The 144,179-nt window shown below is 44.4% G+C and overlaps 1 pseudogene; it reads left to right on the forward strand.

The window, feature by feature from the left end:
- The first annotated feature begins 12,827 nt into the window (after positions 1 to 12,827).
- On the forward strand, positions 12,828 to 12,926 carry LOC129549121 (U6 spliceosomal RNA; annotated as a pseudogene).
- The last annotated feature ends 131,253 nt before the right edge of the window (positions 12,927 to 144,179 follow it).

Raw genomic sequence — 144,179 nt, forward strand, 5'->3', positions numbered from 1 at the left:
ACTCAAGTGGATCCAATGGTTAAAACCCAAGCTGGACGCAGTCTGGGAGATTGGGGAGTGTGGGATTTTGTTTTTATTTTAGTATTTATTTCCCTCTAGTGAAGCCAGGACCAGGGTGAAGCAGAAAGGCACCCAGGGCATGAAATTTACAGAGGCGCTCACTTTCAGGGCCAGGCAGGTATAAGTGTTCACCTTCCAGTAATACTGTGATAATTAAATGAGATAAATCTTTTCTAGAACTTAGTGCAGTTTTAATACATGGTGAGAACTCATTAATTGCTGGATCAATAATTTTTAGCTATAGGGAGAAAAGGGAAATGAGGTAACTTTCTCTACTCCTATGAATTTCCTTCAGTGAATCTCTAGCATTATGTTATATAGGCTTTTGAAAGTGATGGTCACGAGGCCAGTTTGGCCACTTTTTAGTAAGTTGTGCTATAGGTGTAGCACCTCTTCAGAATGTGTGAGCCTTTAGCCGCAAGGAAAGACCTTTTCAACCTCTTGTCACAGGTCCCTAATTCTCCCACATGTAATGGCAGTTCTGGAAATTCTGCCTTAGAATGTTATAATTTACTTAATGATTGATTGAAATATAGATACCCATAGAACAGCTTAGGTTGTTTCCATAATTTGGCTATTGTGAATAATGCTGTATATGGAGGGGATGCAGATAGCTCTTCAATATTATATAGTAAAAACCATTATATTTTAACTTTTTGAGGAGTCTCCCTACTGTTTTCCATAGTGGCTGCACTGATTCAATAGACATGAACTTGGGCAAATTCTGGGAGATGGTGAGGGACAGGGAGGCCTGGTGTGCTGCAGTCCATGGGGTTGCAAAGAGTCGGACACGACTTGGTGACTGAACTCAACTCTGCACCAGTTTGCTTTCCCACCAACAGTGCTCAAGGCTTCTCATTTCTCTACATCCTCAGGAACATTTCTTTTCTCTCATTTTCTGAGAATAGCTGTAATGGCAGGTGCGAGATGATACCTTATTGTGATTTTGATTTGCGTTTCCCTGATATTTAGTGATGTTAAGCATCTTTTCAGGTACCTGTTGGCTGTGGGTATGTCTTATTTGAAAAAATATCCAGGTTTTCTGTCCATTTAAAATATCATTACTATTATTATTAGTGAGTTACATGAATTCTTTATATATTTTTGGTTATTAACCCTTTATCAGAGATATGGCTTGCTGACATATTCTCTCATTCTGTGGGTTGCCTATTAACTTTGCCGGCTGCTTCTTCCGCTCTGCAGAAGTCTTTTAGCTTGTTGGAGGCCCACTTGTTTAGTTTTGCTTTCATTGTTTGTGGTTGTGGCATCACAGCCAAAAACATTTTTGTGAAGAACAGTGTCAAAGGCTGATGTTTTCTTCTAAGAGTTTTATGATTTTAGGTCTTATAGTTAGTCTTTAATCCTTTTCAGGTTAATTTTTATTGTGGTTGTAAGAGAGAAATCCAATTTCATTCTTTGCCTATGAATATCCAGTTTTTTCTAGCACCATTTACTGAAGAGACTGTTCTTTCTCCATTAATATTATTGACTTTTTGGTTAGTTGACTGTATATGTATGTGTTTATTTCTGGGCTTTAAGTCTGTTTCATTGGTTACTATGTCTATTTTTATGACAATAACATGTTGTTTTTATTATTATAACTTTATAATGAATTTTGAAATAAAGAAGTATAAAGCCCCTAGTTTGTTCTTTTTTTTTTTTAACATATGATACTTTGGCTAGTCAGAGTCTTTTGTGGTTCCATATGAATTTTAGTGTTGTTTCTTTTATTTCTGTGAAAAATGCCTTTGTGATTTGGGTAAGGATGGCTTTGGAAAGTCATACAAGCACTTTGAAAAATGGTTTGTCATTATCTGCTCATGTTAAGTAGACGTCCCTGTAGCTCAAATGGTAAAGAATCTGCCTGTGAGGCAGGAGACCAGGGTTTGATCCCTAGGTTGGGAAGTTCTTCTGGAAAAGGGAATGGCAATCCACTCCAGTATTCTTGCCTGGAGAATTCCATGGACAGTGAAGCATGACAGGCTACATTCCATGGGGTCACAAAGAGTCAGACACGACTGAGGGACTAACACAGTCCACAGAGTCCACTCATGTGAAGTATGTACATCCTATAACCACCAAGTTCTTTCATAACAAAATATGTGTAATGAATAATCATAATTGTCCTTGTAATAATTAAAAAACAGACAAAACTTTCAGTGTCCATTGAAAGTGAAACAGATAAATTTGATACATTTGTATAATAAAATCCTAAATGTCTATGAGAATGAATTACTATTGTACATAGCAAAATATGTAATTCTTATAAGTACAATGTTATCGAAAGAATCTAGTCCTGAAAGTGTCCATTTTGTATTATTTCATTTATACAAAGTTTAAAAATAGTCAGTATGAATTCATGGTGTCAGAGGAGAACTTATCTTTAGAGAGGAGAAAGAGAGTGATGAAGAGCAGGCATGAGAGGGCATCTGGTGGGGGGGCTGCTGCTAATATTCAGTTCAGTTCAGTTCAGTTCAGTTCAGTCGCTCAGTCGTGTCCGACTCTCTGCGACCCCACGAATCACAGCACGCCAGGCCTCCCTGTCCATCACCGACTCCCGGAGTCCACTCAAACTCATGTCCATCGAGTCGGTGATGCCATCCAGCCATCTCATTCTCTGTCGTCCCCGTCTCCTGCCACCCCCAATCCCTCCTAGCATCAGACTCTTTTCCATATTACATAAATGTGTTTTCTTTATGATCTTTCATGAAGTTTAAGATTCATGGTCTTTTCTGTGTGTTTGTTACATTTCAGTAAAAAACAGAAAAATAGAAAAAAGAGGAAACTAAGGAAAGGACCCCAGAGGAAAAGAAAAAAAAAATGAGAGTGGTATTTTGTTATTAGATACCATTTTCTATGTTAAACAACACATACAAAGTTCAATTATAACAGTCAGGCTATTTTAATTACTAAAAATCAGCATTTATGCATGATATTTGCATTTCTGTCCCACTGACTTCTATCAACAAGTCTCTGAAACACAAAGATAGGTAGTTCAAACGATCTGTATGTTTTTAAGCAGCTTATCTTACAGTTTCAAGATGGTGACTAGGCTTTCAACTGAGGTCTGTACAAAATTCACCTACTGTCATCCCACAAGTTAATGCAACTGTTTGTCTCGAGTGCATTAAAAACTGACATAAAATATATTTGCTTGTACACACTATTTTGTTAAATATATACATCTCTTTATCTATCTAATCTTTTTCTTTCTCTATGTGACCTATCTGTATATTTTCCTATCTCCCTATCTATCATCTATCCATCTAACCTATCTATCTTTCTATCTATCATTTGGATCAAGATGTTGAGTACCTCCCCAAACCTGGCAGGACACAGTCTGGAAACCTTGGGACTGTTTCATCCAGCTCTCCCTTTCTGTCAGACTGCTTGTAAGATGGTAACTGAGAATCTTAACTCATCTCTGGGGAGTAGGTAATCTCCCTGCTTCTGAGGGTTAGCATGTCAAGAGGTACCCATATCTTGACTAACCTCTGGGCCAAAGCTCTTATTCTCTTTTGTGTGTAGAAGCCCACGGCTGATGTCAGCTTCTTCCAAGCACTGCCTGGCAGTCCCTCCTGAGGTAGGTGGCGATTGAGGTGGCTGTGGGTGTGAATTTACTCTGCGGTGGAAAGCAGAGATTTTTGCTATTTCACGTCCGTCTTTGTGCTTGCGATACAGAAAAACAGTCACAAGAAAATCTCCACAGACTTCATGAAGTCCAAAGTGTTGAGTGAAATTGTTGCTTTTTGTTTGCAAAGGCAGGCTTTTCACTTCTCACTTCACTTAAAACAGACCTGACAAGGATTTGACACCAAAGCCCACCCCCGCCTTTCTGAAACACTCTTGCCTTCTTGACACCATGGCCTGCCTGTGTTCCTTTTACCCCAGATTCTCAGGAGTTTTTGCTGATTCCTCTTCTTTCCCCTAACCTTTAAATATGAGAATTCCTTTCAGCTCTATCATAATCCTCTTGGCTCATTCTCCATGCTTTCTCCCTGGGTGATCTCATCCATTTCCATGGTTTTAAATATCACATATGTGTCAACAATGCCAAATTATATATCCAAGCTCACTATCTCGTTCTGAGCATCCAAAGAAACTGACGCTGTCAAACGGATATGGTCTCACAAGAACAAGCAACCATTTGAGTCACTTAAGGATTAAAAAAGAAGATGCACAATATGGTGCTTATTCTAGAAGGATAATTAGTGGAGTGGAACAAGCAATTTAAAATAAGTATAAAATTTATGTTAAAAGAAATAACAATATTGAAAATAGGAAGCATAAATAAGCAGCTGTTAAGAAAAGCCAGAGTGGGACTTCCCTGGCAGTCCAGTGCTTACTTAAGACTCCATGCTCCCAAGGCAGGAGGCATGAGTTTGATCCCTGGAAAACTCTTGGGAAACTGAGATCCTGTGTGGTGAGTGGTGTGGCCAAAAAAAAGAAAGAAAAGCCAGAGTGGCATTGACGTGAAAATGTTAGTCTCCCAGTCGTGTCCGACTCTTTACAACCCCATGGACTGTAGCCCCGCAGGCTCCTCTGTCCATGGAATTCTCCAGGCAAGAGTATTGGAGTGGGTTGCCATTCCCTTCTCCAGGGGATCTTCCTAACCTAGGGATTGAACCCAGGTCTCCTGCATTGCCGGCAGATTCTTTATCATCTGCACCACCAGGGAAGCCCCCTGGCATTAGTGGTTGTTTTTCTGGCAGAGGCTAAAGAACCTCTTCCAAGTGAAGGGGGCCTCAGTGAGGCCCCAAGAGAATGGTGCAACCTCATACAATAAGATCACCTTGACCACTAAGACCACAATAGGAGATGCCTCTGCCTACTGTAAGTCGGAATCTCTTCTCTTCCCCTGCTCCTGCCTCCTCACCTGAATAAGACACCTGAGACAAGGGCTTGTGAAGTTTGCACTCTGGGGGCAGATGAGGACAGAAGAACCAGCAATAGAAGGAAGGAGAGAGAGAGAAGGCTAGAGTGAGGGTCCTACCTGAACACTGGAGAGAAAAGATGCATGGGACTCTAAAAGTAGCGTTTGAATTGGACAGAATATTTTCCTGAATGAGGCTGAGATTTTAATAAATGGATGAAGGTGAGATAACAGAAAATACCTCTATTGGACTCTGCCCCTGATTCCCAGCATAGAACTCCCGAAAACCCTTGTAATTTCTTAAGCAATAAAAGTATGGGAAGCATCTTTTGTTCTAATGAGGTGACTCTGGGTGGGTTCCTGGAGGGGGGTTGATCATCAGGTAGACCAAACCATCTTTAGAAGCTTGAAATGTTCAGCCCAAACCCTCGTCCTGCAGAGAGGGGAGAGGGGCTGGAAATGGAGCAACGAAGCCTCCATGAAATTTCCAAAGTGCGGGGTTGAGGGGCTTCCCAGAGTGAACTCATCCACAGTGGGAGAGTGACTCACCCCAACCCCGCAGGGACACACCTCCGGTGTCAGGACCCTCCCAGACCTCACCCTGCGCATCTCTTCATCTGGTTGCTTATCTGGATCCTCTATCATATCCTGTAATGAACTGGTAAACCTGTTTCCCCCAGTTCTGTGAGCCACTCTGGCAAACTAGTCATACCCAAGGAGGGGTCCTTGGGACCTCTGCTCTGTAGCAGGCTGATCAGAAGCACAGGTGACAACTTGGGCTTGTGACTGGCATCTGAAAAGAGTGTGTGTGTGTGTGTGTGTGTGTGTGTGTGTGTGTGTAGGGGGGTGGTCTTGTGGGGCTGAGCCCTTAATTTGTGGGACCCAGTGCAGCCTCCAGGTAGACAGTGTCAAAACTGAGTTAAACCATGGGACACCCAGCTGGTATCATAGAGAATTGCTTGTGGTGGGGATAAGCCTCTACCCATCCTCTGACCAGAAGAATCCGGAGTGAAGGGTTCTGTGTGCAAGCCAAGGAGATACACAGGAGAGAAACACAGTGGGGAAGAACTGGGCTTTTCCCTACAACAGGAGGGAAAAAGTGAGTCTTTCCATTCTAACCAGATTATGGAAATAATCAGACTGGACTAAAATTTAAATAGAAGTAGATTGGAAAGAAAATGAGATGTGTGCTCTAGCCAGATTGAGTGTTCAAGGCCAAGAAAAGTGCAAGCAATTTTGAGAATAAGACATACTTCGTGCTATTCCTAACTGAATAGAGAACCAATTATTTATTGGCTACCAGATGTGTGAAGATGATCGTCTAGGCATTAGAGATAGAGCAGTGCATAATTCTGACAAAAATATCTTCCCCTGCAGAGCTTACATTCTGGTGGTAATCAAGCCAGTTGTATATGCTACTTGCTGAAGAACATCCAAGTCATACAGCCTGTGTCTCAGTCTCTAGAGCATCTCTGTTCAGTGGAACTTTCTGCAATGATGGAAAAGTTCTATATCTGTAGCCACAGGTGGCAAGCAAGTCAGAAGAACTCTTATTAAAGTCTTATGTAATTTTCACTCACTTAAATTTAAATAGCTGCCAGTGTCTAGTGGCTACCACGTTGGACAGAGCATCTCTAGTGTTTTAGTAAAATGGGAGAATCAACATTTATTCAAAACCCTCTTACTAACCAGGACTCAGAAACGAATCCATATGACAGTTCCATGGATGCTTGAAAAATAAAACATGTCCTCTCCTTTCAGAATAAAGAGTTTAGTAAGTATCAGTTATGGATATCCTATTGTTTGTGTTATTTGGGAAACTGATGTCACTACTGGTTCTAGGCAGTCCCTTGATCCATTATGGAGTGAGGGCCGTGGAGTAAGACTTCTTTCACTTTTGGACTCTGTCCACGTCTCCACTTCCAGAATTCACTAACTTGGTCTTAGTTGAACACTGCCAATTGTAATTGTTGCCAATTTGGAAATGAAAGTTTCAGGAAACTGTCTTAATTGCCATTTTACACCGAATTTGAGACAAGTAAGAAAAAAGATAGTCCCCTTTGTTTCCCCACAAACCACCATGAGGATTCAGAACTTTGAGGACTTTCTAGCTTTTCTGGAGCATGGGGTCACGTACACAGCAGTCGTTCCTGAAGACCAAAATCACAGCAGCTATTTAGACTTTTGAGCATGTTTGATTCTCTCAATAAATGGGGGAGGGTCATGGAGAATTGGAAATAAATACATCATAGAGTTGTTCAGGAGCTTGATGACGTCAGGCCAGCATCTTTGTGAATCTCTTGACATTTGCTTCATGCTTGTCATTTCATGGTGAGCAGATGGCTGCTGGAGATCCAGACATCATGTCCACATTTAAGGGAGGAAAGTATGGGAAAGGGGGAAAGACTTTGTCAGGTACAGTCATTCCTTTCCCCAAGAAAACATAATTTTTCCACAAGAACGTCCTGCGTATGTGTCATTAGCCACCCAGACACTACGAACTTTCAGGGAGGATGCAGAAGCAAGCATTTAGCTTCAGGCAGCAACACCCCAAATAAAATCACAGTTCAATCATCAAAGAAGGAGGAGGAAGTGAGCATTGAACAAGCAACTAACTAAATGAGAAGGGATTCAACTCATTTTTCCTTATGTAGTGAACCAATTTCTCAGAAGAGAAAAAAGCTATTACTGATTGTACACAACAATCTTTAAATCACAGATCTGTCAGTGAGATTGTAATGAAACAAAAAATAGTGATAGGCCCATGCCAGTCCAGAGTCACTTTTTTATTTCAGTGAATAGTGCTGATGGTTGAGCTCCTTTCAGTCGCTGGATGCTTCCCACCCTCTGAGGAGCGTTGTCTCAGGAGCCTCCTTGGCTCTATATGCGGGCACATTCCTGCCATGTCCTAACGTCAGTCTCACATAGTGCGTCAACAGGGTTGAACCCTTGCAGGAATTCTTGGGGTGGGGAATAGGTCAGCGGGAACAGCACCACGCAAACCCGGGAAAGAGCTGAAACAGTAAAGAAATAAATTAGCAAACATAGTAAGTCAGAGAAGGAAATGGCAACCCACTCCAGTATCCGTGCCTGGAAATTCCCATGGACAGAGGAGACTGGAAGACTGTATTCCATGGGATGGCAAAAGAGTCAGACACGACGGACAAAATGTAGTAAGTCACGGAGAGATTGACTGGAGAGAAAGAAAGGGACCATGTCATGTGCTGGCTTGGAGGTCAATGGTAAGATTTTATTCTAAATTCAGTAAGAAGTCATTGAGGTTCTTAATTCAAACAGAGTGCCTGCTTGGTTTATGATCTTCACTAGTGCAGTCATCCATGGGGAAAACAATTTAAATGTGTTCAGCTATCTTTTGTTAGGTTGATTAAGCAATTGGTCAGTTTCAATGTATTCAATCAATCGTTTTGATAGGCATCTCCTGTATGTCACACATTCAAGGAGGAAGCGCACATGTATGTGTCAGAGGAGTTCTCGGAGATGTCTCTCTTCCCACTGCACAGAGCTGCAGGGTTCTCTGGCAAGTAAGTATTCCTTTCTTGGGTTCTAAATCCTCATCTGTACTCTTAGACAGTTACGTGTGAGCTTCATGATGTGTGCGCTGCCCAAATAACTGGACCGAACGTGTCTGTTAAAGAAACCACTGGACATTCTGACTCTTGGAGTTGATTAGTTAGTTCAGTTCAGTCGCTTAGTCGTGTCCGACTCTTTGAGACCCCATGAACCACAGCACGCCAGGCCTCCCTGTCCATCACCAACTCCCGGAATTCACTCAAACTCATGTCCATCGAGTCGGTCATGCCATCCAGCCATCTCATGCTCTGTTGTTCCCGTCTCCTCCTACCTCCAATCCCTCCCAGCATCAGACTCTTTTCCAGTGAGTCAACTCATCGCATGAGGTGGCCAAATTATTGCAGTGTCAGCTTTAGCATCAGTCCTTCCAATGAACACCCAGGATTGATCTCCTTTAGAATGGACTGGTTGGATTTCCTTGCAGTCCAAGGGACTCTCAAGAGTCTTCTCCAGCACCACAGTTGAAAAGCATCAATTCTTCGGTGATCAGCTTTCTTCACAGTCCAACTCTCACATCCATACGTGACCACGGGAAAAACCATAGCCTTGACTAGACGGACCTTTGTTGGCAAAGTAATGTCTCTGCCTTTTAATATGCTATCTAGGCTGGTCATAACTTTCCTTCCAAGGAGTAAGCGTCTTTTAATTTCATGGCTGAAATCAGCATCTGCAGTGATTTTGGAGCCCAAAAAAATAAAGTCTGACACTGTTTCCACTGTTTCCCCATCTATGTCCCATGAAGTGATGGGACCAGATGCCATGATCTTCGTTTTCTGAATGTTGAGCTTTGAGCCAACCTTTTCACTCTCCTCTTTCACTTTCATCAAGAGGCTCCTGAGTTCCTCTTCACTTTCTGCCATAAGGGTGGTGTCATCTGCATATCTGAGGTTATTGATATTTTTCCGGCAATCTTGATTCCAGCTTGTGCTTCTTCCAGCCCAGCGTTCCTCATCATGTACTCTGCATAGAAGTTAAATAAGCAGGGTGACAATATACAACCTTGACGTACTCCTTTTCCTATTTGGAACCAGTCTGTTGTTCCATGTCCAGTTCTAACTGTTGCTTCCTGACCTGCATACAGGTTTCTCAAGAGGCAGGTCAGGTGGTCTGGTATTCCCATCTCTTTCAGAATTTTCCACAGTTGATTGTGATCCACACAGTCAAAGGCTTTGGCATAGTCAATGAAGCAGAAATAGATGTTTTTCTGGAACTCTCTTGCTTTCTCCATGATCCAGCGGATGTTGGCAATTTGATCTCTGGTTCCTCCGCCTTTTCTAAAACCAGCTTGAACATCTGGAAGTTCATGATTCACATATTGCTGAAGCCTGGCTTGGAGAATTTTGAGCATGACTTTACTAGCGTGTGAGATGAGTGCAATTGTGCGGTAGTTTGAGCATTCTTTGGCATTCCCTTTCTTTGGGATTGGAATGAAGACTGACCTTTTCCAGTCCTGTGGCCATTGTTGAGTTTTCCAAATTTGCTGGCATATTGAGTGCAGCACTTTCACAGCATCGTCTTTCAGGATTTGAAATAGCTCAATTGGAATTCCATCACCTCCACTAGCTTTGTTCATCATGATGCTCTCTAAGGCCCACTTGACTTCACATTCCAAGATGTCTGGTTCCAGGTGAGTGATCACGCCATCGTGATTATCTTCGTCTTGAAGATCTTTTTTGTACAGTTCTTCTGTGTATTCTTGCCACCTCTTCTTAATATCTTCTGCTTCTGTTAGGTCCATACCATTTCTGTCCTTTATCGAGCCCATCTTTGCATGAAATGTTCCCTTGATATCTCTAATTTTCTTGAAAAGTTCTCTTGTTTTTACTATTCTGTTGTTTTCCTCTATTTCTTTGTATTGATCGGTGAGGAAGGCTTTCTTATCTCTCCTTGCTATTCTTTGGAACGCTGCATTCAGATGCTTATATCTTTCCTTTTCTCCTTTGCTTTTCGCTTCTCTTCTTTTCACAGCTATTTGTAAGGCCTCCTCAGACAGCCGTTTTGCTTTTTTGCATTTCTTTTCCATGGGGATGGTCTTGGTCCCTGTCTTCTGAACAATGTCACGAACCTCCGTCCAGAGTTCATCAGGCACTCTATCTATCAGATCTAGACCCTTAAATCTATTTCTTACTTCCACTGTATAATCATAAGGGAGTTGATTACTTCTGATTAAAAGAAGGTTACCTCCAGAATGGGTAATAGGGTACAGAGGGTAAGAGTGCATGAGAAGGTAAGTCAGGGATCAATTCAGTAGTCTAGGTGAGAGAGCACTGAGGCTTAGGTTAGATTGGTGCTAATGGACACAAAGAACCGTGCATGGGTCACTTGAGATATATTTTGGAGGTAAAAACTGAATTAATGATGGATTCAGTTCAGGCAGAGCTTCCCTGGTGGCTCAGAGAATAAAGCGTCTGCCTGCAATGCGGGAGACCTGGGTTCGACCCCGGGGTTGGGAAGATCCCCTGGAGAAGGAAATAGCAACCCACTCCAGTATTCTTGCCTGGAGAATCCCATGGACAGAGGAGCCTGGCGGGCTATAGTCCACGGGGTCGAAAAGAATTGGACACGACTGAACGACTTCACTTCCCTTCAGTTCAGGCAGGCATACAGAGGAAATAATTCAGTCTAGCTTCGAGAGTGCTGGCGGAGTACTGTGTGCATAACAGTAATGCTTATTGTATGAATGAGAAAAAAGGGCGGGATGATAGTCACGACATGTACAATGCTTTACAGTTTTAAAATATTTGAACCTGTATCTTAAAGTTTTGTAGGACAGGGTTTATTATTTTACCTTCTTTGCAGATGTGGGAATGGAGGCTCACCCCCTCCTGGTTCTGCCTTAGTCATGCTGGAGACTGGTCAGAGACAAGGTGTGATGTTGCGAAGAGAGAGGATGTAGATGAAGAAGTCAGATGAGTCTTGAGAAGAGGGCATTTGAGGAAGGCGAGAAAAGGTCTGTGGGCATGAGGGGGGCACCTGGCACTGCCGGGGCCTGTGGGCGCTTTGGAGGAGGCACATGCCCTCTGAATGGCGGGGCTGTGGATTGGATCTCCTTTTGAAATGCTTTATTTAAGAGAAGCAAGAAAAAGATTTTTTTTTTGGTGGGGGGTGGTAATGACTTTTGATGGCGTAGGTATTCTTGCTTCTATGTGATTCCAAGTAGAGACTTTGTTCATTAAAGTTCAAGTTTTAATGCTATTCAGCTAATTTTGTTGTCTTGAGCACACATGTGAAATGGAACTTGAACGAAGGCTGATTTGGAAAGCAGAGCATCATTTGGGGACAGTGAGAAAGTGAGTTTGACCAGTTTTATGTTAAGTTTTATGAAAGACAGGGTTGGACAGGTCCATTCAATACAGGTTATAGAAGGCCTGGGAAAAAATATGAATTGCTCTCTCCTGCTGAACTTTTTTTTTTTAGAAAGACAGAAATTATTAAGATGATAAAAATATTCATAATACCATCATGTGGAAAAACTTTTCATACTTTAGGGTATTTCTTCTAGCCTTGTGTGTGGGTGCATGTATCAGTTCAGTTCAGTTGCTCAGTCGTGTCCGACTCTTTGTGACCCCATGAATTGCAACACGCCAGGCCTCCCTGTCCATCACCAACTCCCGGAGTTCACACAAACTCATGTCCACAGAGTCGGTGATGCCATCCAGCCATCTCATCCTCTGTCGTCCCCTTCTCCTCCTGTCCCAATCCCTCTCAGCATCAGAGTCTTTTCCAGTGAGTCAACACTTCGCATGAGGTAGCCAAAGTATTGCAGTTTCAGCTTTAGCATCAGTCCTTCCAATGAACACCCAGGATCGATCTCCTTTAGAATGGACTGGTTGGATCTCCTTGCAGTCCAAGGGACTCTCAAGAGTCTTCTCCAGCTCCACAGTTCAAAAGCATCAATTCTTTGGTGATCAGCTTTCTTCACAGTCCAACTCTCACATCCATACATGACTACTGGAAAAACCATAGGTGCATGTATAGTTGCATGTAAAAACTTCCTAATATGATTAATAATTGAAACTATAATATACACATCATTTTACAGCCTTTTTAAAGTGCTCTGTGAACACTTTCATAATAAACAATCTTCACAAAATAATTTTTGAAGGTGCAGCAGTAGTTCATCCTATGGGTGAACCATGAGTTATTTAACCATTTCCTTGAAGACTTTATTTTAGCTATTCTCCCATTCCCTTAATGAATCTTTTTATTGACTGTTTTTTTCTTTTATAAATGGCATGAAATTGGTACATGATAAATTTTTCAGAATTAGAAGATGTAGTGGTCAGAAGTTATGGACACTGAGGCCCACTTTGGCAGCACATCTATCATGTTGAAACAATACAGAGTCAGCCTGGCCCTTGTGCAAGATAACACACATATTTGTGAAAAGTTCCATATTTTTGTATGTTAACTAGATGGTCATCGTTTCCCAGTTTATGTAAACATCAAATCACCATGTCATGTACCTGAAAATAATGTAAAGTTGTATGTCAGTTATACCTTCATGTAAAAAAAGTAATGGACATTTTTAGGGCTCTTGGTAGATATTACCAAGTGATCTGCCAAGTTTGAACCCTTTAGATGCCTTTTAGCCAATGATTAGATTTCCCATTTCACTGCTTCCTCCCCAGTATGGGGAATTAACTTAAAATATGAAAAATACTATCTTGTGGTTTTCATTTGCATGTCTCTGGTTCCTACCAAGTTTATTGGCTATCTTTCTTTCAAAAATCACCTTTTTGTGTTTATTTTATCTTTCTGTTCTATCTTCATCACTTAAGACAGCTTGGATAACTGAGCAATAACCCAACATAGAGCAATAACTTAATAAATATTTTTATAGTTGACTGAAAATCCATATGGGCTACCACCCAGGAACCAATATTGCATACAGATTTTGTGGCTCCTCTTCTATCAATCTTTCCCAATTAAATGATTTTTCCTATGCAAAGTAGTATTTGGAGAAAATGTGATGTTTTTCTACTCCCTGTAGTCCTAAGAGACATTCTCTCAGTTGAAATTTTTCTCTCATTTTTGCTGTTTCTCATACGTAATTAGTGGAAGCTCTCAGGTCAAGGGAAGGCAGTGTACAGACTGCATATTTATTGAACTCTAATTGTGAGCTAGTCATGCGACTACCAATATAAGTCTTAAAAATAATAATTTGCATAATTAGCTGACAGGAAGGCTTGAGCTACTATTTAAGTTCATATATAACATTATGTCGTCAAGTGTTAATTTATGCTCTGTTCTTTTCAGAATGATTGAGCTGTTTGGTAGTTTTATTTATGACTCATGCTTAGATCCATTTGCCAGTGCTGATAATGTTGAGATAATGGGAATTTATAGTTCGCTCTGTCTAGAGGCCATAAAACAAGTGACTGGATGTTTTCTTCATTGCTACAGGCTCAATTTGTATCATAAAGTACTTAATAATTGTTATTAATGAACCCACTGTGGTTGGTACATAGACACAGCTGGAAATCACATCTGCTACTAGCCAGGCCTGGGTTGAGTGAACCACAGACGCGGCAGGGGACTAATAGCTGCAAGAGGAAATGACATCACAGAACCACAGGAAGGGCTGTGGAAACGAGCCACACTGGGGCAGAAGAGGATGAGGATCGATTTTAGGAGAAAGGACAGAATCTGGCTCTTTTTAAAAATTTGCTCTCACGTGGATCCCAAATGTCTTCAGTTGTGAGCCTGAATTCCAGGGTCAGTCCATATATAATATTGTTTATTAGTAACGTGTATATCTTATTTTTTAAAGACAGACGAAAACAGACCAACTTCAGCCTACCAACTTACCCTTTCAGGCTTCCCTTCTGTTCCTCTTGAAACGCTCTGATGTTGCATCCAAATTGGGTCATTTGCCTTTGTTTCTACAGACTTACGCATCCCTGGCCGTGTGCTTTTCCTTATGTGGTTATCTCTACTTGAGTCCATTGCTCTCAAACTATTTCAGAAGAGAAAACAATTTTCCTTGACTTTCCTTCCTTCCTCCTTTCTTTTTTTCTTTCTTCCTCGCTCCCTTCTTCCCTCCCACTCCCCTCCCACCTTCCTTCTTCCCTTCCTTCCTCTTTTACTTTCCTTATTTGTCCCCATTATCAACTTTCACTTTTTTCACTCACCATTGGCAAACATATGAATTTATTTCCTATGTATTAGTATCATTTGATTACATGTAGTCCTACAAATTAGGTTTTTGTCTTGTGTGCCTGCGTTTTTTAATTTATGTAAATCATTGTAAATTATAGATCTCATTTTACTTCTTTAACTTAGCAGTGAAATGCTAACATAGGGCTCTGTGAACATCCTGTCCATTCTTTCTAAAGTTTCATAAAACTCCGTGTGTTTTCACCAGACCTGATCTATCCACCCTCCCCGTCAGTGATGGACACTCAGATTGCTCTGAATCTCTTTTCACAGTAAGAAGCTCATGGTGGGCATGTTTATATATGCTGCTTATGGGTTTATGTGAGAATTCATTAGGCCACATTCCTGGGAGCATAATGGCTGGGTCACAAAGTGTGTGCAAACTTCATATTACTGAATGCCCTCAGATAGCTCTCAAGAAGCTTCATCAATTCTTTTTTCCCAAAGGAGTGGGTTCCTACATCCCAACATTCTACAAGTAGTTGGGATTGCCCAGTTTTACATTTTAACCAGGGATATAATGATATTTCATGATTGCTTACCTTTGAGTCTGTGATTAGCACAGAATGTGAACGTCTCTTGAGTGGCTTCTTCCTTTTGTCTCTTCTATTTTAATTGCCTATTCATATTTTTGCCCATTTTTTCTTGGGTTATCTGTATCTTGTGGACTTAAAGAAATTTCTTGTATATTGGTATATTGTCAGTTTTAGATATTGCAAATGTTTTCTTACAATCTGTAATTTCTCTGTTAATTCTATCCATACTCTTCTCCATTAAATGAAAACAGTTAGTTTTGGTGTAGTTATACTTAAAACACATGTATGACTGAGGATTTCTGCTTTTAAAGTATGTTAAAAAGAATTCTTCCCCACTTCTCTTCACAAATCTATATTCTGACACTCTCGTCTATTGATTTTTTATTATATCTTTCATTAATCTGTCTGGATTCTATTTTTATATGTGATGTTATTAAGGGATACAATTTTATTTTCTCCCTAGCATTATGTACCAAATTTGATTTTTGCTGCCGTATTTCTGTATTTGCGTGCTCAGTGGCTCAGTCATGTCCGACTCTTTGCTCCCATGGGCTGTAGCCTGCCAAGTTCCTTTGTCCATGGGGCTTCTCCAGGTAAATACTGGAGTGGATTGCCAGGCCCTCCTCCAGGAGATCTTCCCACCAGAGGGATGGAACCTAGGTCTTCCACATTGCAAGCAGATTCTTTACTGACTGAGCCACCAGAGAAGCCTATTTCTGTATTTATCGTATATTAAATTCTCCACCACAGTTCAAAAGCATCAATTCTTCGGCGATCAGCTTTCTTCACAGTCCAACTCTCACATCCATACATGACCTGTGGTGCTGGAGAAGACTCTTGAGAGTCCCTTGGACTGCAAGGAGATCCAACCAGTCCATTCTAAAGGAGATCAATCCTGGGTGTTCATTGGAAGGACTGATGCTAAAGCTGAAACTCCAATACTTTGGCCACCTCATGAGACGAGCTGACTCACTGGAAAAGACTCTGATGCTGGGAAAGGTTGGGGGCGGGAGGAGAAGGGGATGACGGAGAATGAGATGGCTGGATGGCATCACCGACTCGATGGACATGAGTTTGAGTGAACTCCGGGAGTTGGTGATGGACAGGGAGGCCTGGCGTGCTGTGATTCATGGGGTCGCAGAGAGTCAGACACGACTGAGTGACTGAACTGAACTGAACTGAACTGAAATTCTCCACCTATACATGGTCTTCTCTGAGTTCACTCTTTTGTTCCATTGGCCTATTTGCCCATGTCAATACCTGCTTACTTTATCAGTATATGTTAGGACAGGCAGTCTACCATGGAGCAGCCCTGAACATTATTCATGAGTGTGCCAAACTATGTATGTACAAGCTAAATCACTTCCATCGTGTCCGACTCTTTGTGACCCTATGGACTATAGTCCGCCAGGCTCCTCTGCCCATGGGATTCTCCAGGCAAGAACACTGGAGTGGGTTGCCATTTCCTACTTCAGAGGATCTTACTGACCAAGTTATCAAACCCGTGTCTCATATCTCCTGCATTGGCAGGAGGATTCTTTACCACTAGCACCCCCTGGGAAGCCCTGTGCCAGACTGCATGGCTTATTAATTCCCAAACTGAGCAGTCTCTGTAGCTGGTCACATAGGCAACCAAGGAGGCCCCCAAGGAGGTACCTGACCTAGCAAGGCTGCTTCACACTCTCTGGTACGGGAGATGGGGAAGAGAGAGAGAGGCTGTCTTATTTCCATTATGACAGAAGGTGCCATAACCACTTGGGTGGGGCTGTTTGGGCCACTGTAGTGCATCGTTTTTATTGCCCCTACAGCTAAATGTATAATTAGTACTGATGTTTTACATGCTTGTGCTGTGAACTGTCATAAAATTCAAGGGGGAGTCATCCCAATGGAAAGACTCACTTTTAGAGAAATGATTATTGGTACAGCAGACCACCAATGAGGCTTCGAGTTGTCCAGTGTTGTACTGATACAAGAGAAATGATACAGAATTCCAGGAAGTGAAAAGGAAACCACAGTCTTGGGGTCTGTAACCCCCTAGGACCCTTTGGAACTGCAAGTATCTGCTGCTGATAACGTGCTGACTGGAACTAATATTGGTGCATGTTCTGCCAACTTGAATGTGTGTTCTGCTGTTTGGGGATGAAATATTCATTAATATCAATTATGTCAAGTTTGTTGATAGTGCTGTTCAAGCCCTCTTTATACTCACTAATTTTCTGTCTATCTTGTCTATCCATTACTGACTGAAGAGTGTGGAAATCTCTTACCATAATTGCGGATTTGTCTGTTTCCCATTTCAGTTGTTTTTGCTTCATACATTTTGAATCTGTTATTAATGCAAACACATTTGAAACTGCTATTTTTTAAAATGAATTAACCACTTTATCCTTTCTTTTTATCTCTGGCTGTATAATACTTGTTATGAAGTCTGCTCCATCTGATATTATCTTAGCCATCCCAGCTTGCTTACAATTCATGTGTATGTGATACAGCTGTTTCTATCTTCCACTTTTAAATTATCCACGTCTTTATATTTGAGGTGTTTTTCTTGGATATCACATTTAGATATTTTTCTGAAGACCAATTTGAGAGTAAATTGGAGTATACAGACCAAGGGACAATAAATTATTTCTGTAAAGGACCAGATGGTAAATATTTTAGGCTTTTGGATCATATGCAAGGAGATCCAACCAGTCCATTCTAAAGGAGATCAATCCTGGGTGTTCATTGGAAGGACTGATGCTAAAGCTGAAACTCCAATACCTTGGCCACCTCATGCGACGAGTTGACTCACTGGAAAAGACTCTGATGCTAGGAGGGATTGGGGGTGGGAGGAGACGGGGACGACAGAGAATGAGATGGCTGGATGGCATCACCAACTCGATGGACATGAGTTTGAGTGAACTCCGGGAGTTGGTGATGGACAGGGAGGCCTGGCGTGCTGTGATTCATGGGGTCACAGAGAGTTGGACACGACTGAGCGACTGAACTGAACTGAACTGACTCTCTATTGAATCTGCTCATCTCTGCTGTTATAACATGAAATTAAAATATTTTTAAGATTCCATGTTACCTCCATTAATTTTTTACTAGTTAGGTTAAAAAAAACACCTCTTTATGTTTTTATTAGTGATTGTTTTATGATTTATAATATATATCTTATATATACATCAGGCATCCCTAGTGGCTCAGATGGTAAAGCATCCGCCTGCAATGCAGGAAACCCAGGTTTGATCCCTGGGTTGGAAAGATCCCTTGGAGAAGGTAATGACAACCCACTCCAGTATTCTTGCCTGGAGAATCCCATGGACAGAGGAGCCTGGGGGGCTACAGTCCATGCAGTCACAAAGAGTCAGACACCACTGAGCGACTAACACACACACAATATACATCTTTACCTTTCACAGTGTCCCTTAAAATAATGACACTTTATATCAATAGATTAAGGTTTCTAAATACTTTTACTTTTCACTCAGTCATTTGTACTGTTTTTCTGTCACATATTTGCCTCTATTTCTAAATCCTATAATGCAGGATCATTACTTTTTTTTCTAACTTTTTTTTTTAGGTAAAATGACACAAAATTATTATTTATTTAAAGCGTACAATGTGATTAATATGCAAATACATTGTGAAAGGATTTCGCTATCAGTTAATTAACACTTCACATATTTACCTCTTTTGGAAGGGTTATAATACAAGTTCTATCCTCTTAGCAAATTTCAATTATACAACACAGTATTATCTACTGTAATAACCATGTTATACATTAGATCCTCAAAATTTATTTGCCTTAGAAGTGGAAGTTTGTTCCCTTTTACCAACCTTTCCCTCTTTCCTCCACCTCCCCAACCCCTAACCACACCACTCTACTCTGTTTCTATTAGTTCAATTTTTTTTTAAGATTCCATATATAAGTGATGCTATGAAGTGTTTGCTTTTCTCTCTCTGCCTTATTTTATTCTGCATAATGCCCTCCAGGTTTTTCCATGTTTCACAACTGACAGGATTTTCTTCTTTTTAGAAGCTCAATAATATTCCAGTGTGTGTGTGTGTGTGTGTGTACACGCGCGCACACGTGCACATGAGTGAATATTATCCCATTTTCTTTATTTATCCTCTGATGAACGCTTAGGTTGTTTCCTTACATAATGCTGTAATAAACACGGGAATACAGATATGTCCTCAAGATAATGATTTTGCTTCCTTTAGATATGTATTTGAAACTGGGTTGCTGGGTCCCATTGTAGTTCTCTTTTTAATGTCTTGTGGAACCTGCATACTACTTTCCACAGTGACTGCACCAATGTGCATGCCTACCAGTAGTGTACAGGGGTTCACTATTCTCCACACCTCTGCTAGCATTTGTAATCTCTTCTTTTTGATAATAGACATCCTAATAGATATGAGGTGAGATTTCATTTTTTTGCACTTCCCTGATTAGTGATGAGAACATTTTCAGGTATATTTTCCTTGGAAAAGATGTCTATTCAGGTGATTTTCCATTTTTAATTGGATTTTTTGTATTGTTTTTTGGTATTTACTTGTATGAATTCCTTGTATATCTTGATATTAACCCTCTATTAAATATGTGGTTTGCAAATGTTTTCTCCAATTTCATAGGTTGCCTTTTCATTTTGTCAGTGGTTTCCTTTGCTGTGGAGAATCTTTTTAATTTTATGCAGTCCCACTTGTTTATTCTTGCTTTATATAAAAAATAATTTCTAAGATCAATATCAAGGAGATTCCCCCCCCCCATGTTTTCTTCTAGGAATTTTATAGTTTCAGGTCTTACATTCAATTCATTTTGAATTGTTTTTGTGAATGGTGAAGATAGGGGTCCAATTTCATTCTTTTGCATATGGATATCTGGTTTTCTCAACATTATTTATTAAAGAGACTACTTTCCCCCATTGTATATTGTTGGTTTCTTTGTTAAATATTAATTGAGTGTATATTCATGAGTTTATTTCTGGGCTCTGTATTCTGTCTTGTTGATCTGTATGTCTCAATGCCAATAGCGTACTATTTTGTTTAGCAAAGCTTTGGAATATAGTTTAAAATAAAAAAGTGTAATGCCTGTAACTTCGTTCCTCTTTCTCAAGATTTCTTTGCTGTTTGAGGTCTTTTATTGTTGCTGTGGTTGTTCAGTAGCTCAACTGTGCCCAGCTCTTTGCGATCCTGTGGGCTGCAGTGTGTCAGGCTTCCCTGTCCTTCGATATCTTGCTCAAACTCATGTCCATTGAGTCGGTGATGCCATCCAGCCATCTCATCCTCTCTTGCCCTCTTCTTCTGCCCTCGGTCTTTCCCAGCATCAGGGTCTTCTGGTTCCATACACATTTTAAGATTTTTTTTTCTATGTTGTGAAAAGTGCCTTTGGAATTTTGAGAGGGATTCTGTTGAATTTGTACATAGCCCTGGGTAGAATGGACATTTTAGCAATATTAATTCTTCTAATCCACGAGCACAGGCTGGCTTTCTGTTTATTTGTCCCTTTGTTAATTTTTTCATCAGTGCCTTACAGTTTTGATTGTATAGATCTTTCACATCCTTGGTTAAATTCATTCCTAAGTACTTTACTATTTTCAATGCTATCCTCCATGGGATTGTTTTCTTAATTTCTCTTTCTGATGATTAGTTGTTAGTGTATGGAAAAGCAACTGATTTTTGTACATTGATTTTGTGTCCTGCAACTTTACTGAATTTGTTTATTAGTTCCAACAGGGATTTTTTTTTTGGTGTAGTCTTTAGGCTTTTGTAGGTGTAATAGTCTATTATCAAACCAAAATAATTTTACTTCTTCCTTTCTGATTTGAATGACTTTTCTTTTCTTGCCTAATTGCTCTCGTTAAGACTTCTAGTATTATCCTGAATAAAAGTGGTAAAAGTGGACGTGCTTATCTCTTCCCTGATCTCAGTGGAAATGCTTTTATTGTATGTTAAAGACACTCAATTTTTCACGGTTGAGATGATGTCAGCTGTGGGCTTGCTGTATATGGCCTTTATTGTGTTGAGATTTATTCCTTCTCTACCAAATGTAAGTTTTTCTCATAAGAGGATATTGACTTTTTCAAATATTTTTTCTGTATCTATTGAGATGTTTATGATTTTGTCTTTTATTCTGTTAATGTAATGTGTTACATTTATTAATTTGTATTTATTGAACTATCCTTGTATCCCAGGAATAAACCCCACAAGGTCGTAGTGTATGATCCTTTTAACATACCACTGAATTCACTTTACTAATATTTTGTTGAAAATTTTTATATCAGTGTTCATTAAGGATGCTAGCCTATAATTTTCTTTTATTATAGTGTCTTTGTTTGACTTTGATATCAGAGTAAAACTTGCTTCATTCAATTAATTTGGAAGTATTTCCTCCTCTTCTATATTTTTGGAGGAGTTTGGGGATAATTGGTACTGCTGCTAAGTCACTTCAGTCGTGTCCGACTCTGTGTGACCCCATAGACGGAAGCCCACCAGGCTCCCCCATCCCTGGGATTCTCCAGGCAAGAACACTGGAGTGGGTTGCCATTTCCTTCTCCAATGTGTGAAAGTGAAAAGTGAAAGTGAAGTCGCTCAGTCATGTCCGACCCTTAGTGACCCCATGGACTGCAGCCTACCAGGCTCCTCCATCCATGGGATTTTTCTAGGCAAGAGTACTGGAGTGGCTTGCCATTGCCTTCTTCATCTAATTGGTGCTAGTTCTTCTTTAAATATTTAGCAGAATTAACCAGTGAAGCCATTAAGTTCTGGACTTTTCTTTGTTGGGATGTTTTTGATTACTTATTCAATCTTCTCACTGGTGATTGGGATGAGAGTGTTGAGATATATCCATCTTTTTTGGTGTGATCTCTGAGCTGATGTTTAGAATCAAGAGATGAGGCTGAGATGCTCTTAATAAATACTTCTGGCATATAAGGATGCAGAGTCCACTTTGAGTTGATTAGGACATTAAATATATCTGTGCCTTTAGGAGCACATACCCCATGGCTAAGGAAATGAAGTTTCTGCTATGATTTTAAATTACTTAGAAGCTGGCTATTTAAACAATTTCTTATACTATCAAGGGTTGATATTTAATTTGAAGAAAGCATATTTGTTTAGAAGTAAATGTGAGATACTAGGTATATTAAAAATATAATAGCTATCTCTGTAAATTGCCTTGGAAATGAAAACATGCTCAAAGGCAATAGTGGAGCTCTTCTAAGGAAATGTGGCAATGTTTGGGACTTTAATAATACAGTAAGGGACTAGCAGCTTAGCAGTGAGGAGCCAGGGGAGATGACAGCCAGCAGGTTGTATGATGAAATGTTTCGGGAACCGTAGTCTAGAAGGTGTCTTTGTCTCAGGTCTGAACAAATCAGGGTCCTAAATTTGAGAAGTAATTCTGGGCACTCGTCTAGCCCAGATCGTGTTGAGTGCAAATATAAAATTTTTAAAAATATGTCACCCACTTTTGTTTGATTGCTTCTGTTGATGGGAACCTCACAACCACAACCAGCCTATTTTCTTTTTGAAAACCATTAGTTGATTGCACATTCTTCCTTGACTAATTCTAAAATCTGCCTCTCATAAACCCACTAAAAGTTTCTAGTTTTGTTCTCCGAACAAATTAAGAGGGAGTTCTGTACTCCTGCAATAATAATTCCCTCTTCTAGCCTCCATGCCTCCTCCATTGGTAGGAGGGTGGGGAGACGGTGCAAAATTCCTATATATACTTGCCTCTTACCGTTCACAGCCTCAGTTGTAACCACAAAATATGTTTCTAGATATTGTCAAATGTCCCCTGGTTGGGGGGCAATATTACTCTCCACTGAGAACCACTGTTCTAGACTCTCAGTTTTCAACCTCCTTTACTTCAAACATTTTTGTCCTTTACAGACAAATGTTTTGAGAGGTATCTTTATTTTCCTCATTTTCTCTCCTACAAGCCTCTCTTAATTCCATTTTGGCCAAGGCATCTGACCTTATCACTCCTCTAAAGCTGATCTTCTTAAGGTCACCAGTGATACTTCAATAAATGACAGTAATCTAAATATGTTTTTCTTAGAATTGGTGTCTTTCCTTTATGCTTTTTAGCTTAGTAGCATGAAGTGTTTTTTAATAATACTCACCTATAATTATTTTAATATCTGTCATATCTCTAGTTATATCTGGCTAGAGATACTTAGTATTTTATGCATTTTATTTTGTTATTGGTGGTAGTGGTCGTTGTACTATTCTCTTTCTATCTTGTTATAAATTTGTGAATTGTATTTTTCTTTTCTGAGATATCTTTTGACTTTGCTGATCTTCATTATATTATTTTTTTTTTAATTGAGATATAATCGATGCACAACACTATTGAGTTTAAGGTATACAATGTGTTGCTTTAAGACATTTATATATTGCAATATAGTTCCTACAGCAGTGTTAGTTGGTTCCTTTATCATGTCACATATTTATCACTTCATTTATGTTTTGAGAACAGTTAAGATTTAGTCTCTTGAGCAACTTTGAAGTTTAGAATATAATGTGGTTGACTATACTCACTGTGTTGTTTATAAGCTCTTCAGAACTGATTTATCTATTAATGAGAAAGTTTTACCCTTCAACAGGGCTTCCTTGGTGGTTCGGAGGTAAAGAATCTGCCTGCAGTGCAGGAGACTTGGGTTTGATCCCTGGGTTGGGAGGATCCCCTGGGGAAGGAAATGGCAGCTCACTCCAGTATTCTTCCCTGGAAAATCCCACGGACAGAGGAGCCTGGTGGGCTATAGTCCATGGGGCTCACAAAAGAGTCGGATACAACTTAATTACGAAACAACAACCACCACCCTTAAACAGCACCCCCCAAATCCTCCACCTCTTAGCCAGTGGTAACCACCATTCTGCTCTGTTTCTCAAGTTCACGTGTCTTTCTTTTAAGATTGCACACGTGAGTGCTTTCATATCGTGTCTGTCGTTCTGACAGCTCTCTTAGCATAGTGTCTTCAAGGTCCATTTATATTGTCAGAAAATGGCAGGATTTACTTCTTTCTCACGGCTAAGTGGCATTCATATATATATCACGTCTTTTTTATCCATTCATTCATTGACAAACACTTAAGTTGTTTACATATCTCTCTTGGCTATTGTGATTAATACTGCAGGGAACTTGTGTGTATAGATATGCCTTTGAGATAATGATTTCAATTCTTTCAGATATATGCCCAGAAGTTGGATTGTTGGATCATATGATAGTTCAGTTTTTAATTTTTCAGGAAAGTCACACTCTTTTTCATAATGGCTGTCATAATTCTCTATTATCTTTTGCTTCTTATTTCATTAATGACTGCTTTTAAATTACTATGCCCTTACTTCAACTTGCTCCATATTTATTCTGATGTTCTTTTTAAAACTTATTAATGCTTATTTCATTTTTTCGACCTTTGTTCTTTTTAATATAAAACATAAGAACAGAAATTTATTCTAAGTACTTTAGCTATATCCCAGAAGTTTTGATATGCAGTTTTAAAAAATCCTTCCATCTTAAGCATTTTCTTATTTTTTATAAACATCCTCTGACTTTACAATTGTTTATAAACTCTTTATTTTGTAATTTCAAGAATTAGTTTTAAAATTGTTTTCTTGTAGTTACTGATTTCTCTTAAGTGACGTTTTAGTCAAGGAGGAATACATTTTGTGTGTATTCCTGGAATTTTTTTTTGAGTTCCTGGAAATTTTTTTGAGACTGCTTTAGTGCCTGTGTGCTATACATTTTCATGTGTCCCATTCCAGTTTGAATAAAACGTGCCTTTTCAAGTTGCTGTTGGATTTTAGAGGGCAGCCAATGATGCATACCTAACTTCTCCGTAAGAATTCTGATAGCAATCAAAAAATAAAGCAACAGTTGATGGATGGAGTCCAAACTAATCACTTTTATTACTGAGCAAAGCTGATGTTAGTGAATATGGCTAACGCTCATGGCAAACCTCAGATTCCGTCAACATTTTCCATCTGGTCATAGGGAGTGCTGGGCTCAGGTGACCCTCTTGGATAATTGGTGGTGACTCTTATGGTCAAATGACATCCTGGAGCAGCAAAACAGTGTGTGGTCCCCATTGGAAGCTTGGTTCTAGGAGAAAGAGACGAGGCAGTGTCTAACATCTGGGCAAATTTCCTGTCTACACTGAAGAGTCATATTAATCCCTTTGAGAAGAGTGTGCCAGGGCTGGAGAGAGGTCAGAACTGTCACCCCCGTCACCCCAGTGCAGTGTCCCCCACCCTCAGGAAAGGACACATCAGGAAAGGACGTAGCATTGTTCTCCCCGTGTTTATCATTTCAAGCTTGTTCAACTACTGCTGAGCGACAATAAGCAGCTGGAGAGTTATTTGTGAAGAGAAACCTCATGCTACTATCCTAGGTGAGAGAAGGGGTAACGTTTGGTGCTGTGTAGGCTCATTGTATCTACTGAGCCACTGATTTTTGTTTTGATTTCCACTCCAGTTGGCCTGACTATATTCTTCTGGATTCCTTCTTAACTCAATTTCTAGGTTCCTATTTCCTGCATAAGGAATAAGTTCTCTCAAATCATCCCATCCTCGCCTTTGAGAATGGCACTGAGGCATGTGTATTGCCACGTGTGAGATAGATGGCCAGTCTGAGTTCGATGCAAGAAACAGGACACTCAGAGCCGGTACACTGGGGCAACCCAGAGGGATGGGATGGGGAGGGAGGTGGGAGGGGCCTTCAGGATGGGGGAACACGTGTACATGCTTGGCCGATTGTGTCGATGTGTGGTGGAAACCACCACAATATTGTGAAGTAATTACCCCCCGCCTCATTCTCCAAGCACAACACCTCCAAAGAAGACAGTGATCACGTGGTGCGAAAGGTTGGTACCCAGGGATGTGACGTCGGTGGAAGCAGCTCTCTTTTCCTGAGTTATTCTATCACTACGCATGACTTGCTCATTCAGCAGGCAATGAGAAAGGAGAGGTTGCTCTTCAAGGAAAAAAGGGTCAGCTGGTGGGTTGGGGTGATAAAGAGACAGCAGGACTTCTGTGAGTGACTTCTCCACTCCTGGTCACTTCTCATGACTTGTAGCAATGTAGGACTCCTGAGTAAGTGGGTAACTCTAGTGTAACAAATGACAGAAAACAACAAAGGGAAATAATAGGTGTTAGTGAAGATGTGGAGAAATTAAAACTCTTGTGCATTATGGGTGGGATGTAAAATGGTGCAGCCACTGTGAGAAAGAGTGTGGCAGCTCTTTAAAAAATTAAACACAGAACTACCATATGATCCTGCAATTCCCCTTCTAGGTATATACACAAAAACGTTCAAAGCAAGTGCTCAGAGACTTGTTCACAGTGTTCATCGCATTGCTGACAGTAGTCAAAAGGTAGAAACAGTCCCAATGCTCACTGATGCATAACTGCTAGCATACAATGCATATATTTATATAATGGAATATTGCATGGAGTGGAGCGCTCAGTCCTGTCTGATTCTTTGTGACCCATGGACTATAGCCCTCCAGGTTCCTCTGTCCATGGGATTTTCCTGGCAAGGCAAGAATACTGGAGTGGGTTGCCATGCTCTCCTTCAGGGGATCTTCCCAAGTAAGGGATCAAACCTGCATCTCCTGCATTGGCAGGCATATTCTTTACTCCTGGGGCACTTGGGAAGCCCCAATGGAATACTACTCAACTATAAAAAAGAACAGATGCTATAGCATGGAAGGACCTTGGAAACCATATGCTATGTGAAATAAACCAGATGTAAAAGGACAGATGTTGTATGATTCCATTTATATGAGTTATCTACAATAGTCAAATTCAGAGACAGGAAATAGAATGAGAGAAGTGAGGAAGAGAACGGAAGTGAGTTTTTAATGGATATAGAGCTTCTATTAGGGATGATGAAAACTTTCTAGAAACAGATGGTGGTGATGCTGTTTCAACACTGTGAATGTACCTAATACCACTGAGTTGCAAACTTAAAAATGGTCAAAATGGTAAATTTTGTGTATGTTTTCCTCAATAAAAAGCAAGAAATGGAGAAAAATAATTGATATAATTTTTTAAATGCTTTTGCACCCATTTTCTTTATTCTTTTTTCAAAAGTTATTCACTTATTTGGCTGCACAGGGTCTTAGTTGCAGCATGCAGGATCTAGTTCCCTGACAAGGGATTGAATCCATGCCCTGCTGCACTGGGAGTGGATTCTTAGCCTGTGGACCACCAGGGAAGTCCCACACTCATTTTCTTTGACCCTCTAAGTTATCCTGCCTTGCTGTATACTCTTCCAGATCATCCTGCACTCATCCTTTCATGCCACTGATCCCATAGAGCTACAATATTTGTTAAATTGTTACCCTCAGCAAATTTGGAGAGGGCAGGTTGTCTTTTTCTTATTCACGGTTGTGATCTAAGATCCATTATGATGTCTGGCAAAGAATAGGTGTTCAAATATTTCTTGACTGCAGTAACCAGTCTCACAGATATGTCAAATGATAGTTAGAAATCTCAAGTCTCCTGACCTTAAATCTAGTCCTCTTTTATTGGGACAACTCCATATTTTCTAATGATTTCTCTGCTTCCAAGTATCCTTAGCATTTAAGCAATCTCTGTATGGGTATGGATGGTAGTTTTATCTTTCCCTGAAAGAGCTTTTGCAATGAGCATGCTGCTTTAGGTTTTTAATTGTGACTTCCACTTTAATCTTTGAAGGTATTTTTCCTTATTTATCTGACTTCACCTTTCCCTCATCACCTGTAATATTACTTCTGGAAATATTAAGGTGGAATTTCCCTGGGCAAAAATGGAATCAACAGTTCTGGGGCAATACTCCTAAAGAAAGTAGAGATTCAATCACCCATTTATGTTTTTGTTTGAAAGATTCCTCTTAATCCTCATACCTACCATCAATCCAAAGAATTTCCAAGGCACATTGTTTTCAGAAACAAGGTCAGTTCAATACAGAAAAATACATGAACATTTTCAAAAGCATAGTCTGTAAAACATTTGGTTATTTTGGAATTTGAGGGCATATCAAAGGAAAACAGCTGAAAAGTGCAAGAATTCTGTTTGGCCCCAGGAAGGGAGAGGATGAAGCCTTGAGAAGTGAGGGTATTAGTTGTGTGAATGCAGAATGTGGCTGGCAAGCGGATTGGTGCTATGACAGGACTGTCCCCAGCAGAGGGCGATGTTGGACTGTATGAAGCCTTCTGGGTGCCCCCTCCCCCGGACCGCCACCCCCACCACTTGCCTGCACCCTTTGATCGTTGCAGTTTTCTGTTCTTTCCATTACTCTTTTTAGCTTTGGTGACCATAGCCTTAAGAAAGCCTTGAAATCTGAGGTTTGGGCAGTGGTTCAAGGCTTATTGGGAAATACCGTGTTCACTTTCTCAGGATGGAAAGAGTTCTCTCTAGTTGTCACCAAAGATCTGGGGACAGTGGCTGAAACTAAAATTAACAAGAAAGCATTCAAGGCAAACAGCTCCATCTCTTCTCCCAGGCCCAGCTTCCTCTCATCTTTGAACACTTGGCTTTGAAATCAGACCGATTTTCTGCAAAGAAATGTGGGAGCAGGCAAGCCCCATTTAAGTACCACTTGTCCTGGAGAAGTGTGCTTCCTGGGCTAAATTAGCTGAGCACGTGAACTGATGACAGCCCAGAAAGACAGGGGAAGTAATATATTTTTCATCCAGCAGCAAGCTAAGGGACGTCTTTGTAGCTCACACAAGAAGCCTGGGAAACGCCGGGTAGTCATAAATGCTAAAGCCTTTGGGATTCCTGCCAAGGGGACACGGCTTACATGCTCCAGGCCATGACAACTTCATAGACAGTACGGAGGGTGGCAGGTTGGCTTATGCCAGAGGTTTTACACTGTGTAAGCTTGAAGGCACCACTTAGCCACCACTTCCCACTTTTGCAGCCGACTGCACCTCCAGGGAGATCAGAGGACACCTTTTCCCCTCTCAGTGAGGGTATTTAGTTACCCGTGTGTGTGCACGCAGGCTCAGTTGCTCAGTTGTGTCTGACTCTTTGCTACCCCATGAACTATAGCCCGCCAGGCTCCTCTGTCCATGGGATTTCCCAGGCAAGAATATTGGAGTGGGTTGCCATTTCCTCCTTCTGGGGATCTTCCTGGCCCAAGGATCGAAGTCTTTCGTGTCTCCCACCTTGGGTAGCAGATTTTTTTCCCACTGGCGCCACCTCGGAAGCATTTAGTTAGCCATGTCGGTGCAAAAGAGGAGGTCGTGGAAAGAATTCTGTGGTCTCCTATGGCAGACTGCTGCTATAGGCATTAATTCATGGATTTTTGCTTTTAAAAGGTTAAGATTCTCATTAATAGTGGGGTGAACAGGAATCAGACCTTATGACTAACAGCTGTGGGGGAGTGGTCAAGCAGGGAGAATGAACGTTTACTGGACACCCGTGTCGTGCCCACACTTTCCCTCTGTTAGCAGCCTTATAGCCTTGGGGCTTTGGGGCTTTTTCTTCTCTTTTACCACGTAGTCAACTTAAGAGAGTGAAGGAACCAATCTGAGCTCACAGAGTTAGAACCGGGATTGGATCCAGGTCTTCTGCCTACAAATTCCTGGCTCCCCCTCCGTGCCTGCCCCCGATACTGTACTCCTCTGGGCTTAAGGAGATCGAATGTGTCCACATGTGTAGCTCAGTTGCCTTTCCAGGGAAAGTGCAGACTTTGTTACAGGGAAAGCTGACCATGGAAAGTGGGTGCATCCACATCACAGCTTCTCTCTAGGTATCAAGGGTTTAAGCTGGACCAGCCCCCCGCTGCTTCCTTCTTGGGAAGGTACAGCTCAGGCCAATATGGTCTGAGAGCCCATGCTGTCAGGCTCCTGGGCCCAATCTGTAAAGTCTGTGTTGCATGCAGTGGTCTCAGAGGCTTCTGGAAAGAAAATATTCTCTGGAAGAGACTGTGGCTTTATTAAAACCTCTTGCCTGGAGAATCCCAGGGACAGAGGAGCCTGGTGGGCTGCTGTCTATGGGGTTGCACAGTGTCAGACACGACTGAAGTGGCTTAGCAGCAGCAGCAGCAGGAAGGAATGCATCTTGGGGAAGAGAAGAAACCACTGGGTCTAGGAGATGCTGGGAAAGACTGAGGGTAGGAGAAAGGGACGACAGAGGACAAGATGGTTGGATGGCATCACCGACTTGATGCACACGAGTTTGAGCAAGCTCTGGGAGTTGGTGATGGACAGGGGAGCCTGGCGTGCTGCAGTCCATGGGGTTGCAAACAGTCGAACACAGCTGAGTGACAGAACTGATCATATGTTGTCTGCACAGATCCTGCGGACTTGATGATGATCCTGGAGACAGGATACCTGGCTAGATGAGGTTCCCCAAGCAGTGGCCTTGGATTTGGTCCACAAGGAATCAGTGTGACCTCCGGGGCAGGAGGGAAGTGGGGAACCCTGGATAGTAACATGGTAGAGACAGAGCCAGGGGGTCTGGAGGACCACATGAAGAGTGAAGCACTTTGCTCTCGGGGATAGGGAGTCACTCATTATTTCTAAATGGGGCCTGATACACTGCAGCCCCAACAGTCATGGAAGGAGGGGCTTACAGAGACTCTATCCTGTACAGGAAGATGTCCCCCACATACAATGCAACGTAAGCCCCAGGAGGCCTGGAATGGCACCATTGTAAGCTTTTGCTCAGCTGAACGCTCTAGCTTCGGGTTCAGCCCGGTCATTTTCAAGACCTACTTGTCATTTCTCTTTTCATTCTTCCTCCTCATTGTCAAATGTGCCATCAAATAGCCTGTTGATAAGTCAGAGCTGAGTTTGTTGCTTTCTGTGATGAGAAAGAACCCAGTGTTGACAGAATTCTCAGAGGGTCTTGGCAGGGTAGGGCAAAGCCAGGACACTCATGAGGTTTTGAAGTCTTGTTTAAGGTGCATCTTTAAATGCAGAAACTTGCTTAGGATTGGCTAACGCTCAGGATGTGAGTCTATGCTTGGTGGACCCAGGGAGGTAAGGGTTTTGAGGATAGGAACGGAAGTGACTTGAATCATAGACAATGAATTTGATGTTATTTTTTTGGAAAAGTAATCAATTTTAAATGGAGGATGTTCAGCTGTTTGTAAAAGTTCTTCCTGGGCAGAGATTTCCTGGAAGAGTAAAGTCATGTTGGGGAAATGGCAGGAAATAGCCCCGTCATGTGATGTGAGTTATGCAGGTGTGGATGGCTCTGATTCTCACCATCCACAGAAGACAACTTCTCCTGCCGTGGTGAACATAGCCACCTGTTCATATCCCATCACAGTGCTTATCACTGGAGATGCCAACCTGTCCCCATGTGGGAGCCTCTTGAGGCCAGAGCTTACAAACAATCGGACACACAAACATTGAAAGTGTTTGTGGAATTAATGAAAGAACACTTCCAAACATGGTCCCTGCACCAGAAACGGGCAGTATTACAGCTGATAAAGAAATTCTTCAATCTGTGTCCGGGTATACAACTCCCTGGTTTTCCCTGCTCCTGCTCTGCCTCTGACACCAAGAACATGGGAGAAAAATATGATCAGTTTGGAGAGAAGAAGAAATGTGAAGCTAAATCTCCTGTCTTTAGTCTTTACTTATTTATTTTTTGTGTGTGGTTTTTTATTTTTTGACTGAGTCATGTAGAATCTTAGATCCCTGACGAGGGATGGAACCCATGCCCCCTGCAGTGGAAGCGTGGAGTGCTAGGCATTGGATCACCAGGGAAGTCCCTGCATCTAGTCTTTAATCAGGAGCATGGATATCTGTTTCCGAGGATGGAGAAAATGGTCAAAATAAGCATTAAACATGTAATGTAACTTAGATAAACGTGGCATGAATTGTTGGCAGCCTGCCATTTTCTTTTGAATTAGTGCACGAATTTCAAGCCAGGTTACTTTTCTGGCTACAGTATTAGTGTGCCTTCGTTTTCTTGCTTAATCTTCCAGAATCAATCAGAATTCAGTTTCTGAGCTTTGCTACAGTAATTGCTGGGGAGGGAGCTTGGCCAAATTAATAAGGGTCAGTTCATGAGTTTTCCACCGGGCCTGCAGCAGTCACTAGAAAGGAAAGTCGGCCAGGCCCCAGAGCTCCTGCTTTATTTACCGTTCCTGTATTCAGACAACACAGGGGAAGCGTTTCCAGCTGTTTCTTCCCTGTCTGTGGCTCCATGTGGTATCGGAGTCTGCAGACTTTCTACTGGAGCCATTGGGGAAAGGATGAAAGGAGGTGGGTGCCAGGAGGGAGCTGAGCCAGGCAGGATCCCAGTAGAGCTGGATAATAAGGATGCCAATAATGGAGGTGATAGATTCACATTTGCATAACAGTCTTGTCAATAAAAGCCCTTCCCATTCTCACTCAAGAAATTAAAAGACAGCAATCAATTGACTCTTCCTCCCAGTTACACGTCTGGGTCTCTTCTCACCATAGCCGACCAGATAGCAGGGGTGTCCTTTAGGGATGCAGAATCCTGAGAAAGGGAGGAAGAAAACTGGTGGGTGTGTCCTCATTGGTCCATGGCTGGTCAGAAGAGCAGTTCTAGGCTGAAGGTGGTGTCCACTGAATACAAGGGTGAAATTATTAATCGTAGTTAGTAGAGAATGGTCTTGGGGAAGAACAAGGAGAGGTGACTGGTATTGATTAATAGCTGAATTAATTTGTTGTTGTTTAGTCGATAAGTCATGTCTGCCTCTTTGCAACCCCTTGAACTGCAGCACACCAGGCTCCTCTGTCCTCCACTGTCTCTTGGACTTTGCTCAAATTCATGTCCATTGTGTTGACGATGCCATCCAACCATCTCATCCTCTGTCACTCCCCTTCTCCTCCTGCCATCAATCTTTCCCAGCATCAGGGTCTTTTCCAATGAGTAGGCTCTTCGCATCAGGTGGCCGAAGTATTTGAGCTTCAGCTTCAGCATCAGTCCTTCCAATGAATATTCAGGATTGATTTCCTTTAGGATTAACTGGTTTGATCTTCTTGCAGTCCAAGGGACTCTTAAGAGTCTCTGTGTATCACAGCCTTCTGGCAAAGGGGCTTATTCAAACTCAAAGAAGCTATGAGCCAGGCAGGGCAGGGCCGCCCAAGATGGATGGGTCATAGGGACGAGTTCTGACAAAAAGTGATCCATTGGAAAAGGAAATGGCAACCCACTCCAGTATTGTTGCCTAGAGAATCCCATTGACAGTATGAAAAGACAGAAAAAAAAAAAAGAGCTGAATTAACATATAGCACTTATTGAGCCCTTAAATAATTTTTCACAACAGAATACTACACGGAAGTGAAAATGAAGGAATAACATCTACATGACAACAGAAACAACTCAAATGATTCTTTACCATCTGAGCCACCAGGGAAGTCCTTCATTATATTGTAAACAAGCATATAAAATAGAGTGCTCCATAGATGAATGATGGATGTGTATCATGGACCAAGGACACAGTTAATTCCAATTTTGTGTACCTGCAGTGGACACAAACAGATTCAGAGACAAATGTCAAACAAACAGCCGAACGCAACACATCAGATACTGAACACACGCCCTGGGCTGATGCTGGCTTCGCCTTTTGTGTCGTCTCATTGACTCCTTATAACCACTTTATGACATAGATGTGTTATAAACCTCATTTTACGTACCAGGGTATTAAACTCAGAGAGGTTAAATCACTTTTCCAAGGTCATAAGGAGGTCAGATGGTAGAGCCAGGGCTTGAACTAAGTCTAGCAACTAAGCTCTAGCTCTATTGTTCAGAACTCTTGGCTCAGTTCCTGCTTGAACCTTGACACTCGCTGGAGCTCCTCACTTTGGGTATACCTGTTGCCTTAGCACCTAGCATGTTATACAGAACTGGTTGGTTCACTTGTGTGAAACACCCAACAGCTCCTACAGGCCGACACTGCCACTCCATGTCCCCTGCCCAAGGCAGTTATGATGGGTGGTCCGTACACAGACATGACCACTGGCTGATTAGATGTAAACACATTACCTGCCACAGATCTCGCTATAGTTTGGTGGTTGTTCTTTGAGGTGGTCTGAACTCAACAACTTGGCCTTGGAACTGGAACGAATCAGACTTGATCTCCCAGAATTTGGAGTCCAGGGTGCAGACAGCATGGGCCAGCTGATGGAGAATGGAGAAAACACATAGCAAAGGGAAGAGAGGTCCTGTGAACCCAGGCAGGGCCTAAGATAAACCAAGCAAGGCACCCGGAACATAGATACTATAACCTGCAATTCTCTACCTGTGTGCAGGTACAGTACTTGCCCACCATGTCATGCACCCTCATGGACGCAGTAGAAAGATAAAGCAGGAGCGACTGTGGATGAGAAGTACCGAATTCCCTTTTCTTTATAATGTATGCAAAAGGCGGTTGTAAATGCACCTGCTTTTCTCAAAGAGAGATTTCCTTACAGCACCCCTTTCTGGGGACAGACTTGGAGACCACAGATGAGCAGGACCTCTGGAAAGCCCAAGGAAGAAACTAGCACGAGGAATGAAATTAAGTTGAAAACCTCCTTTGACATTTAAGAAAAGTCAACAACCATCTAAGTGATGAGAGAGACCAGAAATATAACTGGCTGAATGTCAATTTTAAAACTAGAAAGATAGCTGCTACTTTATCTCACTGAGCAGGTGTTTCTGAGCAGTAAATAACTCACGGATGGTCTATTAAACTTTAATGCTTGTGATAACAGCAAAGAGCGTGTTGCCGCCCTCCTAAAAATACATATATATAAAAACAAACAGCAATTTTCAACATTTATGCTTTGCACCGTCTTCTTTTCACAGTTGTTTTACTGCATTATCTTTTCCTATTATCTTGACCGCAAGCCCCTGCTGCATGAAGCTGATTTCCCATCGTGGGCAGAACAACCTAATGTAATTAACTATCTGGCAAGTGTACAATGATCATTTCCACATATAAAAGATTCTCTCCTTGAATGAACACCCTCCAAATAAGGCACTGATTTCACTGCTTGTAAAACAGACGATGAGCTTTTAATTTTTTTTTGGTGTGGGGAGGCCTGTTTTCCCTGCTTTCTTCATTTAGTTTCAACTCATCATCTCTGTGAGGTTTTTATTGAAATAGTAATTATGACACATCAAAATGACTTTAAAAAATATACAGAAGAAAAAGATGGAGCAACGTAATTGGGAAAAGGTTAGATAGGAAGAAATGTGCAATTTGAATCAGCCCGATGAGAGTTATTACCTAATAATGAGGCTTTGCACTCCTATTACACTGGCTTTTGTATTTGAGCCTTTAAAAACCATGAGCTAATGAAGCTTCCTGCCTCTCCCGTGACTAGGGTCGCTGTCGACGCCGGCTGATGAATGGAGAAAATAAGCCACCTAGACCAGGTGAACTTGGCTTTTCTTCAGTTCAAACGGTTTATTAATGCCGTGGAATAAAACCGAGAAACTCCAGCTCTCGGGTTCTCTTGCTTGTTTGTTTCTGAAGGGAAAAAATAGGCCACTCCAAAATCCTCCATTTATGTTGAATTAAAGTTGATTAAGAGACAGCCAGGGCCAGGACAATCTGATCCTCTTTTGTCCTGAGAAAGCAGAATAAATCTCCCTTGGGACTGGTCCCCTCCCTGGACCAGGAGAAGAGAGACATCCTTATCACCTCAGGTGAGGATTCAAGGCTGAGAAGGCTGTACGGACAGGCCTTGTTACTCCTCCACAAATTTACTACCCCAAGCCCAAATCCTTTTGTCTTTTCAACCCTTCACAAGTTTATCATTTGTCCAAAAGGTACAGGTTACTTCCTCTCATATTTTTCTGGATTGCCATGTGTATGACATTTGTTTGTCTCCCATGAGTCTTTCCTTAAAATTAATTTTTATTGGAGTATAATTGCTTTACAATGTTGTATTAGTTTTTACATTACAGCAAAGTAAGCCAGCTATAGGTATACATATATCTTCCCTTTTGTTGGATTTCCTTCCCATTTAGGTCACTACAGAGTACTGAGTAGGGTCCCTTGAATTATACAGTAGGTTCTCATTAGTTACCTATTTTATACATAGTGTCAATAATGTGCATACGTCCATCCCATTCTCCCAATTCATCCCACCAGCCTGCTTTCCCGCCTTGGTGTCCATACGTTTGTGCTGTACATCCATGTCTCCATTTCTCTTTTGCAGTTAAGTTCATCTTTACCACTTTTCTAGAGTCCACATAAAGTGACGTTATATGATATTTGTTTTCCTCTTTCTGATTTACTTCACTCTGTCTGACAGTCTCTAGGTCTCTTTATTTCTCTACAGATGGCCTAATTTCGATCTTTTTGGTGGCTGAGTAATATTCCATTGTATATATATACCACAACTTCTTTATCCATTCCTCTGTTGATGGACATCTAGGTTGCTTCCATGTCCTGGCTGCTGTAAATAGTGCTGCAATGAACACTGGGGTGCTTGTGTCTTTTTGAATTATGGTTTTTCTCTGGGTCTGTGAATCTGTCCTACGTCAGTTGAATTACCAGGCCAGCAGAAGACCCTCGAAGGGAAGATGGGAAATGTTTTCCTCTGTACCCTTCTTTTTCCTGGGATGCTCAGGGTCCTCATTCTCTGCCTTGTACAGCGAGGTCCCAGGGATGGTGAGGCATAGCGGGTTGAGTTGCAGAGCTGGGCTCAGTGGAACTTGCAATTGAGACCAAGTCCTCTTATGGAAGTGAGGAGGGAAGGAGAGTGGCCCCACTGTGTGCAAGGGCAATTGTTACAGATTCAGGAAATTTCCAGCTGGTTGTTAAATCTGGAGTAGCTGGAAATCAGTCAGAATGGGAGTATTTCATGCCATCAGTTCAGTTCAGTTCAGTCGCTCAGTCGTGCCTGACTCTTTGCGACCCCATGAATCACAGCACGCCAGGCCTCCTTGTCTATCACCAACTCCCAGAGTTCACTCAAACGCATGTCCGTCCAGTCGGTGATGCCATCCAGCCATCTCATTCTCTGTCGTCCCCTTCTCCTCCTACCCTCAATCCCTCCTAGCATCAGACTCTTTTCCAGTGAGTCAACTCGTCGCATGAGGTGGCCAAAGTATTGGAGTTTCAGCTTTAGCATAAGTTCTTCCAATGAACACCCAGGACTGATCTCCTCTAGAATGGACTGGTTGGATTTCCTTGCAGTCCAAGGGACCCTCAAGAGTCTTCTCCAACACCACAGTTCAAAAGCATCAATTCTTCGGCGCTCAGCTTTCTTCACAGTCCAACTCTCACATCCATACATGACCACGGGAAAAACCATAGCCTTGACTAGACAGACCTTGGTTGGCAAAGTAATGTCTCTGCTTTTTAATATGCTATCTAGGCTGGTCATAACTTTCCTTCCAAGGAGTAAGCGTCTTTTAATTTCCTGGCTGCAATCAGCATCTGCAGTGATTTTGGAGCCCCAAAAAATAAAGTCTGACACTGTTTCCACTGTTTGCCCATCTATTTGCCATGAAGTGATGGGACCAGATGCCATGATCTTTGTTTTCTGAATGTTGAGCTTCAAGTCAACCTTTTCACTCTCCTCTTTCACTTTCATCAAGAGGCCTTTGAGTTCCTCTTCACTTTCTGCCATAAGGGTGGTGTCATCTGCATATCTGAGGTTATTGATATTTCTCCAGGCAATCTTGATTCCAGCTTGTGCTTCTTCCAGCCCAGCGTTCCTCAGGATGTACTCTGCATATAAGTTAAATAAGCAGGGTGACAATATATTTTTTCATGCCATAGATACTAGCAAACCCTAGGGTCAGGGTTCTCTCACCCCCTAAACTAGTCAACCCCCACAATGGTGAGAATGGGCATAGGAAGTGAGTTTCTGGAGTGTCAGGAGAGTCCTTTAAGACTCTTGTGGGAATTTCCTTGTGGTCCTCTGACTGCCGAGGGCCTGAGTTCAATCCCTGGTCTGGGAACGAAGAACTCACAAAAAAACGATTTTTTTACCCCACACGAAGAGTAGCGTGTTATAGTCATAAATTAGAAGGTGACTGTGAAATGAGCAAGAAAGAAATTCTCTGGGAGTTTAGTACACTTGGGTTTGTACTGTGACTGTCAGTTAAATCTGAGGTTTGGGCCGTCAGCTGATGGTGGGAAAATCTGTCACGGAAACCACAAATGAGTCTCTCCCTTCTTGGGTGGTGGTTTAGTCGCTCAGTCGTGTCCTATCTGTGACCCCATGGATTGTAGCCTGCCAGGCTCCTCTGTCCTTGGGATTCTCTGGGCAAGAATACTGGAGTGGGTTGCCATTTCCTTTTCCAGGGGACCCTCCTGACCCGGGATCAAATCCACATCTCCTGCGTTTCAGGCAGATTCTTTACCGACTGAGCCACCAGGGGGTTTTGACTTAATCCTGTCCTCTCCCATCTCCATTTCCTCCCAGTCAGTCCATCAATCCGTTCAGCAAGCTGGTGTTAATTCCTCCCTGAAGGGGTGTTTTTATTTTAAATGGAAAGCAGGAAGAAGCAGCCAAAACAATAGGTTAATATTTCATTTAACATTTTGTGTAGATACTTTCCTACACATTTTATACTTGTTTACTGATTTAATCCTCAAAAAACCAATCAGGTGCATATTATTATTATTCCTATTTTACACATAAGAAGACAAGCTCTGAGAGGTTTATGTAATATATCTCTCTCTCGGCAGTGACTTCACAGAGCTTACTTGATGAATATTTAGACAATAACCTTTATGTAGACATCAGGGTGCTTAAGAAGGCCATGCTGGGGTCCATTTCTGGGTTCTGTAGTGGAAAGCATACTGAATTAGAAGTCTGAAGACCTGCCTTCTGGAATTCTCTGCTACTTGTTTCACTTCGTGGAGACTATGTTTCTCATGAGGATACAGGTGATATCTTCTTGTTTTCCTTCTTTGTTTTGTTGAGGCCTGAGGAGACGGTGTAAGGAAGAGGATTGTGGTTCCTGGTAAGTTGTTTTGCAAACCAATTCTGTTTACTTCTCACTTGAGTCCTGTCTGCAACCCTTTTCTCCTGCTTTCAACTTTTCCCTATGGTCTCCATCAATCTAAGAGATTAATTTCTACTCCGAAGAAGGTGATCTTTCAAGTTATTTCCTTAAAACTCGCTAAGATCCTTGAACTGACAAGAAGTATTTTATCAAAATGCTGAGTTATAACATTGATGTCCAAATTTATGCCTAATTCCTGGGAAGAGGGTCTTAGGTCCTCAAAGCAAGCCTTTACTCATTACCCTGGCAGCAGTCCAGGTACCTAACAGATGCATACCTGTGTGTGCAGGACATTCATTTAAAATGATGGGAGAAATGGAGATGGACAAGACCAGCCATATGGTGAATGACTCATGCAGCACCAACAGCAAAACTGCAAGTCATCATCTCCTCTGTGCTGGGAGCTTGCTGCAAGGTCATGTCGGCACAATGCATCCACTACTGCGCTGGTCTCCCTAACCACCTTTCTGCTCCACCCACATGCTCTTGCCTCACTCTCAGAGCCTCCTGGCCACTGGACCTCATCTCTCTAGGTCTGTCTGTCCACTCATCCCTGGAGGAAAGCTGCTTTTCTGGCACACCCCTGCTCATTTTTCCACCTGGGCCACTCCCACCCACTAACTCTGCTGGAAATGTGGCCCCCTTCCCCACACACTGGTCAGGACCCATCAGCAGGGGATGGGCCAGCCTGGAGAGGCAGAATTGGGCCCTGAAAGCACAACAAGGCTTATACTGGTGACGGCTTTGGCTCTGCCCTGGGTTTTTAGCAGTGGCTCTATCTACTTCTGGTGGCTCAGTGGTAAAGAATGTGCCTGCCAAGCAGGAGATGCGGGTTCAGTCCCTGGGTTGGGAAGATCCCTTGGAGGAGGAAATGGCAACCCACTCCAGTATTCTTGCCTGGAGAATCCCATGGACAGAGGATCCTGGCGGGCTATAGTTCATAGGTGTGCAGAAGAGTAGGACGCAACTTGGCAACTAAACAGTAACAACGGTCTATCTCTAATTTGCCAACATTGGTTTAAACAATCTAGAACTAGACTATTCTGTTCCAAGTCTGCTGCCAAGAGGAATGCATTCAGAGGTTAACGTGTTGATTTTTATAAAACGCACAACTTGAGAGTTGCGAGTACAGTTTTATCTGGGGTAAAAAGAGGACTGCAGACCAGGAGACAGTGTTTCAGAGAGCTCTGAGAAACTGCTGTGAGAAAGCAGTGGGAGGAGGGAGCCAGGATACATAGAAATTCTGTAGCAAAGGGCAGGCAGCTGAACATCTCTTGCTTTTTCTATGATCCAATGGATGTTGGCAATTTGATCTCTGGTTCCCCTGCCTTTTCTTTTCCAAATCCATCTTGAGCATCTGAAAGTTCTCAGTTCACATATTGTTGAAGCCTAACTTGGAGAATTTTGAGTGTTACTTGGTAGTGTGTGAGATGAGTGCAATTGTGCAGTAGTTTGAATATTCTTTGGTATTGCCTTTCTTTGGGATTGGAATGAAAACTGACCAAATATTGTTTGATGTTGCCTTTCTTTGGAAAACTGACCTTTTCCAGTCCTGTGGCCACTGCTGAGTTTTCCAAATTTGCTGGCATATTGAGTGCAGCACTGTTACTGCATCATCTTTTAGGATTTGGAATAGCTTAACTGGAAATCCAACACCTCCACCAGCTTTGTTTGTAGTGATGCTTCCTAAGGCCCACTTGACTTTGTATTCCAGGATATCTGGCTCTAGGTGAGTGATTACACCATTGTGGTTATCTGCTTCATTAAAATCTTTTTTGTGTAGTTCTTCTATCTATTCTTGCCACGTCTTCTTAATATCTTCTGCTTCTGTTAGGTCCATACTGTTTCTGTCCCATACCATTCTACCCTCCATTGTGCCCATCTTTGCATGAAATATTCCCTTGGTATCTCTAATTTTCTTGAAAAGATCTTCCATTCTATTGTTTCCCTCTATTTCTTTGCATTGATCACTGAGGAAGGCTTTCTTCTCTCTCCTTGCTATTCTTTGGAACTCTGCATTCAGATGGGTATATCTTTCCTTTTCTCCTTTGCCTTTCACTTCTCTTTTTTTCTCAGCTATTTGTAAAGCTTCTTCAGACAATCATTTTGCTGTTTTTGCATTTCTTTTTCTTGGGGATGGATTTGATCCCTGCCTTCTGTACTGTGTTATGAATCTCGGTCCATAGTTCTTCAGGCACTTTGTCTACCAGATCTAATCCCTTGAATCTATGTCACTTCCATTGTATAATTGGAAAGGATTTGATTTAGGTCATACCTGAGTGGTCTAGTGGTTTTCCCTGCTTTCTTCAATTTAAGTCTGAATTTTGCAATGAAGAGTTCATGATCTGAGCCACAGTCAGATCCTGGTCTTGTTTTTGCTGACTGTATAGAGCTTCTCCATCTTTAGTGGCAAAGAATATAATCAGTCTGATATCAGTATTGACCATCTGGTGATGTCCATGTGTAGAGTCGTCTCTTGTGTTGTTGGAAGAGGGTGTTTGCTCTGACCAGGGCATTCTCTTGGCAAAAAGTGAGTGACTAAGTACTGCACAGCACAGTCTGAACATCAAAAGATTATTGGAAATTAAAGAAAACTAGATGGGCTTCCCTGGTGGCTCAGAGGTTAAAGCGTCTGCCTCCAATGCGGGAGACCCGGGTTCGATCCCTGGGTCAGGAAGATCCCCTGGAGAAAGAAACGGTAACCCACTCCAGTATTCTTGCCTGGAGAATCCCATGGACGGAGAAGCCTGGTAGGCTACAGTCCATGGGGTCGCAAAGAGTCGGACACGACTGAGCGACTGAATGGAACGGAATGGAAAGAAAACTAGATGTGGCAAGTTTTTAGGAATTTAGTGCTTTTCTATGTGTGGGAAGATGCAGAGTCTGGGCTCACTGAAATCATTCTTTTGACATGTACTCAGCTATCTGCGGCCAGTATCCTGTGTTTTCACAGTTCCCTCTGGGCTCACTGTGAGGCGCGGCTGCAGTCTGATAGCTGCTAGATGGCAGGTATTCATCTCCTTCCTGAGTTTCCTCAGGCTCACCTCCCGTGGTGGCTGTAGTCGCTGGTGACTGTGACATCCTCTGTTTACTGATGTGGCAGAAAATATTCCATTTCTCACATGTATTGAGGATTTATTAAATGCTAGGCGTAGTCCTAAATGATTTATAAGCGTTATCACTCTTAATCCTTCCATCGGCACCTGAGGCAATTACTATTATAATTCTCATTTTGTAGGAGAAATGAAATAAATATGGAGAGGTAAGGAAACTTGCCCCAGGCCACATGCTTGGCAGGATTGAGGACGCTGGGGTCTGAACCCCAAATGTTTACTCAAGAGCCTATATTCTCCCATACTCCTTCAGAGGTGATTTGATGTGTTACTCTGGGAGGGTGGGCCATGTTAAGCAGAACTAAGGAGGTGTGCTTAGACACTCAGTCGTGTCCGACTCTTTGCAACCCCATGGACCATAGCCCGCCAGGTTCCTCTGTCCATGGGGATTCTCCAGGCAGGAATACTGGAGTGGATTGCCATGCCCTCCTCCAGGTGATCCTCCCAACCCAGGGATGGAACCCAGGTCTCCCGCGTTGCAGGTGGATTCTTTACTGTCTGAGCCACAGACAGTAAGTAAGTAAAAGCACCACCATTATCCTGGTGTTACACCCTAGAGTCTCTTCCCCTTCAGTGTGTGTGGGGTGGGGTAAGCCTGGGATTTGCTTCTTCCAGTAGGGCAGAGTTGATGGGTGCCTCTTCTAAAACCTTGTTGCCTGATCTGAGACTTGTCTCAGCAGACTGGAGTGAGAAAGATTCTGTGGCCGGCTTTGAAGAAGCAAACAGCCATGACCTACCCATGGAGATGGCCACATGGCAGGGGGCTCCTGGTGGGCTTTTGGGCCTGAAGGTGTTCTCTAGTCAACAGCCAGTGAGAATCAGAGACCTTCAGTCTGTAAGGAAGTGCACTCTGTCAAGAGTATGGACCGGGGGGGTTGGCGTTTCCCCAGTCAAGCTTCTGGGTGAGAATGCAGCCTGATCACACCTGGATGGTGGCTGCGTGAGAGTCTGAGCACGGGGCCCGGGTAAGCCAGGCTGGGACTCCTGACACACAGAGACTATACAAGGATAAATGGGTGTTGTTTAAGCCACTAGGTTTGTGGTAGTTTGTTTGGCGGCAATGAAAACTAATCCACCGGGCTAAGGAATTTGCCCAAGGTCAAATCCTCTTAGTAAAACGACAGAGCTGGGATGTGAACTTGGTTCACATCTGAACCTGATCATCTGACACAAGAGCCACATTCTCAGCTGTTTCTCTATTCTACCTCTTTCAAAATTACTTTTATAGATGATTTTCTGTTCCATAACGTAATTATTTCTTCAACTGTCTACTGCGTTAGCAACTCATAGCCTCCTGTAATGTTCTTAACAGGAGAGACCTTGGAAAGGGTCTCTGAGATTCCTTTCAAAGAGCTCACCCCCTCTTTGACTTTCTTTTTTTTTCCTTTTTATTTATTTTCTGGGCCGTGCTGGGTCTTTGTTGCTGCACCAAGGCTTTCTGTAGTTGTGGTGAGTGGGGGCTGCTCTCTAGTTGAGGTGCTCAGGCTTCTCTCATTGCAGAGCACAGGCTCTAGGGCACATGATCTTCAATAGTTGCAGCACGTGGGCTCAGTAGTTGTGTGCATGGGCTTAGGTGCTGCTCAGCATGTGGGATCTTACTTCCTGGACCAGGGATCAAACCTGTGTCCTCTGCATTGGCAGGCAGATTGTTGGCCACTGGACCACAAGCCAAGGACCCCTCCCTTTGGCTTTCTTTTGATTGTTAGCGACACTGGCAATTGAGTGTGTCACAGACCCTGGGCATTTCAGATTCACTGTTGCCCTCACAATGGTTTCAGGTTTTGACAAGTCTGTACACTGTCCCCTAAATTACGTATTATATCATAGGTAGGAAGGTTGCATCTCTATGAAGAAAGTCATGAGGATTTTAGATGTGAGGAGATGTAGAATATAAGAAGGACATTTGAAGTGCTTAGCTATAGATGCAAAATAAACAAGAGACCAAACAGGGAAGGAAACTGACCAGGATAGAGGGCTATTTTAGCCATGGGGTAGTATGTCAGATGCCTTGTTAAAAATGATTTTATAATCTGTGGCCTTGAGTCCGGTCAGAATCGGTAACATAATTTGCAGAACCCAATGTCAAAGGAAACGCCAGGCCTCTTGTTCAAAAATAGAGTCTCAAGGCAGGGACAGCAGAACATGAAACCGGGTATGGGGCCCTTCTGAACGTGGGGCTGTGTGGGGCTACAGGAGCTCGTCCTTTGAGACCAGCCCTGAGCATGGTTCCCACACATTCAGAGGTGTCTGGAACCCCAGGTGTTGATTGTTGGACACGTATTTCTATGTAATAACTCTTTTTTTTCCTCTCTGCGTCTAACCTGCCCACTTACTCTCAAGCCAACCGCTAGCATTTACAATTTGCTGCGCCATCAGATAACCTACAGCCTAGGTGTGCTCGCTTCCCCAGGCACCAAAACAACTGGGGCCTCAGCCTGGAGAGAGCTCAAAAATCTTCCTTAAGCACAGGCTGCCTTCCTTTCTCTTCCATCTTTCTAGCCATCGGTCCACTGTCAGCACGGTCTGTGGTCCAAGACTTCCCTCCTATATTCAACACTATTTGGGCAAAATCTATTTGATTTCTGCTTCTATTGTATGATTACATCCTATGTATGGTAAAGTCCTTTTATGAACTCTTAGAGCTAGGACATGAGACTAATTTAATCTAATCTCCTCCTTTCATCAAGATGAAAATCAAGGCATTGCAGTTTTTAGGATAATACGGCCATCACCAGCAAATCCACAGCCCGGAGTCATGGCTTCTAATTGCTCATCCACTGCTCTTTCCTGCATAACAAGCAACTCCTTTCTCCGTGGACTTATTTATTATCTTCCTAGCTATGACCTCAGCATTTTTTTTCTTCCACAGCTGCCCTTGTGAAAGTGTGTCAGTCGCTGAGTTGTGTCTGACTCTATGTAACCCCAGGGACTGTAGCCCACCAGGTTCCTCTGTCCATGGAATTCTCCAGGCAAGATTACTGGAGTTGGTAGCCATTCCTTTCTCCAGGGGATCTTCTTGACCCAGGGATTGAACCCAGGTCTTCACTGCAGGCAGATTCTTTACCATCTGAGCCACCAAGGAAGCCCACGGTTGCCCTGGGTCCTCAGATACATTAAATGTCTCCTCCAGTTGTGCTCATGGACTCTATGCCAGGACTGTGTCCGGATTGCCTGTCTTGGGTTCATTTTCTCTTTCCCTTTCTTTTTGCTGGTGTGAGTGGGTGGTAGAGGTGATGTATCCAAAGCAGTTCCAATTCATTTATCCCTTCTCAACGCCTGTGTGTGTGTGCTCAGTCGCTCAGTCATCTTTGACTCTGCAACCCCACGGACTGTAGCCTTCCAGGCTCCTCTGTCCGTGGGATTTTTCAGGCAAGGATACCGGAGTGGGTTACCATGCCCTCCTCCAGGGGATCTTCCAGACCCAGGAATCAAACCTGAGTCTCCCGAGTCTACAGAATTGCAGGTAGATTCTTTACTGCTGAGCCACCAGGGTAACCCTTATCAATATTTCATCTTTATTGATACTTAACCATTAATATTACACAAATTCTTGCTTGAACATTTTCTAAATATTTAAGACCCAGCATGAAATCCCATGGACAGAGGAGCTTGGCAGTCTACAGTCCATGGGGTCACAAAAAGTCGCATACGACTTAGTGACTAAACCACCACTACCCATGTTTAAAAGAACACAAAAGACCCCTCTCTCCTCCCATTCCCTCCAGCCTCTTCTAGTGAGCTTATGCCTTGGGATCTTCTGTCCTTGGATACTGAATACCAATGAGGATTTTTATCACAGAGTCCGCCTTCTCGTCCTGATGGTTTATCTTCAAGGCATCTTCCTTTATGGTAAGATTTCAAAACAATGAGGCTCCAATTCACCTTGCGTTAGAGACATCTATTCACAGAAATTACAACTGAGCCTACAAGTGCCCAGACTATAACTTTCTCCATCTTGCTTTCCCTGCTTCCTTTATGTAGGACCAAGGTCTTTAAGAAGAAAGATAGAAGAAATATGAGATCAGCAAACTACATTTGACTTACTGGCTGGCATTTGGTGCACAGATCACCACAACCTGTACATGGAGGAAATGTCCTTTGGAAAGAAACTCATTCCCATCACTGTTCTCTCCCTCATAGTTGGGCTCTGGCACTTTCTGGAAATCTTTGCATTTTACCATCTCAAAGGTCTGATGATACCCTGAAATATTAATGGATTCCCCAAGTCAAGGCAAGTGGGGTCTACCCATGAAAAGGCCCTGTTTCCTGGGAAATGAGGAGAGGGCAGAGGGTAGAGATATCCAGAGCGTCTTTCTGGCTGGTTCCTGGAAGGTAAAATTCTCAGAATGAGAGAGAAAGCTGAAATCAAGGGTCGATGGCCACTGAGACACGTTGGTAACTGTCAGAGTTTTGCGTGTGGAGGGGCGTCCGTGACAAATGAGACCTGAAGGAGCGAGCCACGTGCCGGGTGGTGTGTCAGGAGCTGTTCAGATGCACACACCATGGTCAGTGTCTGAGGTTGTCATGTTGTCTTTTTCTGACTGTTGTTCTGCATCATCCAGGTCTTTAACTCATTCATCTCTAGTTGTCTTTTCTACCGCATTTCCTTGACTCCTTCCGCATGACCCAGGCCCAGGTGCCGGGTGGTATAGCTGGTCACCCCTTGCTGAAACCCAGTGAACAGAATGTGTCCATGGCTCCACTCTGAACAAAATGGGCTGTAGCTCAGACCCGTGGGTTTGCATATGCTGTGTGGTGAGTGCGTGTGGGCATGTGTGTGTGTGTGTTGCAGGATTGGCTGCAAGTATTTGATAACAAACAGAATAATACTGTTTATATTCACATGGGGAAAGACTTGACTGCAGAACTGAGCTCTTCGCAGCATAATTACAGCTTGCTGAGTGCTGCAGCTCTGGTGAACAATGAAGATATAATCAGTGCACCTATTTGTCCTCCTGGATTCCAGCTGCTAAAGCAATTTCTTTTTCACAGAACTGACAATTTTGCGGTTCTTGTGAAAATCCACCGTCCCCCCGCCACTGAAATCCTGTGCATTGGAGCCAGAGGAAGCACTTGAAAGCAGCCCCGTGCCCGCATCATCTCCATGAAATTAGACAGATCGTGTTTCCAGCACCGCTCTTCTGATTGCATGTTTGTTTAAAATGACAGTTGATGTTGTGTACCTCTCTCATTAGGGAGGCTCAGCGATCTTGACATTATTAAATAGCGTCAGCCCTTGCAGCATATAAGCATGGATCTACAGAGACATCTCAGATAGCACTTGAAGGAAAAGGAGGCTCTGGATGCGGGGAACCAGCGGAAAGACATCGGCCATATTTGACATTTGGCAGATGTGCTATTAGCCACTCACAACTAAGTCATTTTCCACGAGGTCTAGTCCTCTGCCCCAGATTCAGAGGGCAGCCATCGACATCTGGGTTCAAGCGCTTCGAGTGGCCAAATCAAGTGGAAGAGAAACTGGAGACTCCTAGAGGAGGGAGGGGGCCAGGGTAGGACTGATTGGCTTCCCCTGCTCCCCTTCTCTGAGCCCTGGCTGCATGAAGCACCTAATACTGGATGATGAGTCACACGCAGACAGGAAGGAGTGCTTGGTTTTCTGAAGATTTTGAATTGTATAGGCCCACTGAAGCCTTGCTTTTTTTAAAACGAGATTTTAAAAAATATTTATTTATTTGGCTGCATCAGGTCTTAATTGCAGCATGCGGATCTTCTCTGTGTCATGCGAGATGTTTCATTGAGGCCCCAAGTGCTCTACTTGTGGCGTGTGGGGTCTTAATTCCCTGACCAGGGATCAAACCTATGGCCCCTGCACTACAAGGTGGATTCTTAATCACTGGACCACCAGGGAAGTCCCTGAAGCCCTGCTTTTATTTTATTTTTGTTCATCTTTTTTCACTATATATAAAATTGAAGTATAGTTCACTTATACTGTTTCAGGTGCACAGCAAGGTGATTCAGTTATACATACACACATATATTATTTTTCAGATTATTTTCCATTATAGGTTACTACAAAATATTGACTGTAGTTCCCTGTGCTATACAGTAAACCTTTCTTGCTTGTTGCATATCTTTTTTTATTTTTTAGTTAGAAAGCTTACATTCTATTCATACTAAGTCAAATGAGTAGAATCAAAATGTCATACATTTTTTAGTTAGGCAAAAATTCATAAGTTTTCTAAAATATATATATTATACATGCTATATATATATATATATATATATATATACATAAAAACTTTTCTACTATGCTTGATAAAATGAATCCTTGATTTTAAATGACCAGAGCTTGATAGGCTGGGAGACCTGATTATGATTTTGATAATGTTTTCTCATCAAGTGTTTTTAGGGTAGCCTGTAGCAACTGCTTTAATACCTAGGGTGCCCTCCGTGAGAGGCCTTTGTGATTCTGGAAGCTGGTGACACTCATCTTGCTCCTCAGTCAGACTCAGTTTGGCTGGTCCCTCCTGGCCCAGACTGCTTGCCTCCTCGCTCTCAGGGACTGACCCTCTTAGCTGCCTGCTTGACTACCTGGGGCATAGTCCATCCCGGCCTCTGCCCCTGTCTGGTTCCTCCTTCACCGTTTTCCTGATCCTTCTATCTAGCTCGTCTTAGGCCAAGTCCAGATCCAAGTCTACACCCCACCTCCTTCCCCAGTTCTGGCCACCTGTCCTCTTGCAGGGCTCCCCTGAGAAGCTCACACCATGCTGTGTCCCTAAAGAGTTGACCCCAAATTAACTCTTTGCTGACCTCTCATGGCCCATCCACTGTGGTTCCACGCAGGCCTCAGACCTCCAGCCCCTAATCCCATCCCTATGTTGGGAGTGGAACCAACAGCAGAACAGCAATGACTCTTTGTGGGAAGAAAGCGGGTGGGATAAAGGAGTTGAATTTGCTGAGGTCTGTAAGTACAGGGGAATGACCTCAGAATCTCAAAATCATTGATGTTGGCTCCCTCTCGTCCCATTCCTCTTGCCCACAGAAGTCATTAATTTCACATTGTAGATCCTCCTTTAGAATGGGGAGTAGGGGGAAGGTGGTGGTAGGGAAGGGGTCAGGTGCACTCAAACCATCACACACACAGGAGGGCAGTAGAGAGTCTATTGTGGATGAGTGGACTTCAAAGGGGGCAGATTTAATTATAATTACATAGACTTACATCACCCATGGCTTGAATACATACTTTACTGAACTGCCCAAGACACTGGCCCCAAATCAGTGTGAGACTAAGAAAGCTCAGTTTCAGAGAACTTGCTCGATGCTATCAGTATACCCTAGAAGTAGCAGCATCCATCTCCATGTAAGAAGATTTTAGTCTGGTTTGCCCAAGATAAGTCTCCATTTATATCCACAGTCCTGGGTTAATTACTAAGAGCCACTCCTTTCACTTTGAAAAGTATTCTGATTTGGAGGACAAATTACATGGTCACCCTTCCTGTAGGTTCCTCGGTATCTTTAATTGTCCTAAGCCCCAGATGAATGACAGTCAAAAAGTTTAGAGAAATGATTTTGATGTCCAAATGAAGAAGGGTCTGGAAAGTGAGTTTAGAAAGAGAACAGGTAAACAACAAGAATATTTAATCAAGCAAAATACTGGTAATAGAGAAGAAACGACAAAAAACTAGGAGGCACCAGCAAAGAAAATTTGGAAAGACACTCAGAGGCAACAGTAAGTAGGGAAGGTACCTTTCATGGCTACTTACCCTGGGAAGGAAGAGAGTAACTATTTGCTCTAGGAGTTTGGAACTTAAGGTGTTTTTTAAAGGTCAAAGGTGTTTCTTTTAAGGTCAAAGAAACCTTTGACCTTTCTTCTTTGACCCTTGCCCTTGGTTCTCTTGAGGGTCTATTTGGGTGAAGGATCAACTGGGCCCTTTGTCAGAGGAGATGATGACATATTCTTCTTGCTCTCCAAAGTGCTTTTGTGGGAATCATCAATTTTTTGACCAAGAGAGTTGAGCTGGCGATTGATCAGACAGGGAAACCCACCATCTGTGATAGGCCCTTTGTCCATCTGGAAAATTACTAAGCTGCAGTACATCAAAACTATACACAAACAGAAATCAATTGCTCGAGATACCAACTCTGACCGCAAAGTCAATAAGAATGACAAGAATAAATTTGTTCTTCCCTTAAATGCTCTTTGAACACAAATGGAATGGAACTCAAATACGGAGTGTTGTGTAGAGGGGACTTTGAAGACTGAGGATGGAGATGAAATGAGAGAATCCAAAACAGGAAGATGTGGTCAAGGAAAGAAAAAAATAGAAACAAAGAGGTATGATGGAAATGACCAGAAAACACCAGGGAACTCCTATTCTGCCTATATAGTCACAGAAATAACTTATTTTTATGCCTCAAAAGAAGAAAAAGATAAATAGGTAACTGGTAATAGCTCTATATTATACTTGCCAGAGGGTGGGAAATGGGGAGATTAGAGCCCTATAGAAAAGTGTGCAAAATCATCACATTTGGGCAAAGTAACCATAATGATGATATATAAACACAGTAATAATAGCTAATTTTTGTTGGACTCTAAAGAGGATGCTGGGAAAGGTTGAGGCAAGAGGAGAAGGGGGAGAAAGAGGGCGAAATGGTTGGATAGCATCACTGACTCAATGGACACGAGTCTGAGCAGACTCTGAGAGACAGTGAAGGACAGGGAAACCTGGTGTGCTGCAAGTTCATGGGGTCGCAAAGAGTTGGACACGACTTAGTGTCTGAACAATGAATAACAAAAGATGTGCCAAGCCTTTTCTGAAGTGTGTGATGTTTATTAATTCATTCAATCTTTACACTAGTTTGTGGAGTAAATCCTGTTATCATCCTTACTGTACAAATGGGGAAACTGAGGCACAGAGAGGTCAAGTTAATAATGCAATTCACACAATCAGAATGGAGATGAACAAAAGTTCTTGGTTACATCCAAGATTCAGTGCATGGAGTGAGGAACATTGTGGAAATTTTCCAGAGCCTAAATATAAAAATAGACACCTCAATCCCATGGACGTATTCAGGAAAGAAAACCAAAAGCCCACGCTTGTGAGTGGTGAATGGATTTCCAGATACAAGTCATTAAAGATATATTTGTGATTAATTCAATCTATACCCTTAATACTCATTATGTATGTGTTTCATAACTGAGCTTGTTATATTATTGTTGTAGCCTTTTTATAACACATGCCTGATATGTTAGCATGGGTGTGGGAATCGTGAAGGATAAGTCAGACTAATATTTTATGACATTTTTTCTGAAGCAGAATTGTGAAAGACAGCATAAATGACAGGGATTCATAAGGAGAAGAATATGTGTCTTGCAGAATGGAGGGAATTCATCCAAGCTCTGGCAGCAAGACCACAGAGTAAAAGCAGGGCATGAAATTACAGGAAAATGCTTTGAAGGAATATTGTCCTGATTTTCAGTGGCCTTTGTTTGTCACTGGTAAAGCAATTCTAAAGTAATTTTCCTTCAAGGAGCTTATTATTTAGCTGCGAATATGAACTTCATAAAAGTGTATATGCTAATAATCAACCCAGGTAGTCTGAAGGCTGTGCAAGGTCAAGGCCTGTATTATCTCAAATAGAAGAAAACCCAACTAAAAGTGGCTTGAGCAAGAAGACACCTATTATCTCACAGAGAGTTCAGAGGCACTGTGTGATCACGATGATTAATGTGCTGCTTCAGAGTTACCTGGAACTCCGGCGTCCACTTCTCTGATTTTCTTGACTTTTCCCTCTTGATCACAAGATGGCTGCTGCAGTTCCAGGATTCACTGATGATGTCAATGTCCAGAGTCAGAAAAGGAAATATCTATATCTTTGTTTCCTTTTTTGGAATAAGCAAGACCTTCCAAGAAGTCTTTCCAAGTACTTCTCCTCATCCGTCATAGGCCAAGGCTGCCTCATATACCCAGGACTAAGTTGCTAACTTGGCAAGGCAGAATGAAGTTACCATGATTGCTGGCTTAGACAAGCGGGTCTCAAACTGTGGACTATGTATGTGTGGGGGGCTCTACAAGATCCTTTCAGGGGGTCAGCAAAGCCAAACTATTTTCAGTTGGTCTTTATACCAGATATCTGGTATAAAGCAATGGTGGGTAAAACAGATGGCACCTTATCATGAATCAAGGCAAACGTATCAAACTGTACAAATAACACCGTGTTCTTCGCTGCCAGAGGCTCACAGTCAAGATCACTTTAGAACGTCCTCTATGGAATGTAACAATGACTAATTTTATTAAATCTTGGCCCTGAAATATTTTTCAATTTTTAAATTTATTTTAATTGTTAATTAAAACCTTATTTATAAGTTTCACGCGTAGAGCATTATATTTTTACTTCTGCACCCCCTACAACATGCCACCACCTGTCACACGTGTGTTTGTTCACTCTTGTCTCTTTGCGACCCCATGGACTGTAGCCCACCAGGTTCCTCTGTCTATGGGACTTTCTGGGCAAAAGGATTGGAGTGGATTGCATTTCCTCCTCCGGAGGATCTTCCCAACCCAGGGACTGAACTTGCCTCTCTTGTGTCTCCTGTCTTGGCAGGCAGATTCTTTACCACTGAGCCACCTGGGAAGACCCCACCCTACAACATGCTCACCTCTAAAAATGTATTTTCCAGCGTACAGTTGATCTCTTTGCCCATTTTGATGTCCCCTAACTCCTTCCTCCCTGGTAACCACTACTCTGTTCTCTGTATTTATCTGTTTGTTTTTGTTTATTCATTTATTTTATTTTTATTTGTTTTATTCGTTTTTAATAGTCTATGTATGAGTAAAATCATACAGCATTTATCTGACTTATTTCACTTAGCATAATACCCTCAAAGTCCATCTGTGTTGTTGCAAATGTCAAGGTTTCATATGTGATGTGTGTATATATGTTTTTCTTTATCCATTCATATGTCTGTGGGCACTCAGGTTGTTCTATATCTTAGTGATCATAAACAATTTGTTCAATGAACACAGAGGGGCAGGTAGCTTTTCAGATTAGTGTTTTCGGATAAATACCCAGGAGTGTAATGGCTGGATCATATGATAGTTTTATTTTCAATTTTTTGAGGTGTCTCTATACTGCCTTCTGTAGTGGCTGCACCGGTTTACATTTCAGCAACAGTGTACAAGGGTTCTGTTTTCTCCATATCCTTATCATATCCTTGTTGATAACAGCATTCTGATGGGTGTAAGGTGCTGTTTCCTTGTGACTTTTATTTGCATTTCCATATTCATCAGTGATGTCTTTTCGTGTGCCTGTTGGCCATCTGTATGTCTTCTTTGGAAAATGTCTTTTCAGTTTCTCTGCCCATGTTTTAATTGGGTTGTTTGATCTTTTTTTGTTGTTGTTGCTGTTGAGTTATATGAGCTTTTAAATATGTTTTGAATATTGACCCCTTATTGGATATATCATTTGCAAATATCTTCTCCCATTCAGTAGGTTGTCTTTTCACGGGGAACTTATGTACACCCAGGGCGGATTCATGTCAATGTATGGCAAAACCAACCAATATAATATTGTAAAATAATTAGCCTCCAATAAAAAAATAAATAAATTAAAAAAAAAAAAGAGTTCCTTTGTTGTGCAGAAGCTTGTTCAGTTCAGTCGCTCAGTCATGTCCGACTCTTTGCGACCCCATGAATCACAGCACGCCAGGCCTCCCTGTCCATCACCAACTCCCGGAGTTCACTCAAACTCATGTCCATCAGTCGGTGATGCCATCCAGCCATCTCATTCTCTGTCGTCCCCGTCTCCTCCCACCCTCAATCCTTCCTAGCATCAGACTCTTTTCCGGTGAGTCAACTCGACGCATGAGGTGGCCAAAGTATTGCAGTTTCAGCTTTAGCATCAGTCCTTCCAATGAACACCCAGGATTGATCTTTAGAATGGACTGGTTGGATCTCCTTGCAGTCCAAGGGACTCTCAAGAGTCTTCTCCAGCGCCACAGTTCAAAAGCATCAATTCTTTGGCGATCAGCTTTCTTCACAGTCCAACTCTCACATCCATACATGACCATGGGAAAAACCATAGCCTTGACTAGACGGACCTCAGCGGAATCTTTTTTGTTTCTGTTTCCTTTTGTTTCCCTCGCCTTGCATTAAAGTGAAAGTCGTGCAGTCTTGTCTGACTCTTTTCTACCCCATGGACTATAGTCCATGGAATTCTCCAGGTCAGAATACTGGAGTAGGTAGCCTTTCCGTTCGCCAGGGGATCTTCGTGATCCAGGAATAGAACTGGGGTCTCCTGCATTGCAGGCGGATTCTTCACCAACTGCTATCAGGGAAGCCGGAGACATTTTCTAGAAAGGGATTGCTAAGACCAGTGTCAGAGAGTACACTGCCTATGTTTTCTCCTGGGAGGTTTAAGGTTTCATGTTTTACATTCGAATCTTTACTCCAGTTTGAGTTACCTTTTGTGTATGGTGTGAGATGGTGGTCTAGTTTCATTTGTGTTTCGTGCAGCTGTCCAGCTTTCCCACCACCTTTACTGAAGAGGTGTGTGTATTCTTTCTCCATTGTATATTCTTTGCTGCTGTGTCATACATTAAGTGTTCATATATGCATGGGCTTATTTTGGGGATTCCATTCCTTGGATCTATGTATCTGTTTTCTGCCCATGCCAGTTGTATTGGTTACTATGGCTCTGCGGTATGATACCTCTAACTTTGTTCTTTTCTCCTCAGGATTGACTTAATTATGCAGAGTCTTCTGTAGGTCCATGTGAATTTTAAAATTTTTTGTTCATTTCTATTAAAAATATCTTTATGATTTTGATAGGAATTAGACTGAATCTAGATTGGTTTATGTAATGAGAACATTTTGACAACATTAATTCTTCTCATCCATGAGCACAGAATATCTTTCCATTTATTTGAGTCTTCTTCAGTTTTTTTCATGAGCATCTTATAGTTTTTGGTATACAGATCTTGTCACTTTGTTTATTACATTTATTCCTAGGTATTTTATTCTCTTTGCTGAAATTTTAAATGGAATGGTTTTCTTAATTTTTCTTTCTGATAGGTCATTGTTAGTATATAGAAATGCAACAGATTTTTGTATATTGATTTTTTATCCCTTATTTGTTATAGCTAATAGCTCTTTTTTTTTTTTTGGAGGAGTCTTTAGTATTTTCTATATATAAAATCACGCCATCTGCAAATATTGACAGTTTTATTTTTTCCTTTCCAATTTGAGCACCTTCCCCCTCCACCCCCCTGTTTCTTGCCTAATTTCTCTTGCTAGGACTTTCAGTACTATGTTAAATAGAAGTGGCAAGAGTGAGCATCCTTGTCTTTTTCCTGATCTCACAGGTATAACTTTTAAATTTCTTGCAATTGTGTATGATGTTAGCTGTGATTTGATCATCTATGGCTTTATTATGTTGAGATGTATCTCAACTATATCCAGTTTATTGAGAGTTTTTATTATAAATTTGTGTTAAATCTTGTCAAATACTTTTTTTTCATCTATTGAGATGATCACATGGTGTTTATTCTTCATTTTTAAAATGTGGCATATCACTTTAATTAATTCATAGATGATGAACAATTTTACATTCCTAGAATAAATCCTACTTGATCATGGTATGTGATCTTATTGATGTATTATTGAATTGGGTTTGCTGATATTTTGCTGAGGGTTTTTGTGTCTATGTTCATCAGATAAATTAGCCTGTAATTTTCTTTTCTGTGTGTGTCACCTTTGCCTGTGATTTGGTATCAGGGTGATGTTAGCTTTGTAAAATGGATTAGAAAGCATTCCCTCCTTGTTAATTTTTGGAAGAGTTTGAGAAAAATATATATTAAGTCTTCTTAGAATATTTGGTAGAATTCACCTGTGAAACCACCAGTCTTGAAGTTTTGTTTTTTTGGGTAGCTTTTTGACTATTGTTTCAACCTCTGTACTAGTAATGGGTCTGTCCACACTTTCTATTTCTTCCTGGTTCAGTCTGAGAAGGTTATATGAGTCTTTCAATTTGTCCATTTCTTCTAGGTTGTCCAGTTTGTTGGTGTATACATAGTCATGATATTCTTTATAATCCTTTGTCTTTCTATGGTATCTGTTGTTATTTCTCACCTTTCTTTTCTGATTTTATTAAATATTTATTTGTTAATATTCTGTGTGACAAAATGGAAAATACACATAAAGCACTTCTGTTGCTATTCTGAAACATAAAGATTGTCTTGAGGCAAAAACGCTTGGGTGATTATTTGAGTAATAGGCTGAAGTACCCACTTTTTTCATGAAACACCACTTTAACTTGAAAGAAGAATAGACAAACTGTGGTTATTCAGACTTAGGTGTTTGGAAGAAAATTTACCCCGAATGAATGAAGTGAGTCACTCCAGGAAAAACGGCTGACAGTATGTTGTCCCTCAGTATTGTGCGGAATTGCTTCCAGCCCCCCACAGATTCCAAAATCCACAAATGTTCAAGTCTCTTGTATAAAATGCATAATATTTGCATGTAACCTACACACATCCTCCCATATACTCTAAATCATCTCTGCTACTGCTGCTGCTGCTAAGTCACTTCAGTTGTGTCCGACTCTGTGTGACCCCATAGACGGAAGCCCACCAGGCTCCCCCGTCCCTGGGATTCTCCAGGCAAGAACACTGGAGTGGGTTGCCATTTCCTTCTCCAACATGTGAAAGTGAACAGGGAAAGTGAAGTTGCTCAGTCATGTTTGACTCGTAGCGACCCCATGGACTGCAGCCTACCAGGCTCCTCTGTCCATGAGATTTTCTAGGCAAGAGTACTGGAGTGGCTTGCCATTGCCTTCTCCGAAATCATCTCTAGATTACTCATAATACCTAATACAATGTAGATGCTATGTGAAAGTTGCTCAGTCATGTCTGACTCTTTGTAACCCCATGGACTATACAGTCTGTGGAATTCTCCAGGCCAGAATACTGGAGTGGGTAGCCTTTTTCTTCTCCAGGGGATCTTTCCAACCCAGGGATCGAACCCAGGTCTCCCACATTGCAGGCAGATTCTTTACCAACTGAGCTATCAGGGAAGCCCTACAAATGCTATGTAAATAGTTGTAAAAGCAATGTAAATACTATGTAAATTGTTGTTGGAGCCTGGTGAATTTGAGTTGTACTCTTGGAAATTTCTGGAAAACTTTTTTCTGAATATTTTCAATCTGTTGTTGGTTGAGTCCGCAGATGCAGAACCTACAGATACAAGAGGCCAACTGTATTTGTTGCCAATGATAAAATTTGAGCTTTCAAATGACAATTAGAGTTTTGGAAAAACCTGTATGTTACTGGCAGCTTGACACTTTTCCAATCCTTAAATACTTTTATGATGAAGTTAGTGGTGATGTTAACAAATGTGTTCTTTTCTGATATTTTGTAAGTGAAATAACTGAACATTTGGAAGATCTACATAATTTAGTGAACTGATATTTTCTAAATGACCAAGGCTTGATGTTATAAAATCATACATGAGTAAATGGTACATTGGAAGAGCAAGATAAATCAATGGATTTTAGTGCAATGCAACATGAAATGGTCAATCAATCACTTGGTTTAAGATTCCATGTTGCAACTAAGCTTAAAGATACCACTACTTGCAAGTTTTCGAACATCAAAAATAGCCTCAATTATTTGAAAAGTTAGTATTCCTCTATATTTTAAAAACTACATACCTGTGAAATTAAAATCTCAGTTTTCTTCATATAGTTCAACTAAAACAAATATTACAACAGATTGAATGTACAGGCAAAGATGAAAATTCAGCTGTCTTCTATTAAGCCATATAGTAAAGAGATTTGCAAAAATGTAAACCAATGCCACTTGTCTTAGCAAACTGTTTTGGAACATGTAGTTATTTTTCATTAAAAATATGTTAATTATATTAATGTGTACTGGGTTTATTATTCTTTTAGAAAAATTTACATGCAAATATTTAAAAATTATCTCAATTAAAATTCTAATCTGGTAAATACCCATAGATACAATTTACATTAACAAAGCTCATTGAGGTCCTCAATTATTCTGAAGATGTAAAGGGATCCTTAGACCAAAAAGTTAGGAAAATGCTGGTTTAAAGACACAGGACTTATTTCTGGGCTTGGGATGAACCCAGACTTCCTGGAAGCTTGTGGCCAACAGAGACCTGGAGCAGTTAGGAATCTTGTTAGAAAGGAATAGCAGGAGAGGCGGGGTGGTCACTCAGCATTTATCATGGGCTCCTTGCAAGGAAGGGAGAGAGAAAGTTCAGTTACTTGTTCAAAGAGAGGAGACTATGCCCAGGGGAAGAGATACGGCCCGTTGATGGTGACCACTCCTCCTCCTCCCTCTTTTGTTTTAGAAAGGAAAAACTCGATGTGTGAGACAAGGAGAACAAGCATCAGTGTGGGAGCCCGCTTGCAAACTGTAGAAAAACAGAGTTGGAAAAACCATCACAATCATTTCATTGCAAACTTCCTTTTCTTTCAGCCTCTATTTTTAGCCTTTTTTTTTTTCTTTTCAAACCTTTTATTTTGCATTGCCAATTAACAATGTTGTGATAGTATCAGATGGACATAGCCTTTTTTCTCAATTCTTTTATTTTTATTTATTTTTTTTAAGATTTCTTTGATATGGACACTTTTAAAAGTCTATACTGAATTTGTTACATTACTGCTTCTGTTTTATGTTCTGTGTTTCTTTGGCCTTTGAGGCATGTGGGATCTTAATTCCCCCACCAGGGACTGAACCCACATCCCTGCCTTGGAATGTAAAGTCTTAACCATTGGACTGCCAATGGAAGTCCCTCTAATTTCTTTTGACATTGAATAATTTCCCTTTTCTTTCTGGGATTCAGGGGTACACATACATATACATACACAAATTTTGGGACATATACATACATTTATCTAAAAGCTACTTTCCAGTGGGACTGAAAGCAATGTCTTTCAGCTGAAACACACAAATCACAAACTACACTACTGTAAAACCTTTGAGAAAAGTGATAGGTTTTAATCTTTTGTTTTCATATTTTTTTCTTTTGGAGGACGCTGAAAAGGGGAAGGGGGAAAATAAGATTAAATGGTGTTCTATCTTACTAAGCTGGATAAAGTCAAGGATAAAACTATTAGAATTTTTTAAAGAAGACATGAATCTTCTGATTTGGCCACCATGATCTTATCATGGAGCAAAAGGGAGAGGATCAGGAATGCCCAGTAGACAAGAATCCGCCTGCCAGTGGAGGGGACATGGGTTTGGTCCCGGCTCTGGGAAGATTCCATGTGTCAAGGAACAGCTAAGACCATGCATCATAGCTACTGTGCGCATGCTCCAGGGCCCACGAGCTACAACTCCTGAGCCTGTGAGCCACTACTACTGAGGCCCATGCATCCCAGAACCCATGCTCCATGAGAGAAGTCACCTCAGTGAGAAGCCCGTGCGCCACAGGTAGAGTAGCCACGGACCGCTGCAACTAGAGAAAGCCCAGCAGCGACAAAAACCCAGTACAACCAAAAATAAAATTGCTTACTTAATTGGTTAAAAAAGAAGGGAGAGGATCCGTCTTAAGCTGTGAATCTTGACGGTAACAAAACGATCATTAAAACCAGGCCTGTGAGGCTCCTGATATCGTTGCCTGGGGATCTTTGTCATTCGTTTTACCTGTCACAACCTCCACATGCAAGCCGTGTCAACTCGGCACTTAGTTCCAGAGGAGACCTAAGGCCTGGTTTTTAGACATACTGAGCTGCCACTCTGGGGCCACTTGTGACCTCCTTCTTCCTGCCCATTTTCCTCTGACTCCTTGAGATTCTGTTTCTCTCTGGTTCCCCCAGAGCACTCCAGATCTGAACTAAGCAAATTTTCTTCAGCTTCCTGGCCCTGGTTATGCAAGCCTGCGTTCCCATCTTGTTCCTGGTTCCGTCTTACTCTCTCCCTGTTTCCCAAACCCCTCTCTTAACCTGAAATATTCTCCTCTGCTTTCCTCTCTAAGACCCAGCTCCAAAGTTTCAGGTCCTGTGACTTTCTCCTTGGTTCCCCCAGGAAGAATGGACAGTCTTCTTTTCGCATAGCTTTCTGTTTGCATCTGTGTGACAGCCCTTCTCACCAAGGATCAGGCTTTGCTGTTGTCATGTCTCCCAGACGTGCTGGGAGCTCTCTGGGCCTGAGGCTTCACCTTATCCCTCAGTGGGCGTGCAGCACGTAGCACAGGAGTGGCCTGGGCTGCGTGTTCCAGGGATGCTTGGTGTTCAGCGAGGGAAGAGGACAGCGGCTCAGGTCTGCGTCTCAGGGCCATTTGTCTGACCACATCTTCATTCTCGACACAGTTCACCCCACCTGCTCCCTCTCCTTTCTTTTTTCCACTCTTCTTTGCCTTCAAAGCTGGAACCTTTCATCAGGGGTCCTGGGAGCCTGCGTCTCACCCAGGGCCCAGCTGTTGAATAATCATTGCCAATTAGGATACACAGGTATTGTCATTTAGCATAAGTTTTCACAAGGCAGTGTTCTGTCCATACTAAGCAGGGAGTTATGCATGTGGGTGCAGTGGATGGAGGGTGTTTTTCAAGTGATGAATCAATTAACCTATTAACTCGTGTCTGTTGAGCCTCTGTGTCATGATTATTGCTAGGGTTATGGGGGACTGGGCAGAAGACGAAGACATAAATTAGCTTTGTTTATATGGAATTGCCAATGTTTGGCCCTACAGAAGGAGTGTTTTTATGTGACTGGGGCTGCTTAGTGGATGTGCAGAGACCCGGGAAGAGTGGAAGGAGCACCCGAGGATTCCTAAGGGAGGTAACCTGTGGTTGGGTTGTTGGGAGGCCGGGAACTGGAACTCGCTTTGGGTCCTGAAAGTGGATGAGTCATGTTCTGAGGTGGGCATCACATCCAGATGCTGGAGGGCTTCCCTCATAGCTCTCAGTCAGTAAAGAATCTACCTGCAATGCAGGAGACCTGGGTTTGATTCCTGGGTCGGGAAGATCCCCTGGAGAAGGAAATGGAAACCCACTCCAATATTCTTGCCTGGAGAATCCCATGGACAGAGGAGCAAGAGTCGGACACGACTTAGCGAATAAAGAGAGAAGTAAGCTCTAGGTTTGGGGCAGGCTAGCAGAAGCCTCTTGGGGAGCTTTGCTGAGCCCGTGGGAAAGCAGGGCTGCTAGGAGGAAGAGTAACAATACACCCGAGAAAGCCATCTTGATGTGGCTAGTGGAGGTTTTAGGACAGAACAGTAATCCCACCCAGCTGTTTTGTGGCAAATACACTGAGAATGTTCTAGGCTTGACACGTTCTCCTTTTAAAAGTATTTATTTTTAGCTGGAGGGTAATTGCTTTACAATATTGTGTTGGTTTCTCCCTCCATCAACATGAATCAGCCATAGATACACATATGTGCCTTCCCTCTTAAGCCTCCTTCCCACCTTGCGCCCCATCCCATCCCTCTAGGCTGTCACAAAGCACGGAGTTTGAGCTCCCTGCTGTCATGCAGCAAATCGCCACTGGTTATTTTACATATGATAATGTATATGCTTCAATACTACCCTCTCAATTCATCCCACCCTCTCCTTTTAGGATTTGTTTTTGATCCAGGTATGCTCATTAGCAGCCAAGATATGTTAGTTAGGTTTACTAATTTCCTTTAAAGATTGCCTGGCCTCATAATAAAAAGGGATTGAGAATAAGAGCCTTGCTCTGCTTAAAATTTTGAGACTGCCTGCTGAGGCATGTTCCAGCCCTGTGCAGGACCCTCAAAACATGTTTTTAGTATCCTTCTCTTGGGACAGTGGTCTGGGTACTGGCTTCTTAAGCATCTACAGAAGGATATCTCTTGACCGAACTTGGAGCCTGAGGTTTCCAGCAGCTCAGAACTGCATCTCTGAAGTTCCCTGTACCCAGCATCTCCTAAAATACAAGAAAGCCTTTCACTGAAATTATTTTTCTTTTGGCCAGGGCTTTTATGTTCAGCTCACTGACTCATGGCTGTCGCCATGAGCGTGGTCTGCAGTGAGACCATTGGGACAAATTTGTGGATCTAAAAACAGACAACAAAACAGCTGACTCACAGCAGAGGGTGGCACCATGCTGAAAATTCTTACATCAAACCACATTCTAAAGGGAAAAGGTGATCTCATAGCTCATAATGGGCAATTCGGTCTAACCACCATGGAGGCCATTATTTTTACGTGAAAGCCTGTTTTGAATTTCCAGTCAAGACCTCAAGCCCCCATTCCCACCCCCCACCCTCCACCAGTGCAGCTTTGGGGAAGGAGGGTGTCTTCATCTTTTCTTTTCCACTGAGACTCAGCCCTGGTGGTGGTGGGACTCGGCAGATGGACAGCCAGGGGGCAGTTCTGGTTCAGACCTTCTGTCTGTGCACCTGCCGTTGGTGACTGGTTTCATTTTCAGAAGCTCCCAGTTTGCACAATACCGTGAAATCCATGAAAGATCCAGTGACCATCCTTCGGCGGCTCTAAGAACGACCCTTGGGGAGGAAGGGGACAGGGAGGAGAAGGGGAGATGTCCTGTGACCAGGCCAGCCAGAACTGAGAAGGCTGATTTCTGCTTCAGGAATAGTGTTTGCTCCGGAAGAGGCAAAAGGAAGAAAACAAAATGGGGGCAACACCAGAGACGCTCAGCTTCCACTGTGCTCCGTGAGCCTGGGCATCTCCTGCCACCCACCAGCTCTATCCCCTCGGGTAAGAGAGAGGCAGCAGGTTTTATTCACTGGGATTCCGGATGACCACGGGACGGAGGGAAACGCCAGATACTCAGAGCGCCAGTTTGGCAGGCAGCTGCCTCCTCCCCCAGGGCTGCTGCTGTTTCCTGCTCAACAGAAAAGAGCTGTGAAATGTCACTTTGGGAAGTGTTGCTGGGTCTCCGTTTGTAGCTCCTCCTCTCGGGGGTTTAGTGCAATCCCATCCGTTCTGCCAGCGAGTCCCCCTGCTGTCAATCGGGGTTATCATATCAATAGACCCACAAATAATTGCCTCCCCCAACTCCTCCATTTCCCAGAGAAGCTAATCCCTGAGGGGAGGGGGAGGAAGCTAAAGAACCACATCAGAAGGAGAGAGAAAGGAAATCTCTTCCAGGAAGGTCAGGGCTGCACATGCCTCTTTATGAGCTGATATGGCAACAGGGTCTGGGGCTGGCAGAGCATCGTCCGCTGCAGACTAGACCAAGGAGTAGGGGAAACGAAGGAAGAACAGCATCGGCTTTTTACCCTGCGCGCCTCATAAAATGAATGATCAAAAGTAAATTACAGACTTGCAAATGGGTGGTTAACGACTGAGACAATATGAGTGCAGAGGGAAGCTCATCAAAACACCCTGGGCAGGAGGAGCGGGAGCGAGAAGCACGGAATACAAATGACGGCAGTAAAGCCGGAGCATCAAAGCCAAGGGCCCCTGGCGGAGGGCTGGGGTCATCCCCACACCTGTCCTGGGCAGGTGGGGAGAACTTGCCCAGGCTTCTTTCAAAGGAGGAGGAGATGAAGGCGCTGTGTGCTGGGAGGACATAATTAAGGGGACTGTGCATGCAGAGAAGGGAGCCCGAGGCACAAAGCCTGGCTTCCAGGGAAGCGAGCCTGGGAACAGCCCTCCTGCTCTGCGGTGGGTGAGCCTGCGGTGGACCAGGGGACAGCAGGACTGGGAGAGCAGGAGAGGCAGTGATCCCCGGCAGCAGGTCACAGCTCCCCTCACCACCAACGCCTGAACTCTGGAAGTCATGGAGCCGGTGAGGCTGAGGTCAGGGAAGGCCAGGTTCCTAAAGACCTCTGTGGGTCTAGCCCATCAGCTGCTGCTCCATTCCACGGGGACTTGAACAAAAGGCAGTGAGTTCTGGTTCTGGGAGTGCTGTAGGAGGAAGGAGGGGGTGAGGCCGGGCAGTGCTGCTGCAGTGGGACCAGCAATTCCAGGAGGCGTGCAGAGGTAGCATCTTTGCCAGTTTGGAGAAGGATGGGAAGCTGTTGCTGTAAAGACAGTGGATGCTACTGCATCCTGAAGAACCATGGCCATTTATCTATCCAATGAGGACCCTGCTTAACCACGAAGCCAGTGATTTTGAACCCCTGATGTGCCAGGCACTATTCAAGGGGACACAAATGCTTATAATTATCCTCTGCACTTAAGAAACTTACACTATAGCATAACTGCTGACAAAGGTCTGTATAATCAAAGCTATGATTTTTCAGTAATCATGTATGGATGTGAGAGTTGGACCATAAAGAAGGCTGAGTGCTGAAGAATTGATGCTTTTCAACTGTGGTGCTAGAGAAGACCCTTGAGAGTCCCTTGACAGCAAGGAGATCAAACCAGTCAATCCTAAAGGAAATCAACTGAATATTCATTGGAAGGACTGATGGTGAAGCTGAAACGCCAATACTTTGGCTACCTGATACAAAGAGTTGACTCATTGGAAAAGATCCCGAAGCTGGGAAAGATTGATGGCAGGAGGAGAAGGGGACGACACAGGATGAAATTGTTGGATGGCATCATCGACTCAATGACCATGAGTTCGAGAAAACTTCAGGAGATAGTGAAGGACCGGGAAGCCTGGCATGCTGTAGTCCATGGGGTCTCAAAGAGTCAGACATGACTTAGTGACAGAACAACAGCAAATACTATATCAGGGAGACTGATGTACAAATAGTTTCAGGAATAATTGCAAAAAAGAAAAGAAAAACTACCTCTAAGCAGGGTGGGAGGCTTTTTAGAGGAGGTGATGTACAACTGGAATTGTAAGGGTTCAGACGAGGAGAGTGGGGAGAGGACAGCTTGCCAGGAAGAGGACCCAAAGGCAAGAAAACAGCATGATGTGTTTAGAAAGTGGAAAGCAGCCAATGTGGTTTCAGAGCAGGAGGTGAGTGTGGGAGGTGAACCTGGAAGATTGGGCTGAGGACAGATTTGGGGGAGGGTCTTTAAGTCATGCCAAAGAGGTTGGACTTTATCTTCTGTGGAAGCCGCAGGAGGGTCCTGGGTAGGGGATTGGGATGGTGGGATCTGCGTTTGGAAAGCTTCCCCCAGCAGCGGGGTAGGGGTTGCTCATACATGGAGATGCCTGGGGACATCTGTACTGTGGTCGCTGGGTACATCTGCTGTGCCAGGTGCCTACCTGCTTGTGCACAGGGACAAGGCCCAGCAGGTAGGAGCACGGGAGGAGCAAGTTGGCAGGGGCCAGGGAAGGGTATCAGATTTTTCTATCCCACCCAGGGCGGGAGCCACCTGCTCCATCAGGATTGAGCCAAGTCACACAGTAGGCTGCTTTCCTACCTGCCCTTTAGGTTCAAGTGGTGAATATCTAGCCTAAAGGACATAAGGTGCAGCGCACAAGAGAGCTAAGGCAAGCCCAGAGTGAAACACTAGCATGGCATCTGCCCAGAAATTGCCTTAAGAAGCCAAGAAATGAAGAAGCTGGCCAGCAGGTAGGATTTCTGATAAATGAGCAAAGACAACTAAGATGGTCTCTCTGGTCCCCTTATCACTTCCCCATGGCTTTGGCCCTGATTTAATTTTCGTTCGCTGACATTTGCAAAGGCTGTTGGGACTGGAATCCTCTTACCGTCTCCCCACCCATTGATTCTGTCGGTCCCAGTGTCAGCGCTATGTCCTGGGACGAAGTTTCCTCAACTCTGCAGACTGGCTTTGCTTCTCTCATCTCTCCAGGACCAGCTCTTTAGCAATGGCCTTGTTTGGGATCTTAGAATGTTTTCCCCCTTCTTTCTATTTCAAGATGTATTTGCCCATCGTCCCAAGGCCTGAAGACCTGTTAAATGACTGGCTAAAGCCATCAATAAACAAATTTGGAAAATAATGTTAGGGCTGAACATGGATACATATGTTACTTTCTTGCTTTAGTTCAAGGGAGTGGCTGCTAAGCCGCTTCAATCATGTTCGACCCTGAGACTCCAGGATCCAGTGTCTTTGGGGAGTCTCCAGGCAAGAATACTGGGTTGCCAGTTAGGAGTGGCCAATTCTTTGAATTTTAGGTACTTGTTCTGGTCCTTGGGAAGCTCTCATCCTGAAACAGAAAGGGTCACCTTTTGTAAGGAGGAAGAGTAGAGTTGTTTTGACTTGATGATCTTCTCCAACCTTTTTCAACTCCCATATCCACTATGTAAATCCATTATATAAGTCCTCCTTATCCAGAGGCCCTCTTATCCTCTGATAGCTCCATCACTTCCAAAGCATTGGCTGGAGCATGTGCCCCCATCTCTGGGAAACACAGACTACCAGTTGCTGGACATTCTCCCCTTCTTCCTTATGAACATGACTGTGTTGGGGGTAGTAATAGATCCAACAAGAAAGAATACATTTCTTAGCCTCCTTTGTATCTAGAGATGGACACAGGACACAGTTGTGGCCCATGAACTATCAGTGAATGTCATTGGCTGGAGATTCCAGGAAAACTCTGTAAGGGAATTGGATTCAGTTGGCACATACACTTTGGGTACTTCCCTCATTTTGGCTCTAGGACGTGATGGCTAGAGCTGGAGTAGCAATCTTGTAACCATGAGGCAAAGACCAAGCTAATTTCAGAGACTTCAGTTTTGACGTAATTAAGCCATTAAATCAATGTCAAAAACTGCCCACATCTGGAGCTCTCCTTCAGAAAAATAAATCTTGATCTTGTTTAAGTTACCATATTTTGAGTTTTTCTGTTACATGCAATAAAACTCATTCCTGAGCTGACACACCCATCATGCTTTGCAGTACCCTGACTCACTCACTAGTGAGTTAGTCAGCATTTGCTGAATGCCTGCTTCATGTGGCACCTTTTTAGGCTTCAGGAGATATCTGTTCTAAAAGGATCTGAAAACAGGTAAGTACACCTTGGGTCTAGAAGGCCCTCCAGGCCAGCTCGGGCTCCATCTCCACGCCTGTTTTATACTGTCTCTTCTGCTTCCCCTGTCCCAGTCTCCAGTCCTACTAGTCTGATCTGTGGGACTTGCCTCTCCTGGGGTGGGGTCTTTATGCCTATTGTTCTTGCTGCTTCATGTCCCTCCCCCTCCATCACTTCCCAGCTCCTCGGGGCTTCTCAAGGCTTCCCATCACTGCTACCTGCGATCTCAAACAAGCCCTTTCTTATTCCCTTTACTATTCTGACTCTCAGTAGCTTTTTTTTTTTTTTTCTTTTGGTTTGTTTCGTTCATAGTATCATCATGATTTGAAAATTTTATTATTTTTCTGTTTATATTTTTTGGATCAGTTTTTCTTTGTATCTTTGTGTTGCTCCCTGCCCCCCTCCCCCCACCATCTGAAGACTAAGCTGCATGCAGGGGAGGTGCCTCGCTGTTCCTCTGTGGTTTACTCACTTAGACCCTGCAGAGCATCTCATGTGGGTTTCACAGTGGAGATGCTTGGTGAGCGCAGTCCATCCCCATTATATGCCAATTCCTTATTTGTGAATTTTTTGTTGTTGTTCAGTTGTGTCCGACTCTATCTGACTCTCTGGACTAGCCCACCAGCCTCCTCTGCCCATGAGATTTCCTAGGCAAGAATACTGGAGTGGGTGACCATGCCCTACTCCAGGGAATCTTCCCAACCCAAGGATCGAATCGCAACTCCTGTGTCTCCTGCATGGCAGGCAGATTCTTTACCTCTGAGCCACCAGGGAAATCCCATGTAGGGGACTTACTGTATATTAAATAAGGTGTCTAAACATAAAACAAGGTTTTGTATTGATGGGTTGACAAGAACCCTGTGTCCAAAGGCTTATAGGAACCTAACCCTGTGCTTGCTCGAGTATCGATGGTCCAGTTCTTCTAATTCAGCGTTTGTGGTGATGTCATAGAACATCACTCTCAAAAGTGACAAGACTGGACTGCATTTGTTAATGAATGGTACAGTGCGTTTGGGATGCGGTGGGCGCAGAGGAGGGAGTGGGGATTTTCAGCACCACAGCCAGCGCAGAGTCAGGCCACGTTAATTCTGCTCTGAAACTGGCAGATCTTGAGGTTGTTTATTGTGGGTGGAGGGAGGTTTCTTTGATTTTGTCTGTCATCCTGCAGAAGGGCTGCCCCAGAATCCACAAGGTGCCCTCAGGTGGTGATGTTTTGAAAAAGGAATTAAGAGCCAGCACCTCTCTGCGCCTGCCTGTGTCAGACTTTATAGAGGAGCAGGGTGACAGGGGGAAATGGAAAGGAAATGGGCAGACAGCCCTCAGAGTGGTATTTCAACCCCAGCACAAAGCATCCAGTGGTAATTATAGAATAACCTTCATTTAAATGCAAATCAGCCTGTAATTAAGATAAGGGACCTACCATTTGGCAGCATTTTTGTTGTTTCTTTTTCTTTTTTAAATTTTTTTTTTGGGGGGTGACAATGACGGTTTCTCAGATACTCCTCTGCTTTATTGATGAGCAGTCATTATGTTTATGGATTGTGTTGTGAGTGCAATATTTGGATAACTGCAGAATAGAAATTAGTGTCACTTACTTTCAGCTGCCCACAGCAAAAGAAAAAAAAAAAAAGTGTACAGTGCATAATGTTGACAAAAGCAAAACTTGCTAAGAGTCCTGGCCCTGGACGACACCATGCAGCATGATACCCCAGATCCCCAGGAGCCTGAGACAAATGCACTGAGTCCAGAATTACAGGAGGAAATGAACAGCTTTGTTGATGTCTTCTAGCAGAGTTGCTGAGCCCTTGAAAATCTACAGTTGCAGCAAGTGCCTTCTCTTGGTGGACAATGGGCAGATTCAAGGGCATGGTTTGTAGACATTTTCTCAATAGGATCTCCAGAAACGGAGGCGGTCGACCCGGCCTGCATGTTAGTTTGTGACACCAAGCAAGTCTCTTAACCTCTTTGGCCAAGTCAATATTGATCTGTTTACGTATCACCTGCTATTGACCGGTTGACTCACACTCTGGATTAGGAAAAGTCAGGGCCTCAAGGTAGGCTGAAAGCCAAAGGGCTCTTTGTCAGGTAAGCAGCCATTCATTCGTTCATTCACACACATCTCTTTTTCTGCATGTATCTTACCATCTACTAACACTGGAGCTGGGAGAAGGCAATGGCACCCACTCCAGTCCTCGTGCCTGGAAAACCCCATGGACGGAGGAGCCTGGTGGGCTGCAGTCCGTGGGGTCGCTAAGAGTAGGACACGACTGAACGACTGCACTTTCACTTTTCACTTTCATGCATTGGAGAAGGAAATGGCAACCCACTCCAGTGTTCTTGCCTGGAGAATCCCAGGGATGGGGGAGCCTGGTGGGCTGCCGTCTATGGGGTCGCGCAGAGTCGGGCGCGACTGAAGTGGCTCAGCAGCAGCAGCAACACCGGAGCTGGGCTTCCCAGGTGGCACTAGTGGTAAAGAAACTGCCTGCCAATACAGAAGACATCAGAGACGCGGGTTTGATCCCTGGGTTGGGAAGATCCCTTGGAGAAGGATATGACAATCCACTCCAACATTCTTGCCTGGAGAACCCCATGGACAGAGGAGCCTGGAAGGCTGCAGTCCACAGGGTTGCAAAGAGTTGGATGTGACTAAAGTGACTGAACTGCTAAGCGCTGTGGTGAGATGAGATGAGTACCAGAGCTATTCTAGATACTTAGGGATACAGTAGTGACACACAGGCATCCACAGCATGCCTGGACCACTTCCGCAGATACATCTGGCTGCTATTTTAGGAGGCTTAGTCTGACCACCTCAACCAGCTCTTGATGCCTCTTTTCTCTAACCAGTTGACCCATTTTGGGATGGAAACCTTCTTTCCAGCTAGAAAACACCAGAAACAGGGTTTCCAAGCAGTGAAAGGTTCAGAAAGTTCAGTTTATTCCTTTAATTAGCAGGGAGGCTGCTGTAATAGTTCATTAGGCATCATTTAAGAAAAAGTACTCAAACTTTCTCAGAAATTGTTCGCTTCCAGAGAACAGATTTCTTTTTCTCTGTGTGTTTTAGCATCTACTAGCAACACGAACCCCACTCCAGTACTCTTGCCTGGGAAATCCCATGGATGGAGAAGCCTGGTAGGCTACAGTCCATGGGGTCGCACAGAGTCGGACACGACTGATGTGACTTAGCAGCAGCAGCAGCAACACGAATGCTATGCTGTATTATCCTTCTGGAATTAGTCACATAGTTGCCTCCTTAGGTTTTCTTTCTTTCTTTTTTAATTGTTGCTTAAAAAGCATACAGTATATTTCTAGCCTCCTTTGCTAGACAGCAGAAGTTTGGGACAATAAGCTGGACATCCCGAGCAAAGACAAATTCAGATGCAAATTGCACAGACCTCGGCTCACACAGGCAGAGGCAGACTCCCACCCCCATACCCAACCCCAAACTTGTCCTCTGACACTTTCCTTCTCAACACCAAGAGGATTTTACAAAAATGTGTATACTTTAAACGAACATACCTTGCCTGAGAAGTGATTTCATAGCTTCCCTTAAACTCTCTTTGTCTATATTAAGGGTTACCTGTTTGTCTGGTGATTGCTAGGAAACCTAAGGGACACTTTTTAGAGTTAATACATGGCCACCAATGACTGAGATGTGTTGTTGGATTAACTGGGGATTTAACAAAATCTTCACGTCTTTAGTAGTGTGTCTACTATTATATGAGGTGATTGATAACTTCAAAAGTCATTTCAAGGTTCAGTGAAAGTCATGGAGGTGAGGAGGCCAGCAGAGCACTTGGGTTCCTGTTCTTACCATTCTGTATCACCCACAGAGTGAGCTGGTCGGCCAATCGGTGGTGGCACAGATATGTACACTCATCCTTCATTTTAACTCAAGGGACACCTCCTCCAGGGAGCCTTCTCTGCTCTCCCCTAAGAGCACTGGAATTAATTAGGTATTCCTTCTTCCCTGTTCTGTAAGAGATACCTCCTTGTCTCTCCCCCAGAAGGCTGTGTGAATGCTATCAATGCTCCTATTCTCAAGGTGCAAAATAGATCTTAAGATTGTTGAAACAACGTTTGGGGGATTCCATGTAGCTTCTACACTGGGACAACACAGAACAACATGGAAGCTGCTCATGTGTGCTCAGTGCTCAGTCGTGTCCGACTCTTTGCAACCCCATGGACTGTAGCACACCAGGCTCCTCTGTCCATAGGATTCTCAAGGCAAGAATACTGGAGTGGGTTGCCATGCACTCCTCCAGGAGATCTCTCTGACCCAGAGATTGAACCCAGGTCTCCTCCATCTCCTGCAGTGTAGGCAGATAATACCTTACCCACTCAGCTATCTGAGAAGCTGCACAGGATTCCCCAAATGGTTCATTTTGGGTGTGCCCTGCAAGCTTTCCTTTTACTTGAAGGGGTCACCTTTTCAAGCATCATATTCATGCGGCATCGTATTCATGGAATTCTTAGGAAACCTGGAACTGGGGGAAATGACCTCAATTCCTATCCTTCAGATTTAGATATTCTGCTTAATAATTAAATAAAGCTTCCCTGACTGCCCAGAGGCTAAGACTCCATGCTCCCAATGCAGGGGGCCTGGGTTCACTCCCTGGTCAGGGAACTAGATCCCACATGCCGCAACTAATGATTCCGTGTGCTGAAACTTCGACTTGATGTGGCCAAATAAATAAATAAATATGTAAAAATATAATTAAATAAGGCTATCTTCATATGCGTGTTTGAGAGAAGTTTGTGGGATTTGATTCCTCTAGTTGGAGCCTGAGAGCTGGGAAAGGCAACCTGGCCTTGAGGGGAAGTGGACAAATTGAAGGGACTACAGGCCTGAGTGGTCAGTGGGCCCCAGTCACATGGCAAAAGGCTGAGAAAAAAATATGACCATTCATGACCCCTATGGAGAGACTTGTCGGTGGATTTGGCAGAGTTATACATCGTCATCATTTAATTTTAATTTTCTCTTTTAATTCTTGTAGCTCCATTTCCCCCTAAACTTTGGTCACGTTTTAAAACTATTGCAGTTCTAGGTGTGCTGTGCTTAGAGCTGTAATGGAGGGATTTAAGTCTGCACTTTGGGGGGATGGAGAGGGTAGAGGGTTGGGGCAGTGTAGAGAAACAGCCTTGAGAAATCTGAGGTAAAGGGGACAAAAACCTGAGAAAGTGACTTGGAGAGAAAGCTGATGAACAGCTTGAAGATAGATTTGTGCAAAGTTCAAGTACTCCTCCTGGGAAGAGGGACTGGATTTCTTGCAGTGATTCACACGGGGACTCAGCATGGTGATTCTGTTCTATAATTTGGTATCCAAATGAAAAGCCCCACCTGTCCTGGGAGGTTTTTTGACAAGAGGACTTATTCATTCCTCCTGCTCTTTGGCTTCTAAGCAGTTAAAAGTGGATCCAAGAGTCTACCTGGGCATCAAAAGGCAGCATTTGCTTTCTCACTAGCAATTGAGTATACAGGAAAATTCAGTTACCTTAAATTTTGGGACGTGCAGAATCCTGGTCTGGACCAGGACCACCAGCTTGCAGCAGGATGAATAGGAGATGAACATCAAAGACACTTTCAGATGTCTGCAACAGATACTGCTGATTATTTCCGGGCTTCATTGCTTCTATTCAGATTACCGGGATGTGTTCAATTCAGCTAGAGAGTAGTGATGTGTATATATATATGTATATGTATTGCCATCCAAATTCACGGACTCCCCTGATTTTTATCCCTGGCTTCCTGAAGGGTCTGTGAACCAAATTTAAGTTCTTCCTTCCTTGGGAAGAAACTTAATGAGCAAGAAAACCATCAACCAGCATTTTCTTAGGGATTAATCAAGCTACAGAGACACGGGTGTCTTGACCACCCCTCCAGATGCATCTCCATAGGGAAGTTAAGTCAGTGAGGGTGGAAGAGCAGGTCTTTCTGCCCCAGGGGTGTCTGCCTACCCTGCGCTCTGCTCCAGGTGTGTCCAGTCTTGAGTCTTTGCTCGCTCTTCCCGAGCTCACCGTGCTCTGGACAGCCTCCCACCAACCCGCCCACAGCCAGCCCCATTCTGAATGTCATATTCTTCCAGAGTGAGAAAAGCTCATTTACTTTCCCCTCACTTTCTTCTGAAGGAAAAGCAAAACAGACTCACACCCAATGACGGCTATCTTCCCAGATGTAGACAAATCATCTCTTTGCAGGACATTTTCTTTTCACTTTTGACAGCATGCTGGGCTTGGTCTGCAACCTGCAAGGATTCCTCAGGGATGGGGAGGGGCCCCTGCGACAGTCACTGTCCTTGCTCTCCACCTGCTGCTGCAGAGACCGCAAGGGAAGCAGTACAGTCAGAAAAGCACATGGTGGTTTGGAGAGATGTGGATGAACCCAGAATCCGTCATATGGAGTGAAGTAAGTCCGAAAGTGGAAACCAAATACCATGCATTAACACATACATGTGGACTCTAGAGAAACGGCACTGATAAACCTGTCTTCCGGACAGGAACAGAGACTCAGACATAGAGAACGGACACATGGACACAGTAGGGGGAAGACAGGGTGGGACGAATTGGGACAGTAGGAGTGACATACAAACACTCCTATGTGTAAAACAGAGAGCTAGTGGGAAGCTGCTGTACAGCACAGGGAGCTCCGCTCAGTGCCCTGTGATGGCCTAGGGGGGCGGGATGGGGGCGGGGATACCGTATACTTAAAGCTGATTCACGTTGCTGTACAGCAGAAACTAACACAATAAAAAAAAGAGAAGAGCACATGTTGGTTGGGATGAGCTCTTTGTTCACCTCCCCAGCAAACCCCGGACAGCAAAGCCCCTCTGTGACTTTAATGTTGTCATTGTCAAATTGACTTTGTGTGGACGTGTCAGGGACCGTTAATGTCATCGTGAACCATTTAGCTCCATGCCTGCTATGCACATAGCACTCTACAGGGTGCTGTGTTGGCCGCAAAGAAGAGTTCAATGGTGAACAACAGTAAACATCAGTTTTATCTCCCACCCTGGCCTGCCATGCATTTCAGGATGGCTAACTTTATGTGTCAGTGTGGCCAGGCCATGGTGCCAGGCAGATGATCAAACAGTGTTCTGGGTGTTCCTGTGAAGGTGTTTTGTGGATGAGATTAACATTTAAACTGGTGGACTTTGAGTAAAACAGATTGCACATTGTAAAGTGGATGGGCCTCATCTAGTCAGTTGAAGGTCAGAATGGCATGATCTGAGGTCCCAGAACAAGAGGGAATCCTGCCAGTAGATGACTGGAACTGCAACACTGAATGTCTCCTGGGTGTCCAGCCTGCTAACTCAGTCTTTAGATGTTGGACTTGGCAACTTCTACCCTCACATGAGGCAGTTCCTTAACAGAAATCTTTTTCTATACACACACACACTATTGACTGTTTCTCTGGAGAACCCTAATTAATACAGATATTTCATACCTCTTTTATCCAATTTACTACTTTTAGGGCAAATTTTCTCCAGGGGAAGTTGTCTGTGATCAAGTTCTCCCATAGCAGCATTGCTGTCTGCTTCCTTGGGGACTTGGCAAAGAAATTAATCTATATCTTTAGTCTTGGGTTTCTTAAGGGAGCATCAAGACTGGCAGAAATCATCTTTGGCTTAAGCAAAAAAAAAATGAAATTATTTTAGGATACTTAAATGTATACTTTCTTCCTCATACTCTTGGGATAGAGTGATTTTGTTACCTGACAATGTTGTCATTCAGTTGCTAAGTCGTGTCCAACTCTTTGCGATCCCACAGACTGCAGCAGCACGCTAGTCTCCCGGAGTTTGCTCAACTTCATGTCCATTGAGTTGGTAATACTATCTAACCATCTCATCCTCTGCCCCCCGCTTCTCCTTTTGCCTTCTATCTTTCCAAGCATCAGTCTTTTCCAGTTTGTCAGCTCTTTGCATCAGGTCGCTGAAGTATTGGAGCTTCAGTTTTGGTATCAGTTATTCCAATGAATATTCAGGACTGATCTTCTTTAGGATTGACTGGTTTGATCTCCTTGTTGTCCAAAGGACTCTCAAGAGTCTTTGCCAGCCCTACAATTCAAGAATATCAATTCTTCAGTGCTCAGCCTTCTTTATGGTCCAACTCTCACATTGTTACATGACTGCATGAATACTGTAAAAGCCATAGCTTTAACTATACAGACCTTTGTCAGCAAAGTGATGTCTCTGCTTTTTAATACGCTGTCTAGGTCTGTCATACATTTCCTTCCAAAGAGCAAGCGTCTTTTAATTTCATGGCTGCAGTCACCATTGCAGTGATTTTGGAGCCCAAGAAAATAAAATCTGTCATTGCTTTCAGTTCTTCTCCTTCTATCTGACACAAAGTGATGGGACCAGATGCCATGATCTTGATTTTTTTAATGTTGAGTGTCAAGCCAGCTTTTTCACTCTCCTCTTTCACCTTCATCAAGAGTAATATAGCTTAAATCTTCATCCTTTTCTTCTTTCCTTTTCAATAATTTTGGTACAGTTCTTTATACGCTCAGAACTGGATTTTATGGTGGTCTCTTTCATATATCCCCCTTCCCTTTCACTTTACCCTCCACACTGCTAACCCGGTGACCTATCCAATGTTCAAAGAGTTGTCTAGCCTTTTAAAATCCTATAAAGGCTTCCTATCAAGTTCAGGATAATGTTTAAATCTCTCAGGATTGTATATTAGTTATTACTGCTGCACAGCAAATAACTCCCAAATTTAGTGGCTTAAAACGGTAAATACTTTGGCATACAGTTTTTGAGCTACAGAAACCTGAGCATTGCTTACCTGGGGTCCTGGCTAAGGGTCTCCCATGAGGCTGTTGTCAGGCTGTTGGCTTGGGTCTCAGTCTCTGAAGACTTAACTGGGACTGAGGGCTTCTTCCTCCAAACTTACTCACATGACTGCTGGCAGGAATCTTCAGGGATTTTTGTTGCTGTTGTTTAGTTGCCCCATTGTGTCTGACTCTGCGATCCCTTGAACTCTGGCACTCCTGGCCTCCCTGTCCCTCACCATCTCCCGAAGTTTGCCCAAGTTCATGTCCATTGCATTGCTGACGTCATCCAGTCATTTTATCCTCTAATGCCTCTTCTCCTTTTGCCTTCAATCTTTCCCAGCATCAGGGACTTTTCCAAGGAGTCAACTGTTCCCATCAGATGACCAAAATACTGGAGCTTCGGCTTCAGCATCAGTCCTTCCAATGAATATTCAGGGTTAATTTCCTTTAGGATTGACTGGTTTGATCTCCTTGCTGTCCAAGGGACTCTCAGGAATCTTCTCCAACACCACCGTTTGAAGGCATCAACTCTTTGGCGTTCCACCTTCTTTATGGTCCAGCTGTTGCAACCGTATGTGACCACAGGGAAGACCATAGATAGCCTTGACTATACATGGTCCTTTGTTTTCAGAGTAATGTCTCTGATTTTAAGAATGAATTAAGTTATTTGGCTGTGCTGGAGCTAACTTGCAGCGTGCAGGATCTTTAGTTGTGACACGTGAACTCTAGGTTGCAGCATGTGGCATCTAGTTCCCTGGTCAGGGACTGAACCCATGCCCTCTGCATTGGAAGTGTGGAGTCTTAGTGCCTGGACCACCAGGAGGTCCCAGGAACTTTAAGATTTTTACTCCATGGGTCTCCATTGGGAAATGTTTCCCCCAAAAGAGAGGCAGAGAGGGAGAGATAGAGCGAGAGAGCATGCAAGATGGAAGCCTCAGCCTTTTACAGCCTAATTTCAGGTATGACATGCCATCGCATTGCTTTATGCTCTGGTGCAGACCAACCTCCATGCAGGAGGGGCCACACGAATGTCTAGATGCTAGAGTGAACGGTTCACGGTGGGACCATTTGGAGGCTGACTACCATATATGGCATTTAGCAGCTTTCAAAGATCTTGCTTGTGCTTACTTTTCCTGCTTCTTAGCATATTCTATCAATCTCCCTCGTCACCGTTAACTACTTCCTCATACTCTGGCCTTCAGTTTCTAATGCATGTGTCTTTCAAAGCCGTTTGCCATTAAGTGCTGTTCCCTCTCCTTGAAAAATCCTTTTGAAATGAAGTGAAAGTTGCTCAGTCATGTCAGACTCTTTGCAACCCCATGGACTATGCAGTCCTTGGAATTCTCCAGGCCAGAATACTGGAGCAGGTGGCCGCCATCCCCTCCTCCAGGGGATCTTCTCAACCCAGGGATCTAACACAGGTCTCCCTCATTGCAGGCGGATTCTTTACCAGCTGAGTCACCATGGAAGCGTCTTTATTTTGCCTGGGTGATTCTGTCTTGACTTTTATTCCTCCCTATGACTCCATGGGGCTTTCCTGCTGGCTTAGTGGTTAGAATCCACCTGCCAATTCAAGAGACGCGGATTCAATTCCTGGATCAGGAAGATCCCCTGAAGAAGGAAATGGCAACCCAGTCCTGTATTCTTGCCTGGGAAATCCCATGGACAGAGGAGCTTGGCGGGCTGAAGTCCATGGGGTCACAAAAAGATCAGACACAACTGACCGACAAAACAACAGCAATGATTCTATGGAGGCAAAAACCTCCATGGCACCTTTCCCCAATTCTAGGTCTCTCTCTGTGCGTTCATAGCACCTTCACATTTACCTCTGCCTTCACCCCTTTAAATCTTCTTCTAATTATTAGTTTATGAATTCCCCTACATTCTGCTATGATGTTCCCGAGCTCAGAGATGGTGATTTTTTTTTTTTTAATCACCCTTTTTATTCCCAGTGTCACTCAAAATGCTAGAACACAACGGGAGTTTTCATAAATGTGTTTGATGAACAAGTGACCAAATGAATGTACAGTTTGTGGCGGAATCTGAAGTTTAGGGAGGAAGGAGCACATGCCCTTCTATCAAATTGTATTGCATCTCACAATTTGGTGGGTCAGGAATATTGGCAATTCTTCTGCTCCATGCAGCATTGAAGGAAGTCAACTCAGTGGTATACAGCTTGTGTATAAGCTTGACTGGAAAGATAAAGATGGCTTTGCTCCAGTTTAAGTGATAGTCACTAAGTCATGTTCAACTCTTTGAGATCAGATGGACTATAGCCCACCAGGCTCCTCTGTCCATAGAATTCTCCAGGCAAGAATACTGGAGTCAGTTGCCATTCCTTTCTCCAGGGCATCTTCCTGACCCAGGGATAGCACCTGCATCTTCTGCATTGCAGGCAGATTCTTTACCATCTAATTCACCAGGGAAGCTTGCTCCAGTGTAAAAATGGCTAAAGGGATGGGGCTGAGTTGGGAGGACCTGTGTTTAACCTTATCAGAACAGCAGCTGTAGGTAGTCAGACTTACAGTGTGACAATTAAGGACTCCCAAAGAGAGTCTTCCAGGAGAACTTTAGGATTTCTGGTCTAACCTTGGGAGCATTGCTTACACTGCATGTAGTGATTCAAGTATGCCCAGAGCTAGCTCATGTCCATAAAGAGGATACTGGGTGATTGATAGAATCAGGTGGCAAGGCTCACTGAGGAGCCAACTTTGGAAGTCAGCGCCCACAACTATAACCAACTATCGTCATGTTCTACTGAAGCTAAGTTTCTCTGTTATTGTTCCAGAAATGTAATTTTCAAACATTTCCATCCCATCTTCATTAATAAGAGAGAGACTTCCTTGGTGGTTCAGTGGCTCCATGCTTCTTATGCAGGGGGCACAGGTTTGAACCTTGGTTGGAGAACTAAGGTCCCACATGCCCCATGGCACAGCCAAAAAAAAAATGGAGTGCTCTGCCTTGTGGGATAACTAACCCTTTTGGGTGTCCCAGTAAGAACAGAACAGACCACCGTGGGCCATTGGATGATCTGAAATGAACTGAGTATTACGAAGGGGACTCTTGGATGGGGTGAAACCTGTAAGTTACCTCCTATAATTATTATTCTTTTAGGATTTGAGGACTCGTATGTGTTTATTAAATATTTCTGGATACCATCTCTTCATACTTTTATAATGTCTTAGCTCTTAAGATCTTTTTCTTGTTTTGTAGCCCCAAACAGTCCTTTCAGCTATCTAAACTTTTGTTTCTTTGGACATAAAATTGAAAATCACAGTGCCTGACATAGTCTCCTGACCAGATAGCTATGATAATCGAACTATGTAATAGTATTAAACCGTAAAGTATATGAAAATATAAGAGATGATTTACTTTGCTTTCCACAAAAGCTGTGGCCAATCAATGTGCATTCCTACAACTGTCTTATGTGAGAGGGAAATGTTTTAACATTCTTTTTAAAGGCCATTTGAATGACTTGTAATTGTTTTCCTTTTCCTGATAAGGTGTGAAGGTCTCTAATAGCTGTCAACAAAATGTCGTGAAGTGATTTAAGTGGCAGACCCTCTTCTCTTATTGGTTGGCCTTTATTTGATCCAATACAGAGAACAACTTTGGAACAAGAGGGAAGGCAAGAAGGGGTGAAGGGGAAATATGTTAGATAAGCTTTCACTTAAATGGTGTTTATTTTGGGAAAAAAATGCCGTCATCATTACCTTCAAAAACCAAGTGTGTACTGGTATCTACTCTCTTCCTTTGAGATGGATCCATACTTAGTCCAAATTCCTCTGCTTATTACTGGAAACCATCAAAAGGAAAAATAACACACAGACTTAAGCTAATTTTTGTTGTCCTTTTTAAGAGATTCAAGTTTACCAAACCAGTCCTTCCAGGTTCTAAGAAAGAAAACCAAATTATTGTCCATTTAATGTTTAATTAAATTTATTATAGCTAGTCTGCTGGCTTCAGGTTGAATTTATGGTATACTAACATTAGGGTTTTATGTGTTCTATCTGTACTTTATAGCACATTGGGGTCTCTTGTATAACCAACATGTACAATACACTTATGCCCATTTTATGTGAGTTGGAGCACAATTTTACTATTTTAAATGATCGTACAAGTTTATAGTTATCGTTCTCCCCTTATATCACACTGCTAGCAATGTCTATGATTTATTTGATGCCAAGATTCTTGATGTGGAACACAATTCCCAATTATAACAATCTTCCTGTAGGGAAATGGTATGCGGCTCATAGCAACCCACTTTGGTCTGATTTTTCTAGGAAGGCATTTACAAAGGGAGGGAGCAGTGTGCCTTTTCACTAGCGGCAAGTGGCTGTGTTTGCTTATTTGTTTTCTGAGGATAAAAGTGATAGGTCTTCCAGTGGAGTGACAGAGAAGAAAGTAAAAATGATGTTTGCCCACCCAGTGGACATGGTCAGCACTGGTCTTCGGTAGTACTGAGTTTAGAGTCATGTACCCTCTACTCTTCTGCAAGGGTTCCCACATCAGATAACACACTGGAAAGGAATTTTCTAGGTTTGTGCAAGCCTCACCCTGCACGAATAGAAAGAACACTGAGGTTCAGGGCCCCCGGGAGGGCCTTGCCGTGGGCCATCGAGCCGGTCAAGGCCACACCACAGCGAAAGGGATCAGAATTCAAGCCCAGGGTGGTCTGTGCTACTCACCCGTCTCCTTACTCTGGTGGTGCCACAGTTGCTGAAGCCAGCAGGAGGCACGTTCTGTATCTGGCGCTAAGTCCTTGTTATGGAAATGCCACCACTCCCCAGCCCAGCTCTCTCTCCTACCGCCCACCTCCCTAAAACCTCCACATGTGTTCTGATTGTAATCAATACTCTTCGAGTGCATCAGGTAAAGTCTGAGAGATTCTAAAACCTCTGCAAAGAAAGGGAAAGTGGGTTTGAGGAGAATTAACTTGACGGCCCTGTGATGACTGCCCGCTTATCCAACCCCTCTGGGCTCCAGCATCCCGGATTAGCTGCTTCCTATATGCTTATTTATGTGCCACCAGCCAATCCCCTTCAGCAAGAGCAGCAGCAACCTTGATTTGTTTTCTCCCTTTACAGCTCTGTTGCTGGAAGAGGTGGATGGAACATTTAATTTGGCATTACATTCTATTCTGGGGCATCGTCCCCTGTGGCAAAGGTGATGGGGATGGTTTGCATTTCTGATTTTGCTCCGTTCAACTCATTTTTATGCCCAGGGAAGAGTTTCTGCTCGAGATTTTCTTGCTTCTCTTGCAGTTTTATTTCTGATTTCGTGGAGACGATTTCATAGAGTGAAGGGATCTGCTTTCCCTTTGTATCCAGACTGCCATTTTTCCATTAGGAGTGTTGGCAACAGGCTTGTTTCTGCGTCTACGTGCAAAATAGACAGCGCATTTGAATTCGGAACATAGTTCTGTTCTTGAGGGATGCGGTCTGTGTCAGCGGCGGACACGCCGGGGATGTGCGTGCGTGCCGGGGAAGGGGGTTCATCTTAGCTCTCCCCTCCTTTTCACGTCTTTGCCTCTGATTTAATAGAGGGTGGTGCGTACAGGGGAGGGTTTGCTTCTTTATCCTTGAATCACCTTCAGCTGGGTTGACAGCCGACCTGCTCTGTGTATTAGAGTGTTAGATCTAGAATACAGTGGAAATTGCTATCACGTCTCCCAAGGTGAGATCTCAAGCCTCGCGGCGGTGCTGAATGGCTGTATCCCCCAGACCTGCCGGCAGCCTCGGCCTGGAGACCCCGCAGCATCCGTAATTGCTGGTTTCTCTGCTCAGAATTGCCCTCTGCCCTTTACTTCCTAAGGTGGCCTCTTTCCTCAGCACTCAGCCCCACATTCCTTTCTCCACAAAAACAATAAAAAAGTTTGCCCCTGGTCAAAAAGAGATAACAGGCCCCAGATGGAGTCACCTGTGCTCAGTCACCAAACCGCCACTTCAAACCTCACTTAATTGCAGTTTCAACCTCTCCTGGGAGTAGAGCCTTAAACCAGACCATCTGGCATGACCTGGTCAGCACTGGTGAGGCGATCTGTCTGACAGACCCCTGCTACCCCCAAAGAAAGGTGACCTTGCCTGAAACAGTCTGCTTTTTGCTGGAAACTTCTGCATCCTGCTCCCTTCTGCCTGGAAAACTCTTCCATTTTTTGCAGCTCTTTGGAGCTCCTTCCTATCTGCTGCATGGGGGTGCTGCCCAATTCACAAATCCAGATAAGACCTTTAAAATCTCTTCAGTTGAATTTTGTTTTTCACAGTCCCCCTAACCCCCAATTTCCTTCTCCCCCTGCATCAATGACCACACTGGTCCTCTCGTCATTCTTCTGGCCTCTGTCTGGCCTCTGCTTCAATGTGTCCTTGGCTGGGAGCTGGCTGTGCAGGGCTACAGAGTCGGGGAGAGGGCTGAGGCGAAGGGAGAAACTGAGGCACAGGCGGAAGGGTGAACTTCGCCCCTCCCCCCCTCCCTTCCCCCTTCAAGGGTTTCTCCATCACTGAATTTTCCAGGTGGACACTTACCCCTGGCACTCAGCCAGAAAGAATCCAAAACCCTTTGTTTCTGAGGAAGCCTTTTTCCTTCATGTTTGTGAGGGAAAGGAAACAGAAAAATGAGAGAGAACACAATTGAGCTGCAAACCCCACACAGAGCCTGAGGCTGTTGAAGACAAAAAGGGCTTCTGGAAATAAATTGTGAAACAGAAACAGGAAAAAATGTCCCATAATCTTCTCTGCGCTTGGGCTGTTTCTACTGTTCCACTGTGAATGAACATCCCTTCTGTTTCTAGCCATGGCTCAGAACACAGCTGACCGGGAATCAGTCCCCTAGTGACACTCAATTACCCATCACCTGGGGTGTGGACCACCCCGTGCTCCATGGATCCCCCAAGATCCACCGGGCAGTAGGCACCATGAACGATTCCAGCGCCCATCACTAGATGGAGCTCTTGCTATGCACAAATCCAGGCCCCCTGGGCCCTGGGGTAGCGGCGAATCCCTTAGCTGGAGGGCAGCATTTTTCGAGTGGTACTTGGTTCAGAGAATCCATTTCTCTTCCAGTTACGCCAGAAGCCCAGCTGCCTTTGCAGGTGCTCAGAAATTCTGTGTGTGTGGATTCATGCGTAGCATCCTTACATGCACGCGCTCGTGCGCACGCACACACCCAAACGCCCACTCATTACCTTTGCTAGCTATTTCCTGGAGGCCTGGACCCGCCCCACTGGCAGCCTCAGTCTCTCCAGGCGAGTCTTTGTAGCCCCAAGCTCCCCATTTTAGGGTGAGACTCTCTGGCTTCGTGAACACACAGCTTCCATGTAATTAGCTGTCTAATTGCTCGCCCACACTGAGCCCATGTGTGTGTTACTAATTATGATTTATGTAAAAACCCTCTGCCATTCTTTGTTCTCTGCTTTCTCTCTATTGAGGGGCCAAGGGAGGGATTTGATTTGCAAACTTGTGAATGGAAAGTTTTCCTTCCTCTGTGTTGTCTGGACTATTTCTTCCAGTTTCAAAATCCAGGCCCTGTCTTGGACCTAATTCCCATGTGCCTGCCTACTGCCTCTCCCTCCCACGACACAAGACCTAAGGATGGGGTGGCATATACCTGGAAGGCAGCTACTGCCATGGCAGGTGTCACATGAACCTGCATGCTGACCCCAGGCCTGTGTTTCTAACACAGATACTGCACCTGCATTTCACACCCACGTGAACGGATGCTCCGTGGACTTCCCCACCTGACTGCACACAGGCAGGTCCAGTGCCACACGCGCACACCCGGATCCCAGCCTGATCCTCAACCTGCCCTCCCCCCACACCTCATCTCGTCTAGGCCAGGCACCTAGAATCCTTGAGTCCTCACTCTCCCTCTCTCTGAGTTTCTGTCTTCAGGTTTGACTGGTTTGCCTCCTCCTGTCTCTTTACCTGTCTGGAGCTCCCTGTTCTCCCTGCTGCTGTTGGAACCTGACCCTCCTATCATGGCCTGGAGCTCCGCCACCGTCCCGGCTGACCTCCTTGTGTCTGGGCCTGAGACTCGTCCTTTACCCGTCTCGCTCCATCCACAGCAGGGCTCTAGGCTGATCTGCCTACACACGTGCTCCTTAGCCCCTCACCTGTTCCGAAAGCCCTGTCTTCAGGCCTTTGCTGAGATCACTCCGCCCCCTCATCTCCTGGGACCCCCCCCCGCCCCCCAACACTGAATGCTCCAGCCTTGCCCAGCCTGCAGCTCCCTCAGGCCACGCTGCAGAGACACCCTCTCAGTCCTGGCCTGGAGGCACCCACATTCATCCCTGGGCTTCGTCTCACCTGTCCCTGCAGGTGTAGTGTTACTCATGTCTGTTGGAGTCCTTAGCACAGGAAACTGCAGTCTTCCTCATCTTATCTGCCCATCTCACCTGAGACAAGGAGCTCCATGAGGCAGGGACCGTACTGGTCTCCCCAGCGCCAATACCTAGTGGTCACCCTGCGAGTGCTGAGTGGATGGACAGATGCCACGACTTGCACAGGCACTGTAGTGTGTGTGTGAGTGTGTGTGTGTGTGGGTATGTGTGGTGGGGAGAGAAGGAGAGAGGGAGGGAGGGATGGAGGAAGAACCTGAGTTTGGGCTCACAGCAGGCCCTCAATCTCTCCCTTTTAGTTAATTATTATCTAAATGAAGGCCCGTAGGGCCCATGGCATTTTGCTTGCAGCCTGGGGGAGGTTGCCTCCACAGTGAAATACTCAAAGTACACAGATGTCCTCTCAATAAACGTGTGCCCTGAAGGTGAAGAGAACCTTTGATGAACATTTCAGGGCCACCTGAGCGAAGGGCTGTGAATCAGGGGCCAGTCAGCAAGGGCCCTGGATTCTGGACAGCCTGTGACCAGGCCCCTCATCGAGAGGTCTAATCAGGCCCAGAGAGCGACAGAGGGCAGACAGTGGTGCTGCTGCAGGCCTGGCTTAGCCTTGAAATGGTCCCAGTGGAGCCCAGAGGTGGATGCGGTACTTCCTGAGTTGGGGGCGCACAGGGAAACTGTGAAGCACTGCCCGGGTCCCTGGAGCTCGCTGCCTAGCCCTGAGGAGGCCCTTGGCAGCCACTCACCGACCCCCAGCCCCTTCTGCATCTCCTCAGTGCCTCTCACGTGATGCCCTTCCCAGAGCAGCCCCCTGGAGACCGTGCCAGGTGCAGGAGCAGAAACCCTGAGTCCCAGCCTGACCAGGGACACAGTGATGGGCAGCTGTCACGGCAGAGCCCCCTCAGAGTGGCTGAGGTGTTGTGTTTTGTTTTTAAGATTTGCTTATTTATGTTTGGCAGCACTGGGTCTTCACTGTTGCGCGTGGGCACTGGCTAGTTGTGGAGAGTAGTGCCCACTCTGTGGTGGGCAGGCTTTTCTTCGTGGTTGCTTCTCTTGTTGTAGAGCACGGGCTCAAGGTGCCCAGGCTTCAGTAGCTGTGGCATATGGGTTGTTGCCCCAAGGCATGTGGGATCTTCCGGTACCAGGGATCGAACCTATGTCTCCTGCATTGGCAAGCAGATTCTTTACCTCTGAGCCACCAGAAAAGCCCGTGGTTGAGGTTTTGTCAGGTCTGCATCACAGTCTGATTTCCCCCTTCCCAAGCCTGTTTCTTCTTTGTTGCCCCTGACTCATAGATTGTACCCCGAATTCCATCTCAGAGTCAGTTTTAGAGAATCCAGCCTAGGATGCTGCTGACCCAGGATGGTACTAAGATGCAGTTGGTCTGCAGGGGAGGTCTGGAGCTGGCTCGTTCACTCTCTGGTCAGCCAGAAGAGTCCTTCACCGCAGGCAGGTGGCCTAAAGAGAGCCTCTGGCACAAAGCTGGGGTCTAGTGTTTACACCTGACTGATGGGGCGCTGGCAGGGGGGAGCAGACTAGTGGGTGCAGTATATCAGGTGTTTGAAAGGTATGGAGACAGCATTAGCCATGAGGATAACAGGATTGGCTGGCTATTGCTGGAGGTTAGTGCTGCTCTGCAGAATGAAAAGAAACAGCTGAGAACAACAGGTGACTGAAAGCCAGAGGGCCTCTTTGGTTGCATCTAAAGGAGGTCAAGCCGATGGACTGAGGAAGCTGAGGGCTGGGGCCAGGGCTTTGGGGTAGAAAAACTGAGCTTCGATTACTAGGTAAAGACAGGTCTCTTATACCTTGGGCAGAGCCCAAGTTAGTAACATTTGGGATTCTGGCTGACTGGTCAGGGATCTGGAGTGACAAAGGTGGGTAGATTGGAGGGCCGGGGCTTGTGAATGGGCATATGGAAGTGAGTGCTGTGTGTGAAGATCTTTGTACCCATGTTAATGCCAGTTGAATTCACCCCCAGGGAAGAGGCACTAGATGATCACCAAGGTAAAATAATGGGCATGTGGACATTAGCCTTGAGATTGCCCGTGAGGAGGCTTGGTGGCCAGGAAGGTGGGCATGCATGGGCCCTTCAACATGGATGCCCACTCCCCAAGGCTGATTTCCACCACTGCCAACTGTTCAGCCTGCTGCCGCAGGGATTCACGCTGAGATTCCACAGTGGCCCCATCCCTCAAGGAAACCTACCGGACACTTAATGGTAACTTGGCTACTGTCGTAGTCTACCCTGCTACTCTAACAAAAGTACCACAGACTGGCTGGCTTATACGCAGTAGGGGTTTGTTTCGTGCAGTTTTGGAGGTGGGAGGTCCAAGACCGAAGCACAGGCAGATTTGGGGTCTGGTGAGAACCCACTTCCTGGCTGAGAGATGGCCATCTTCTCCCTGGGTCCTCACTTGGCAGAAGGGGGCAAAGAACACTCTGGGGGTCTCTTTTCTAAGTGCACTGATCCCATTCAGGCAGCTCCAATCCCAGGATCTAAGCACTTCCCAAACAGCCCCCTCCTATTACCATCACACTGGGTGTTAGGATTTCAAGAAAACAACTGGGAGGACATTTAAATAATTATTGCAGCTACTTTTTCATCCTGAAAGAGCCTGGGTTTCTTTTACATAGGAAATTTTTGTTGTTCAGTCACTAAGTCCTGTCCAACTCTTTGCGACACCATGGACTGCAGCATGCCAGGCTTCCCTGTCCTTCAGTATCTCCCGGAGTTTGCTCAAACTCTTGTCCATTGAATGGGTGTTGACATCCAACCATCTTATACCCTGTTGTCCCCTTCTTCTGCTTTAATCTTTCCCAGCATTGGCGTTTTTTCTAATGAGTCAGCCCTTCGCATCAGGTGGACAAAGTATTGGAGCTTCAACTTCAGCATCAGCCCTTCCAGTGAATATTCAGAGTTGATTTCCTTTAGGACTGACTGGTTTGATCTCCTTGTAATCCAAAGGACTCTCAAGAGTCTCCTCCAGCACAGTAGCACGCCACCCGACCCCCCACCCCCTGCCCCGCTCCGAGTTCTGGAGGAGACACTCCCTGAACATACCTAGATAAACAGATCCACGTGGCAAAGGGGAAGCCTGTGAGTGACATGGAGTAGCAGCATCCAGGTGCCCTTCAGGGAAGGACATGCTGCCCAGGCGTGGGACAGGCAATCCTTCTCTCAGCCTCTCAGAGTGGATCTTGACTGATGCCGTGGCCTCACCTGAGGTCACATCTCACTGAGATGGCGCATGCTGGTGCCTGAGCCAGGTGGGGCCCACATGGGGTACCCTAACAGGCACCCCTCGCTCCAGAGCGCCTGCCTCAGGTTCCCTCCTCTCCCTCTGCCCATCCTGCTTTTGCCTCTTTCTTCCTCTGTGGCTGATCCCTAGTGGGCATCTTGCACCCCAGCTCAGCCTCACAGTCTGCCTCCGGAGACCTCAAGGGGGCACCGTCCTTTGGTGCAAGCCTTTCTGCCTCTGGCTTGGATGCTCCGGGGTCTCACATCCCACTTGTCAGCACTGAGATTCCATGGCCTGGGTTCTTCCTTTTCTGGTATACTCTTCTCTGGCTCCTGCTCAGTTCTGAATCTCAGTGTGGAAAAAGCCTGAACTGGAAAACGAAAATCCCCCAGTAATCTCGAGCACACATCTGACTGTTGGCCACAAATCCATTTCCTCTCTGAGATTCACTGGGGTCCTTTCATGGAATTGTGATTCAATTCACTGGAGGAAGTTTTCATCTCGTCTTTCTGGTACTGGAGCAGAAAATGGGAGAGAAACTTCTTTTCAAGACCAGGTGGCTAAAAAGTAACCTCTTGTCAGGAAAGGGTAAAGGTACATGCTTGAAAATAACAGTTTTGAGAGAACAACAGTAATAAGTGCAGCAGAACCGGTTATTGTGAGGTCTTAGAACAATTTGACCGCTTCTGCTGTCCTCTCCACAATCCCCACCCCACACCCCTGAGACCAATCCCCAAGCCTTTTCCTGGGGACAGGGCTGAACTGACCAGATGCATGGAGGCCCTGGCTTCTCCAGAAGTGACCTGACCTCAGGATGCAGGTCATTCTCTGCGAGGTGAGCGATGACCAATAAAGGACCGGCGTTGAGGCGACCGGAGATGAAGCGTCCAGTCTTTTTTTTAAATTTTTTATTGGAGGCTAATTATTTTACAATATTATATTGGTTGGTTTTGCCATACATTGACATGAATCTGCCCCAGGTGCACATGCGTTCCCCTTCCTGAACCCCCCTCCCACCTCCCTCCTCCCCTTATCCTTCCTCTGGGTCATCCCCGTGCACCAGCCCCGATCATCCTGTATCATGTGTCGAACCTGGACTGGTGATTCGTTTCACATATGATAATATACATGTTTCAATGCCATTCTGCCAAATCATCCCACCCTCGTCCTCTCCCAGAGTCCAAAAGACTGTTCTATAAGAAAGCTTTGGTACATATACACAATGGAGTATTACTCAGCCATGAAAAAGAATGCATTTGAATCAGTTCTAATGAGGTGGATGAAACTGGAGCCTATTATACAGAGCGAAGTAAGCCAGAAAGAAAAACACCAATACAGTGTACTAACGCATATATATGGCATTTAGAAAGATGGTAATGAGAACCCTGTATACGAGACAGCAAAAGTGCCCAGTCTTTTCCTTCCTGATGGTTTATTCTTAAATGCGGCGGTTCCAGGTGGCCTCTTTGGAGGTGACCTTTGGGATGGAGACCCAGCGGTGCTTCCTCTGAGCTGCCGTCGTCTTGTTAACATATGACCTTGGGCCTTGTGGTCGTTCTTCCTCCTTCTCTGTTTCTCCCCCCACCCCTCGTTCTTGTTTCTTGGCATTTTGCCTGCCCCTCCCCTATGAGGGTTATCACATCGGCTTTGGCCCATCATCTGCTTCCCAAAGGACCCAGACCAGGACAGACTACTCCTATGTACTGAGTTCTTGGTGAGAGTCAGACACTCTTCTTAGTGCTGTGTGCATATCAACCCCTTTCTCCCTCATAAGAGCGTGAAAAAGTGGGCGCTGTTTTCATCTCCACTGTGCGGATGGAGAAAGTGCAACGCAGGGTTTAAGTGACTTGCCCAGGGTCCCCAAGCTGGTCAAGCTAAGAACCAAGATTTAGGTCATCCATTCATGCTCCTGGTTATTCTTTTTCCTCTTGAAGAATGGCCACTGTCAGAGCATCAGCTGAGACGTTCCTGTTTCAAATATCACATGAACTGGCACCTTTAGAAAGTTCTCCCCGATAAGTGAAGAAGAATATAATGTATTTCTGAAAGGAAAGTCTTTTGACATTCTCTGCATTGAAAGGCCACTGTTCATTGGGTGTCTGTGATTGTTGCAGCCTGGGTTCTGAAAATGAATCTAGCCATAGATTTAGTCGTTTACTTGATTTCTCATGGTTTGATTGTTGGTTGTCAATGCTGGCCATGAATGGACGCTCCCAGCTAGCAGAGCCATTTTCTCCCCTCCTCTGGGTTTTCACCAATGAGCAGGTGTTTATAAGCACACTGTCCGCTGATGCTCTAAATCAAATGACAGAGAGAAGCCTCAGGTGGGCTGCGTGGCCTTGAGTGAGATCTTGGGGGAAAGGTGAACAGAAGCACTAGGCTGCTTCTGTGAATCTTTGCATGCTGCTCCCACAGGGGTGCATGGACACACTCGAAGTACATGAATAGCCTGAAATGTATGGATATTTATGAGAAGGTCAGTGTCTGTATGTTTTCCCGGAAAGGAGTAAGGAGAGGACATACACATTCCATCAGGTTCTCAGAACCATTGCTATTACGAACAAAGAAACCCGAGTTTCAAGCCTGGTTACTCCTTTCTGTGAGGCCCCATGTGAATCATTTGCCAGCTGGGGTCTCAGTTTCCTCGCGTGGAAGCAGACCCCTAGTACTTCACAATGCCCACAGTCACACTGTCCATAGAGGAATGTCACCTTCAGGACACTGATCTGGGCGGGATGGGTGGTCCTTCCTCTCTGGGAATCCAAGCCTGAAGGGTGTGCAAGGGTGAGACTGTCAGCAGCCACGTGTGAGTGTATTAGGTGTGGCTCATCCAGAAGTTGAACTTCAGAAAGGATCTGAGTGTGAGTACACACGGAGGTGAGCTAAGGGTGCAGGTGGGTGTGTGAACAGAGAGGGACCGAAGCCTACATGATGTGTGGTAGTGAGAGGTTTTCTCCGTGAGCAGCTCGGAGTCAGTTCCAAAGTGTAGCGCATGCCTCTGGGTTGTCAGCCTCGAGGGCCAAGCATGCAGCTAGGGGAAGCTCGGGGGCAGAGACACAGGTCTGCATGAAGGGGCCGCCTGCGTGGACTAGCATGTAAGTGCCAGGGGCAAGCCTGGTGGGCATTGGTGGGGGGTGGCCACAGCAAACTGTGAGCTAGAGACAATCAGTTGCATTATCTGTATTGTATCCAAAGTCAGTTGTTCCCAAACATTCCTGCTAGAATCACCTGGAAGACTGGAGAAAATGATCAGTTTCTAGGACCCGTATTGGGAGATTTTGATTCAGTGTGTCTAGGGCAAGATCTGATAATGAACATTTTCCAAAGGATCTCTAGATAATTCCAGTGATCAGTCAGTTTGGGAAATATGCCATTTAACCCATTTGGGGAAATCCCTGGTGGTCCAGCGGCTAAGACTTCATGGTCCAAATTCAGGGGGACTGGGATCCATCCCTGGTCAGCGAACTATATCCTGCATGCCGCAACTGAGACCCAGTGCAGTCTAAATAAATGAATAAAGTATTTTTCAAAATAATACAATAAAATAGAAGGTTCTTTCTCTATTTCAGTTCAGTTCAGTTCAGTCGCTTAGTTGTGTCCGACTCTTTGACCCCATGAACCACAGCACGCAAGGCCTCCCTGTCCATCACCAAAAAAAAATTGAAATCCCATTTAATTTAACTCAGGCTATCCTGTCCCGTTGGAATTTTATTCCCACCCACAGTTTGGTCCACGTCAACACTCAAATGTCTCCTCTCTGTGCAACCTTCCAGGCCTTCCCCAGCCAGAAAGAAGTCTTTTCTTCCCTGTTTCCATCTGGAGTTCTTGCTTCTGTAAACCAGGGATTACATCATATTCCAATGACTTGCTTCAAGTCTGTATTTTCTGCTTGAAGGTAAACTCTTCAAGTGAAGGATGTTGCTTTATCACCGTTTCTGCTGAAGAGTTCGGTGAGTGTGTGTCATGTTGCAAAAGGCCAGGTGTACCCATGAAGAAATAATGGAAATGGGCGGAGGCAGACTCCTGTCTTCCAGAACACCGGACCAGAACCAGTGGACAGATCTAGGGGAGGTATCTGGACCTTGCCCTTCCTTCCTGTCAACAGTCTTAGCTGTTGCAAAACATGGAAACAAGAAAATTAAAAAACATTGCTTCTAGGATTGTTTTAGAATTTAGAAATCCCATTGGATTTAGAAATCTCTTTGGTCCAAAGAAAATAGGATTTGATAGGAGTTTGGTTCCGTTCAGCATAACTCACTCTGTTCCCCGTGCTTTTACCTCTTTTCTGTCATTTCTGCAGGACCTTCATTGTTTCCCCAAGCAGTTAATTCCTGCTGAAGTGTTAATAATTGATTTCAGTTTCTGGGGTATTTTTATTTTAATGTGAATTCCCAGAGACCGACAGTTCTTTTAGACTCGATATTGCTAATGGCGGAATGTAAGATCTTTACAACAGGCTGTGAGTAAAGGTATTTTTGGAAGCCTTTGTGTTCATCCTTGTGTTCCTGAAAACTTGTTCAAACTCAGACACAGCAAGTGCTCATCCCGCGTTGGAGTATTCTAAGCATTCTATTAAATGCTTTTGTGTTCCATGTATATCACCCGATCGAATCTTCACAGCAACTCAGAGGTAGGAATTATTATTCTCTACTTACACATAAGGAAACAGGGATCAGAGCGATCACATGAGTTGCCTGTGATCACACAGCACATAAGTAAGTGATGGGGCTGGAATTTATTATTATTTTTTTAATTAATTAATTAATTTTTTATTGGAGGCTAATTATTTTACAATATTATATTGGTTGGTTTTGCCATCCATTGACATGAATCCGCCCCGGGTGTGCATGAGTTCCCCCTCCCGAAACCCCTCCCACCTCCCTCCTCCCTTTATCCTCCCTCTGGGTCATCCCCACACACCAGGGGCTGGAATTTAAATGCAGGTCTGTTTGACTTCATGCTCATGGCTCCTTTTCCATTAATTCTGCTTATAAGTGGTTTTAGCTCCAAAGTGGACCCTGACACAGAAGGAAAAGCCAGGACTCTGTGGAGCAAGGCCTTCCTTCTCGAGAGGACAAAGATATTTGGGTCCATGCTGCTGCTGCTGCTGCTAAGTCGCTTCAGTCGTGTCCGACTCTGTGCGACCCCATAGACGGAAGCCCACCAGGCTCCCCTGTCCCTGGGATTCTCCAGGCAAGAACACTGGAGTGGGTTGCCAAATCCTTTTCCAATGCGTGAAAGTGAAAAGTGAAAGCGAGGTCACTCAGTCGTCTCCGACTGAGTGACCCATGGACTCAGCCCACCAGGCTTCACCGTCCATGGGACGTCCCCCAAATTTTAACCCCAGTGATGCATGAGTCTCCTGCTCCCAAGGAGAAATTAACTTCAGGGTTGTGGTCCAGGAACCACATCTCTGGCTGGGAAATCAGGGGTCTTGGTGGCAGGTTGCTTGACTTCCATGACTGTACACTGTCTTAGAGGCTTGTGTGACACAACCTCCAAGGTTCCCCTCAGCTTGAGTAGAAAATGAATATTCTTGTTTTGGAATGTGGGGTTCTTTTATATCCAAGGTCAAGGCCTCTGTTGAGCCTTTGTGTGCATGCTAAGTCACTTCAATCATGTCTGACTCTTTGCATCCCCATGGACTGTAGCCCACCAGGCTCCTCCATCCATGGGATTCTCCAGGCAAGAATACTGGAGTGGGTTGCCATGGCTTCCTACAGGGGATCTTTCTGATGCAGGGATCAAACCTGTGTCTCTTATGTCTCCTGCATTGGCAGGTGGGTTCTTTACCACTAGTGCCACCTGTTGAGTCCTTAAGGTCCCCTTAGAAGATGATGAAGAATCAGAAGCATTGGGACCTCAAATCTCTGGTTTAAAAATCAACTTTTGGGGGGTATGAGCCTCAGCTGTCATTTTATGACATATGAGGGAGATGAATTAGCAGGTCTTAGAGCCCCCGTATGAACATGTGTCCCCAACATATACTTTAGGGGTCTAGCTGCCCACTCATGACAAATCCATGCCGATTAACCTAGTGGTTGCTTGCTCAGTGTTTGGAATGGGTCTTAAGCGGCCTTGGTTAATTGCTAAATAATTCATGACACTCTGGTTCTGCTGTTGTTGCCTCAAACAGCTCTCGATTTTGCCCTTTGCTGCCACCCCCACCCCTCCCCTTGAGCTCCTGTATGAATTACAATTTGAGGGGGAAGACATGTGAGGATGACAGTCCCCAGGGAACCCAGACAAACACAGTCATGGTTTCTATGGCACCCTCGAGACCCCAAACTGCCGAACCTCCCACATCTCTTATCCTAACATTTAGAGCTGCCTTGTAGTTCACCCGAGGACATGTTCCAGGAAAATCATAGAATATTTATTAGCGTTATTACATTTTCTCCTGCACCTTTCATCCCAGAGGATACCAAAATGCTTTGCTAACAAAATACCCAGGGAGATTTTTCCTATTTCTAAAATCAAGCTGTGGTTTCTTCCTTTTTCCTCTTACACACCCCTCATGTTTGCCTTCTCTCCATCCATTTCTGCCTGAATTTTAATGACCCTTCACTGCCTACCACATAACAATCTAATGTCTTAATCTGGTTCTGTTCATTTCCTATGCTGTCTGAGACAAATCACCATAAACGTGATTGTGTACAATACACATTTGTTCTCTTAAGATTCTGGATTCAGAAATCTGGAATGCAGTTCATTGGGCCAAAACTAAGGTGCTGGCAGGCTGTGCTCCCTCCTAAGCTCCAAAGGGGACAGTCGTCTGCCTTCTCCCCTCTTAAGTCTTGTGCTCCTTGCATTCCTTGGATCATGGCCTCTTCACTATCTTCAAGGTCAGCAGCAGAGCATCTCTGGCCCTCCCTCTGGTCCATCTTCACATTCTTTCTCTTCTACACTGAAACCTGCCTCAGCCTTCCTCTTATAAGGACACTTGTGAACACATTTAGGGTCCACTTGCTTAACCCAAGATAATCTCATCACACCTGAAAGGTCACATTTGCCAATAAAGTAACGGGGTTCAGGGATGGGAGTTTCCGTGTCTTTGGGACCATCTCCCAGCCTACTGCACCTGTCAATGAAGGTTCTTTTCACCTGACCAGTGTCACCATTGGATTTCCCACCACTCCCCCCATGGACCATACACCTCAGCCCACTGGACTGCCCAGCTGTGTTCAAAAAATTATGTATATTTCTCCTTCGGTGTCTTTGAAAGTATTAGTCGCTCAGTTGTGTCTGACTCAGTGCAACCCCATGTACTGTAGCCCACCAGAATCCTTTGTCCGTGGGATTCTTCAGGCAAGAATACTGGAGTGGGTAGCCAATCCCTTCTCCAGGGGATCTTTCTGACCTAGAGATTGAACTTGGGTCTCTTGCATTGCAGGTGGATTCTTTACTGTCTGAGCCACCAAGGAATGCCTAAGCAGCAAGGAACTTAAGACTTTGAGGAGCCTCTGGACATTGAACAAGCAAGTATGATTTCTGCGAAGCGAAAGAGAAGATATGGGTGTTGTAGGAGTACCCACCAGAGTCTATCTGACCTCACCATGAGAGTGGGTGGAATTAATTCAGCAATTAGAGTTTCTATGAAAAGGACAATCAGAACATTATTATTCATAACAAAGATCCACCTTCATTTGCATAGTGCCTTTTATGAGGTGTGACCATAATGTAATAGAGTGATTTTTTTAAAAACAAACATAACAAATTATATTACAGGGAATCTCAGTGTTGGAAAGGATATTAAAGGCCATATTGTTCAATTCTGTTTCCAGTGCAGCTGTTTCATCTACAACATGCCTGATATGCGTTTGAACATTCTGCAAAGAGTATTGTATTTCAAGAAAAGTCACCTTGAATATATATGTACGTTAGAGAATGTAAAGGCAGGTCGATGCTTATACATTTATATATCAATATATAAAATTGTATCTATATGAGAATGTAAGATGCTTTTTCTAAGATTCCATCATTTTCTGAATACAAAGGCCAGGTTAATTGTTCCTGATAAACAATTCTTTATTTTTCTGGCCAAAAAGATATGCATGGGTTTTCCTTTTTTTTTTGAAATAAATAAAAGCGTCTGCTTCTGTGCACAGGCACCTTACCCTCTCCTGACACCTTGTCTGACTTTTCAGTTATGTGGACTGGTCTCCTCACAAATCCAAGACAGGGTGTCCTGGGACCTTGGTTTTTACAATCAGAATCTGTATCAGGCAGCTTCATGGGGAAGCCTATTTTAATACAAGGCTGCATCTTATGATTTTCAGATGCTCTGATGGCTGTGAGAGCTCTGCTGCTGCTAAGTCACTTCAGTCGTGTCTGACTCTGTGCAACCCCATAGACAGCAGCCTACTAGGCTCCCCTGTCCCTGGGATTCTCCAGGCAAGAACACTGGAGTGGGTTGCCATTTCCCTCTTCAATGTGTGAAAGTGAAAAGTGAAAGTGAAGTCGCTCAGTCATGTCTGACCCTTAGTGACCCCATGGACTGCAGCCTACCAGGCTCCTCCATCCATGGGATTTTCTAGGCAAGAGTACTGGAGTGGCTTGCCATTGCCTTCTCCTGTGAGAGCTCACCTGAGGTTTAATCTCCTGCATGGCTCCTGTCCCTGCGGTAGGTGGCTTGCTGCAGGGTTGTGCCCTGTTCCCCGCCTGCCCGTAGTACACTACGGTGAGCCCGCATCACCCAAAATCTCATTAAGTGAATCTGCTCTGACCTCAGGAGTGAAAGGGGAACTCTATCACAGTCAGAGGGCCAGGGTCACTGTAAGTGTAGGGAACAAGAGATTTATTTTGGCCATCAGATCTTACACAGTTGGAAAGGAACTTGCAAAGAGAAGGTCAGAAAGGAAACTATAGGAAGAGAAAATGAGCCAGCAACTAACCAGACAAGCTGAGAACACATCCAGCCTGGGAACACCAGGGCGGGCTCGGGGACACTTTGCCCTACGAGGCTGCCCCTCTGGGTCCTCAGCAAGTGTCTGGTACTGAGCCCGAGTCTGTGGCTCGTGGGCAGGGCCGGCAGTGGAGAAGGAGGGTTGGATGAGGAGTGGACAAGAGCCACGAGACCCGCTGGGCGACTCATCACCACGTCTGATTAGGGTGACCTTCAGAATCTGTTAGCTACGGTATGACCTGCCTTCCAGATCTTGGGCAAATTCTTGTTTTGGCCAATTCCAACTTGGAAATATAGAGAGAAGAGTTTCTGGGATAAGTTGTTTCAGTTTAAGCCGACTGACACAGCAATGTCCATCAGAGTCATTGCATTATGCTTGCTTCCTACCACCTGCACTTACCGCCACGTACCCTTCCCTTCTTATGATGGAGTCTACCAATAAGAAATTGGCATAAATAATAATTACTTATAATTGTAAAATAGGCCCAATTCTCATGAGTGACTCAATATGTTTTGAAATGTATATACACCTATGTAATCATCACCCCAGTGAAACCTTGTAAGCTTGGAAACCAGGTTTTGTGAGTTACTTGGTGGCTCAGACGGTAAAGGATCTACCTGCAATGCAGGAGACACAGGTTTAATCTGTGGGCTGAAAAAATCCCCTGGAGAAGGGAATGGCTGCCCACTTCAGTACTCTTGCCTGGAGAATCCCATGGACAGAGGAGCCTAGCAGGCCACAGTCCATGGGGTTGCAAAGAGCTGGACAGGACTGAGCTACTGACAGTTTCTCTTCACATTGTAAAGGGGATTCCAGTCCCCCTTTCCTTCATAAACATTTTTGAATCAACTTGTTAATGTCTATAAAATGTCTGTTTGGAATTTTTATTGGGATTTCATTTACTCTGTAGAAAATTTGGGGAGAATTGGCACTAACAATATTGACTCTTTGTATAATACACAAACAGTGTATATTTCTTCATTTATATTCTTTATCTCTCAGCAATATATTGTAGTTTTCAATGTAGATCTTCAGCACATCCTTTGCTAATTTATTCTTAAGTGCTGTACATCTCATTATATTTTTGCAAATGATATTTTAAAACTTCGTTATCCAAATGCTGTATACTGACACTGTAACCTTGTATCCTGTGACTTTTATTCACTTCTAAATTTTAATAGCTTTTTCTTTAGGTGGCTTCTTTAGGATTTTCCACATACACTCTCATAATACTTATGAATTTCTTTCAATTTTTTTTTTGCTTTTTGTTTACTTTTCATTTCTCCTTGTCTTCTAGCTAGAACCTCTAGTACAATAATGAATAGCAAGTTGAAAGAAACATTCTTACTCTTTTCCTGAAATAAAGGGAAAAGAGTTCAGTATTTCACCATTAAGTGTATTGTTAATCATAGGATTTTTTGTAGATGTGTTTATCAGATTAAGAAGTTCCCTTCTATTCTTACTTTGCTCATTTTAAACCATGAATGGGTTTTGAGTTTTGACAAATGATTTTTAAATTAAATATGTACTGATATATAATTTTCTCCTTTGCTTCATTAATATGAAATATATTGATTGGTTTTTGAATGTTAAAACTACTTGTTTCCCTGGTATAATGGTATATATGACCCTGCTGCTGCTGCTAAGTCACTTCAGTCGTGTCCGACTCTGTGCGATCCCACAGACGGCAGCCTACCAGGCTCCCCCGTCCCTGGGATTCTCCAGGCAAGAACACTGGAGTGGGTTGCCATTTCCTTCTCCAGTGCATGGAAGTGAAAAGTGAAAGTGAAGTCGCTCAGTCGCATCTGACTCTTCGCGACCCCATGGACTGCAGCCTACCAGTCTCCTCCGCCTATGGGATTTTCCAGGCAAGAGTACTAGAGTGGGTTGCCATTGCCTTCTCCGATATATATGACCCTACTTGGTCATAATTTGAAATTCTTGTGTATTGATGTGTTTGATTTGCTAATATCTGGGGAAGGATTTTTGTGTCTATGATCAGGGGGGCTATTTGACCATAATTTTTCCTTTCTTGAAATGTCTTTGGCCAGTTTTAAAATCAGGATTTTTGCTGGTTTTGTGAACCAAATATAACATAGTCCTTCTTTTTTTCATTTTCTGAAGGAGTTTGTGAATGATTTCAGTATTTTTTAAGTATGTCATATAGTTACTGGTAAACTGTCTGGACTGTAAATTTTTGTTTTGGTCATGAATTTCACATTAAAAAAGCTAGATGTGGGCTATTTTTATTTTCTATGCTTTTTATGTCAGTTTTACAAGATTGTGTTTTCAAGGAATTTGTTCAGTTCATCTAAGTTGTTAAATTTATCTGCGTAAAGTTGTTACACTGTTCCTTATTTTCCTGTTTATTCAGTTCAGTCACTCAGTCGTGTCCGACTCTTTGCGACCCCATGAATCACAGCACGCCAGGCCTCCCTGTCCATCACCAACTCCCAGAGTTCACTCAAACTCATGTCCGTTGAGTCGGTGATGCCATCCAGCCATCTCATTCTCTGTTGTCCCCTTCTCCTTCCACTCCCAATCCCTCCCAACATCAGAGTTTTTTCCAGTGAGTCAGTTCTTCGCATTCCTGTTTATAGGTCTGTGCAAATGTAGTGGTAATCCTCTTTCTATTTCTGATAGTGACCATTAAACTATTCTCTATTTTTTTGTATTGATCTTATTCAGGTTTTCTCAATTTTATCAATCTTTCTAGTTATCTTTTATTCTGTTTCTTCTGTTAATACTTATTTTGGGTTTAACATTCTCTTTTTTTTTCTCCTAGCTTCTTATAATGGAAACTTAGAGCACTCATTTTAAAATTTATTTTGCATTTAATATAAGCATTTAAAGTAACAATTTCACTCCCAGCATTATTTTAGAGGTGTCACATAAATGTTGATATGTTGTGTTTTTACTCTCATTCAATTCAAAGTATTTTCTATCTTCTCTTATGAGTTATACTTTGATCTATGGATTATTTAGAAGCATGTCGCTTCATTTCCAAATACTGGATGATTTCTATATGTTTTGTTTTTATTAGTTTCTTATTTAGTTCTTTGTCAGAGAAGCTATGTGTGAGATTTCAACCTTCTGAAATGTATTGAAACTTATTTTATGGTCCAATATGTAGTCTATATTGACATGTATGTGTACATATGTGCATATGTACACATATATGTACATATACTATACAGTTTTAGCGTTGTATTGTTCTAAAATCTTAATTAGATCAGGGCAGTTTATACTGTTGTACAAATGGCTGTACTTCCTTATTGATTTTTTCCCCTAGTTTTTCTAACAATTTCAGATTGAGAGGTTTTAAAATCTCGAAATGTTTTTCTACTTCTCTCTTTATTTCTGTCATTTCCATGCTTTGTGTATTTTGACACTCTATTGTTACAAGCACTGACAGAATTGTTCTATCTTCTGCAAGAATTGATCTCTTTTATCATTGCGATCATTCTCTCTTTGTCTCTGTAATATTCCTTGTCAAGATATCTGTTTGCCTGTTATCAGAATACTATGCAAGGCCTCTTATGCTTACTTCTTATGTGATTTATCTTATACCATTCTTACTCTTTTCTAGTGAGTCAACTCGTCTCATGAGGTGGCCAAAGTATTGGAGTTTCAGCTTCAGCATCAGTCCTTCCAGTGAACACCCAGGATTGATCTCCTCTAGAATGGACTGGTTGGATCTCCTTGCAGTCCAAGGGACTCTCAAGAGTCTTCTCCAGCACCACAGTTCAAAAGCATCAATTCTTCGGCGATCAGCTTTCTTCACAGTCCAACTCTCACATCCATACATAACCACGGGAAAAACCATAGCCTTGACTAGACGGACCTTGGTTGGCAAAGTAATGCCTCTGCTTTTTAATATGCTATCTAGATTGGTCATAACTTTCCTTCCAAGGATTGGGGGCAGGAGGAGACAGGGACGACAGAGAATGAGATGGCTGGATGGCATACCAACTCGATGGACATGAGTTTGAGTGAACTCCAGGAGTTGGTGATGGACAGGGAGGCCTGGCGTGCTGTGATTCATGGGGTCGCAAAGAGTCAGACATGACTGAGCGACTGAACTGAACTGATTCTTACTCTTTCAGCATATCAGGGCCTTTATATTTAAGTAGCATCTCTTACAGACAAAATATTATTGCGTCTGGTTTTTTCACCCAGCCTGAAAATCTCTTCCCTTAATTGGAGTGAGTGACCATCTTGCTTTTAGTGCAATTATTGATGATTTTTGACTTAATCTACCATCTTGCTGTTTATTTTCCACATTTCACCTTTCTATTTTGTTTCTCAGTGTTTCCTTCCCTGTCTTCTTTCAATTTGTCCAATGTTTTCGAATTCAGTTTCATTTATTCTGTTGGCTTTTTAGCCATGCCTCCTTGTATATTTTTAGAGTTGTTCTAGGAATGAACTTCTCAGTCTACTTAAAGTTAATATTGCACCTCATTACATGTCTTATAAGGGTTCTGTTTACCTTCATCTTTTCTGCTGTTGTTTTCACTTATTTTACTTTTAAATGTATTAAAACAAGAAAATAATTGTTTTATTTTTGCTTTAAAAAGTCAAAGCCAGGGCTTCCCTTGTGGCTCAGTGGTAAAGAATCGGCCTGCCAGTGCAGAAGACACAGGTTCCATCCCTGGGTCAGGAAGATCCCACAAGCCATGGAGCAACCAAGCCTGTGTGCCACAGCTACTGAGCCTGGGCTCTAGAGCCCAGGAACTGCGACTACTGAGCCCGTGTGCCACAACTACTGAAGCCCACAGGCCCTAGAGCCCATGCTTCACAGCAGGAGAAGCCACCGCAGTAAGAAGCCTGAGCACCTCAGGAAGAGTAGCCCCCACTTGCAGCAACTAGAGAAACCCTGTCCATAGCAGCAAAGACCCAGCACAGCCAAAAAATAAATAAAAGAAGTTTTTTTTTAAAAAATCAAGGCTATTTATAAACGCATTAAGAGAAGGAAAAATAATGTTATTTCTATTGATCTGGATATTTATCTATTCCTAGGCTCTTCATTCCTTCTTGTACATCAGAAGTTCCATTCTTCAGTCTGAAGATCTCTGACAGCATCTTGTAGTGAAGTCTGCTGAACATGAATTCTTTTAGCTTCTACTCACCTAAAAATATGTTTCTTTCACTTTTATTTTAAAGGTTATTTTTCTAAATATGAAATTTTAGGTAATTTTTGGAGTTTGGTTTTGCTTTTTTTTTCATTAAGTACTTTATAGAAATTGCTCTTTTGCGTTCTGGTTTTCAGTGTTTGTGATGAGAAATCAGTCGTTTGTACCATTGTTCTTCTGTCTATAATGTATTTTTTCCTGGCTTTTAAAACATTTTCTATTTATATTTGAACTTTAGCAATTTAAATATGATGTACTTATGTTTTTGCTATTGTTTTTAAATTTTACAAGTGTTCACTGGCCTTGGGTTTGAAGGTCAGAATTCTTGGTTTGTTTGGGAAGTTTTTGGTTATTATTTCTTTAATATTTTTATTCTCTATGTTTTTCTTCTTCTGGAAATAAACTATGTGTATATTACAACACTTGTGACCATTTTGCAGAATATGGATTGTATATTATTTTTAAAAAAGTCTCTACCTCTGTCTTCTTCAGTTTGGATGTGCAGTGTGTTAGACTCTCAGTCTTGTCTGACACTTTGTGACCTCGTGTACCGAAGCCTGCCAGGCTTCTCTGTCTATGGAATTCTCCAGGCAAGAATACTGGAGTGGGTAGTCATTCCCTTCTCCAGAGGATCTTCCCAACCCAGGGACTGAACCCAGGTCTCCCACATCACAGGCAGATTCTTTACTATCTGAATGAAATATGAACCTGTCAAGGCTCACTGACGCCTTCTTCTGAAATCTCTGATCTGTTCTTAAGTCCATTCAATATATTTCTCTTCAGATATTGTAGTTGACTGTTAGAATTTCCATTTAGTTCTTTTAAATCTATCCTTAAACTTTTCTATCTTTACTTTGGTTGCTGCTGCTGCTGCTGCTGCTAAGTCACTTCGGTTGTGTCCGACTCTGTGCGACCCCATAGACGGAAGCCCACCAGGCTCCCCCGTCCCTGGGATTCTCCAGGCAAGAACACTGGAGTGGGTTGCCATGTCCTTCTCCAATGTGTGAAAGTGAAAAGTGAAAGTGAAGTCGCTCAGTCGTGTCGGACCCTTAGCAACCCCACGGACTGCAGCCTACCAGGCTCCTCCATCCATGGGATTTTCCAGGCCAGAGTACTGGAGTGGCTTGCCATTGCCTTCTCCGTTACCTTGGTTATGTTTATATTATCTTTGAACATATTTGTTAATAGCCATTTTAAAGTCCCTGTGTACAAATTCTAACATCCGGGTCATCTTAGGGTCTGTTTCTATTGACTATTTTCTCCCTTGCTTATAGGTTCCATTTTCCTTGCCTATTTTGTTGTTGTTCAGTCGCTAAGTCATGTCACTCTCTGCAACCCCATGGACTGCAGCATTCCGGTTTCCCTGTCCTTCACTGTCTGCTGGAGTCTGCTCAAACTCATGTCCATTGAGTCGGTGATGCCATCTGACCATGCCACCCTCTGTTGCCCACTTCTTCTCCTGCGCTCAATGTTTCCCAGCATCAGGGTTTTTGCCAATGAGTTGGCTCTTCACATCAGGTGGCCAAATTGTTGGAGCTTCAGCTTCAACGTCAGTCCTTCCAATGAATATTTAGGGTTTATTTCCTTTAGGATTGACTGGTTTGATTTCCTTGCTGTCCAAAAGACTCTTAAGAGTCTCCTCCAGCACCACAGTTCAAAAGCATTGATTCTAGTTTCTTATTGTTTGGGGACCTTATCGATGACACAGTGTAAGGAGTCTGGGTTTTGCTCAACTTTTAAAAACAAAGTTGAATTTTACTAGTAAAATTATTGGTGAGTCCTTTGGTCCTGCTAGGATTATTTTTTCTTTTCTTTATTAGGGTGGATCCAATTCAGTTTTGTCTTTAGTTCTAGGGTGTGGCTCTTATTTTAGAGCATGGCTTTTACTCTTAAGGTATGATGTTTCTGATGTCTCAATGGAATGCCTAAGTTTCTCAGTGAACTGTCTTTACTATCTCTTAGAATTGTATCTCCACTCACCTTCCTCTGCCAGAGCACCCACTCTCTGCTAGGTCTTGCGGACGTGCACCCCTTTTGAGGTCACCCTTCTGTGTATCTCCCTTCTCTCCTTTATCCTGCCTTGCAAATTTGAGAAGCATCACTTGTCCTGAACACTGATTGCTGTTTTCAGAGAGCTCTTCCCTGTGCTGTTGTCTGAAAAGCATTCCTCATCAGAGAGCATGTGCAAGTGAGAAGCTCACCTCGTATGTCTTCCTTTGCTCTAGAATCATGGTTCCGTGCTTCCTGCTGTCCAATGCCTATAAGGAGTTTCCTTGTACATTTTACTCAGCTGTATATTTGTGTACAATGGGAAGCTAAACCTGAAAGCCTCAAAACTGGCTCAAATTCTTGTGGATATTCATGTAGCTTTTCCTTCTTTTTCTCTTCCCATCTCATTCTCTTTTTCCACTCTTCCTTCCTTCCTTCCTCCCCCTTTCTTTTTTTCTTTTCGTCCTTCCTTCTTCTGCCATTAAGATGATAATATCAGCCACTATCAGAATTTACTTACTTTTCCATTGCTTGAAATGCTTTCAGCAAATACATCCTCTGAATGTTGATAACATTCATTATTTTCCTGGATCTCTCTACACATGAGAGGTAGTGACTATGTTCAATGGAAACTTCTTGGTCAGCAGGGAGTATCCAATGGAGCTGTGTAGTAAGTTTCTTTGAAGTCCTATGTTTGAGGAGCTAAAGTTTCTAGTTGCCCATTGACTGAATCACAGGGACAGATAAGGTGGACTAAGGAAATAATAAATGTTGGAAGATAAATTACCACCCTAATGAGTCCCTGAATATTTTAATATTAAAAAAACTTTAAAATCTCACTTCTAAAGACAGTGAGGTTAAGGTTGTTACTTTGATTTTCAGCAACTACAAGGGAATCTGATTGGATAATTAGGGTAGAAAATTCCATTCTCTTTTAGATAGCAGTCCATCAGGTGGCCAGTGGGATGCAATAGATCTCACAGATTCTCTATATATTTTTACCCATTCACGCCTAGATTTGGGCCATTTATATTTCAAATGCCTCTAGGTTCTTCTAAAGTTTTTGGTCTAACCTATTATAGGTGCTATGGAGAAGGCAATGGCACCCCACTCCAGTACTCTTGCCTGGAAAATCCCATGGATGGAGGAACCTGGTAGGCTGCAGTCCATGGGGTTGCTAAGAGTTGAACACGACTGAGCGACTTCACTTTCCCTTTTCACTTTCATGCATTGAAGAAGGAAATGGCAACCCACTCCACTATTCTTGCTCCCCAGGGATGGGGGAGCCTGGTGGGCTGCCATCTATGGGGTCACACAGAGTTGGACACGACTGAAGTGACTTAGCAGCAGCAGCAGCAGCTTTATAGGTGCTAAGGCCCTTTTATGGCATATGTCACCAATGGACAAAAGCAACAATTGTAATAGTATCTGCTTATTAGAGAAGAAAATTTTACGTTCAGAAATCTGGGGTTTTATAGACCAGATTCTGAAACTAGATTGTACTTTTGATTCAGCTATATAAACGTCATGTGAAAAAAAAAAAAAAACAAAGCACTTCATCTGTTTCCCTGTTGTTTTATCACATTTCATCTTGTATTGTGTTTTAATGTAATAGAGCTTACTTATCTGTTTTTCATCTGTTTTCCACATTATTATCTAAGGTCCATTAGAACAGAATACTTGTGGGTTTTATCCATTGCTCTCTTTTCAGAGTTTAAAATAGCAAACAGTAGGTTCTTGGTAAACATTTTTTTCCCATGTATATTTTGTCTTGTCTTTCTAGACTACAAATCCTTACCTACCTCCAACATTTGTTTGCTTGCTGAACAATTAATAATGATTTATTTATTTATTTTTTAACTGTCTATTCAGTTTTATTGGGGAGGGGTGTTCATTTCTTTTCACTTTTGAAAGAGTCTGATTTTATGTTGTTTATTTATTTATTTTTTTTTAAATGAGGCTTTTAATTAATGTTTGACAGAGCTGATTCAAGTTGAACAGACTAAATTTCTTTAAACAAACTTACTTATACTCCAGAGTCCTTTAAAAACTTAATAGCATTTACACATTGAAGGTATTTGATTTCCTTGTAACTAGCACTTCAAATGCAACAAGCATTTGAAGCAACAAGCATTTGACCCAACAAGTAAAACTTTCTACAGTTCATAACTTTTATAAATAAAATAAATTAAATGTACAGTGAATAAGTTCTCTGAAATATTTCAATATTTCTGCAGGTTTAGTAACATCATAAAATACATTTCAACTAAAATTCACAAATCTAAAAACCTGTTAGGCATTTTTAGGCGTTTTAAGTTGGAAATGAAGACCAATGTTACATCGTAATATGCCAATTACAAATAGTACTTCAAATAGCAAATACTACAGTTTGTCCCAAACTTTAAAAACTATTCATGAACTCAACACTGAACTATTGATGTCTATGAGAATTGTTTCCTAGCCTTTTTGAAAATTTCAACCCATTTACGTTTAAGGTAATTATTGATAAGTACGATCCCGTAGCCATTTTCTTTATTGCTTTGGGTTCAAGTTTATACACTCTTTCTGTGTATCCTGTCTATAGAAGAACCTTTAGCATTTGTTGGAGAGCTGGTTTGGTGATGCTGAATTCCCTCAGCTTTTGCTTGTCTGTAAAGCTTTTGATTTCTCCTTCATATTTGAATGAGATCCTTGCTGGGTATAGTAATCTGGGCTGTAGGGTATTTTCTTTCATCACCTTAAGTATGTCTTGCCACTCCCTTCTGGCCTGAAGAGTTTCTGTTGAAAGATCAGCTGTTATCCTTATGGGAATCCCCTTATGTGTTATTTGCTGCTTTTCCCTTGCTGCTTTTAATATTTGTTCTTTGTGTTTGATCTTTGTTAATTTGATTAATATGTGTCTTGGAGTATTTCGCCTTGGGTGTATCCTGTTGGGGACTCTCTGGATTTCTTGGACTTGGGTGATTATTTCTTTCCCCATTTTAGGGAAGTTTTCAACTATTATCTCCTCAAGTATTCTCTCATGGTCTTTCTTTTTGTCTTCTTCTTCTGGGACTCCTATGATTCGAATGTTGGAGCGTTTAACATTGTCCCAGAGGTCTCTAATATTGTCCTCATTTCTTTTAATTCGTTTTTCTTTTTTCCTCTCTGTTTCATTTATTTCTACAATTCTATCTTCTAGTTCACTTATCCTGTCTTCTGCCTCTGTTATTCTACTGTTTGTTCCCTCCAGAGTGTTTCTGATCTCATCTATTGCATTATTCATTGTATATTGACTCTTTTTTATTTCTTCTAAGTCCTTATTAAATCTTTCTTCCATCTTCTCAATCCTTTTCTCCAGGTTATTTATCTGTAACTCCATTTTGCTTTCAAGATTTTGAATCATTTTCACCATCAAAATTTGAAATTCTTTATCAGGTAAATTCCCTATATCTTCTTCTTTTGTTTGTGTTGGTAGGCAATTATCTTGCTCCTTTACTTGCTGGGTATTTCTCTGCCTCTTCATCTTGCTTATATTGCTTTGCTTGGGGTGGCCTTTTCCTCTTCTTGCAGTTTGTGGAGTTCTCTTTATTATGTAGTTTCTTCGCTGTGTGTGGAGTTGGACGGGTGACTTGTCCGGGTTCCCTGGTTAGGGAAGCATGTGTCGGTGTTCTGGTGGGTGGAGCTGGATTTCTTCTCTCTCCTTTAGAAGACAATGGGCTGCTTTTCTGGGTGCCTGATGTCCTCTGCCAGTATTCAGAAGTTGTTTTGTGGACTTTACTCTGCGTTCAAATGTTCTTTTGATGAATTTGTGGGGGAGAAAGTGGTCTCACCGTCTTATCCCTCTGCCATCTTGTTCCTTCCTCCCCAAAACACTGGATTTTTATATTCCACTTGGTCGTAAGTATCTCTTCACAGCTGCTCCAGCAAGGTGCAGCTGCTGTACCTTACCTTGGACGAGGGGTATCTCCTCAAGGCCGCCCCTCCTGCTTTGAATGTGGATCAGCTCCTCTCGGCCCTCCGGTGCCCAAGCAGCCACCGCCTCCTGGACGTGGTACAGCTCCTCTCGGCCACCGCCCTAACCCTGGGTGCGGGGCAGCTCCTCTCAGCCACGATTCTGCACGTGGTCGGTTGCGCCGGAGCCGGGCGTCTCCCGCGTCTGCGCCTCCGGAGCCCAATAATGATTTAATGATTTGACAAATGAATAAAATCTCTGAAGATTTCAGTTAATGTCATTAAATATTCAGGTTGAAAGAGTAAAAAGAGGCCAAATCCAGAGCCTGGAAGAAAAGGAGGCATGCTTGATTTTTGTGAGGACACCTTCCTGCCTATGGCCAGCAACAAAATCTCATTTGGTACTTTCTGCAGAGACACTGATTTCGGATGGAGTTGTGTTGAATTATGGAGGTCGGGCCCTGGAAGTAGGATTGCATAGTCTTTTCTTGGTTGTTTTGCTGTCTTTGCACAGGATGACCTTGGAGAATCATAGCCTCTTTGTGCTGCTCTGTCCCTGTGGAGATGAGAGCTTTCTTCCCCCTTCCCGCTTAAGTGTTTGTTTTTAGCCTCAAGAATTTGCCAGAATGCTTAGATACCAAGGTGACAGACGTCAGAGACAATGTGACAGCAAAATAACTTGTTGGAAAGTCATATAGAAATGGCGTGCACTCCTAAAGAGACGTGGAGCACAAAGTCTGGAATAATTTAGTGAAAATTTTGGAGATCTTTTTATGAATTTGAAAGGTACTCAGTTTGCTCCTGATTTTGTCTGGAGTGTAGCCAGCACCAAAGGAATGAGGGAGTTCTAGTGAGCAGCGATCTGTATAGTCCCATGGGGGTCTTGGGGCTTGAATGGCAGGAAGTGAAGCCAGAAAGAACTGGAGCTGAAGGTGCCAACTGTCTCCCCTAACACAACTGGCCTGCTGCGGCGATTGTTGCTCCAGCTCTGAGAAGCTCCTCTAAAGATCCCATGTATTTCAAGGTCCCACAAATCACGAGTTGCTCCTCTAGCTCAACCTTCCATGGTTCCATGTTTGTTATAATGGGAAGTAATACTGTGGACAAGCAGGAGACAGAGCCTTTTATTTACCTGGTTTTTGGCTTGTTTATCACTTGGGTGTAGGAGGCAGCTGGGAACTCTCAGGTAGAGCTAATGATGAGGACGGGGAGGTGCTTGGGGAAGAGATAGGGGAGAGTGAAATCCATCTTTATTTTGCTGGCATCTTCATTTGCAGCCACATCACGAGAGAGGTACTGAGAGCAACTGAAGTTGCCATAACAACTAATAAACTGTAATTAGTCAAAGGAGTAGGTAGAGTCAAGATTACCAGAAAGAAAAAAAGAAGGGAAGGAAGAGAGGCAGAGAAAGGAAGGAAAGGGGAGAGAGGGAGGGAAGAAGGAAGGAATGTAAGAAAGGAAAGTAAGTTTTCAGTGGACATTGATGTGGATATAAAAGTGTGTTTTAGAACATAGAGAAGAATAGCTTGGGAGAATGAATGAAAACGTGGAAGGGGAGAAGAAGGAAGGTATTTAAAAAATTTGAAAAAGGAGAGAAGTTCTAAAAGTGAGAGTTGATTTGAGATAGTAAATCAGAAGGATCTCTCTCTCTCTCTCTCTCTCTCTCTCACACACACACACACACACACATGCATATCCTCCAGGGGAGAAGCAGTTTGGGACCATCATGCAAGGCCAGACTGACTTAGGTGATTCTCGTGTCGTGATTTCCAAGAGTGCCTTTCCATAACTGAACAGATGTATCGCATGTGCGGCTGCCTTGTGTCGCCATGGGTCAGTACCTTTTCATGACTGCCTCTCTACGCCACAGACCAAAGTCTCTGCCACTTCCACTGCCCTCCCTCCCAGCTTCTTGCGGAATGCTGCCAGTGAGGAGTGACAGGAATGACACTTGAATGGGAGGCGGCAGGCATGCCCGGTCATCTCCTTCAAAGCCTGGAATGCCAGGTGTCATTAGGTTGTGCTAAGTCACTTCAGTCGTGTCCGACTCTTTGCAACCCTATAGACTGTAGCCCTCCAGGCTCCTCTGTCCATGGAATTCTCCAGGCAAGAATACTGAAGTGGGTTGCCATTCCCACCTCCAGGGGATCTTCCTGATCCAGGGATCGAACCTGCGGATCTTACCTCTCCTGCATTGGCAGGTGGGCTGTTTGTACTAGTGCCACCTGGGAAGCCCTCATGAGGTTAATGGATTTATTCATTCAATAGACACTTTTTGAGTCCAAAATCCCAACTATCAGTTGGGTGTGAGACAAATAAGATTTGTGACCACAGTGATGTCGAAGTTGGTTTGGGTCTATAACTAAAAGTGAGGTTTAGGAGTAGGGCATGGAAGTGACCTCTTGGTCTCTGAACCCTATTCACAAGCTCTGCTGGGAATCAGAGGAGCCACACCATGGTGGGCACCCCAGAGCAGGAGAAAAGAAGTAAAGCTGCAGAGAAAGAACAGTGGGCATATGCCCACATAGGAGAAAGATGAAAGCGTCTGCTGTTCAGAAGATTAACATTCCTGGTGATCAAAGACCTCTGCAACTTCCACCTTGGGTGAGTGACGCTCGGGTTCCTTTTGCTGCTGACTTGAGCCCACCTTCTCCCTCTTGAGCAGGGAGCATCCTGGCTGCCTCAGTGGACCTGACAACCATGTCTCTGAGAAGAATGAGGCTGATGAAGTGTAGCTGTGTCTGTTTTCAGTTGGAAACATTAGCAAACTCAACTACAAAAGGCCACCTCGCTGAACAAAAAACTTGCGATGTGCGAAGTACAATAGAAATCTCCTGGCTGCAAACACAAGTGTTTTTGGCTGCCAAGACAGAGGGACCTTGCAGAAGATAGAGCATGAAAGGGATTCTGCACAAAACAAAAGTCGGAACACAATGGTGTATATTTCAGGCACATGAAAAGATGTGTGGAAGCCATACTAAAGAGGCATGATTTTTCTACAGAGCTCGGGCAGGGGGAGAGCAGAAACCCAATCAGACAATAAAACTGTGCAGAGAAACAGATCAGGTCCTGTAGAGGGAAAGGGGAAAAAGGCCTATTTTTTATGAATTAATCTCTAGTTGGTTTTCATAAGTTGTTCAGAAACAAGCGAGCATATGAATAATACATACTGTACACAGTCCCCAAAACACTGAGCTAGCTTCAGTGGAGGTTGTGAAAATGAAGGGTTTTGGAGAAATACCTTTGAATAAAGAGACCAGAGAGAAGGCATCTGAAGGTGGGGTTGTAAGAAGCGGTGGGCAACAGACATCCTGGGGGCAAAGACGTCCCTTTCTCACTTCCCTAATTAGGTTTCAGATTCTTGGAGAGCTGGGAGAACCTTTTCATCTCTTACAAATCTTTTTCTCTCCAGGTTGTATAACACAATACTTTGCACATAGCAGATGCTCAAAATAGTAGTAGACATATTAATTCAATGTTAAGAGTGGTGATGAATTTGGCTGGTTACTAGGCTAGTAATCATTGTATCATTGGTATAGAAACAGAAGGAAGAAATCTATATTCTTGGGACTAACATTAATACAGGTGAGGCACCTTTTAGTTGCCTAGATGGATTAATAAACCCAGGAATAGTGGGCTTCCAGTGATGTTTTATATGGTAGTGCAATCCATTGATTGTCCAATAGTCCCAGAGTGGCATACTTACTTTATCTAAAGCCTGCAATAGTGAGCTGAAGTTAGAGGTCTTGATCGGTGCTTCTACGGAACAATATCCCCAAAGAAGCTCTGTGGAAAAAGGATTCCATGGTCAATTAGGCATAGGAAGTGCTGCTTTCTATACTCCCTTCATTATCATTTAAAAGGCTCAGAGAAATCCTACAGTAAATTGCCCTGTTGAACCTTGTTTAATCCAATGCTTTCCAAACTAAGTTGACCATGGAAGGTTTTCTTTTTCTTTATTTCCTTCTTTTTTTAAAAAAACACCCATTATCATCTTTCAGAACTAGTTTTCCATGAAGTGAACATTGAGGAATTCTGGTTTGGGGGAACATTAAGAAACAGGGCATTTACCAAGTCTTTGGTTTTCTGTGAATGGAGGTGGGATTGCAAAGGGTAACTTACACAGGGATCCTTCTTCTAAGGAGATGTAGTAGGGGAGACAGACCATCAACTATACACCCTGTGTCCATATAGTTTTTTGATTTGAACCATAAGCTGTGCTCTTTGTAAAGAACACCATGGTTATAATTTCATCATTCAGCAGCATTTTCTCACTCCATCCCTGACTCCCTAGGGTTCCAACCACAGTGCATCCTTTACCTGGATAATCATCTCCATCCTCAACCCAAGTATCTTGGACCCCTGACCATAGCCACTGTGATGTGTGCAGCAGTGACCATCACTGACCACAAGTCATTGCCACTCAGAGCCTCAGAACACTGTTGCAGTTACTCCTGGGCTATTCTGATTGGCCAACACCACAGCTGCTCAGGAGAGTGGTACCAGGCATTGTTTACTCTTCTGAGGATGCACAGGGCTGCTCTTGGTGACTCTGGCTGCTGAAGCTCTCTGTAAACAGGTCATATGGACCCTGTTGTCCAGCTGTTTTCATAGGAACATTTCTCAGGGCATGAGACCCATGCTCTTGAGTCTCTACCAGCAAGAGACTGGTAATGAACTTCCCTTAAACGGATCTGCTCTCATTGTCTTAATGTCAAGAAGTTCCTCTCCAGCCTCAGTGACAGAGGACTGAGCCCAGGGAGCACCTGGAGGACCCCTGTGATGATGACTTTTCAGCCCGTGGTGTTATCTGATCACTGTCTTGCACTATATCCCCCCCTCTATCCCCCAGGTCCTAGACTGTGTGGTCTTGGGGACCGCTCACTGCTTCCTCCGGTGTGAAGCATGACTGACCTATCCATGGAGATGGCAGCTCCTGCTTCTCCCCTTGGAGGTGCATAGTCAGGGCAGGGGTCTTCTTGTTCTGTGAAGTTAGTTACTTGCGTTTCTGCCCCAATCATTCACCATCTCCTATCTTTGAGCCCACGTACACCAGCTTTGTGCTTCTATCTTATGCCTTTGGCATCATAAGACTACAGCAGAGTCTCAAGTTTAGTCCTAGATTCACCAGTTTTGCTGCCAACTAGGGGACTCTATTTGTCATCGTGCATATTTAACTTCTATGCAGAGTACATCATGTGAAATGTTGGGCTGGATGAGGCACAAGCTGGAATCAAGATGGCCAGGAGAAATATCAATAACCTCAGATATGCTGATAACACCAATCTTATGGCAGAAAGTGAAGAACTAATGAGCCTCTTGATGAAAAAGAAAGAGGAGAGTGAAAAAGTTGGCTTAAAGCTCAACATTCAGAAAGCTAAGATCATGGCATCCGGTCCCATCACTTCATGGCAAATAGATGGGGAAACAGGGACAGACTTTACTTTTTTGGGCTCCAAAATCACTGCGGATGGTGACTGCAGCCATGAAATTAAAAGATGCTACTCCTTGGAAGGAAAGTTATGACCAACCTAGACAGCATATTAAAAAGCATAGATATTACTTTGCCAACAAAGGTCCATCTAGGCAAGGCTATGGTTTTTGCAGGAGTCATGTATGGATGTGAGAGTTGGACTGTGAAGAAAGCTGATTGCCGAAGAATTAATGCTTTTGAACTATGGTGTTGGAGAAGACTCTTGAGAGTCCCTTGGACTGCAAGGAGATCCAACCAGTCCAATCTAAAGGAGATCAGTCCTGGGTGTTCATTGGAAGGACTGATGTTGAAGCTGAAACTCCAATACTTTGGCCACCTGATGCGAAGAACCGACTCATTTGAAAAGACCCTGATGCTGGGAAAGATTGAAGGCAGGAGGAGAAGGGGAAAACAGAAGATGAGATGGTTGGATGGCGTCATTGACTCAATGGACATGGGTTTGGGTAGTCTCCGGGAGTTGGTGATGGACAGGGAGGCCTGGTGTGCTGCAGTCCATGGGGCCTCAAAGAGTCAGACATGACTGAACTGAATTGAGGGGAATCTGGTTGGGTTAGCCAGACAGCGTATTAAAAAGCAGAGACATTACTTTGCCTACAAATGTCCGTATGTCAAAGCTATGGTTTTTCCAATAGTCATGTATGGATGTAAGAATTGGAGAATAAAAAAGGCTGAGCCCCAAAGAATTGATGCCTTTGAACTGAGGTGCTGGAGAAGATTCTTGAGAGTCCCTTGGCCTGCAAGGAGATCAAAGCAGTCATCCTAAAGGAAATCAACCCTGAATATCCATTGGAAGGACTGATGCTGAAGCTGAAGCTCCAAATCTTTGGTCACCTGATGCAAATTGCTGACTCATTGGAAAAGACCTTGATGCTGGGAAAAATTGAAGGCAGGAGGAGAAGGGAACTACAGAGGATGAGATAGTTGGATGGCATCGCCAACTCAATGGACATGAGTTTGAGCAAACTCCAGGAGATGGTGAAGGACAGGGAAGCCTGGCGTGCTGCAGTCCATGGGGTCGAAAAGAGTCGGATACGACAGAGCGACTGAACAACAAAGGGGACTCTGGGTAGGTTAGCCGTCTTGAGCCTCTAATTCTTCAGTTGGAAAGTTAGCATGATGCTGTTTACTGTTGATAATCCAATAATTTTATAAGCCACTGAATGAAAGAGATTTTGGTATATGGCAGGCACTTAACGATGACTAGCATCCTCACTTACAATTTTCTTCAAGGTCAGTGCTGTCCAGTAGAATTCTCTGTGATGATGGAAATGTTTTCTATCTGTGCTTCCTGGCATGAAAGCTGGGCGCTGCATGTGGCCAGGTAGCACCTGAAATGTTGCCAGTGTGACTGAGGAACTGAAATTTTAACTTTATTTAGTTTTATTAATTTAAATAGCCACAGAAGCCTAGCAGCTACTGTGCTGAATGACACAGCTCTCTATAAATTAATTAACTAGCCGTGCTTAATACTCAGGGTGTTCAGAAGATGAACTAGAATTCAGTCTGGGGGATCAGAGGCCAAAGCTTTTGGCTGTACAGCCTCCCTAGATTTCTCCATGGATTTGATGCCATCATGAGCAAAGAGAATTCTAGAAATATGGCCAAGACAGCTGCCACACCTCTCTGCCCTGAGGGCTGGGGAGAATTCATATATCCATTTTCCTGGATATACTCCTCAGAGAGGGAGGGAAGGTCTTAGAGGGATTTCAAATATGCTTGAGCCTGGAGAAGATGTTCTATATAATGGAGAGGTTTTGAAAATCTTGCCACAGAAGTGTAGAAGGCCCATCAGGCTCCATTCTGCTGGATTCCATGCAATTATACCCACCACTGGTCCAGAGATGAAATAATGATATTTGCCAAAGAGATTTTATGAACTTGCACAGTAGCAGTCTGCACCACCTAACCTCACGTGAAGTCATTTCATCCTTAGACCCAAGCTAAATGTATAAATGTCAAGGTCTTAGAAATGTTCACACCATCAGAGAGAGAGGTTTAGAGAATATGATGGGAGGGGGAATGTAAATTTGGTGAAAAATTAGAATAACATGCAATATTTATTTCTGTAGTACAATTTACATATCTAAAATCATTTTGCTAAGAAGAAACATAAAATGTATTATGTATAACTTGATTTGCTCATAAAATTATCATTTAGGTAAAATTAGAGATGTGAAGAACTAGAAAAACAAAATGGAAAAAATAGGAGAGAACAGATTTTTTACTGATTCATTTTCTTTATATATTTATTTAACAAGAAGCATCCTTGGGTGGGGGGGGATTTCCTTCTGACATCTTTTTTTCTTTCTTTTACTTTTTCCCTCCATCCCTCCCCCCTCCCTCTCCCCCTTCCTTCCTTCTCTTTTCCTCCCTCTTAGGTCTTCACACCTTCATATAAAATATTCCTTTTTCAGTTTAAGCTTGTTTTCTGGTTACAGGTACATCAGGGGAGAATGGTTACCTGTCGTCTCCCTTAAACCGTCCTCCAAGTCACAGTTACTTGGAGCCATCTCAGGTGTCTTCCCTTTACAGTTGAGCAGCCCTGTTTATTCCCCCTCTTCCCCATCCTCCCACCCCCATCAATCCCTTGCCACCCTTTCCCTGCTCTCAAGCCCAGGGTCCCAAGGGGAGCTGGTGTTGCCCGGCTATCTGATTCCATGTGGTGTCCGTGTGGATCCATGGATCCCTGCCACTGCCCCCACCTCCAATTTGGTCCATGGGTAGGCTGGTACTGGCTTATGAAGTGGGGAGAACGAGAGACCTAAATTACAACGACTCTTGTCTCCGAACCGTTCATCACGTGCCAAGTTCTCTCCTAAGCACGTTGCATTCATTACTCTGTTTGATCCTCCCCCACCTCTGAAAGTACAAAGCTGTGAGGATTCCATTTCATTGCTGGAGAAAGCATGGCCTAAGGAAGGTTAAGTATCTTGCTTGTGGTCATGCAGCTGGTGAACCAGCCTCTGAGCCTGGATTCAAACCCGGTGTATGCGAGTCCCTCCTTTGGCTTATTAGCTGCTACCCAGCAGTGCCTTAAAACAAGAATCATATTTACTTAGGCCTTGATGGTTAAAAACATTTCTAGACACACTGCTTATGTGATTTTCATGGCAACAACTTTCCTGGGGGAGGCACAGGGGAAACGAATAGCATCCCATTGTAGAGATGTGCGAACAGGGTAGAAGAGGTTAGATGCCCTGCCCAAGGTCACACAGTAAATGGTGCTGGCATTCAGACTGCACGTCTCCTACCAGAAGTCCCTTTCTCTCTGCGCAGCAGCTGGCCTGAACAGAGGGACATGTCTTTGGAACTGAAGTGTGTACACAAGCAAACTTTCCAGGCCTGAGGCCAGTGAATCAGAGTTGGGTGGAGGGGTGCAGAGGCTGGCATAGCCCAGGGGCTTTCTAGCCGGTTTAGAACTCTACTGAGTTTGCAAGGATTGAGACACATCAGGAGGGGAGGCTTCTGGCCTTTCTTACTGGTTTTATTTGTTTCTTCTTTCAAAATTCTTTTTATGAGGCTGCCATAAAAACACTCATTAGGCAGTGTTGATTTTCATTAATGTTGATTCTCCAAGAGCTTAATCAATCTTCTGTGACCAAAGACCTCCTTCCCATGGGAGAAGAAAGCTGTTTAACAAATTAGCTTTACAGATTGTAGGTAAAGCATACAGATGTGAGGTAGTCTGTGTGGCCAACACAGGACGTGGATTAGTTGGTTTAATTTGCACAAAACCAATAGCGTTCAAGTGTGTCCTTGTCCCCAAAATGCATTGCTGAGAAGCAGCTGCCCTCCCCAGCCATCTCCCCCTGCCCTCCTCGCTCTCCTTCCTAGACCTCCCTCTTGCCTTCTGTAAAGTCTCTGCTTTGAATGCACCTGGAGGCGACAGCACATCTGTGGTCAGTGGGAAGGAAATGCAAACCACAGATGTAGGAGGAAAGAAGTGAGGGGGAGAGCTCATGGTTATCTATGTCAACTTGGAGCCTGGAGACTTCACCGGAGACCGTGATGGTTCAAGGCCGAATGGAAGAACCTTCGCTCCCAGGAGTCCCTTGGTTGAACTTCCACTGGTGCAGATGTGGGTTGACTAAGTATCATGTTCTCTCTGGGTGGCTTTTCCAAAGGCAGGTGTCTCCTGGATGGGGGGCCCCATCAGTTACTGGGAGAAGCCCTAGAGGCTTGGATGGAGGGGGTCATGGGCATCGGGAGAGGAGGGGCAAACACTCCTTTTGCCCGCATCGCAGCTTTGCTCATTCTGGGTCTGGTGGAGCCCCTCTACTCAAGCCTCCAGGACTTGCCATCAGTGCTGGTCCATGTACTGATCATCTGGACATGAGCAGGGCCTCCTCCACAGACCCTGGAGGAGCTCACAGCTGCTGCCTCATTCTATCTTCCTAAAGTTCCCCTGGGCGGGGGTAGGAGGGCCGGGGTTACTCTTCTCCTGTGATAGAGGTGGTACTAATGGTCAAGATTCGATCTCTGGGTCAGGAAGATCCCCAGAGAAGGAAATGGTAACCTACTTGAGTATTCTTGCCTGGAGAATCCCGTGGACAGAGGTGCCTGATTGAACATGACTGAAACGACTTGGCTCCACGTGATAGAGAAGGTAGGGCCAATAGACAGGGCCCCCCTCTGCAGACCAGAGTCTTCCAGAACCCCCTCTCTCTCTTTTTTTTGGGCCATGTTTCAAAAAAAAACATCTTGTTCCCTGACCAGGGATTGAACCCACGCCCCCTGCATGGGAAGCACAGAGCCTTAACTACTGTACTGCCAGGGAAGTCCCTGTTTTCCCATCTGGATCATCTCTTCTGAGGGAGGAGGATGGGGGGCCGTTCTTCCCCACTGGAGTCTCACTGGTAGGGGGAGAAGCTCCCTTGTTCTGTTGGCAAGTGTTCCAGCACATTTGGATTCCCTGTCTGCACCCTCAGGCTCAGGTGCCGAGCTGGCTGCCCCTCTGGTTTGGGCAACTGAGAGTTCTCTGTGTTTATTATAGTTCTTTCAGGACAGGACAAACTTGCATCCTGGCTGTTACCTGAGGCAGGTCTCTGAAGTGCCCATGCCTGCAGGTGCAGACACACACAGGGTAGGCCAGGGTACCCAGGGTTGTTCATAGTCCTCTTCTGGCCCCGCCATGTCCCCAGGTGGCCCAGCTTATACAACCAGGAGCCTCCTCGGTCACCTGCCTCCTCCCTCACCCCTCCTTTCTCCTTCTCCTGCAGCCTGCAGTGCAGTCACGTGTCTGGGATCAGGCCACCCTTGTCAGCTCGCGGCCCCGGGACTCAGGCACAGCCTGGCTGCAGGGTGCCTCAGGAAGTGTTGCAGCAGTAGGGCAGGGCGATCTGCTCCCGGGAACCAGCTCTGCTTGCACAGAAGGAGTTGGCAAGGCTGCAGACCTTCCTTCTGCCTGCATCCCTTTCACTCTTCTTTAAATTGGTCAAATCTATGGTGAATGCCTTCTGCACACACAGCCCTTTAACAGGCCCAGGGGAGGGCCAGGCTGAGATGAGTGAACTGAAGTCCCTGCCCTCAGGGACCTCTCCTGTTCCCACGTAGAGGCCCTTTGCCTGTGGCTTTTATGGATGTGAGTCTTTCCTGACTTCTGTGAGAGTGTCCTGAGGCAGCAGCCCATTAGTGCTGAGCACCCACGTTTATTCTTAGTGAGCTGCTGTTTAGTTAGCAGCCAGCACTTCCCTTTGCTTACGGGGTCCTCGATCAAGAGTTGATAAATGACACATACATGCACTCCTGGGATGGGGCCATAAATACACGCCTCTCCCCTTCCTCCTGGGAGGAGGGTCCCTATAGATTATTTGCTGCAATTTTTTGAGCACCTACTGTGTGTGAGACACACTGCTGAATATCTCAGATGCACCAGCTCTGACCTTCATGGTACTGCTGCAAGGCATGTGTTTTTAGCTCAGTTTCTGGATGAGAAAAGGGAAATGCAGAGAAGTGAACAAATCGGTCCAGCTTTACACAACCGTGAAGTGCAGTGTGTTTGTTGCTCAGCCGTGTCCGACTCTCCGTGGACTGTAGCCCATCAGGCTCCTCTGTCCATGGAATTCCCCAGGCAAGAATCCTGGAGTGGGTTGCCATTTCCTTCTCCTGGGGATCTTCCTGACCAAGGGATTGAACCCGGGTCTCCCACATCACAGGTAGATTCTTTACTATCTAAGCTAACAGGGAAGCCCCAGGAAGTACAGTTCTGGATGCAAAACCATGTTTTCAGTCTTCAGGTCCCTGGTCTTTCCCCTGCTGTTTATAACCAGGTGGGAAAACTTGGCCATTAGACCAGGGTTTCTGCCCACTGGTTGTTAAATGAGGAAATTCAAACTGAGAAGGTGAAGTTGAAGCCTCAGTGCTGGCTGGGTGGGCTACACTTCTGTGACTTGGGGCACCTGTCAGGGAGGGCTGGGGCTCCTGGGCCTGGCCAGGACTCCCGAATTTCTCTGTGGCCCTGGACAGCCCTTACTCAAGGCTTCACATGCTTTTAGGGGATCACAGGTGCAAGATAGGTGTGCAAGCCCTCTCCTTGAAACACTGGGCACAGTTTTCAATTGAAACTCAGATTCCAACGTTTTTTGATGATCCAGGAACTGCTCCCCAAGAACGATGACTTTCAGTTACAGCCATCCCTTGGGCTGGAAGTGAGGCAGTGACCTCAAGGTGAAAGTCTCCATATCCCATTACCAATCCAATTACCTGGCCCTTGCAGGTTAGATGGGAACTGCCAGACCGGAACCCAACAATGGATCATTTAGTTCTGTGTCTTGTCTCTGACAGTAGTCAGGCCCGAGAGTCTCACTCAGAAGCTTCTCATTGTCAGTCTGCAGATGCAGTGGGCCGCTCGTCTTTAAATGAAGGAACGGAGCTGTTGGTGGAAATGGTGGGTGGCACAGAAACCCACTGTATGGCTATAGCTCTCATCCAGTCCCAATCCTGATACCTGTATTAATTAAGACAAATGTTCGTTGAACAGCTACTCTCTGCTAGGACACGCGGGGCACTGGGCACACCACGGTGGACAGAGTCTCTGCTTTCACAGGCTTACATTGGGAAGGGAGAACCCAGGCAGTAACCACTAAGCAGATGGACCATTGTTATAAGCACTATGGAAAAAACACAGCCCGATGAAGAGGACGCTCAGTGGTGGGTAGTGGTCCTCTGGCTTTCAGGAGGTCAGGGAAGGTCCCTGGACAAGGTGACATCTCAGTGTCTTGAAGGCATTGTAGAGGTGTGAGAAGGCCATCCAAAGGCAGATATGTGGGAGAAATCTCTCTTTGGCCTTCTATCTTGTGGATGGGGAGAGGTCTTGGGGCAAGCAACCAAAAGTAAGCAAGTGCGAAACAGAAATATATTTGAGTGCTTGAGGAATAGAGGAATAGCGTGGTGGCCAATGGAGCCTGAAGGAAGGAACAAGGAGAGCAGAGAGGCCTTCAGGGAGGGTGTACAACCCAGATCACAGAGGCTTCAGGGACCGTGATGTGGACTTTGGCTTTCGTCCCACGTGACATGGGAAGGCATTCTCAGGCTTTGAGTAGTAAAGATCACATCACACCTAAGCATTCATTAAACATGTCCGCAGGTAAATATTTGTTGAATGGATGCATGGAATACTTGCTGGGTGATTGAAAGAACAAATACCTCTGAATCACACAAGTAACTACACAGCGATGAAGAGTTCCTAGAAAAACACCCCGTGTCCATATTTGCTCAGAAGAGAGGATGTCTCCTCATTGAAAAGCAATGAGCCGTGAGGCTGCTTTGCCTTTTTCTTGGTGCTAGGAGCAGAAAGGAAATGAATACAGGGCAAATGATAGAACTCGTGGCAACCCGTGTCCTTTGTGGCACGCAGTGAGGCTTCTCCTGCAATGGCAAGGCCATCCCCCCAGAATGTGGCTGTTCTACTGGAGATGCAGAACAGGTGCTTCTCACGGGGCTTGGTTTGAGGCAAGGTCCCTGCCCAGTTACCACTGGCCTTCTGTCTCAGGGCCTGGAGTTCCATATCATAGGTCCCTCATTTTCATGAGCTTTGAAAACAGCTTCAGCTTTTAAAAGTCTCTCTTCCAACAGGACAGGTGTAAACCCCTTACACTGTCACCTCTCTTTGGACCAAGTCTCCTGTTCACATGCTACCGTTTTGAAGATTTTTTAACTCCTCTCTCTGACTCCTTTCTTGCAGGATCCACAGCTTCCCTCTTCTCTCCTCATGGCTTGGCTGAGACCCCCGGGCCTGGCTGCATTCGCTTCCCTTTCAGGTCTGGCTTCCTTGGCCTTGACCTTCATCTCCACTCTCCGCACCCAGCACGGGGTCTGCACATGGTACGCATGGCAGCTTTCCGTCTTTCCTTTTCATCTTCTCTCCCTTCTTCCCCCCTTGTCTTCCTGCTTTTGTTTTTAATTAAGCAGGGTGACAGTCCTTAAGAGAGCACACACGTGGTATGACAAGTCCTTGGGCACATCCTGTGTGTAAGATTTCTACTGAGTTGTGAGCCACCCAGATCACTAGATTTTTTTAAAAAAAGCTTTTGTTTCTATTATCGAAGCAGCAGGAGACCACTATAAAAAAACAGAAAATATGGGTAAGCCTTCTTACCTATGAAGGGACTTCCTGGGTGGCTCAGATGGTAAAGAACCTGCCTGCAATATGGGAGACCAAGGTTTGACCCGTGGGTTGGAAAGATCCCCTGGAGGAGGGCATGGCAACCCACTCCAGTATTCTTACCTGGAGAATCCCATGGACAGAGGAGCTTGATGGGCTACAAGTCCATGGGATGGCAAAAAGTTGGACATGACTGAGCAACTAATGCTTTCACTTTCTAAACTATAAAAATCAGCTGTATTCTACCACCCCTAGAAAATACCTGTTAATATTGTAATGGTGATCCTTCTGAACTCTTTTTCTAAAAGGCAGACCTTTGAGAGGCCTGCTTGCTGGGTTACCTGCAAGATCCAGGGAAAGGGAGGGTAAAGGGGTGAGTTAAGGGGCTTGTGCCGGGTAGGGGCCGAGGTGCTGAGATGATGTCAGGGAGGCTGCTGACCCCCGCTCCCGGCTCTAAGCCCACCCTCAGCATTTCTTTCCCTTGTCAGACGGAAAGGCCCAGACTGACCATCGATCTTGTGGGCTCGAGCTGTCAGAGCCACCAGCAGCGTGGCATTCTAATGTCAAACAGTCTGGCGCTTCTTAGTCGGAGTGTCACCTCCTTTTCCAGACTCCCTGGGGCCTTCTTTCCTGCTCTGTTAGGTACCAGGGATCTTGCTACGTACCTGACAGCCCCCAGTCCCAGGATCCAGAGGTATCTGCCTTCGCCGGGGACTTCACTGATTTGACTCAATTACCCACCTGAACGTTATTACTTAATTGACCGAACTTATGAAAAACAAACCCGTGCTGATCGATAAAGAAATAATTTTGCAAATTGTGGGCATAAATCTTTAGAGATCTGTGTGCACTGCCGTTTGTTAAAATGCTGAAAAGGTAAATCAATTTTCTGTATTAAAACACAATTGCTTCATCTGTTGCTAGTTTCGGGAGATGCCAGGGAGGCAAGGTGTGGGGAAGGTGGGGGAGGAGGCTTTGAACTGCTTTCTTGCCCTTCATTCAGGGGTCATTTGTTAGTCTAAAGGGGTCAAGTGCTGGGGAGGAGAGGAAGGCTTTCTGACTGGTAAATGCTTTAATGTTAGAAGAAAAAGCCGTCCTGGGCTAGTGTAACAATACAGTATTGTCACCTGCAGGCACAACATCACCTATAGGCAGATCTCTAGAACTTACTTGCACAACTGAAATGTACCAGTTGAACAATTCCTTTTTCCCCTCCCCCATCCCCAGGCAACTACCTTTCTAGTCTGTCCCTCTGTGAGATGGACTATTTTATTTTATTGTACTTTTAATTTACTTTACTGATGCATAGTTGATTTATAGTGTTGTATGAATTTCTACCGTACAGTGAAGTAATTCAGTTATACATGTATGTACATCCTTTTCATATTCTTTTCCATTATGATTTATCACAGGGTATTGAATATAATTCCCTGTGCTAATATAGTAGAACCTTGTTGTTTATCCATCCTAAATATTATAGTTTGCATTTGGTAATCCCGAACTCCTAATCCATCCTTCCTCCATCACCCTCCTTGGTAACCATAAGTTTGTTTTCTATGTCTCTGAGTGTGTTTCTGTTTTGTAAATGAGTTCATTTGTATCATATTTTATATTCCATATTTAAGTGATATTATATGATATTTGTGTTTCTGTGGCTTACTTAGTATGATAATCTCTAGGTTCATCCAGGCAGTGGCAAATAGCACTATTTCATTCTTTTTTATGGCTGAGTAATATTCCACTATAGGCTTCCTTGGTGGCTCAGCGGTATAGAATCTGCCTGCCAATGCAAGAGACAGGGGTTCAATCCCTGATCCGGGAAGACCCCCCCTAGAGAAGGAAATGGCAACCCACTCTAGTATTCTTGCTAGAAATGCCATGGACAGAGGAGGCTGGCAGGCTATAGTCATGGGATCATAGAGTGGGATAGGACTTAGCGACTAAACAACAAACAACAAATATTCATATATATATATAATCTTTATCCATTCATCTGTCAGTGGACATTTAGCTTGCTTCCACATCTTAGCTGTTGTGAATACTGTAGTTGTGAACATTGGGGTGCATGTATCTTTCCAAACTACAGTTTTGTCTGGATATATGCCCAGGAGTGGGATTGCTGGATCATATGGCAATTCTATTTTTAGTTTTGTGAGGACACTTCATACCATTTTCCATAGTAGCTACACCAATTTACATTTTACCAACAGTGTAGGAGGGTTTCCTTTCAAAGAAGCCAAGTTTTTAAATCCACAATATCATTAGATATAATATTGTTCAGCCAAAGGTTTTCCAGTGTTAACAAGCTGTTACTTAATGTTGAATTTTAAGAGGTGTTTCCTGTCTCCCATGCAATAGAGAATGTGCTCAGGGGTCATCTGGGGGACGGTCTTCAGAAGCAGAGTGTCAGGATGTGTCTTGTACAGACTTACCGCCAGGGGCCATGGGATGTTTACAGTCCTCATCCCACAGCGGATCTCGGAACCCCCCAAAAGTGAGTCCTGACAAGTACTCTGCTTCTAGTTACTTTGCTTGAAATGAACACTGACTCAAATAATCAAGTATCCTTGGCCAGATCCAGAGAGGCTGGGGTTGCAGACAGTGCCCTCTCTGGATTAGGTATGACAGAGGGATGGAACCAAGGAGACAGTGGACTGAGGGCCCAGAGCAATCAGATGCTCTGTTGAGGGGACCTGACAGGGGACCGTGTGCAACTCACTCAGGACACTCGCAGTTGTCCTGGGGCTCCTGAGACAAGCAGAGAACACAGGCTTACCACTCTGGATACTCACTCCGTGACAGAAACTGTTCTTGGCTCCTTATCAGCTTATTTTGTTTAAATCTCTTACTATCAACACTTTGCAGAGGAGAAAACTGAGGAACAGAGCATTTAAGGGATAAGTGTTTTTTGTTTTTGTTTGTTTTTGTATTTTGGTTGTACTTTGTGGCATGTAGGATCTTAGTTTCCTGACCAGGGATTGAACCCATGGCCCCTGTAGTAGAAGTGTAAGGTCATAACCACAGGACCAGGGAAGTCCCTAAGGAACTTGTCTAAACACACTCAGGCAGTGAGGTATGCAGTCAGACTCTGCAGCAAGGCTGTGACTCCATACTTTCAATGGGGTTCTGCTGTCTCAGTGGGGCCAGGTCATTTCAGGCACAGGAAATCGGGACACACAGCCACCAGGAGAGGACTGTCCAACCCTCAGGCCTGGGAGCCCTGATGCAGCTATTTTTCCAGCTTCTGTGATTGCAGGTTTCAGTCCCTGGGGTCCCAGCAGGCAGAAACTGTGTCTCCATCGTTTCTGCCGTCTAATACTTCACGGCATTTGGTACACAGTAGGTGCTCATTAACTGTTCACTGAAAGAATAAACATGATTAAACTGGGCTCTATGTTTTACAAAAAATTTGAAAAATCTGGGGGATAGGTCACTGGGTAATTTAAAGATGGTTAGTGGAAACCCAAACATTTGAAGATTTGGGAAGAAAATATAGTCTGTCTTTCTGTTTAAACCTAAGAGTAGTTTGTCCCTGAAAGGCTTTTATTCAGCATTTTACAGGGACTATTTATCAAAGTTTCAGGAGCACTTACTATGTACCCGGTGCCGTTCTTTGTCCTGGGGTGAGAGTGGCCAGTGGGCAATGGGCTGCCCTGCCTAGAACTTGCCCTGCCTTTGTGCAGGGGTGGTTGAGGGCTGAGTGGACCCAGGATTCTCCTGCCTTCAACTTAGAGGTGATGAACAGCGGGAGGCTCATAGGTCCTCAAGATCTTCCAATAGATGAGAATTCTTCAATAGGAGCTTTGCTCAGAGAGATGAAAAATCACCTCAGGTATTTTCAGAGGGAACTGGCTGATGGAATCAAGTTAGAGAGTTTTGGATTTCTGTACTAATTTTTGGCAATTTTCAAGGAATCCCAGGGTTCTGTGGGGCTGAGGGAACCCAGGGGAGGGGAGGGGAGGGATGTGAGGCTTAGCGAGGGATCAGGGTTGCCTGCGCTTTGTGGTTGGAATAGCTGCTTGGTTCCACGTATTCAGAACTACAGGCGAGACCTACACTTCTCACTGTGTGCCTTATTGCCTGTGAGTCCTTGGACACATCCCTAAACTCTCTGGTCCTCAGTTTTCTCCTGTGAGAAATGAAAGGATCTTACTCCTTCAAGCTGATAACTACAAATGGCTTCAAAACTTCCTGTGAGGCACTTGCCTGTGGGATCCTCACAAGCACCTCCTGGAGCCATGAAGGAGGCTCACCCCCCACCCCACCTTGTGTAGAGAGGCTGCCATGACAAAGCAGCTGCTGCACTGATTTCTGAAAGCAGATCACTCTCTTATGCCCATGTGCAGAGAACAGGCTCTGCCCAAGCTGGAGGGTAGACATCGGACTCCCTGGGCAAAGACCTAGAAGCACCAGCGGCACAGGCTTAGGGAGGGAGTGATTGGGGTTTCCTTGCAGACAGTGCATAAAGCATAGAGGGTGGGGGTGCCCTGTCCACACCAGAGGGAGCTCACAGACACGGACCTGCTGGCCGCTTAAGCCTCTGAATAGACAGAGAAAGGAGCTGGAAACCCAAGGCTCTGAGGATGAGAAGCTGGGTTCAAATCCTAGTTATACTACTTAATGGTCTTGAGGTTGGGGGCATCTTTAAACTTTCGTGTTTATAGACTGGGAAGGCCACACGGGAATTAGCTGATAGGATCAGTAAATGTGTCTATCACAGGTCAGCACATTTTAGTTGGAATCATTTTGAAGTCCAACAGACCAACATGGTGTTGAAGGAGTCATTGAGGGAGAGACAAGTTCCTGCCTCCAGGACTGTCCTCTCTTGGGGGACAATGGAGGACTGAACCTGCAATCTGACTCACAGAACAGGAGGTGGAGGTATGTGGGGAGGGCAGGCAGAAGACACCCTGGAAGAGCTGGTGTGGAGGAAGGGGTCTTGCTTGGATGCACAGAGGAGGTCTGTGGATGATCAAGGTGTGGAGGCGGAAAAGAGAGGACAGAGTTAGCTGGGGTCCAGAGCCTGGGATAGGCCTCTCCGGACACCATCTGTCCACCCATCAACCAGAGCAGGAGGGCGGTTGGATATGAGAGTGAGGGGCTGCGGTCCTGCGGGCACTTTCTGGAGATGCAGGAGAGACGTGGTGGAGGGTTTGGGGGGAGCTGGTGGTTCTGGCTGACAAGGTGAAGGAGTGGTGACTCAAAGAGTAGAGAGGAGGGTGGAAACCCTTGTAAATCTGCTTTCTCAGCGGTGGAGACAGATAACTCTCTTCCTCCATGCCAGAGATCACTTTTCTCGCCTTCACTTTTTCTAAGTTCATTGAAGGTGACACCCAGTTGGCGTTTTCCTTCCTGCCTGGCTCCCTTGACCCTGGACTTCCTGACCTTTCCTATGGGGGCTTCCTCTAGTTTGTGTCATGTCCATGTTCAGGGATGTGGGCACTTATGGTGAAGAACAGCTTCTGCTGGTTAGAATCTGAAGATGCTGTAGGTGGGTGGTCCCTGCAGAGTCCAGCTCAGCCCTTAACCCTGACACACTTATCCCCAAGTGTCATCCCTATAAATCACTTGTCTTTCTTCCTTATCCCTCCCGTACACTTTTCTTCTTTTCATTTCCTCTGGAAGTACTGATAATTCAACTTCTCCTGTAAGAAGGTTTACATTTTTAATATTTCCTTTATGTGTCATGTGGACGTGAGTTCTTATCTGCATTGTAGTGATGGGAAACCTTCAGAGCAATTACTGAGTATTACAGTCAGGCTGTAAGTAATACCAAACCTCAAATAATAGCTGTTATACAAAAAAAAAAAAAACATTTAGAATAGAGTTTGGAAGTAGACAGTCCAGTGAAGGCATTGTTAGGGATCCTGGCTCCGCTGTTCCTAGATGTGACCCTTTTCCAAATGCGTCCATAGCTAGCTAGAAACAGTGCCAGCTATTGTGTAAATATTCTAGGAAGCAGAAAGGAGAAATAGGCCAGGAAAGGACAAAAATCCCACATGTCTGCCTTCTTTCATTTCATTAACTGGAACTGAATGACTTGGTTACACCTAGCTTCAAGGGGGACTGGACAATATTGTCTTTATTCCAAGTGGCCATGTGTAAACTAAAAGCAGGCGTGTTATTTAGGGATGAGGTATATAGCAAATATTAGAGTGGCAACTGACAGTCTCACACATGTGTGTCTTGCCCAGGATCCCAGAGCACCAAAGGAAAGAACTGAAACCTCAATCTTTGACTTAAGGTCCAGTGGCCTTTCCAGTACACAGCGGTAGCCCAGGGGGACATGGCAGGCACTGGTAGGTCCCTGAGCAAAAGATGAGCTATATGTTCTGTTCTGAAGGGTTGTCCAGTTATTGAGACATCTAACTAATGAAATATGTGTTGTTGTTGTTTAGTTGCTAGTTGTGTCTGACTCTTGCAACCCTATGGACTGTAGCCCACCAGGCTCCTCTGTGCATGGGATTCTCCAGGCAAGAATACTGGAGGGGGTTGCCATTTCCTTCTCCTGGGGATCTTCCTGACCCAGGGATTGAACTTTTGTTTCCTGTGTCTCCTGCATTGGCAGGTGGGTTTTTTTTTTTTTTTTTAGCACTGAGCCACCTGGGAAGCTATGAAGTATAAAATAAATGTTAAACAGGGTGTACCAAGAGAGTATGCATTTATACACAGTAACTGCATCAAGAGATCAGAAGAAAGGAGTGTTACCAAGGATAGTCACTGAGTAAGAGTTGGAGGCCAGCTCTGAGGGCTGGCTTGCTTCGTCTGTGGAGGAGATGGGGGCTCTTTGGTAGGGAACTTGTTGGAGAGGTGGGTTTCTTATCTTTGAAAGACAGCACGGTCCTGATAGAGGAACTGCTGCCCAGATGATGACTGAGCTGAAGTAATAAAATGAAATAAACCGTTCCTTCTATACATCTATCCTCCAAAAACTCTTTACTGCAGTAACAATACAGTAATGGCCTGCAGTACACATTCCTGCACACTCATTCCTGCAGTAATAGTAATGGCCAGTGTTTACCGAGGGCTTATGTGTTCTGAGCCCTTACAGTATTACTCGCTTGCTCTTCTCACAGTCTCTGGGAGCAGGAATTATGTTGCTTTTTATTTTGAAGTCAAGTAACTGAAAGACAGAGAGGTTTAGTAACATGCCCAAATGAAAGCTAATGTTCCAGAATCTTCGTTCTTCACACTGGGTTATACAGACTTTCCTGCAGCAGCCCTGTCTTTGGGAGCAGAAACCTTTAAAGCTGCAGACTGAGAAATGTCCCTGCTGTAAGAGAAGACATTCCTGGGAACACAGGGTCACGTTTATGAGGCTGACAGCAAAGCCCACCTCCTGAGAGCCTGATCATAGGAGCTGTTATTTTTCTCCTGGGTCGCTTTATTATGGATAGGATTATTGTGTCCAGGCCTTTTAGACATGAGAACTCTTCCAATTCTAAGAACAAAAGTGAGAAGAGTGAGGCCCAGAGATTTGGGTAAGTCTTTGGCTTCCTTGGAGCCTTCCTGGTGGCTCAGACAGTAAAGAATCTGCCTGTAATGCAGGAGACCCAGGATCAACCTCTGGTCAGGAAGAGACCCTGGAGAAGGGAATGGCTACCCATTCCAGTATTCTTGCCTGGAGAATCCCATGGATAGAGAAGCCTGGTGGGCTACAGTCCATGGGATTGCCCAGAGTGGAACACAACTGAGTAACTAAACACTTAACGTGGCGTCCTTGGCCTCAGTCCTTGCAGCTGAGTGCTCCCTGCAGTTTCTCTTGAGCTCTGCAGAGCTCTGGGGCTTGGCGCAGCACTCACATCCTTCCTCAGCCTGTCTTCTTCATTATGAAACTAAAACGTAGACCCAGGCCCAGCTCAGGGTGGCAGCCACAACTCCCCCTGCAGGGTTCTAAATATCACCTTCTAGCTCTTTGATCAGTAGTGTTTGAGGCTTACAGCTCCCAGTGAAATGTATACACCCAGCTTCATGAGCCTCTTGCAGACACTCTGCACCTATTCACCAAGCATTTGCCAAGCTCCTATTATGTGCCACATGTTGCACCGTGCCTGGAGACACAAAGGTGAATAAGACACTGGCCTCTGCTCCTTCAGGGTAGAGATCCTTAACCTGGGTTCCATGAATGGTTTTGGGGGATCTGTAGACACCCTAAAACTATGTACAACATTTGGTCTGTCTGCTAAGATGCTTACATTTTTCCCTAGGGAGAACTTCATAGTTTTCATCCAGTTTATTAGTCCAGCAAAGAGTATGAATCACTGAGTAGGCAGTCAAGACAGAAATCTAAACAGATTTTCAGAAAACAGCATCATAGGTCTATGTAGAGACATGAGTGAATGGCCATAGAATTTGGAGGTGGGACAGCTTACACCTTTATCTGGGGATGGAGGTGGATCTGGGCTCCCTCAGCAGATGGTGTCACCTGGGGCTCAGGAAATTAGTAAGAACTGAGCTGGTGGGGTGGCCTTTCCAGGGAAGGTGTGAACTTGGGGGCCTAGTAGTATGAACTGTCCTGTGTGGAGAGAATGCACATCTAGATTTCGATGCTCTGTATACAGGCTCGGAGGGCTTGTGAAGCAGTGAGGAGGAGGGTTGATTGTTGAAAGTTGATGCCTTGGATTCTCTGTTTGGGTAGGGAGGGTGGCAGATGGGAGCAGTAGAATCCCTGGTATGTCCCTGATTCTGAGCAGCAGGAGTCTGACCTCTGCAGACAGGAGACCTGCATCTCGGAGAAGGTCAACTTCCCATCTCAGCTTCCCGTTCCTGCAAACTGGGCTTGATATTTGATAAATAAATCATGCCATCTTCCCTTCACACCCAGCCTCAAATGAAAACATTCACGTTACCACCACTTCACAACCCGCCACTCCAGCCCCTGACAATCAATTACCCACCGGAGATGAAATTATTGTTTAATGGCTCCTGGAATGGGCTCCCATCTGACATTCATCACAATCAATAATGCATCAGCAGGGACAAAAGAAATTACCTGCCTCCTGCTAAGTGAAAGAGTCCATTTCTATGCAGCACAGCCCCTTCACGCCTCCTGAGCAGCCCAGCACAGGTGGGTTTCCACACCACAGAGCTGCTTCCACGGGGAGGTGGGCAGGCAGGCTCTTGGGTGGGTGTGTGGCCATTGCTACCCACCAGGGTTGGCAGAGTCCGGCAGGGCCTATGGGTAGGCCAGAGGTGGGATGGTGAGCGAGTAGTGATGGCTGATCAGATTCACGGTGAAGCAGTCACCACTTGCCCTTCCCAACCTTTGTCAGTGGACGTTGTGTCTCCATGATTCCCCATAGAGATGGACAGGAAATAATTTCCTTATAGATATTTTGTAGGCCACTGCTTTTGGCTTTTGGTGAACCCTGGCCTTGCCACTTTCTGCAGGATGACCACAGATGAATTTCTCACCTCTTGGATCTGAGTTTTCTTATCCATAAAGTGTGCTTAATAACACTGACTGTAGACGCTTGTTGTTGGGATTAAACGGAAGATCACACATAATGCATCCGAAATGCAATCCTTTCTCTTATCCATATTTGGGAAAATATTCTGACGGTGTGATTCATTCTGGTATTGCTGGTGGGGAGCTTATTTTAAACAAGGACAGATTAAGAGAGAAAGCATATTTAAATTTCAACTCCCCAAATCATAGAGAATGTCCATATTATTTCATCAGCAAATATACTGGAGATACCAGTTCTATCAGGGGCTTCCCTGGTGGCTCAGCAGTAAAGAATCCACCTACAATGCAGGAGAAACAAGAGATGAGGGTTTGATCCCTGGGTCAGGAAGATCCCCTGGAGAAGGGCATGGCAACTCACTCCAGTATTCTTGCCTGGGAAATCCCATGGACAGAGGAGCCTGGCGGGCTACAGTCCATGGGGTCGCAAAGAGACATGACTGAAACAACTGAGCACCCATATGCACTCACACCAGTTCTATCATTAGATCAACTCAGAGGCATTTTAGCCAAACCAGAATCCAAGATACAAAGATTCCCCTCTTTCCTTCCCTGCCTCCCTCATCAATCCATTTGTTTACCTGTTCATCTCTTTTTATTGGGTGCCAACTGTGAACCATAGTTGGATATGGTCCATACATGGATATAAATTCACTTTTTTCTTTCTACCCTTTCTCAAAGAACTTGCAGTAGGGTGCAGAAAGGAGTTCCAAGTAGATAGGCAAAGAGCGGTGCAGTGAGTACCAACTCTCCTTGGGTAGGCATGGAAAGCTTTTTGGAGGAGACAACGCCCAAGCTCACTCTTAGCAGCGGGGCAGGTGTTTGCTGTTGCACAGGTCGGGGGAGGCAGTACTGAGGGAGAGGGTATGTGTCTTACTGCTATTTGATTTCCCCGCAAAGTTCCTTTTTTACCCCCAGTCTCAATATTTCATGCCATGCTTATTTTACAGATGGGTAAATTAATCCAAGGGAAACCAAGTGATTATCTGACATCAGAGAGATGTTGGAATTAGAGCCAGAATTGGGATTTGCTTGTTCTGATTCACAGCCCAGGCTTCTTAAAAATTTTTTTGGCCATGCCCCATAGCATGTGGGAGAAGGCAATGGCAACCCACTTCAGCGCTCTTGCCTGGAAAATCCCATGGACAGAGGAGCCAGGTAAACTGCAGTCCATGGGGTCTCGAAGAGTTGGACACGACTGAACAACTTCACTTTCACTTTTCACTGCGTGCATTGGAGAAGGAAATGGCAACCCACTCCAGTGTTCTTGCCTGGAGAATCCCAGGGATGCGGGAGCCTGGTGGGCTGCCATTTATGGGGTCGCACAGAGTCAGACACGACTGAAGCGACTTAGCAGCAGCAGCATAGCATGTGGGATCTTAGTTCTCCAAACAGGGATTGAACCTGGGCACCCTGCATTGGAAGTGAAGATTCCTAACCACTGGACCACCAGGGGAGTCCTCAGCCCAGGCTTTTTCACCTTTGCTCTGCCTATAAAGAGCCTTATACGGAAGGAGCAGACTCATTCAACACGCACTGGCCTTCCTCAAGATCTCTCTGCTAAGCCATAGTGAGAAATGGATTGATACAAAGATGAAAATGATCTCAAAGTGAGACATACAAATAGCTAATAGCAGTGCCATTTGGTTGAGAAGAAGTTTCCCTGGTGGCTGAGATGGTAAAGAATTTGCCTGCAATGCAGGAGACCTGGGTTCGACCCCTGGGTTGGGAAGATCCCCTGGAGAAGTGAATGGGAACCCACTCCAGTATTCTTATCTGGAGAACTCCATGGAAAGATGAGCCTGGGGGGCTATAGTCCGTGGGGTCACAAACAGCCGGACATGACTGAGTGACTCACACTTTTAATTGAGAAGGGGTAAAGCAGAGTACCAGGGATGCTCAGAGGGAGAACAACCCACTGTGTGGGTGGGGAGACAGCTTCCCAGACAAGGTGGCACCTGAGGAGCTAAGCAGAGCTATCTTCGCTGGCACACACATAGCTCAGCTTGCTGCTGCCTTGAAGTAACAAGGAATCCTAAGATTCTACAATTCAGCATTGCTCCTGTTTGTTACCCAGTGGCCCACCTTCTTATGTGGGCTTCCCTACTGATGAAAACTGAAATTTGCTCCTTCTGAAAGTGAAAGTTGCTTAGTTGTGTCCGACTCTTTGTGACTCCATGAACTGTAGCCCGCCAGGCTCCTCTGTCCATGGGATTTCCCAGGCAAGAATACTGGAGTGGGTTGCCATTCCCTTCTCCAAGGAATTTTCCCCATCCGACTGCATGCTAAACCCATCTCAGTCTGTTTCCTTCTGAGCCTGATTCTCGATGGTTGGCAATAGTGAAGAAACCAGGCATGCGTGAGAGCAGCTCTCTGCCTGTGGAGGAGGGTTTTATTATGCTTACAAAATGCAAAGCCTCACAACAACAATCCATATTGGTCATTACGTGCTGAGGGTCGTCAGCCCTGTGCTCTGGAGGGGGCAACATCATTGTCAAGAACTCTTAATTGCTTGCCTCGCTATTCAGCCTTGACCTGCACCTTAGACTCCATCCTAAAGATCAGTGGGGAACCCAAGAATGAAACTGGCGCAATTCAAAAAACTTGAGTGAGCTTCCTCCACAGACTTCTGCTCCCTGTAGAGATGGGCAGTGGGATGACTCACCTAAGATGGGCAATGTTGGAGACCCGGGTTAGATTCCTGGGTCGGGAAGATGCCCTGGAGAAGGAAATGGCTACCCACTGCAGTATTCTTGTCTGGAGAATCCCATGGACTGAGGTACCTGGTGGGCTACAGTCCACATACCAGGCCTGGAGAGTGAGGACTGTGGACAACAGGGCTTCTGGATGGAGAAGTTGGTGCCCAGAGAGGCATCCGCATGCCCAGACAGAGACTCCTGTTGTTCAACATAATTGCTGTTTCCCTAGCTTCCTTTTGAATTTATTTTCCCACTGGCCAAACACCCTGATATTCCACCCCTGGACAACCATGGGTTCATGGGACCTCACTCTTATTTTTTCACTTTCTCTTTCTTTAAAAAACATGTTTTAAAATATTCACTTCTACTTATTTGCCCATGCCACATCTTAGTTGCGGCAAGCAGGATCTTCAATGTTCATTGTGGTATGTGGGATCTAGTTCCCTGACCATGGATTGAACTCAGTCCCCCTGCACTGGAGTGCACTCTTAGCCACTGGACCACCAGAGAAGTCCCTATTCACTTTCTTTCCTTCTCTTTATCCCTCGCTCCTTCCCTCTCTTCCTTGCTCTTTCTTAACACAAATATCGGGGATTATTTTAGTTCTCTTCTTACAAAACTGAAATCGAATAAATACATTTTTCTGTAACTTGTTTTTCTCTGAACCATATATCACAGAAATCCCTCCGGGTCAATAGATACAGATTGAGCAAGACCACATTCTTTTTATTAGTTGAAGAATATTTTATGGTGTGAGTTCTCCAGGGTATTTAACCATTTCTAGCACAGAGTGTGTTTCCGCTTGTAGTCACTACCAACTCTGCTACAGTAACCATCCTGTGCACACTCTTTGACACTCTACTTTCATTTCTAGAATTAGGTGCCTGTAAGTGTGATTTGGAGAAGGAAACGGTAACCCACTCCAGTATTCTTGCCTGGAGAATCCGATGGACGGAGAAGCCTGGTAGGCTACAGCCCACGGGGTCGCAAAGAGTCGGACACGACTGAGCGACGGAACGAACGGAAGTGTGATTTAGGGGGCAAAGTAGGTGTATATTTGGAATTTTAATAGATCTTGCCTGGTCATTGTAGCTGTTCACATTCCCACCATCAATGTTGGAGAAGACCTTACCTCCAGAATTCTGACCAGGGTAAACCCTGTTTTAAAATTCAAATGCTTCTGGAAAGGTGTTGAGCTAGCAGCAGAATATGACAATGCCTTTAATGTATATACTTCTTTTTAGCAGTTTGCAAAGTGTTTTTATCACCTGTTTCATCCCATCCATCCCCACGAAAGTCCTTAGGAGTGGTTTTTATAGAAACAGACTCTTAAACTTAGAATGCAGAACCGTTGGCCCAATGCAGGGCCAGAGGGACATCAGATCCAGAACCAGTGACTGACGAGACCTTCACTTACACCCACCCCATCTTTACAAGGAAGTGTAGGTGATTGGGTCGCCAGGTGCAGGGAACACAGTGTCTGTCTATGCGCCTGTCTGGGCCCTGCTACTAAGGACCTAGCTGGCATTGAACAAGATGCTTCACTTCCTGTGCCACCAATTCCTTGTCTGTGTTAGAGCCAAGGGGTTATATAGCATTTTCAAATCATGATATTTCTAAATTACCTAACTCACAGGAATTTTCCACACACACACACCCACAGCTGTGCCTATCTCTCTCCTGGGGTCTTAAGGAGATAAGTTTATCAGACCTGTTTACCTAATTTTCAGTGTCCAAGCCGCCCACATTCTTGGTATTTAAGATTAACTTGTCTCCCAGGTTTTATCTAGTTCTTCCCTCAAGTCACATACTCAGTAAAAATGGTTTTTCCGGCCTCTAAGATGGCCGTTCTTATGCTAACCCATTCTTACAGTCTGAACCTTGAGCCCAAGTTCTGTCTCTGTACCCAGACCCTGGATTGTATCTTGAATACAGTTTGGGTAGAAAAGTAGAAAGGGATAGCTTCGTTGCTTTGCCAGGCAACGGGAGCTACGGCGGGCTAATGTCCTCAGCACTGTGTATCCCAACCTGGAGGAGGAAGTGAGGGGTTTATAGTCACAGTTCAAAGAGGCTGTGATCAGCTCATGAACACTCTTCTGATGGTGTGGTGGGGAGGTAAGTGGGAGTCAGCATCATCAACATTCTGGTTCCAACCAGTCTGGGGTCTCCGTGCTTGTGGGCAGCACTGTTAACTTCTCCCATCTGGTGGGGGTTTCTGTATCTGCAAAACAGCTCAAAGATCCTTGTCCTGTGTATCCCTTGAGGGGGAACCAAGACCCTGGCCCCCAAGGCTGCTCTATTGCTCCTTGACTGCTCCTCCCTTAACTCCATATCCCCCTCCCTTCCCTAATTAGTGAGTGTTTGAACCGGCCCATTAGAACTTAGGAAAGGTCAAGGAAGCTGAATGGAGTCTATTTCCTGTAAACAAGCAATGGGGGACACAGAAAGGCTTTTGTGCCCCACAGGGTCCTGCTTGGTTCCAATGTGAGGAGCTGAGCCCGGTGCACCCCAATATTCTTCCAGCTCTCAGTGGAGTGGCTCAGAGGAGGGGGTCCTGCTAACAGGGAAAGTGAAATGAACTGAAGTCGCTCAGTCGTGTCTGATTCTTCGCAACCCCATGGACTGCAGCCTACCAGGCTCCTCCATCTATGGGATTTTCCAGGCAAGAGTACTGGAGTGGGGTGCCATTGCCTTCTCTGTGCTAACAGGCAGGCAGATGCCTGTGGAGAAAAGAATTCTAATGGGGGCGGTGAGCACACTGGGGAAAAGATTTAAGGGCTTTTTAAAATCACAGGATGCTGTACAAACCACATATTGAAGATTAAAGCCATATAGTTTGAATACATCCAGCATAACACCCAGCCAGCAGTCTGAGGCTTGTTCACCACTGGGCTGACTGATACAGTGCTGGCAGCAGAGCAGGTAAGGCCTGGCAGGAACTCAGGAAACTGGGTTTTCTCTTTCTGCACCTTGAGGCAAATACCCAAATGATGCTGGAACATGTGTTCGTGAATTATAAATTCTGCCATTTAAAGACTTATTGTGTGCCAGGCAGACTGTTAGTAGCTTCATGTCCATGGAGCTATCTTCTCTGGAGGATGGTTGTATCCTGTACAACGGCTTTCCTGGCAGATTTTTTAGGTCAGATGGGCTTTGATCTTCTCAACTTACCACTGAGGCGACTTTAGAAGCCTCATTTTGAGGCAGGATTGCAGATGGCTTTGCCATCCTTGTTTATAGATATGGCAGAGGGCTTCCCAGGTGGCTCAGATGGTAAAGAATCTGCCTGCAGTGTAGGAGACCCAGATTTGATCCCTGGGTTGGGAAGCTCCCCTGGAGAAGGGAATGGCTACCCACTCCAATATTCTTACCTGGAGAATTCCACTGACAGAGGAGTCTGGTGTGCTACAGTCTATGGAGTTGTAGCCTTCAGAGGAGGCCCCAAGAATTTTCTTCCCCCTCCACGTGTTTCCCTGACTGTCCTCAAGAAGACAATGTGATGAAATCCAGACTGTTGGGTAGAGAGGCCTTGACTGGTTTTACTTACCTATGAAAGGTTTCAAGATCTGGGATGACTGGGTTAAAGATACGTACTTTAGTTTTTCTGCATATTTGTTCAATTTAACTTTAAAACTAAATGTAAGTGAAAAATAGTTTGAAATTGGAAAGAGACATCCAAATAACACTAGGATTTATTGTTATTAAGTTGAATTTCTTTGTTTGGGGACCTGATTTTTAGTCTTTATTTAAATAATCAAGCATGTGTGAATATAGATTAATCTGTTTTGTTTTTCATCCATAAAGTGAATATGAGAATAGTGCCCACTTTGTACTTTTTTTCCCTTGAGGATTGAATAAGATAATGTAGAAAAAAGTGCTTTGTAAATTGTAAAGTACCAATCAGATGTTATTAATAATATTTATTATTAAATTAGTCATCCTTCCTACCTTTCCAGTTTCTGAAGACTTTTAAAGCAAGCCTTCAATCCATTTCTACTGAGGAGTATGGAAGATGTCCCAGGAAAGAGCAAGCTGGAGGCTCGTCACAGTGAGTGAGTCCTTATCCTGACGATGAATGGACAGAGTGGCCACAATGATTCCCCATCTGACACTTCATGACTCCATGGCTGGGACACTTAGGGTAAGTGCCTATGGCTTCCGGAGCCAGATAAAGCATATAACCCGTAGTCCATATGGTATGTGTGTGTGTGCGTAAGAACCAAACAACAAGGCTTGCTGTATCATCATGGCTTGTCAATAATTACTCTCAGTTGAAGGTTACCCTTGGCTTCATGATAAGAGGCCGATTATCACATGCTTTGGTTGAGCAAGTAGAGCAGGTTCAGACTGGCAAGTCGAGGGACTGAGCCTGCTAAATGATGTTTCTCTAAAACACCCTTATACTAAGCTCCATTTTTTAAAAACACAAATGGATATTATTACCTTTATTCATAATAATGCAATGAAGCAATTGCTGATTCTGGGAATCGTATTATGAGAATATGAACTTTTTAAACATTCAAAATAGCAGGCAAAGCATCAGAAACCAAGTAGTCTGGTGGGGGGAGCTCAGGCAGGGAACAGTGGTTGGCTCTGGTTTCGGTCTCATGAAAGGAGAAGCAGAATCTCACCTCTCGACTTGCCTGAAGCTGGCTCTGAACTTGGGATTCTCCTTGCAGTGCCCTCCTGGTTTGTTATCCTACTGGGTCTGACTCAGATTGGGTGGGGTAGGGTGGGGCTGCCCTAGGACTACAAGGGGCTCCCAGGCAGAGGATTCTGTTAAGTTCGGAGGAGCAGAGTTCTATCCAAGGTCAAGTTTCTCTTGGGCAGGGTGTAGAGCTCTGGGAATTGAAGCTGTGTTTCTGAGCATCGCGGGCCAGTGAAGCTGGGATGGAAGGGTGGAGACGGCCTGGAGGTCAACCCTGCAGAGGGAGGAGAGAGAAAGGGAGGCAGATAGAAATCTCTGGCGCCTGTGTTTAGCTGTAATCTAACATGACTTTCCCCTCTGTTGGCAAAGAGGGCCACATGATGTTAACATTCATTATCATGTCATATTCGATTGACTGCCAGGATTTATTATACTTTCTGCTGTTACACCCGGAATACTGACAAAACCCATTCCCGCGCCCAAGAAAGGTCTCTGCTTTCTAATCTTCGCAGAATAACAAGAAGGTGGAAGGCCATCAATACCAGAGTAATGAGTGTCAGAGTGAGGCCAGACCAGCAGCACCTTCATTCCAGAAGCAATGAGAAGAGAAGGGAAGAGGGGCTGGGGGAACGTGAGCCTGCCTCCAGATGATGAAGTGTAGAGCTGGGCTGGGTGGCTTGCTGGGTCCAGGGGGGCAGCCGAGGGCTCCCCATGGGGGTGTCAGTACATATAGCCAGTGTGTGACTTTGCACAATCATCCAGGAATAGTTGTGCAAGCAGAGAGAGGGAGAAACCATTTCCACCATTAAAACAATCCAGCATTTTGCCCAAGTTAATTAATTAACTCTGAAACTGTTTATTGAGCATCACTTAGCGACCAGGCACTGTGTTCAGCTTCTAGGGATCCAGGAGATAAGCAGAAATCTCCAGAAAATAGCAATCTCATGGGGGCTGGGGACAGACAACCTAACAGCTACTGGACAATGTGCTAAACCCGGTCATAGAGTTTCACTGGGCCACTTGAATATTTATTAAAGCTGTTTAAGACACTGAGCTAAATGCTGGAAATATGAAGATGAATAAAACAGGGTCACTGTGGTCTGGGACATCACAGAGAGTGTTTGGGGAGCCCAGAGCAGGGAGGATCTAGTGCAGACTCCATCTGAGCAGGGAAGAGAGGCACGGGCTGGCGGCAGGGCAGCTGGTAGCCAGGAGCCAGGCAGTTGTGGGGCAGCCGTGGTTTCTGGAGAGGGACCACATGTGAAAGGGCTCAGAGCCAGGTAGAGAGCATCAGGTTGAGCAACCTCAGTGAGTTCTGGGTACGCTGGAGCATCGGGGTCCGTGCAGGGAGCTGGATGGGGAACCACCAACCCTACCCTGAAAGGCGCCGTCAGGGGAGGTCTCTCTTCCAGGATGTATCTGCCTCCCAGCTGTCCATGTTCCCCTGTTTAGGAATCCTTTTCCCATTTCTACCTTCTCCATCTCATCTCCCTTCTCTCCATCTTATCTGTCTCCCTTATTCTACCTTCTCCCCACTCCTCCAGCAGCACTTTCATCAGAGTTAGATATTAGGTGACCATAGCTGATGAGCCCGAGGGGACTTCCATTTCGGCAGAGATCCCTAAACATTGGACAACTTCAGCCTTCGGACCCCCGAGGCCTGGGTGGGATGTAGTCAGGGGAGGCAGTCAATTTTCCCAGCATCTTTCCAAATATAATGCCTGGGTGCTAAGTCACTTCAGCCATGTCCGATTCTTTGAGACCTCTGTGGAATTCTCCATGCAAAAATACTGGAGTAGGTAGCCATGCCCTCCTGCAAGGGATCTTCCTGATCCAGAGATCAAACCCACATCTCTTATGTCTCCTGCATTGGCATCCAGGTTCCTTGCCACTAGCACCTCCTGGGAACCAAAACGCATCTGCTTAGGGGAGGGAAGTATGGAGAAAGTGATTTCTGGGTGATCAGAATTCCGGTAAACGTGTGATTGCTTTAATCATACTGTCAAAGGCCAGAGCTGTGCCAGGCCTGAATCTCAAAGGGTAGAACTCAAGCATGGGTTCTGTTTTCCTTCTTTGGAGGGAGAAAATGCCAGAGAGTTTTGTTTTTCACATTTATCTCAGCCCTGAAGAACATCATGAGGAGTCTAAAATATCCTTGATGGGGGGCCAGAGACTCAATGATTTAAATTCTGAAGAAATAGCTCTCATGTGGAGAGTTGGGGTTTTGTTTGTGTTAGCATGACTCTGATTTGCTAGAGCCCTTGGGATGGGTCAGCTGAGGTTTTCTGTAAACCGAAGGGTACATTTGCATCTTTGTTTGTATAAATTAAAATAATCATTTACATACACATTTGCATACTGTAAGAACTCTGTGTACACAAGATTAAATTAATTAGTAGCTCTGATATGGAAGTTGTATCTAAAAGCACCGACCATGCGATCGTGTGGAAAGAACTCGGGTTCTTGAAGCCTTTAAGGAAGAACTGGGCCCAGATCCTGCATGCACTACCTATTGGCTCAGTGGATTCTCTTTGAGTCTCGATTTCTGGTGGCTCAGACAGTAAAGAATCTGCCTGCATTGTGGGAGACCTGGTTTTGATCACTGGGTTGGGAGGATCCCCTGGAGAAGGGAATGGCTACCCACTTCAGTATTCTTGCCTGGAGAATCCCATGGACAGAGGAGCCTGGTGGGCTACAGTCCATGGGGTTACAAGAATCAGACATGACTGAATGACTTTCACTTTCCTTAGTGTATAAAAATAGGTGAAACAACATCTGCCTCACTACCTGTTGTTTAAGGCCCAGGCAGTTGAATAATGGATAAAAAGTCCCCAGTGCATTGATGGTATAGGGAGGATACGTGATGTAAGTTTGTTTTTTTGGCAACTCAGGATCGTGGCCCAAACTGAGAAGCTGGCGAAGAGCAGTCTGGCAGGTGCCTCTTTCGTTTTTCTCTAAAGAAGGGGGTGGTGAGCCACTGGGTGATCATGAGATGAAAATAAGAACACACTGAGCTGGGCGCGGCCTACTCTGCATCTAGGGACCATCATGTTTCCCAGGTCTCACTGCCCTTTTCCATCTTCTTTTTAAAATATTTATTTATATTTTGGCTGTGACAGTTCTTAGTTAGGGTTTGAAGGATCTTCCTTGTGGTATGTAGGCTTCTCTCTAGTTGTGGCATATGAGCTTAGTTGCCCCTTGGCATGTGGGATCTTAGTTCCATGACCAGGGATTGAACCTACATCCCCTGCATTGCAAGCTGGATTCTTAAGCACTGGACCACCGCCTCACCACTCGTCTTAACCAATGTGACTCCGTGTTTGGTGATGAATCTGCACCTGTAGGGAACGCCATTCTGTGGCCCTGCTGTCCTTCCTTTATGCTTACCTGGAAGAGTCTGCCCTCTGCTTGTTCACGTGTGGACCATGATGGAAGCAAGGGCAGGTGTCTGGAGAAGACCCCTCACTGTGTCATATTAGCTGGAGTTACTGAGAGGCGGCTGCCAAGCTGGAGCTTAAAGTGGGTGGGCAGGGCTGATCTCTCTGCGGGATGCAGCAGAGAGGGGTCAACAAGGGAAACTTGCAGAATGGGAGGGGCCTGCCACCCCTGGCAGGGTGAGGAGAGCCTGAGATTATGCCGAGAAAGGTTTGGTCGGAGCAGTCAGGAGCTCTCGGGCAGTCCTGCCAGGGGCCACCCTCCACTCAGCCACTGGCCCCGTGCTGCCCAGAGGAGCATAGCTTTGGCTTAGATGTTCTGTCAAATCCTGAAAGCACTGCACTGGGGAGCCAGTCAGGTAGCCTCCCTCCTCCAGCTGACCACAGGTTTTCTCTTGAAAGGGAGTCTGAGTGACACACCTCCCTGGCTGCTGCACAGACTGCTCCGGAGGTTCCTTTAAACGAAGACCAAAAACATCAAATGGGGCTTTAGCGCTGCTGGCCAGCCCTACCACACGCCCCTCGTCAATGTGCTGTCCCCCACGGATAGGAACACTTCACATCCTCATTGCTGGCCTCAAAGTTCTGAAGCTCTCCGACTCTCAGATAATTTCTACCCTTTATTACCCAGAGGGACCATTGGAAATAACCCAAAACCTGAGCTCCATCACAACCCCTGCACCTGTACCCACATCCTCTGACTTCCTGCCCGTCAGAGGGGCTGTGCCTCTCCCGTCTGCAGCCCACCCCTCACACGCATGCCACCTCCCCTCCGCTGGATGCTCAGGACTCTCAGTCTCGTTCAGCCTCAGCCCGTCAGTTCTTCGGTTCTCAGCCTTCATTATGGTCGGACTCACACGCTTGTGGCTTCGGTGAACAGACTCGCACTGGTTCACAGACTCAGCCTAGCAGCTGAGGAGGAGAGACCTGTTGGTCCAGTTGTTATACATGTTTATCCTGAGCAGAGCAACTGTGGTCAGAAGGTGGAGTCAGATAAGAACACAGTGGGTCACGTGACCTGTACGACCTGGGGGAGTAAGGAGATGGTTCTCAAAGAAGGGCTGAGCCCTGTTGAGTGGACAGAGAGCTGCTGAAGCCTCCTTCTGGGTGACACTGACCCAGGATCACTGTTCTGAGGGATGGCTGTAGTTGTGTTTGCTTCTATATGGTCACATCTTGGCTGGACCCTTGGCTGGAGGGCAATCCATCTATATGCTCTGTAAGTTATGCAAGAGCCCGAAAGGAAACATGGGGCCAAAGTAAATACCAGACCACCTTACCTGTATGCAGGTCAAGAAGCAACAGTTAGAACTGGACATGGAACAATGGACGGGTTCCAAATTGGAAAAGGAGTACATCGAGGCTGTATGTTGTCACCCTGCTTATTTAACTTATATGAAGAGTACATCATGTGAAATGTCAGACTGATGAAGCACAGGCTGGAATCAAGATTGCCGGGAGAAATACCAATAACCTCAGACATGCAGGTGACACCACCCTAATGGCAGAAAGTGAAGAGAAACTAGAGCCTTTTGATGAAGGTGAAAGAATGAAAAAGCTGGCTTAAAACTCAACATTCAAAAAACTAAGATCACGGCATCTGGTCCCATCACTTCATGGTAAATAGATGGGGAAAAAATTGAAATAGTGACAGACTTTATTTTCTTGGTCTCCAAAATCATTGTAGACAGTGACTACAGCCATGAAATTAAAAGATATTTGCTCCTTGGAAGAAAAGCTCTGACAAACCTAGACAGTGTATTAAAAACCAGAGATATTACTTTGCCAACAAAGGTCTGTGTAGTCAAAGCTACAGTTTTTCCAGTAGTCATGCATGAATGTGAGAGTTGGACTGTAAAGAAGGTCGTGTGCTGAAGAACTGATGCTTTTAAAGAACTGTGGTGCTGGAGAAGACTCTTGAGAGTCCCTTGGACTGCAAGGAGATCCAACCAGTCCATCCTAAAGGAAATCAGTCCTGAATATTCATTGGAAGGACTGATGCTGAAGCTGAAACTCCAATACTTTGGCCACCTAATATGAAGAACCGACTCATTGGAAAAGACCCTGATGCTGGGAGAGATTGAGAGCAAGAGGAGAAGGGGACAACAGAGGCTGAGATAGTTGGATGGCATCATTGACTCAATGGACATGAGTTTGAGCAGGCTCTGGGGGAGAGTTAAGGACAGGGAAGCCTGGAGTGCTGCAGTCCATGAGGTCGCAAAGAATCAGACACAACTGAGCCACTGAACAACAGCAAATTCTATTGTAGGAAATGTGGAGTCGGTAAATGTGAGGATCGAAGGAACTTGCATGGTGACAGAAGCTGAAAGGCTGTGTTGGGAGATGATGTAGTGGAGATTTGGACTCAACAGCCAAAGCCACATGGTGCTCCAAGTTTTCAGGAGGAAAAGCCAGATGTAAGCAAAGGAAAAATGCTCAGAGGCATAAGGCTGGAGTTGAGACA

This window comes from Moschus berezovskii, chromosome 25, assembly GCF_049115385.1.
Source record: "Moschus berezovskii isolate FMDL1 chromosome 25, NW_MosBer_1.0, whole genome shotgun sequence".
Classification (NCBI taxonomy): domain Eukaryota; kingdom Metazoa; phylum Chordata; class Mammalia; order Artiodactyla; family Moschidae; genus Moschus; species Moschus berezovskii.